This window comes from Syngnathus typhle, linkage group LG12 (genome assembly GCF_033458585.1).
Source record: "Syngnathus typhle isolate RoL2023-S1 ecotype Sweden linkage group LG12, RoL_Styp_1.0, whole genome shotgun sequence".
Taxonomy (NCBI): domain Eukaryota; kingdom Metazoa; phylum Chordata; class Actinopteri; order Syngnathiformes; family Syngnathidae; genus Syngnathus; species Syngnathus typhle.
The window spans coordinates 6,859,550-6,985,534 of NC_083749.1; the positions used below are offsets into that span (position 1 = coordinate 6,859,550).

Here is a 125,985-nt window from a genome sequence, read left to right on the forward strand (position 1 = left end):
TCATTGTTTTTGATTATGGAGGTTCCCTCATACTGTATGTTTTTGAGTTTCTTTTCTAATAGGATTCTGGATTGTTCTTCAAAAATGCTCCCCTCCCATCCCCCCAATACAATTTATAGTCGGTCATTCGAGGACTGACCCGATCATCATGGAAGATGAGCATCAGATCCAAATGTTGTTGTGACGCATTGTTCACATCCACCCTCATTTTGACAATAAATAAAGTTTTTTGCTTCGGTTCTGTTACCGTCCTAACAACGACGCGAGGACTTCCCGTAACAAGCCTCCAAGAAAGAACGCATGGTGTTCTTCAAGAATTTACACCCGTTCAACTTTTCCAAAGTCTCATTTCATCATTACGACATTTTTTGGGGGGGGAGGGTTAAATTTAGCTATTTTAAACCATTTTAAAAAAAAAAATTCAAAAAAATTAAATTGTCAAGCTGTACAAGACTAAATATTTCTCCAAAAAAAAAAAAAGCCCCTTTTTTTTCCTGATATTTACTATACTTTGATATTTGGTATACACAGACGACTAGTTTCCCAGCCAAAGGAAACAACATTGACGTTATAAAAGCAGAAGTAGACTCACTGGTGTCTATGTCTTGACATATTTTCCTCAGTATTAGCCCCGAGGAGGAAGCAAAATGCAAATTTGTCTCTAGAGCTACGAAATTTTGGAAAAGCCACATATTGGACAATCACTTGGTTCTTGATTTTTATGTTGCGTAAAATCGAGCAAAATGTTTATCGCCGTGATGATGCCATTAAAAGTATACAAAGCAACAGTGAGTGTAGCCTGGACAATGATTTACATACAACCAGAATGGGACTGCTTCCCAGGGCGCTCGAGTGGCAGTAAAAAACTGTGATGACACCAATGCATTTTTAGTATTATCGTTATAAAATAAACACACAAGCGTCCCTATGGCGCTTGGAAGATGAAACCTATGTATTTCCCAGAAAATAAATGTTTCCCTAAATAGTAATTGCAGAAGGCTTGTATAGCGTTTTATCGACACCATACATCACCCAAAATGTTTTAAATAGCTAGATATTTAAATATTTGAAAACGTATTGACGCACTGCGGCCGTCTTGTTTTAACTACTGCATTGTGGCCAACAGTAGAATCTGGGATGGAAAATTTTATTTTATGTTACTAACAACCAAATAAATTACATAGCGCAGACATGTCATTACATTTGGGGTTACTTCTAAAAAATGTGCAGACAACAAAGCATTATAGCGTTTAATGAGTCTCACTATTTGGCAAGTCAAACTTGATTATGTAGCGTTTCAGAATAATTCTTGCCATTACTGAAAAACTCACGTGAACTCGTCAATCATTCCCCATGAACACACATCATTATTATTAATGAATTTAGTGGTTCATGAGCGCTAAGTGTAGCTGAGGGACATTTAAACAGTGAGGAATCAGCATAATGAAGCCTTGATCTTGGCCATTTGTTTGCTTTCTGTTAGCATAGCATCAATTGCCACGAAATCATTCGCAACACCTGCACTGCCTTGTGACCCATGAAAAGTAAATATAAAAATAACCACACTAATGGTTTTATTCAGTTTTCAACAAGGGTGTGATTAATTCATTTATGTTGTACTGTATAGTATATATAATAATATACACACACATACATTTTTTAAAATTATTATTATATAGAATTATTAGGAAGCAACTCATACAAATGACTGTTTCAATAAGAATTTGAAAAAACTCAAAATATTATTTTTGGATTAAAACTGAAAACTGTTTTTCGGATTTCACAAAATGTTGCTTGATTTTTTTTTTTTTTTAAAGTTCTTTGGATGAAAACAAATGACGATGTGCAACACAGCCACACGAAAACTTGCACTTTTATCATTGCGCTTTTGTCCACTTGCATATTACAATACAATGCAAGCAACCCCAAAATGTCCAGCGAGATACATTCTGGCGGTTGCAAAATCAGCCGAGTAATTCCGTGTACGTAAGCGCATGTGTGCGCGTGCGCCGCCATCACGAGGGAACGGGATACTGCGGAATTCCCAATGAGGCGTGCTTAATGAAACGCCGTCCAATACAAACACACCATGGTCCTATTAAAGTGATAACGCCTGGCAGGCTTTCCGCTGTGATGAAACGCAGGCCCGCTAAGCGGAGAGGATCCCCACCTGCCACGCCCTGCCGCCTCACGCACCAATGTGTGGACGCACGCTCCGCATTCCGAGGAAATCTCTCGCAATTCCAGCTTTTTACTTCATCATGATTTGTTTGTCCCATGGTCACTCAACTTGTTTGGCTATGTCACCAGTGGTGGAGTCCGTAAGGCAAACATACGCAATTGCAAAAGATCATCACCCCCCCCCCCCCAAAAATTTTTTATTTATTGTTTCAGTCTTAATTCACACGCTTAACACAGTACTCTTTAGCTAAAAGTTTTGCAGATTTGGTTAGCTACTTTTAATGTCTTTCAAGATTCTGTTTGTAAATGCTTTTAGATGTTATGTGAAGCACATTGAGTTGCCTTGTGGAAGAAAGGTGCTTATATACATAAATAAAGCTGACTTCCATTGCTCGTTAAAGATAGTGATAAAAATTACAGTTCAAAATCTTTGCGCTCCTGCAGGCGCAGACAAATGAGGAGGTTTCCCATGAATGGGTTTGTCATGAATGGGTCCCAAGATGATATACGGTGGTGAGGTCGGGACAATGGTGTTGAAGGCTGAATCGTACTGTCGTCCAATAACTGTTGTTGTTACATCTGTTGTTTTTCTTATTGTTTTCCCAACCCTTCCAAGTCGCTCGATCTATCCTCTGCCCTCTACCGGCTCTTCCTTTACCGTTTCTTATACATTTGATGTATGACGAATGTGGTTCTTAAACTTCTGATTGTATAAAAAGCCTTGAAATAATCTCAGTTGTGAATTGGTGCTGTGTAAATAAATGTGACTGTACTTGACTCACCATTCGGTATGAAACGAGGATAGATTGTAGCGGAGCACATGCCTCCTCCCGAGTGAGCATCTGCTTTTCTTTTCCCTCCTCTTCCTCAAACATGGCTTTTGGAACACGTTTTGGGCCCAAAGCAGCATGACACAACTCTAAAAATATGCAAAATGACAAAAGTCAGGTTAGCCAAAGAATTGTTTTCTTTGAATGTTTTTTAAGTGTTATAAATGTGACCTTAGCTAAAATTAAGGGTCATATACATTACATCCACTTTAGTTAGTGAAGTGGAGCATTAGTGCTGCTAATTTGAATGCGGATGACACTTATGGACACAAGGCAACCTTTGTTCATATCTATGAATGTTTGTAAATCTGTACATAAAGAATTTTAACACGATACAACTGTATGACATGCGCGGTAGCATTTCCGCCATAGGGTCAGAAATTAACGTGAAAACGCCACCAAAAAATAAATAAAAATCTATGCATCCAAGTAAGGCTGGCAATGTAATGGATAGACTTATACACGCATACAGAGCAGTATACTCGTAGGGCCATTAGGCGCCGTCTTTTTTTGGCAAGGTCGCGGACAATGAAGAAGGTGATGCGGACATAGCGGGCACGCCGCCATGTTGACGACAGCAGGTCACACACGCGCTCATGTAAACATGTACGAGCGGCGTGCTTTACATCAACATGATTGTGCCAAACGGGACAACGAGATGACTCCCCTGTCAGTTTTCCATACAACATGTCCGCCCTGCACCTCAAGTCTTGTCCAGCTCCATAAGAAACACACACAAACACACACACACACACACACTCACACACAAAAGTGCGTCATCAAGTAACAGATGTTTTTGCATTGCTTCACTCTTGTCTTCTTAGACACACTGTATACACACACACGCACACACACCAGCTTGATTTCAGTGCTCATCCAGAGACATTTACAAGGCTTTCCCGAGAGCATCGCACAATGTTTGCATTTCCTTGTGCAAGATGAGACGAAATGTAAACAAAAGCAATGGGGGGGAAAAATGGTCATGGTCAACCGTCCATTTTTTCTTGTAGTAAATAGAAATAATCTCTTCCTGGGTCAAACTGTGGCCATCGTAAAAACTTTACCTGTACGGGCAATCCTCTAGGTGTAAAAATCAGTGAACCATTGTTCATATTGTGTTTAAAATGCTTCGTTTTGGCTTTGAGTACAACAGCAAAAATGCACAAGTGGGATGCATCATTGTCTGGCTAGTGTAATAAGAAGTTAACATTGGTTATGCTATTTTTTTCACATGACCATCTAGCACTACAATGTTTTTAAAATGATAAAAATTAAAGTTATTATTTTTTCACACCCACAAACTTGTTCATCTCCATTAGACCAAAAAATCATACATGAGAATAAACAAAAAAAAAAAGATTGTAAAACAACATTGCTGTTAATTTTAGTAACCATTTGGGAAGTGTTTCCCGTTTTTCTGAAACGTAACCAGAGCAGCCGATGGAGCCGCTGTTACAAGACACCTCCTCGTCCCACCCGACGAGGACCGAATCTAGGCCTTCCAACATCGCCCGCACGCTATCCAGGTCTGGAAAGCTTCGGTTACCACCTTCGTTTCTTTGTCTGAGTGCTCATCTCCAGAGAAAAAGCCATAACTTGAGCTGCTTCGGGCCCCTGAGGCGGGATTAGCAGCGTTTAGGCACCAAAGTGGCTCATTGTGACGACGAAGAGTTTTCTGTGAGTTAAACAGATACTCTTGTGAATGCTTCTCAAACTTTTTTTTTTTTTCATTTCTCATGGCTAAAAGTGGAGTTAAAGCGGGCATTTTGATGAATGTAAAGAAAACGTGTTCTTTCAAGACGAGCGTGTCAAATTGGTAGCTCTTTCCATAAATCAGCTCCCTTGAAGTAGCTCTCAGTTTCAAAAAGGTTGAGGACCCCTGTCAAATAATGTACACTACTAAAGAGACTTCCATATAACACCAAAGTTTGCAGTTACTGAAATCCAAATGAGCCTTGGGGGAGGTATGTGCCAAGTGCCACTCAAGTAAATCATGTTTGTTTTAGGCACTGAGTTGGTTAGATAGGGCCAAGTTACCGCATGACCCCCCCCTCAACTAAATACCTGGGGAATTGAGGAAAAAAATGCAGATATACTTTAGATAGTTTCCAGTAAAAATATTTGCCCAGTTGATCGTTTCCTGAGGGGCTTACAAAGACAAACGATCATCATCAGAAAGAATTGCCATGATGAAATGTCACTCAAACCATTCACAAAGAACACATTCTTTCCCGTTCCTACCAAGTGTTTATACCCCAACGTTTTTGAGTAGCATTGTCATTTTGCGGCATATCTTGCAGTCAAAGGACACAATGTGCATCTCGTTTGGGATGGGTGTGCTATTACATTTCTGCTTCTTGATTCAAAAACATTGGACTCTTTTGGCACTGTCATATCCTAGAAGGAGGTTAAACAAGTGTCTCCAATTTGACAAATGTGAAATGCTGTTTTTACTAAATTCGTCAGTTCTCAACGGATTATCTTGCGATCAAGGACATGTTTGTGACATGTGCGAGTGTTCAATGTCAAACTTTTTTTTTAAATTATTATTGTCAATACAAGGACATAATGTGTGTCTCATAAGATGCGTGCTTTTACTCTAGCTCTGTCCAAAAACTTCATGATTCCAAAACATTAGACTTTTTCTGTTGCATATTGTATCCTAGCGGGAGTTAAACAAGACTCTGTAATCAACATACATTTTAATAGAGCTGTCCTGTCTCAAAAGACTATTCAAACCTTTCATGCAGCATGTCATGTTGTAGTAGGATGTTACCTAAGAATATACGAGCTATCTCGAGCTCGAGTGCTCAAACTAGGCCTTCACACAATGCTATTTGTTGGGTCATTCTATCTTACCGTACGCTATTTAGCTGAGCCTGCCTCAGGGCATTCTGTATACAACACCTGTTGTTTACCTCTCGGCCATGGAAAATGACACTTGTTCCTAGGGAAATGGCGATGAAGAATTTGAATGTCCTCATTTTTGGATCCTTCCAATGACAGCTGTGAAGTGGAAAGCAGCCTGTGGACATCTGAGGGGGTTTAAAAAAAAAAAAAAGTATTGTTGAGAGGAATATAGTAGCAATATACAAAGCAAAGGTGGCGTAAAGTGTAACCTGATCAGGCCAGCCTAGCATCTGTCCTTTCATTACTTTCAGTTTCAGTTGGAGGTCCATTTGTTTGTTTCTTGTTTCTACTCTGCATATGCATCACACCATGATCAAATGCTTAGCTAACTATGGCTAACAACGGAAAACACTTTGAGGTTACATCGGCCAGTAAAATCTACCGAATAAAGGTCTTGGCTAAAGTTTACGTCAGATATGTGCCAATAGTCCACCGGTAGAAAATTATTCTTTGAGGTTTTCCGGCTGCTCCACTGCAACACCAGGATTGACAGAAACTTTGCAATAACAGCGGTTTTCGCTATACAAATCTTAATTACCCACGAGCAATCACGATCGTGAAAAAAAATCTCAACCACCACCCAAAAATAGATTATTTTATGAGATTATTCGAAAATATTGAAATCCCATCATGTCATAAAATGGATAATGTGGCAAAACTTGGCTGGCTTTATTGACACTAAGGCTTAAAGTCGTCATTGTGGTCAAGCTTTGCAGCTTTGACGCAACAACGAGGCAGCTATTCATGTTCAAAGCTAAACAACATAAAAGCAATTAGCTTCTTGAAAGACTTAAGCGTGCCTTTCATTGTTCCAGATCACTGTGAAGAGTTTTAGGATGGCTCGAAATGCAAAACAAGCATGCTTTTTTTCAACCCCATCTTTCGTGAGGAGTCTTTTCCTGCCGCCTGCTGCCTCTGATCTTTTTCTGGAATCACATGTAATGATTGTGGCTGACTTTGAAATGTGCAAACACGCTCTCCGGGAATTCTACTGCACGACTTTTAGTCTTCGGAAACGCGGTGGCTCTTCAACATTGTAAGCGAGCACAATAGATTTAGAGCTAGAGAGTACATAGCCACCAAAACACTGCACTTTTATATTCCGCAGTATGTTTATTGAATCAACGAAATATCCCACCCCACCCTACAAAGAAATCTGATAATAGTTATGTCTGTCAAACCAATTAAAAGCAGTGGCATGTAGTCAAGGTCTTGGTTGCGCAGCTTTCAGACATTTGTGTTGGTTTCTTTTTGTTGTTTTTTTCTTGGTCCAATCAGATTTCTATGGATTGGATTAAAGGATGAAGACTCAGAAGACAGAAATTGGAGTTCCATGCTTGTCCTTGAACGAAAAACGATGCTTTGATTGAAGTACTTGTGTCCGAATTTAACATTCAAGCGCTCCTCAAAGCGCCCAGCTGTCCCACTGGCAAGAACCACAATGGATTTCACAGGAGCATCCCTCTTGGGGCGGCCATAGTGGTGCGCACACTTGGATGCTGTCCCCCTCTCTGTCATTTACTCCGACGTCACACGAAGCGGCGGGCGAGATGGTTTGCAGCTGGCCCGCGTGGTGTCGTGCAGATATGTATCCACGCTAGCCACCTTGGTTTACGTCCAACGTGTAATTGGAATAATTGCAAGGGCCCGAGCGCTTACTTACGGTACTTACATCCATGCGGGAATATGTCTGTCATAATTGGCTGCAATGAAACTTGCATATTTTCAGTGTTAGCGCGAGCGGTGTTGGGTTCCCGGACACCCACTTTGATTTGGAGTTGCGTAAGGAATGTGTATTGATTTGAAACGCCCCGACCCTGACAGAATAGTCCAACTTCACCTGAACAGGCTCTTCTACCCTCTGCAGAGGCGTTTGTTTTACTAATTGGAACAGAATAATAACCTAGAACAGAGGTTCTCAAACTTTTTGGCTCCAGGGACCAAGGTTGTTATAATGAATGAAAATTAATGAAATAACTCAAACTAAAATAGAAAAAAAAAACAATCTGTTCACAAAAACAAAAGTGCTTGAAAAAAAGATGAAATTACATTGTATGTTTATGAAACTAAATCTATAACTGTAGTAAAACGCTATTTGTTAACAATTTTTTTACACGAGCTTTTGAGGTTTAAATGTTTTTATTTTGGTATTATTGTACAATGAGGTCGAGCAGTCGTAATTTACTCTGTCGTCTTTTTTAAATCTTGCACTCTACAAATCTTCCAATATATCTTCTTCTGCGTTTTTGGTCATGACAGTAGTACTTGGCGAGCCAAGTCATTTTTTTGTAGGTGGTTCTTTGTGTAAAACTTGAGAACCACTGTATTAGACAGAGGAGCAACGCAAAATTACGAGAAAGGAATTTCCGTCCTTGCATTTATACTACGTTATATTTATAAACCCTTAGACAGTGATTTCCATCACATTCGGTTTACTCGCATCTTTATCCTCCATTCTGTCTACTTCTCAACTTTAATATTAGCTTTAAAGTGGCAAGGAAAGCGTGGCGCAAGTCCCACCGGTCCGCAAATGTACCCCGAAGATGCTGACTGCTGATATTTGTGTTTGCTTAAACTTTAAACGCACAGTCAAACAACGGTAATTTGGGGTTTTTGCGGCGCGATGTTTGGCGGGGGCAGCTGCCGAGAGTGGAAAAACCTGTTTGCAAAACACACACAAGCAAGCGCCGCGCCGCGTCTTATTTGCTTGTCTGATTGACGGCTGCTATTCGTTCTGTGTCCTGCGCATTTGTTACGGAAAGAAAAAAAGTGGCCTTGCGCGTTTGGGGTGAATGCAGCAAAGAGTCCGTTCCCACTAGCGTCTCAAAATAGTCACTGAGGGCTTTTCAATTATCCGGCCGCGCTGTAAGAAGGGGCCCAATCATAAAACCAGACTGTTTACCTCCTCTCTAAATCTTGCGCCGCCTTGATTGAGGGGGCCGAGAAGAAGGCGGCCTGGGATACAAAGCACAAGGTCGGGATGGGTGGGAGTTGGGAGATAATGCACAAGTGCACCGTGTGTGACCCCCCTCTGAACGCAGGAGACAGGAAGTGAAAACCAGCAGGGTCAGGGAAGAGGCAACTGTTAGGCAGCTTAGCACACGCACGTTCTGGAACATACAGTTGACTCAATTGATGGAAAATATCTGGAAAAATCTGCCTCTAAAGTCACGCAAAACGTCTACCCGCCTTGCATGGCTTTAGCGGCATAAGGAGTTAGTTCAGAAGAAGAACTGGATGGTCGTCACCTGCTATCAAAGCTTGACCCTTTCACTTCAACTGTCATTTTTTTTCTATTTATTAAATTTGGTGCAATTTCTTGTGACTTGTAAATTAAAATTCGCATTTGCATTTGTTTGTGCTGGTAAAAACAAAGATTCCCATTTTGTGATTTGAGTGTATGTTTTGTGCTCGTAGCCGTAGCATAGATATTTTCCTGCCGTGACTATTAAATGTGTTGTGCTAGAAAATGAAAGAAGGTTAAGTAAGGTAATTGTTTATTTGCCGCATGAATCAAACGAATACTTTCATAGTAGAATGACACTCCCTCAACAACTCATTACTTTAATACTTGTTGGGACGTCACTCTTTTAACCACAGCTTCTTTCACCGATTGAGACATCACATTGGAACGCAAACTCCAGAAAGGTGCTTTATCTTTCAAAATGGGATTATTTCAGCATAAATAGTTAATAATCATTCAAAGGTAAATTTAGCTGATGTTTAATTGAGCAGGTCAACCCCGGCGTAGGAACCCCGTCTGATGTGTTTCCCCCGCCCGGAGTCTCAGAGGATTATGTAGATTTTTTTTAATCAATATTTCAGCGTTTCTATTAACATTAGCCACCTTCAATGCCGTTTTGCTCAACCGCAAAGGTCACGTGATGTTTCCTGAGGACACCATAGGAATACACGATGTAATATTGATTTTGATTGGTGGATAATCATCATCGGAAAGTCTTTGTTTACTGATGTTCAAATTAAATGTGTTTATTTCCATTGGAAGGTGCCACTTGGCCTCCTAAGTATTTGTGTCCCGACTCCAGCCTAAACCTTAAATTGAACCCGAACACCTAATCCAACTTAAAACCATGTTTTCTCACAGGTTCTACAGAAGAAGAACTCCTCCTCGGCATGACTCAGTGGCTTGAAATTCAAGCGTTGTTGTTGCTCTCACAACATTCGACTAGCTTTTCCCTACTTTGCGCTCGCGATGAGCGTGTCCTTGGTGCACTCTGGGCCTGGAACACTTCCACCGCTTGCAAGGATGCAAAGTGAGCAGATTTCTCACATGCGTGAAGAACGGAGCCAAACGAATAACATTTGTCAGATGAAGCACCTGCCGGTTCGGATTTTGGCTTTTGGGAATGCGGGGGATGAGCGCAGCGTTTAACCCTTGGAGACCAACTCGCGTTCATTTTTTTTTTTTCTTTAACGTTACGTTGATTGACAGCCAGATCACATCCACCTGTGTCAACTGCCTGGTGTTGTTAAACACGCGCAATATGGATATCAAAAAACAATTGTTAGTTAGCGTGCTACGTTACGCAATACCACCTGGCCCCCGTGCCAAAATTCAGGAAGCTTTTTCCACATGTCTCCCTGACATCTCACATTAAATGAAAAAAAAAAAAAAGTTTTTTTTTTCCTTTGGGTTTAGTACAGTGCTTGTTTCAAGATCTTTATTTGTCAATTGGAAATTCGAGTTTAACCTTACTGTGAAATTGACAGTTTTTTTTAAGGTGCACTTCAAACTTCAAGAACCACACTAGTGCACAGTGAATGACATGCAGCTCATTGATGAACGTGCAGCACGTTGACTAAGTGCTGACTCACAGCTTAAAGCATTATGACCATTCATGGAACCACCACGCACGCACGCACGCCAACACTCGGGTCACCATAGCGACGCATACACACCGAATGGAAGTGTAACACTTTAAGGTGCGTTCAGAGTTTTTCATTCCTGCAGAACAAACCTTTGAACCGTGACGTGACGCCGGTTCGACAATGTCAGCAAGATAAGGGAATTCCCTCCCGAGGGCGCCCCCACCCCCTGCAGTTGCCAGGGCAACCGGCAGACAAACAGCAGGCTCGAGTGTGAATCGGCATGCCAGAGGACTCCCAGGAAGTCCTTAGGGTTCCCTGGAGCGCTTCTTCTACCTGTTGTTGGTGTTGCTATAGTAGTGGCGGGCGGCCGTACAGGTGAGAGCAGGTTCCTTCTTACAACATGACAGGAATATAAATAGAGATGGCAGCTTTGATTCGCACGCCTTAGTGAGATCGCAGCTGTGTAACTACTTCTTTCCATAACACAAATCATTACTGTCTGCCGTGTTTGCATTGTCAACTCCTGCAGAGCAACATAGCAACTGCTAATTGGCAAAGTGAACAGGGCTGTTTTCACGTTTGTTTGTTTTTTTGCTTACAATTTTAGAATCTATTTTATTCAAATAAAAAAAAAACTCAGAATGCTGGGAACTCATATCACAAGGCACCAATGTCATACATTTACAATATTTCTACCCCCTTATTTAATGTACCGCATATTTTCCTTTGTTATTATTTAATCAAATTTACTATTAAACATGTGGTATTTATTTAGTCAATTTAGCAATACAAAAAGCACACATTAAATTACCAAATTTACTCAAGAATATTTCTTTAAATTGTATCATTTCAATATAATAAATATAATATCACATTTCCTTTTTTGTTTGATAAAAATTATTTGTATAAATGTTGTATAAAACTTTCTGATTTCAATGTAGTATATTTATTTTTGTCCTCATTTATTTTAAATATAAAATTTACTTTTTATCATTAGCTTATTTATATTTTTTTATTAAGTATGTTTTCCATTCAGTAGTTTCTTAGCCAACCACCTTTTTACCTAACTCTTTAGCTGGTCAGTCATTACCTTGCTTGGCCTCCTAAACTTTCAGCTACATATGCAATTGAATGTTCAAATAAATTGTTTTCCATTTTCTGTTTGTTTCTTCTTTTTTGTTTCCATTTTATGGTCATTTCTCTCTTTAAATCTAACCAACAAAAGAGCAAAAACGCAGACGTGAAGACTGAAAGCAGGAAAAACAAACACATGTTGACGTCATGGTGGTTACGTTCTCTTCTTTGATGGAATGAAGTGAATTTGAAGCCTTTTGGCTAACATCAAAAGAACGTGCGGCGTGCTGGCATCCCGCAGACATTTTTCTGCGTCCTTCCTGACCCTTGAAGACTGCACAATCATGTGTGTGTGTCTGCGTGTGTGTGTGTGTGTATGTGTCGAGAGTGCACGTGGTTTAGTCATGGCCGCCAGGGAGCCGTGAAGCCTGCAGTCACTAGCTGCAAACACAAAGCAGCGCCATCTGCACGCCTGGAGCACCTCCAACATCACCACGCACGCGCACGCACACAACACACACTCCCCTAAGGTTGTATGTAGCGCCTCATCTGGTCACCTCAATGATGACGTTTGGGGGCCAGAGCACATGTGTACATTGTTCTCAGACTTTTTCATGACATTACATTTAGACGTGACTAAAACTGTGTAATAAAGAGAAATAAAATAAAATTTAAATTAAGTATGCATGAGAGAGGGTGGGGGGGGGAGAGCGAGAGAGTTGCAAAAATAGACAAAAATGAGAAAATTAGAAAGCATAGGTGGAAAAAAATAGAAATAAAGGGAAGTGAAAATGGCAAATAAAAATAAAAACTGAAATGAAACAAATAAGTTGTCAGGAAAATACAGCACAAATATAAAAAGAGGAAAAATAACAAAGAAACTAAAAATAAGGAACCAGAGCAATTATGATTGCAAAGGTGTTCAGAATAAAATGAGGACGGGGGCAGAAGGACAAGGTGTGTGTTTGAAAGAAGTGTAAAGTGAGTTTAAAAAATATTTCGTGGAGTATTACCGTTATTTCCAGACCGTGCAATGTATCTATCATTAACACTTGACAGTATGTGTCGTATATGCTGTCCAATATATAAAATACTGATGAGAATAAGTATTAGCTCTATTAGCATGTTAGTTGTTATTGAAGGCGTCTGTCTGTTTGATGTGCTCTGGCTCCACCAAGTGGCCATTAGAAGTATTGCACGTCACACTATTATAACAGAAAGCCGGTACAGTATTTCATTTGAAACGGAAGGACATTGAGGCATTATTTTTCTTTCATTTTCTATTTTTCATTTTAGTGACGTTTTCATGATTGGCCGTTCAAACTATGATCTTTAAAACCGGAATAGCGATACTATTCTACATACAATCTCAGCTAATAATATGTTTTGATAGCAGTATTTTAATTCCAAATCAATAAGGCTGGTCCTCTCGATGTCTGCTGCCTCTTTGCGCCTGTGCGACGCACGAATGTGCGTGTGCGCGCGTGAAGCATCTAACCAACGAGGCGTGTCTTTATGCGTGTAAAATCTGCACACACGGGCGCGCACGCACAGAGACACGGACGCGCACACACTCAGCCGAGTGAGTATCGGAGTGAGCAAACAGGTTTTTCGGGGGATATACAACCCGGAACCGAGAGAGGACCTTAACGCACAAGTGCGTGATTCGTGACACCGAAATCGCTAAACATTTATTATTGTTGTTTTAAAATATCGTCGGCTATTTTTAGTAAATCACATTTCTTTTCTTTTTTTTGCGTCTACTACGTATATTAAGTATAAACGTAATTTTAAAGAGAGAGAAAAAAAAGGGGGTTCCCTGTTCACGATTCTACAGGTGGCAAGGGTCTACATCCGCGGTAGAAAAGTAGGGCGTCGTCTTAGTGTTTGACAGGCTGCGCTCGGCACGCATCTTGTGCAAGTGACATCCTAGCAGCATTAAGCATTATTTTTTCCTTTCACTCTTTTTTCAGTTATAAAGAAGGAAAGTGCTTGGAGAGGACAAAAATGGATGCGTTGATGAAAGGACTGAACAAAGCCAAGGAAGGAGTGCAGGTGGCGGCGACGAAGACCAAGCAGGGAGTAAGTGGCGCGGCGGAGATGACCAAAGACGGGGTCCTGTACGTCGGTGGGTTCCAACTTCATCATTGATTAGCTCATTAATGTTATCATTAATATTCATCACCGTTCAGTTGCACTGATCGGGTCACGTGTCACTTTGAAATACTCATACAATTCCCCCATTCAACCTTGAAAAGCTCAAATTTTTTGATCATATTATTTAATTTTAATAAATGCTATTTTTCATTGGTTGTAGTGTCCATGATAATTAGTAGTCTTCTAATACGTTTCAATTTTGATACTATATATGGAAATTATTTTCAAATATTGTTAAATAAATTCTTGGACACTTTGCCTCCTTTTAACCTTGACAACCTGATCCAAAAATGCCAGTAAATTTGACGTTAACGAATTCTTATTATTAGTATTACCTGCCTAGAATTACACTTCCATGCAAAAATAATGAATTTAAAAAAAAAAACTAAATTTAAAGTTCTCTTTAAATAATTTTCATTATTTACAAATTAGTTTTGTGAAAATATTGCTCAGTAGTTGCATCAACGAAAATAATAAAACCACTATAACTATCCTTTTTTTTTTAGTGTTTGTGCTTTCATAGTATAATGGCACTTATTTTATGTTGTGTACTTTAAAAAAAACTAGACATTTGGTGTATATTTTCAACTCCCTAATCATATGAATGTGTTTCGCTGCTATATTCATACTTCATAAATATAATAGTTTACATTTATGTTTACAACTCATAGTAGTATTGTAATAAAATAACCAATTTATTTGCAACATCACTACGTACCCAGCAATCAACGTGTCTCAAGATGTCTCAGAATGTCTTTAGATGTCTTGGACATAATGTCTTATATCCTAACCACTCAGTTAAATCTAACATTTTATTATTTTTGTCAGATCTACACAAAATTGTATGTAACATAACCACAATGTGTTATCAGCATACACACGTCACATTATGTAATGTAACAATTGAAATGCATCATTTAAATGAAGTGTACATTTTTTAGATAGATTTTATACAACCTCCTAAAATAAATTAACATCAATAATAGCACTTAATAATAGCTTACTGAGTACTTGCCGTAGTATGGGCTAGCGTAGCGGTTAGCCACTAGCAATTATCGTTAGCGTGATGCTAATCGCCAATTAGCGTCCGCTTCTACTCATTTAGTCACAGTAAAACATGATACAACAAAACAAGAATGTTCAAAACTTCTAGAACTCCAAATGGTTTAAACCAAAGACTTTACCAAGACATAGTTAAGATAAAACAGGTTATTATAGCGGATTAGCATTGAGACCTAGCCTCTTAACAAGAAGACGACTTGCTTACCTGAGTTCAACTTGAGGGCTCATTCGATGGAGAACAGCTCCACACGTCAATATACGCGTACATTTCGTTGTCCTAACAAGTAGGCAACTTATTAGATATTGATATGAGTGAGTTAATCGTTGTTTTATGTGATTTTCACCTGAGGTTGCTTGCTTGCTCACACGACGTGTCACTTCGACCAAGTATTGGAATATGTGCTACCAGGTGGCGTAACGAGGTATTACCTATCGGTGGCATACACTGATTTTCCAACCATACGTTTTTTGTCTGATTTGATTTATAAATAATTTAAATTTTAACACTCTTATAATATAATTCAATGTCCAAGACAAAAATCTGTTTTGAGCAGCGCCCCATCATCTATTAAGAAAGGGGTGGCGTCTTCAAACATGTACCAAAATGTCTTGAGATGTTTAGGTTATGAAGACATCTTAAGACATGGTGATGACTGGGTATGGACCTACATATCATTAATTTACTATTAAATATTATTTATTATTAAATATAATGAATAATTATTGTTTCATTAGGTTTCACCTGTCATTATTTTCTCTTCTACTTTCAGGCACCAAAACAGTGGATGGAGTCACAACAGGTATCGAGCAATCTATCTGACACAAAACGATATACAAATTCGCTTAAGGGTGAGCCGCGAGGTGCTATATTTCCATACACGGACCCCTTGAGAGGGGAAAATGTGGTTGTCACAAACACGCATTGGCACCCATGGTGACCTCCTTCCTGTGAGGCGTCCCGGGAGCTCAACGGTTCATGTTAATCGGCTAAATGCAAAGAAGGAACGCCTTTGCCACGTAAATGAAAGGTGAAGCAGAACAAGACCGGCTGGATATGCAAGGCACAAATTGCACAATGACTACAGACAGTAGAGGGTGTGGTCGTGTAATCTTCGAGTGAAAGCCATACAACAATCAAAAGTGTCTGATGGCCCCTTTTCGTCTTTTTCAACAGTCGCAGGTAAAACTGTGGAGGGGGTGAGTCAGGTGGGCGGCGCAATGATGACCGGGATGAGCAACGTGGCCCAGAAAACGGTGGGGGGGGCAGGCAACATCGTCACCGCCACTGGATTGGTCAAGAAGGATCCCGCCAAACCGGTGAGAGCAATTACTTGAATATAGTACGACCCGTAACGTGATAGCGCTGGCCAAAGTTCTGGTGAAATGCTGAAGATTCTATAGAATTAGAAGTGTGGGGAGATTGAAAAAAAAAAAAGTTGAAATCCTCTGAGCATGCCTTCATGTAACAATGGACGTCTGCTTTGTGGACCGTGGCACAGAAAAGGACCTTCCCCAATTCTATCTTTATAAAAGGAGGATTAACAAATCCCGTTGACTCATCCTCGTCCTCCATTTCATTCACGTCCACTCAAAATGGCCGTGCGACCTTGAGCCATTTGTCATCACCATGTCTTTTTCATCGTTGTTTGCTTTGTCGTGTTGCTCCTCAGTCAGGAGGAAGATTTCTCCCCTTCTAATAAATCATTAGCATCATTGACAATTTACACTTGATGTTACATGTCGAACATGTCTGGAGATGACAGCGTCTCCTCAATGAGTCACAATGCATCACCATCAAGTGAGAAGATTCCCAGGAAATGACAAGAAACAAGTCCTTTTCTCCTTGCAAATGTCCTTTAACGCTATTACACACGCACAGACGTGGCGTGTAATCAGGCTAACCACCCCGAGGGATTCGACACACCACCTGGAATGTGAGCCCGCTTCTTGTGACGAGACCAACTGAAGCGCCAGATGGACCGACTGACAGTCGGAGCGTCATACTTCAGATGGCGTAGTCGTTTATCAGTGACGCTCCCATTAAAAAGTGACATCGTGTTGACAGGCGACTAACAATGCAAAGGATCAATATGAAATGCTTGGCAGCGGTAATCAATCAAAGGATGAATGTCTTCCAAGTTTGGTTGGAACAGATCATTATCCAAGAAAATATCAAAGATAACCCAAAGTCAGTGGCCAGCTGAGATTTTTTGCCAAAGTCAGGCTTTAGTCAAGTTCAGAAGTTTTCATTAAACTCTGTTTAATGTCCGTGTTCCAGGACAATGACAACATCGCCGCGCAAGATGCAGCCGAGTCACCGGTGGATACCGACACCACAGAGGTGAGAAGCTAATAAAATGCAAACAAACCCTTCCAGTGGTTGCAAACAATGACGCTCGGTCTCGTCTCACAGGATGACACGGACTGAACATGTTTTGAGATGGCCGATTTGAACATTCCATGTCTCTCTGCCAAGTCCCGTCGTGCCTCGTCTTCGTCCTCTATGATGTCTGTATGTATCAAATTGTTGTACTGAATGATGTTAGGTTGTGTGTGTTTGTATTGTGTCTTATGCACATCAGCAAATTGACCTCAGGTGTCTTGTTTGTGACAATGATATTTTTAATTTATCACTGTGTGTGAATTTGCGCATATTTTTCAGTGGAACATGGAACTCGGCCACAATTAACCACCTAAGTGTCTCTATATGAACAATGACCATGATTATATTCTCTATTTTTTTGGTATGGCGTCTGTTTGAGTATCCATGTTGTATTTTCATCACCAAACTGAAAAGTATGTACCTGTATGTGTGTATGATGTCATATTGGGATTTAATGTGGAATAAAGCATATCTAAGAAATTTCTGTGAAACTGATTTTTTTCCCCTCACACTGACCATCCCAAAAATAACTAACGTAACATGAAATAATTATTCAATTAATCATAAAATATTATAAAATAAAAGTACATAATTGTTTTTGTACCGATTGGGGGCAAAAAAAGAGAACATTAATTTTTGTATTGAATCTATAACTGTCCTTTATTCCTTTTCCATAAATAGACTATAAAAATGTTTAAGAAAACTTTTTTTTTTTCACCCAGTATATTTGTGCTATTGAAAAAGGTTGTTTTTAGGAAATATTTTCGAATTAGCGTATTTTATACTTTTTAAAATTGTTGCATTTTTCATATGCATTATGAAAAAAAATGTTAAATGGATTAAAATATACATTTTCATGTGTGGCATTTCTTTTTTTTTTTCAAGAGATGAGACGAAGGGTTTGCTGAGATGCGTTAATTACGGCATACAGTTTTTAATTTACATGTTGGTAGTTATTATGCATCGTACATTAGGCATATCTATGTCTATTACAAATTTGAACCGACATAATACTCAACCAATTTCTACCTGCAAATTGCACATCTGAATATATTTGCAATGTAAAAAGTATATACATTTGTATGTTGTTCTTAAAAAGGCATTTGCTAATCAAATTGAGCGGCGTGTATTACATGCCTAATGTGTCGTACACATGTCAAATTGACATCAAAAGTGAGGTCATTAAAAAAGGGAAAAAAAGTACAGAACCGTCCATGTGAGGCTCATTTCCTCTTCTTCCTCTTGAGGGCCTTCCACTCTCCCTCCTGCGTGGCCAAGCTGCCGAAAAGCTCCTTTACCTTCCTCTTTCGTTCCGCGTCCCTGTGGGTAACATCGAGTAGGTTGAGTGTTAGCAGCGTCCTCGAGCTCCGGATACTCGCCTGACAATGACGCATACCTTGTCATGACTTCATTGAGTTTCTCGTGGGCCAGGAAGCGAGTGTCCTTCCTGATCTCCCTCAGCGCTCCCTTGAACTCTTTCTTATACTTGTGCTGCAGTCTGTGATGCTCTTTCTCCTCCCTGGTCGTGCCACGCTTCTTCCCGTAATCCAACCTGCAGGAAAAAACACATAGCCACTGACTAAAGTTGTACACATGCTCCTTATGACGACTGCTTTTTATGTCCACGTACACCTGCACGATCTTCGGTGTAAACAGTTTCAGAGGGACAGGCTTCTTCTTATCGAATACCAGACGACTGCGAGCTAGCGGAGCACCGCCGAGGACCTCCAGAACCGACGCTTGAAGATCCTGCAGCACAATTTAAGGACACAAAGCGACACATCAAAACCCATTTGGTTAAATCGATATATATGAATAGTTGAGTGGTTAAACATTTCGCCCATAATATTTCTGGCATCATTTTAAAATTACGCGACTTATTTCGGAATATTTCCAAGCATGATAATATTTCGGTTATTATTCAAATGAAAAGCCAATGACTCAAATTCTGTCCAAACATACAAGACAATATGAGTTCGTGACAACCCACCGTTAAAGACTCTGGTAAAAAGTTGGAGGAGAGGTGCCGCGAGAGCAGCGCTGTGATTGGCTGAAAAATATGTGTGAAGGACGGCAGGTCCTTGTAGAGCACACAGCATCTCTTTGCCAACTCCAAGCACGTGTACAAGCATGTCAACCTTTCAATAACAACAGCAAAGTGATGTTTTAGTCACATTCCACACTGTCATACATGCGTCGAGTTATATTTAAAAAAAAGAAAGCGCTACCTGTAGTGATCTGCGTCCACATCATTCTTTAACGTGACGTGCCGAGTGGCAGACAACGGCAGGGTTTTCCTACTCCAGCTCTTCCAGGATTCTGGGTCCGACAACACCAGCAGATTGCTGTATTTCCCCGTGCTTCGAAAAGGTGGAACTACTACTAGAAAGCAAGATTAACATCAAGTTTGTTGGCAGTCACCACGAGACGGCTTGAAGATGAGACGGTGTCAACCTGCGGAGGAGGTCTTGTCCCGCACAGCGAGGTTCAACGTTCCGGATAGGAAGTTAATGAGCTCAGGCAGGAAGCGCTTGGAAAAAGAGACGTACTCCACTGCTAGACAGCACAACACTAAACCTGACGTCACGTCCTCTAAGGACTTCACCGAGCACTGCGCACACAGAATTTGGAGCCTTTTAAAACACAGCTATAGACATTAAAGTTGAGACATTTTTCAAATCAGCATTACAAATCAATCGCAGGGATGTAGTGTGACTCCGTACCTTGGTGAGAGCTTGGCCAATGTAAAGCAGCGCTGGTGTGGTGACGGGATGTCGGAAGTCAGACGTAGGAAACAGCAACGCTGTCACCTTCAGGTGAATTAGCTAAAAGCACAGAAAAATAGACATAAAGTGACACCAACAGCAAAAACAAAGCTATTTCACTCCATTCCATAATTTTGAAGTGACAAGAACATATTTAGTACTCCCACAGCCCAACGCAATTTTGATTTAAGAATGTTTAATTCTATTTTAGATTAAATGTAAGGCCAATTTCACAATGACCCATGTTGGGCAAGGTTTGGACTGCACATAAATAATTAATAATACCATGTCTAGTGTTGGGAAGGGAGATTTCCCTTTGAGTTCGAGCGCTTCCTCCATGCTGTGAGCGGCATCTCCAATGATAGTCTGCATGGATCTACAGGCTGCTTCTGGAAACATCTGGCACAAGCTGTACACCTCTCTACACAGATGATAAAACAAGCAATACTTAAATGATTGAATACAAGATTTTAATTTGCAAGCTAGCAATCAACTCACGGGATTAGCTTGTCAACAGTGGTGAGTTCGGGCGGACTCCGACAGGCCAGTTTTCCAAGGTACTCCAACAGAAAACCCAGCAGGTTCTGTCACACAGATATTATTAATCCACGATATAACGCAAAATGAATGCACAATTGTACCTGCAGTTTGAGCTTATTCCCCTCAGCCACACTGGGGTGGTTGCACTTCTGAGTTCGGGCTACGATGAGGCGCTGGTTGTCAGGGGTGTGACCGCGAAGCAGCTTTTGGAGATCTTGGAAGCTTTCTGGAACTGTAATGATACAAAAATTCAAGCTTCTATACATTTAAATCATAAAATATGCTGACATTATTCAGGCTATTACAGTGCGAGTGCTTATGGTTGTTAATGAGGCCTTTAAAAAAAAAAAGCACCCAACAGAATGTAACTCAACGCTAACAAAGCAACGGAAGAGTTTTGTTACCAGCGAACGTGTACGGAAGTTCCACTTTGGCTGCTTCCTGCTGGGCCTTTCTGTCCTCTTCGCTCATCTTCGGTTTGATCTCCACACCTTCCTCCTCTTCCTCACTTTCTAACGCCGACTCCAAGTCGGAATGACCGTTCTCTTCCTCCTCCCCCTCCTCATCCTCTTCCTCATCTTCTTCTTCCTCATTGTTGCCACCATGCCCCTCTTCTTCATCTTCCTCATTGCTGCCACCATCACCTTCCTCTTCTGCCTCAGATTTTTCCTCTTCACCTTTTTCTCCATCTTCAGCTGGCTCCTCGTCAAGGTTCCATTTGCCATCCTTTACAATAAAGCAAACGCGTATAACATACATATTTCCAGTATACTGTCGTGTTCATGTACAGTATCTCGTTTCACCTGATAGGCTAAAGTTTTCTTGTCATCTTTGTCCAGGATGAATCCGTCATCGATGTCGTCGGCCGATACGTGATTACGGCTCGGTGCTACTGCCGCCTCGTCGTCACCCATCATCCTCCTCAGTCGATCAGCCTTAGGAAAAAAAATCGGAGGGGGTGGGGTCACCACCAATGATATTTTGTTTTTTCCAAATCACATGACTATTTTTCCATTTTGGTCCATTTCCTACACACGTGTATGCTCGTTCCCAGTGGCATTTTGCAAACGCACCTCCAGTTTCTGCAACTTCTCACGCTCCTCCCGAGCGAGTTCCTCTGGGGTCTTCATTTTCTCCGAGGGCTGCGCCTTCATCTCAAAGCCCAGCTCCCTCACCATCTTGTCATACTCCTCCATCTGCGTAAATGTAAACGGCCAAGTTGGCTCAGTGAGCATCTGCAGTGATCAGCTCCACAATTATGCTCAATAGACAGATTGAAATTGAAAAAGGCTAAGGAGCACTGTGCTCCAAAGGTTACTCTGGTTGATCTTTGGATAATGTCAACTCCGGCAGCGATTTATATAAGTAAATTGTTGCTTTATGATATTGGTCGGTTTCCTAATTATGATGAGAATTCATTCATAAGATCAGTGTCTTCTCATAAATGAATATAACAATGATGTTTTGATTAAAGAATTTAAATTGCTCTTGGCTTTTCTGGTGCTCCCACCTTTGGTTTCTCCTTTGGCATTTCCTCCTGCTGAGCTTTGGGCCTCTTGTGCACCATGAGCGTCTGGATGCTCTTCCACTCATGGTCCAGCTTCTCCGTCAGCTCGTGCGCTTCCTCCTTTAGCACCTGGCGCTCCCTCTGAGCAGAAAAAGGAGGTTGACGATTTTATTTGTCATACTTCATGGCTTGCAACGGTGAGAGGGTGGTTCACCTTCTCCTGTTTGGACTTGCGGATGAGCTCCTCAATCAGTTCCTGCCTGGACTTGGCCTTTGGGCCTCCCTCGTTGTCTGGGTGCTCTCCGGGGGTCTTCTTCCTTAGAAGGCCCCCACCGCCGCCGAAGTGAGAGGCCGTCAGCTCGGCTGAAAATATGCCACAATTTCTAGCCTTTATTCAACCTTCTTTTTTAACAAGTTTTTGTCATTCTTTTTTTTACATTTCTGTTTCTTTAGTAAATTGAATTGATTTTAAAATTTGTTATGGGGAAAAACAAGCCCCTGAATAAAAAGAAAAAATTCTTCACTGGATTTTTCTTTTCTTATTTTTAAGTTCAGTTGGGTGGACTTTAGGAAAACAGATCAGAAAATGATCCCTCACATCTAAAGTAACACGTGCATTAGTTCTTACCCGACAAAAGTCCTTTCTCATCCGACTCATCGTCGCTGTTCACCAGGTCGGTGAACTTCTCCATTTCGGACAGAGATTGTCCGTAATGAGTCAGCTCCTCCTCCTCGTTCAGGTTGAACATGTTCTTCTTCTCATGGGCGCGCTGAAATACGTCATTTAAAAACCATTCAAGAGACTTCAACACACTTAAATGTTGGTAAAATGGCAACATGGCTCACCTGCCTCTCTATGGCAAACCTCTGCAGGATCTTTTCTTCGGGCGCCATTTTGGTGTCATACTCTCCAATGCGCCTGTCAATGAGTTTGTTGCTCTTGTTTTTCTGCTTGTACTCCTTCAAGAGTGTCTCCTTCCTCTATTGAATGTTAAGAAACATCATCCCATGAGACAGCTGCTCTGTGAGCCTCGAGAAAAATTCAATGTATGTTTTGATTTTGGTATGACATCACACCCGAGACAGCAAAGGGGAAATGTGTGACAATACACATAGAACAGGAAATGGGAAGGGTAGGCAGATGCGAACATCTTTTACAGACTTATCCTGGAACAGACTGTTTCTATTGGAATGATTCTCTTTGGTGTACAGGTGTTGTCTTTTAGTCTCACCTTGTTGATAGCCTTGGAGCGAGACACTCCAGGGAGGCCGACATCATGCTTGCTTTTCCTCCCCAGCACATCAAATTTCTTGCGATTAATTTTCACCTCAAATGGGTTGTTCTTGATCTCGGTGGAGGTTTTAACTTTGCGAACTTTGTCAGCCACGCTTCGCTTTTTGGCCGTCTTCCCCATCTGGAATAGTCATAGATCATTAGCATTTAATACAAACCACCATCATTGACTAAATGCTGCGGAGTACGTTTGGCATTGCTCCAAATTCTAATTGTCCAGTTCAAACTCAAATCAATGTCTCAACCAAGAACTCTGAATTTAGACATTGAAAAAACATCCAATGAGTGAGATGTTTTATCATTTCACATTCGAATTCACAATTTATTTCAAAACCATGTCAGCCCAGCATTGACACGAAATGCTTACAGAAATATATTTTAAACTCATTATAGTACATGTCGCTGTTTCTGAACCGGATTAGCTTTGGTAGCTAAACTATCCTCAGAAACCTAAACAAACCATCACTTGAGAGATGACCGTGGAGAGTCAATTTATATAATCCACCACGTCGAAGATATTTAATCACAAAATGGAGTGGACACTTACATTAACGACTAATAAGAACTTTTCTTCCACTATCCACGTTGTTTTACTTCATGTTAACCTAAAAAGCACACGAGATGATGTGAAAGTTCAAAAGACAAACGAAAACAAGCAGAAAAAAAGAGCTAACTTCCAGCTTCCCTTTTTGCCTGCAGCGCCACTATAGCGTTCGGAAATGGAATTACATGTCTAATACGTCAGAAAGATGAACAGAAATGTTTTAAATGTTTTACTGATGGAAGGTACACAATAACAAAAAAAAATCTTCTCTAAAACCTTTTCCTTTGCCGATGTGAATATTAAGACTTTATGAACATGTTTTGTATGGCTAGCAAAGTAATAAGCATTGAAGCAAAATGTCACGCATTAATCAGGCAATGTTAAAGGATGAGTCATTTTACTTTACTGTAGATTTATTAAAAGAAATGTGACTTGTAACATGATGATTATTTCTACGGCAGATACATGATCTAAAAAGCAAATACATTAAAATAGTTTGCAGTGTGGTTAAAGACAAAAAGTTAAAAAGAAACAGTGGTTCACGGTGCTCTCTCACAGCAAGCTAACTATGGCTCGTCAATAGCGTGTGACAAAATAAAACATGGAATATTCAGAAAATAACGTATGCAAAAAAACAATGCTTATCTTTGTACACATTCCTTCAAAATAAAGCATCCGCTGGAATTAAGCCCAGGTTGTTAATTAGCTCATATATGTTTGCTGCAGTCACTTAATTAGAACCTTTGCAATTTTAACATTGAAATGAGAGAATTTTTCCTTCTGCATTCACTTGTTTTTGTTTTCAAAAGACACTTTTTCTATCGTTATACAATCCAAATACATTCTTGTGGTTACAATAACTGGCTTTGCTTTGCACTGGGTGCTTCTTATTAGACATGCATTTAAAAAAAAAAAAAAAAGGCCTGCAGAGTGGACAAGGACAGGAGGCAGTACACCCTAAATAATGACTTCTTTTTTTTTTTTTTTTTTTACAATGTATACAAAATTGGCACGCGCTAAAGAAAATTTAAAGATTTAAAAGCCGGCAAGTGTTAACATTAAAACAAAAAAGCTGTAAAAGCATGAGGAAGCTCGTATTTAGGACTCTGACTTCTTTTTGTTCTTCTTCAAGAAGGAAGGAGTGCGGAACTTCTTTTTCTTTTTGGAGGGGGACTTGCTGGGAGACTCATCGCCGTCTGCGTCGGCAGCAGCGGGTTCCTCCACGTCGTCGGTGGGTTCGGCGGCAGCAGGGGCGGGGACGGCGTCTGAGTCCTCGATGGGAAGCGCTGGGGCGTCGAATGGGTCATCGGGGGTTAAGTCAGGCAGGGTCTGTCTCAGGGTCGCGGCGTCGCTGTCGTCCTTAAATGTCAGCACTGGCAAGGTCTCTGATGAGGGACAACGGCAACGGTAAATGACGGAAAAGGGGTCACTGCAGAGCCCGCACTCACACCAATAAAACCGCAGGAAGAAACGAGCACCTTGGAGACTTCCTGGTAAAAAAAAAAAAAAAAAAAAACATCTCCCCCAAACGCACTGACACGGAGGGACCACGATGACTGTGCCACTTTCTGCCTGTGTGTAAATCCCCATTTCACACTTCCAGTAAAAGTAGTCATTTTCTGCCATTCACATCCCCAATCACTGTTCCGTTTAAAGTGCTACTTTCTGCCTTTGGAAGTAGAATCACAGTGCCAAGAGCCTGTGTATAATCCCTTTTAAACGTTGCCTGTAAAAACCAGCTTTCCTCCCAGTCGATGTTGTAGTTAAATGCAATATGGGGCAAAGTCAACCAAGCAATTTTACCGCTTCTGAGGTAGTATCAGAGAAAGACCCCTATAAACCGACACGGAATAGTGGTGGATTAAGTTAAACGGGAAATCTTTTAAGATGGCAATTTTCTGCCTTTTTCCTGTCACTGGTTCTGTTCATACGGTACTGAATGGAAATGAGCGACAAAGTCAACCTAAGATAACAAGCGACACACGTCAGAGCCAAAACAACACTGCTTATTATCCTGCCAGCATTAAACAAACACTTTTCCTCAAACAGTGGCCTCTTGCTCTAACACATAGCGCACCTTAATTAATCGCTACACAAGTAGTGTTTCTTCCTCCATGACATGTGGGCGGTAATTAACATTACTAGTGGCGCCAACAAAGTCTGCAGAACAGACATGTGATCTGCTAAGTTGATTTTTCTTTTTTGTGTTGTGGAAAAAAAAGAAAAAAGTGCCCACAAAATTAAAACTGGGGAATAAAAACGTAATAAAATCAGAGAAGAGGACAGCATAAGCAGAATTTGCAATTGAGTAAACGAAAAGGGCCACTATATGAGGAAATGAGTACTTTCCATCAATTTGTTTTACCTTTATTTAAACAGCAAAATCTTAATAAGTGCCATTCCTTTGATCATTTCCACCCTGTGTATACAAACAAAAATATGTATATTATATTGTGCTACAAACTTCTTTGGTGCTTTCAAAGGTTTAAAAAAAAAAAAAGCAAAGCCACACATGTGAGGTCACAACACCACACATCAGCATTCTTAACCTCCTGAGACCAAAAACTCCTGCTCAAACAGAAATGATCCGAATCTAAACGTATCATCAAATTTCCCTTGAACTTAGGAACTACTCACCGGCGCAAAGTTGGAAACGAAATACTGTCTTAATAAAAGGGTCGCAGGAGGAGAATTGAATCTGAAATGATGCTGCAAGTTTAAATGAAACAACCGGGGGAGCCAAACAAGTAGTAACCAGTTACAAGAAGCTCATCCAGCTACCCAACAATGTTAGTCTCATTTTATTCAGCCTACGCCGCCACCGTTCCTCTCCTACACGCCCACACACATATACACTTAACAATACGGTGACAGCGTTGGCCTTGGAGCAGCGTTTCCAAGCGCAACAGCATGAAAAGCCAACAACGGGAAGCCACACACGCACACTTAAATCAGGCACTTGTGTACCTGGTGAAGGAGGCATCTGTAATATGAACAAATAGAAAAAAAAAAATCAGGATTTCACCTGACCACTCGGAGAAGGAAAATGTGATTACTTTGCGACAGTGGCAAGGGAGTAAGGTTAGTCGATAACAAACAGGTGGGTGGTGAGGGTTACTTCAACTCCGTTATATCCCTGCAAGGTTATTTGTTGCCACAACGTTTGAAAAGCGGTTTTCGTGGGAACTAATTTGAATTAGGAGATGTCTGAAATAAACCTCACCCACATCCAGAAGGAGCCAGAAGAGGAGTTAAGAGTCATGGAGCCATTAGTCCATATAGCACTAGCGCTAGAGGCATGAGCAAGAGAAGCGGCATGTCTACAGACAAGGATGGAGATGGGTCATAAAATGGGGTGGGATTATGGGGGTTGGAACTGTACGTACTTACTATGGTAACAGGTACTCTTTTGCATTTCCATCTCCTGATTGTAATCGCAGCCACAAAGAAGAAAAGAAGCACAAGTAGAAACAAATGTCGATGCAGATCAAACCACAGGCACAGTGTTAAAATTAAGAGGGGGGAGAAAAAAACATTTGGGTTGGGTGATTGTAAGAATGGCGACCCCGCCATTCTTGGTGGAACCCAATGAGATGGGCGATGGAAGGCGGAGAATCAAAAAGGGGAGATGTAATAGAGCTCACGTGTTGGATTAGAACAGACGTCAAAGCTGCATCTTGATTTTAAATCGAGAATTACCAATTAATTATCACTTTGGATGCTGCAACGACGTCGGTGTAATCCAACTGTAATAAAGACCAAGAGGAAGGACACACTCGATTTGATGATCTTGAGAAATTATTTCAGTTCATGTTTTTAGCAGTTTCTCCTCAAAATCATGAAAAAGGTTTTAGAGTTTAACTCTATAAATGGAATGACGTTTTGCTTCGTACAGTAATCATTCAACAAGCCAAGACTGTGATTTTCTTTGTAAATGAGCAAACTAACAAGCAAGGATTGCTGACATCACACGGTGACGCCATGCAGTTTGAATTCCGAATTATTTTGGGGTATTCTTCTTTGCAGATGTTTGATATGAGCAACTTCTCTATATGAACTTAACTCTGTAAAATTAAATACTATGCCAGCCTTTTTGTGTACTTGTTTAGTAACTATAAGAAAAACAATGGGGTCTTGCTACAAGGGATTTCCTGCAAGTTAAAAAGTAAAGGGACATTCAAACGTCTTTTTGAACGATCATACTAATTTTTTCCTCTTGGACTGTTATTACTCCAAAACAGCACAACAGCAATGCAATTAAAACATTTGAACAGCCAAACAAATGCTTAGGAGACTCCACGTTGCCCTCTGGAAGACCACCGGACATGGCGTCCTTCCAGCCATGTTTAAACTAAGTGAGGCTAGTCGGAGTCCTGGGACCTTTAAGTGGGCCAACCTTACCTTCCTCTGCCCTGACTGGAGTGCTGGGTGGTGTACAGGTGGCCTTTGGGTCTTTGGCCTCTTCCTCTGGTTCCTCCAACTCTTGATCTGCGTTGGATTTAGAAAAAAAAATGACTACTTGACAAAACAAAGAACAGAAGGATTGGTTTTAGACGAGAAGGCTTCATCCAATAGGTCGTAGTTGAAATCTCCCTTAAAAATGTCCCAAAAGGGCAACAAATTTGACACATGGACAAAATCATTGGTAGAAAGAAAAACCTCCATTCATCACCGACAAAAAATGACAAAAGAAATAAAGAATGAAAATGTACACAAATTTAGCCGATGAAAACCAGGCATTGTAGAGAACTTAATAAAAAGGTGCCTTTATAGTCTGGTGTATTTATTGTATCTGGCACAAATTCAATGTGACGATTACACAAAGCGGTCCCAGAGTCTCAAGACAATCCAGTGCTGGATAGCGCAAAGCAGTCCCAGAAGAAACCAGAACCCTCTTCCATACCTTTTGTAGTTATTTATGAGTCATTGTTTCTTTTTAGAAATGTTTCTATGAATATATTTGACTATATACACCGGTATATTATTATTATTTTTAACCATTTTATAATGGACCAATGGGGGTTTTGCTTCTTTACCCCAACAGGATTTCTAACACTGGGCACCACATTTCGGTCCACATTGCCTTGGTAGTCTTGAGATTTTATTGAACCATGCACAGATGGAAAAGTTCCTGTGCTGGATGCAGCAAAGCAGCACAACAACATAACCATGTCTCAAGACACGATGCCAGATACAAATATCTACAGATCCAAGTTTACATTTCAATAGACTTTTGCCACTGTGCTGAAGACATGGCTAGGTTGTCTTCTTTGAGGGTACCAACAAATTTGTCCACGTGTGTAGCTTTCAAGTTATTTCAAAGGTGCAGGAGAGAGTGGACACCACCAGAATCAATCCAGGAAAGGGTTAGCAGGAAGAAGCATCACCTTTCCAGTCCAGATCTGAGCTGCTCTGATTGGAGAGGTTAAGCACAGCACACCACAGCAAAAGGAACGTTTGGATGCGAGGAGCGAGCACCCGGGCGTCCTCGGCTCCTCGTTCCAATCTGCGGAATTCTCGGATGCCTTTGACATCAGAGCGAGGGGTTTGGGGGGGCAAAAGGGGGGGGGGGGGAGCAGCAGATTCGGGACCCGCCCGGAGAGGGCAAAGAGGACGGGACAAGGATGATCGCCTCCGCTTGGCCTCATGTACCTTCAGCCTGATTCGCCTCCATCGGCTCCTTGCTGAGGGCTCGCAGCACGGCGCAGTGGAACTCCTTATGAGGAGAGTCCGGGTGGACTGCATCCACAAGGCCAAGGGGCGGGGGCCCCTGCCCGGAGGCTGTTGCCGTGCCGGGTTCAGATAACACGGGAGGGGGAACTGGGGCTTCGACCGTCAGCACGCTTTCCAGCTCGGAGGAGAGTGCGGCCTTGCAATCACCTTCATCCTGCACTGTGAATCCATGTTGGCAGTGCACGTGGAGGTGGAGAGATATCATTACCTAGTTTTCCAGTACAGCATATACCAGTCTACCTCCATTCGAACAAATAAGCTCTCCCACAATTAGATGCTTTCTTATTTCTCTATATCTGTTCACCAGAGTCAGTTTTAACTCTGTTGCTAACCAGAACAGCAGCAACCACAGACGCGCGTCGTAAATAGTCTCTCGTCATCATGATTTACTGGAGGGCTTGCTGGAGCTATTTACCTTCAGGTCCTTTCTGCTTCAGCTCTACCTCTCGACGATACTCGTCCAGCTCTTGGTCGGTGAGCTTGTTGAAGGGGTTGGGCCCCTGCTTGCTGACAATCACCTTGGGCTGGTACTCCTTCTCAATGATGGCCTTGGACGCGGTCACCAGTTCTCCCTTTGGGACCAAGACAAGGAGGAAAGGAGGGGGAGGTGGAAACAAGAACGTACCTCAAAATGACGCTGAGAGATCAAAACAAAAGCTGAAATATTGTCATTTAAATGTATTTTGCATCTTAAATATTCTTCTTGAGCAATCACAGGACAGATTTGACAATCTTACAATTTTCACGAAAGACAGTGAGACAATGGCGGGAAAATAATGTCCTGGCACCTCCGCAGTATGTTCACACTTTCTAAGCATCCAAAAAAATTGTTCAGATGTCTATGTTGCTCACAGTCACAAGGGGCATAAATATATTTTTGTGGCCTCATAGGAACTACTCCATGTGTATGCGTGTGTGTAATATTAAGACCATGATGTAAAGTTAAACACTGGACATTCACTTCACCCGTCCTGACATGTTAAAAGCAATAAAAAGCAAAAGTCTCTTCTGCGCAGCCACTTTTAGATAAGTCAAACAAACGCTAGGCTCTTTCGAGGGACGATGTGAGTAACAGATTAGTGACTGGAGCTGCAAGTACCTTTCTAATAGATCTAGCAGGACTATAGGACCCCTCCGAGGCATCGAGGCCGTCAATAGTGTCTGTACAGTCAGACAGAGGGGCGTCCTGCAATAGTAAACCCAGTGAGGGTGGAAGGAGGTGGGAGGGGCAGCAACGGGGAATTGCGATCCACGCATGCGGAGACGGAGCGGTTTTGCACAAGCAGCATCATTGCGCCATTTACTTTCGTATACTCCGTCCTCACCCAAATTTGGTGCAATTACACCAACTGCAGCAAACATGCAGAAGCATGCAAAGTGAAGCAGAACAGTGCGTCAAAGCGGCAATCAATTTTAATATCAACAAACTCGAAAAATAGCAGTTCTGCTGATTTCCCTCACGCCCTGCTCTTGCTTTGATTTTGGAAGCGAAAAAAAAAAAAAACAATGAACGCATGCACCCAAAACCTAAAAGATGTCATGATTTTATTTTGTGCTCAGCATTCCATGAAGCCCGCCAAAGCTCATCCAAAAATTAATACAATTCTAATGGAATGATATAATGTCTATGGTATCAGGGGATCCTGACCCGGAAATAATATATTTTAGCCCCATTTCCAGTGTATATAAAATAATATTTGGTCACTTTGGTATGTATAAATCAAATTGGGGTACTTATACAACCAAATAGGAGCCACTATTCCTCTCCAGGTCAGGACAGAAGTGACATTGCAGCACCGACCTGCTGAAAGTTGCGCTCCACCACTGAGCCAACGCACAGAACCTGAGACTGAGGTCCGGCAGTCTTAATGTCCTGCAGATTCTGCTCGCGGATCTAGAAAGACATAAGATGAATGGATATTTTATAGTAGCAAACAGGAATGAACAGGAACAGAATCCAAAACTACCTTATTCCTCATTTCCAGCACTTCTTTGGGATTGGTGTTCAACGGGATGAACTGATTGGCCACGGCGGCCTGTCGCATTCCATCCTCTTTAGTCCACTGCGAACGCCACACAAAAACAAAGTCAAACCAAAAGAGAAGCAAGAAGCTGAGAACCAAACAGAAATTATAAACAAACACTTTTTTTTGCAGGCTTCACTAAAACTAAAATAACCATGCTCAACAGAAAAAAAGACCAGAATAGGTTGGTATGGGAAAAAAAAAAAAAAATGATTTGAATGAAGTGAGTCAGTGATGACCACATTTTTTTTGTTCTGCTCAATCACTATCCAGCAAAAAAATTCTCAGCAAATACCAAATATTTCTATATTATTTAAATGTATAAAAATAATCTCTAAAAATAAGGATGTGCCTTTACACCCTAGAGAACATCTGTCATATTTTGCAGTTATTACATAAAGTCTAGCGTACGATACAAAATTAGTGTTGGTCTGTTATCGCTAATTTGAAAGACCACAAAAAAAAAAAAAAACGCTGACTATTGATAATTTGCATGATGAGTTGTAAGGAGATAAATTGAATTGATGCGCAGCGGCTAGTTTGTTTCCCAATTGTCAGTGTTAAGCTGAGTAAAACAAAGTCATGAACAAAAACAAGCTGATGAAGGTGTTAACATCCCAGAACGAGGATGAGTAGTAGAAGAAGAGGAGAGGGATGGGGTGAGGAGCGGGCGGGCGGGCGGGAGGACGATGACGCTTATGAAGCGAGTCGGGTGGGCAGTGAAGGGTGAGCTGGCATCACCAAAGTCATTTTCAAAGCTGATTAGACAACATCAACATAGACAACAGAGATAAGGAGAGAGAGAGCAGCCCTGTTTTGGAAGTGGAATGCAACTTTTGGGCATTGAAAAAAAGTTCGACATTAATTTAATGTAGTTTTTGTATTACAATAATTCACTGGATTTATTTTTCTCTGGCAAGCACAGTGTTGCATTGCCTTCAAAATATTGTGTCCAACAAGTCCAAGTACTGTGAAGTATTTTGCTTATTATTTTGAATATTTGTGCAAATGAGGGAATGCCCCCTAAAAAAAATAAAAATAATCATCCCCTCACATCTGTTGTTGAGTACCGCTAAATGAAAATGCCCCATCAACCGCACTAATTGCAGAAATACAGCTTTTGTAAACCTGGTAATGCTCAGCAGGGATTGTAATCAAATTGAATTATTTTCAACTCAACAAGAAGAATGAGCAGCAGCAGGTGAAGATTCTAGCGGTCATGCAAGAATTACTTTCTTATTAAAAATTTGTGCCTGTGGGAAGCTCGTATTTTTTTTTTAAACACAGTCTTGGCGTTAAATGAGGGAGAAAGGAAGGAAGGAAAGTGGGTGGAGCATGAAGATGGACATGTAAACACGATTGATATACTCACTGAGGAAGAGCCTCACAACACAACATCACCTACTTTTCCAACAGGAGATAATTCATTTTTATAAGGCCAGGTCAAATTAGTGTCCCCCTCCCCCTGCCCTGCTGCCAATCATGCAGATTTACAGAAAATTATAATAAACTCAATAAGAAGCAATTGCAATTTAATTTCCTTTCTTTTTTGGGGGGGAAACGCAAATCATAAATTCAAGCTGCATAATCCTAAAAAAGGGGCATTCAGCCTGTCTGAAGTATGCAAGCGATTTACTTGTTGGGCTTGATAAAGAAATATATAAAAGAAGGAGTATAGCAGAGTGGTGAGCACCCCCTGCTGCTCGCTCCTCTGGAAAATACATTCTCAACAAACAACGACGACGATGCATTTCAGGACCCACACATGCTGTGGGGCATGCGGTGGGGCAGCTGGTCGGCCGTCATGACGCATTCAAGGACTGCGGGGGAAAACAATAAGCTACACGGCGATTAAGGCGGGCTAGGAAGAGCCTTTTGAAAATTAAAGAACAAAAATACCAGTAAACAAGTATCATTAGTAGGGATGACTATTTGGCTATATTATTGAGAGATGTTCTAAAATCCTGTTTTTATACTTTATCTTGAATTCTTGATTGGCAACACAGATTCATTTACATTTCATTTTTTGCCTTTTTGCAAATAAACACGATGAAGAAAAGTATTTTCCGGAAAGAGCACGTAATCAAAAAAGATCAGGGGGAAGAAAAAGTGTGTGTAGTGGAATTACTTGTGAACCGTTCATTCGAGGGGAAGTGGGCCCAAATTGGCTGCAGTGTTCTCATTCTTTTTAGTTTGCAATAAGGCAATACGGCTTTTCCCCTCACAGCCAAGCACACCAAGATGTCGACCAACTGCCGCCAACAAATCAGCTACGGTACACACACACATACTATGAACAATAAGGTAGGCACAGACCAAGCAGTTGGTTATACAGCTTGGCACGCAGACACCGGACGAGAGAGACTGCAGCAAGGGTTTGACGTGATCGTGTGTTATGTTCGTCCACACCTTAGGCTTCGACTTGGGGCTTCCGCCGTCGGGCCCGTCCTCGCCGGGCTCGTCGGGCCGACCGCCGGCATTGAGCCAACGGGTCTTGTCGCGCTGGCCGCGCTGGAAGCTGTGTTTCATTGGGGAGCGAGCGCCCGAGTCGCTGTCCTCGCCGTAAGTGTAACCGGCCAAGTGAGCGCTCTCCGCGTCACTGTACTTTTTACCTTTGTCTCGTAATGCCGGACAACGGTAAGGGTAGCCGGTCCGATAGCCCTGATGGGGACCAGATGGTAAGGATTAAGAGCGTAATCCTGTAAAAAAAACCCGTGATGGAGGTTGACGTACCAGGTTGTCGAGCATTCGCATGAGAGCCTCAAACTCTTGCTCCCCTACTAGCCACTTGGGCTGGGCGGTGGACCCGTCGCCGGCAGGCTCGGGAACGCGAGGACGGGACTTGTACTTGCTTGGGTCAAGCATCACCAGGTTATCTGGGCCTCCAGCGCTGGCCAGTGTTCGCACCTACGGAACAATAAAAGAATCAGGCTATTATTAAAAAAAAAACACTCGTGAAAATGAAGGTCATTTTCAGCATTTCAGCCGATGGATTAGAAATGGCACGAACAAGATGTGCTTTGGCCATGAACACATTTTATAACCCATTTTCATCTCCTAATATAAAGTCCAAAGAGCTGTCACTATCACTGAAGCAACTTGCCATTAGGCTGCCACTTGGCACAACCGAAAACATAACAACAATACTTCATCGAAGAAAAAAAGAAATCTCTCCCACCTGAATCTCACATGCGTTGACCAGGTTGTGGATGTAATAGAAAGCTTCCTCCACAGTTTCGCCAACTGATAACAAACCGTGGTTCCTTAAGATGAGCACCTGAGGTGGTACAAGAACATGGGAGGGTCTTAGGATGAAAACTAAAGAAGATTAACAACAGCAGCTATTGAGAAGGTACCTTAGCATTTTTGCCCAAGTTCTTCTGAATGTCAACTCGTTCCTCCTCATCCACCACTATGCCTTGGTAGTCATGGTAGGCCACCTCACCGAGGGCAAGAGCCTCAGGTGAGATGGGTAGCAGGCCGCATTTCATGGCCGACACCTGGAATTACATGGAATAAACTTTTGTGATAAGAAGCTTATGTTTTGTTGTCTGGAAGGTCAGAGTCAGAACCCCAATCCCAACATCCTATTTTCAGACTCACCGCTGCGCCAGCAGCCGTGTGTATATGGACGACGCACTTGACGTCCGGCCGCGCAGCATAGACGGCAGCGTGCAGATTGAAGCCGGCGCCATTGACGCCGAGGTTAGTGCTTCCCCGATCTACGATGTCACCTGACAAATCTATCTTCACCTAAAAAACAGGGGATTAAAACAAAAAAGATAAAAATAGAGCAAAAAAAAAAAAAAAAGCAGTTGAACGTCAGAACAAGACTCACCAGGCTGGATGCGGTGACTTCACTATACAGGAGCCCAAAAGGGCAAATGAGGAATCGATCTTCCTCGGAGCTCACCCTTACCTGGATGACGAGGAGTAAGTGGCATTACAACAGAGATTCCACAAATTGCTGTTTTGCTATAAATGGTCTTACTGTGAGATGGTTGTAAATGAGTTGCGACCAGCCAAACAGGTCAGTGAGCCGGTAGAACGCTGCCAGCTTGCACCTGAGGAGCTTCTCGCCTTTGTCATACGAGATAGAATCCGATCCACGTAAATCGTTCACCGGTGTGACCATGCCCAAACCTAAAGAAAAGGGGTTCATATTGGAGGTGGGAAAACAGGTGGTGCTAGAGCCATTTTCAAAAATAGTGTGGCAAAAGACAGAGAGAAATTCTTACTCATGTTGAGCGCTGCCATACCCCCCTGCGGCGCAGCAGGACACATGGCGGGCATGCTGGTGGTCATGAAGTCGGCAATCTGCTGCAGGGCCAGCAGGCTGGTGGGTGTCTTGCCTTTCTTCAGTTGATCTTGGATCATGGACTCCAGCTCGTCGCAGAACACCTACAAAGAGGAGCCATTGGGAAAAAGCACATTATTCCTCCACAGAAGGTGTGTGGCAACAGAGATATCAACCAAGATTAATGTTGAAATGTGGAAACTAATGTGTTAACGTGCAAGAAGAAAGTCAAGATTAGCATACTTTGCTAATCAATTCTAAAAAGATTTGATGATGACAAATCCAAATCAGTGGCATCAGCTGGAAATAGCAATGAGGTGTTGGAAAGAGCTGGTGTAGTACATAAAGAAAATTGGTCAAATGAGTTGTGGTGTTGGTCAGCTAACTCTCCCACTAACCGGGCTCTGGAGGATCATGGAGACTCGCTTCTTCTGTTCCATCATGTTGAAGTCCTGGCGCAGGGCGGGCGCCATGTTTCTTTCCCGCTGGTACTCGGGGCTGCTCTCGTCCACCGCCCGGTCAAAGTAGCGCTCCTTGTGGGGGGCGGTGGCGGGAGGGTGGGCCGTCACCACACCGGCACCTGAGTCGCCGTTCATCCTGGCCTCCTGCAAAAGGAAGTGAAAATTCCTGGGTTTATTTCCTCACTTACTACTCACCAATAACTAGTACGCATTCCACTTGCAGTTTTAATACACAAGTTTTGAATTAATACTACACAGACTATTGGATGATGATTGGCTGACTTGCACGAGTGCAAACATACGAGCATAATGGGGTCGGTCCGACAGCGGGGTATCAATAACAAAAAATGTTCCATGACAATGCTGCAGTGACCCAGAACAATCCAATTCTGTCTGTCCTGACTCACTTATTAGATTTCTACCCAAGCCCGGGCACTTTAGAATCCTCACCCCCTGGCCTCCGCCGAGCCCAGTTAACCTAATTTTATTTTATTTCACAATTGGTAGTTTAACTCCAAACCTAACTTCTGCATACAACCTTTAGAAAGTCTTTTATCTGCAGGCTGGTCGTTAACTGAGCCCTGCGTGTATCACTCTTTTTTTTATTTGACTCCCTCTTTAAATAAGGACGTATCGGTACTTCAATTCTTTTTGCTTAGTGTCAGGAAAGAAAGGAAGCATTCTTCCAAGCACGAGGCAGATGGACTGTGTCATCTCACAGCTCCTCATCCCGCCTTGCAAACGTGGGCGCCGGGATGGCGGGTGGGTGGAGGTGATGGTGTGTGTGTGTGTGTGACGGGGGGGGGTGTTGTTTGCACATCTCCAGTCCTGTTTGAGGGTGTCATCTCTATGGAGACCTAACACATTACCATGGTAACAAGACAATCTTGTAAAAATTACTGTTACGTAAGAGCAGCTGTGGGCTAAGATGCTAGCAGTACAGTCGGTATTAAACGCCACACACGGCGAACTTGTGTAACGGAACATGCCAAAGGAAATAAAGGCACACGCAATTGTTATGGCTTCAGATTAAAAGGAAGGGTGCGGTGAAAAGCTCCGGCTGATGCACCAGCCTGCAAATCAGGGCGATTTATGCAGGTTTGTGTTGCCATCACTGTGATGGCAACACACAGACTTACTCAATCCTGTGGGAGTATGGAGCCATTCTGTAAACTCAATACGGAGAGACCAATGAAGGGCTCTAACATGAAGAGGGGCTAGAAAGGACTTAACAAAGATAAGTGTAATGATAATGATAGAGCCAGTAAACCAACATAGGTGCGCTAAAGTGTCTGGGAGCTCAGTAGGAGCAATATGCAATGGTGGAAAAAAACATTGATTTTTTTCTTCCCCTCAAGTAAATGCAAACGCAAATAGCAGGAAGCACAACGCCTAATTATTGGATTCGAACGGTGTACTATTTCCAAGTAGATGTTAAGGTGAGCAAATAGCTGGAAGCACAACGGCTCAAGACCAGCAAGAAACAAACAGCTTCATGTTCCCATGATCCTAAGGTAAATAGCATAGAGCTGGAAGTGCATTGGTTTATAACCAGCTTTTCTTGTTTCCAAGGAGATACTGAGTTAAACAGCATGTGACTGGAAGCAAAATAACAAATGACTAGGAGAAAACAAACCCTTTCCATTTTCTTACATGTCGTCTTATCATTTACTGCAATCACCTACACAGAATATTTTGACCAAGTAGACAAATAGATAACAGAGAGGAGTAATTGGTGGATTATTTAGATTGAGCAGTTTCTTGTCCACAATTTAATATGATGAGGGCCGTTTTACTTTGTTGAGTTGTATTTATCTTGTCAAACACTATGTGTTTAACTATTTCAAATAATGTCTTCATGATTCATTTTAAAATGTACGTACGATAGGATGTTTAAGTAGGATATGGTTGATGATTTGGTACAAGATGTACATCATTCCATCCAATTTTACAAGTGGACAGACATGATTAGTAACTAAATATGCTTATTGAAATGAAGACTTAAAGCATGTGGTAACACTACAAAAGCATGTCAAACCTTCCCTGCATCCAAAATCAATCTAAATATAGCATCAATCGTTGCAGAAAATGCAAAAACAATACAGGCGCCGACCCATGCAGCTGTTGAAATGCACGATAAGGCACCACAGGCCCAGCGTTAGCTAAAGATAGAATGGGCTAACTTAAAAAATATAAACCACTGTTCCCCTTCTTCTAAAAGGTGATCGGATGACTTATAGAGTAAAAACAGCTCAGCATTGCAAAAAGAAAAAAAGTGCACACCCACTTCCCTGCAGCCTCCATTGATCAAGCAGCGACACATTAGCAAAACAACGTTAGCTTGTTCGCATTCACTTTTAAAACATACGGCGCTGGCAAAAACAAGTCAGGAGCCATGTTGATTCAGGCAAACGACAAAAAGCCCTCGAAGCTTACCCTCTCTTAAACGAGGTGATGAAACGTAACCCTTGACAGTTGAAGGCAGGCAGGCAGGAGAATTCCGCTATTTTTGTCCACAGAATCTGTCGATAGCGGAGTGAAAATTCGCCCTCCCCTAGCGTTGGTCGTCCCCCTAATTTGGCTCCTCCCTCTCCACCATCATCCAGACTTGGGTGCGGCCAGCTACCTTATCTATCTTATAATTGGTCAAATAGCAACACGTGACAATACTGGAACGCCCGATTGGGTGACGATGCCGTAGCCCCACCTTTCGCGTGGAAAGAAGATTTGGGAGGAGTTTTATTGGTAACACGTGATGTTACTTGGACGTCTGATTGGACAAAGCTTCAGCCCATTGTAAACAAAACCGAAAATATTATGAAATCTTAACAGACAATAACTCAAGTGGAGTTAAACATCAAGTATTTGACATTGACTGTAATTATGTATGTAACATAATGTTTTGATGCTGTATGGACCTAATTGGACCTTTGACTGGGCTGAACATTGGTGCTTATGTCTGTCTAGCACTTACTAGGTCTGCATGTAAAATTGATTTCAGCACTAAAATTCATCCCATTGTTATTTATTCATTAATTGTCATTTATAGAGAATTGTATTGTCATTTTACAACAGTTTAGTGTACTAAATGTTATGCTCATTTGCACACAATAAAGATCACAAATTCAAATTGGCGATTCACGTTATTTTTTACTTCGTATTTTCTTACTACAACTAATTCATGCAATGAAATCTCAGAGGTAACAAATATTTAGGTTTACACAAACAGAAATGTAAAGTCATGCATCAAATATAACATATAACAATGGCAATATGCAAATAACTTGAACGAGAGATGAAGTGGGAAGATAGTTCTAAACGAAGCGGTCAGATATCCTTCCCTGTGGGAGGTCACCAATTACAAGACATCTCGGAGGCGGCGTCACTGTTCCTGCGTGTGCGTACGGGCAACCAACATATCTCGGACTGCGCGTCATCAGCTGGGTGAGCACGCCCCCTGCGGAAGCCATGTTTGGAGGCGTGCCTCCCTGACCACACGCGAGGCTTCGGGTTCATCTGATGAAGAAGCCGTCATTGGTGGATGAGATGTGTCATTGTTATGACAGAATTAGTAGGTATGTCAGTTGGTTAGTTAGACAGTACCAAGGTGTGTACTTGCTGTCACCATTTATCGTAATCTTACCTGAACAAAAACCGACGTATTCATATGAAGACTTTCCACACGCTCTGTCAAGTGATTCAACCACTCCACATGGTCACTCAGTGACTGAGAAAGTTCACTGTTGCCCTGCACACACGAGTAATATTGTATCATAGATGACATGCATAGAGTACTGCTGTATGGACTATCTCAATCACCGCAGACAAGTTGTCCTTGAGCTCAACTGCAGCCAGGCGGATGTGCTCCAGTTTGTCAATCTGCTCTTTGAGGCGGTCGTCGAGCTCCTGCATCATCATCAGGCCTTCGTTGGCTCTCCAAGCCACCTTAGCCATGCTGCCTTACACCACAACACCCTGATAACCTGTTAATATTGCATATGAACATGATTCATAAAGTGCGGCACGTGGCCCCGTAGTGGTACACAAATTACTTATTTATTTAAACTGGCCCCAATCCAATGAGCTACAATTTTTAGGTACAGTCCAATTGTATTTAACCTTTAGGTACAATAAAACTGCATTTACTCTTCAGGAACTGTTTTCAAAGGTTTATTTAAGTGCAACTATCTACAATGCAATTGACTAAATTAAGGATAAAGCGGTTGAGATAATGGATGGATGGATGACTTCATTGAATCATAACAAAGTTGCCTGCCGCAATGTAGTTTGGATGTTTTAACACTTATTCGGGCCTACCACACTATTTTATTTTAATGTTAGTCATTGTGATGGCACTTGTGTAAAAGTGTGAGAACCACTGCATTAGATAAGATGTAAAAAAAAAAAAAAAAAAAATGCATTGGGTGATACTATGAGCTGTTCCTAATATTTTGTCCTTCTCATAAAGCTGAATAAGCACTCGTCCAAAACTTGATCTGGGCAAGTTTATGTTCTTTGTCACTGCCATGCTTTCAAATGCAGCTAGAAAACTTTTTTCCTTTTCAAATGCAATGTTTGATGACAAATATTACGTGTTGTGGTTTACGTCGATATAGTTTGCATTAGTCTACCGGGCCACTTTCGACGTTTCTTATCCCGGTTTTAACTTATTTTGTCAAGTTTTGTAGGAAAACAAACCCTCTCCGAAGAGGGTTTATTAACGGTTTAAACTCAAATTTATCAATTAGAGAATACAGTACAACGCGTATAAAACGTAAACAATTCGCTTCGTACCGATGCTACTCCCGACAAGCCATTGTCATTGGCTGGTAGCTAGTTTAAAAACGGTGTACTTAGTTTAAAAACAAACTAAACAGCACCTACCGTGTTTTATTTCAACTACATAAAACGTTTTAGTCCACGACGCCCCCTGACAGTTAGTGTTAAAGTGGGTCTTCGTCCAGACAAGTTCGGCAAAAATGTGAAGAATGTCGCTTGTGACGTCACACACAAATATTGTAGTGCGTTTTCGAGTATGACAGTAACGAACGAAAATAAAATGATTTTGAAGTTATCATTGACACTTTAAAATATAAACATACTTTGTACACGTATATAAATGTGCACAAGCTCTTACTTGGCTACATTAAAAATGTTGCATATGGTTGAGGATGACATTGAATGAACGAAAATATATAATAGAATAGAATCAACAGCACATTATAAGAAACCACAACTGCTTTATTTCTTTCGATAAGCTCTTTGCTTTTCCTAAGTAATGAACACATTTTTGATAAGGTCAAAAGGTATCGGTCAGCTGGGATAAATACAATACTGTGCTGGGATCAGCTGTGTAGAAAGCACTGGTCCTTTAGACAAAATTAAATCTGCATATTTAAAAGTACTCAATAAAAGATCGGGTAATGTTTTTGGTGGTGATGAGCAAGCACGTAGCACTTTTTTTTTTTTGCAAGAGAAAAACAACCCAGCCACACTAATTTTTACGTTAACACAAATTCCCATCTGTGACTTTGAAGCAGGGATGGTAAACCTTTTTTTGTCTATGAAATTCCTTGAAAAAATGTTTTGTGGTTTAAATGTTGTCTTCAGAATTGCTAGCCACAGGTTTCCCAGCCAGCAATTACTTTGTGGCTATTTAAAAACAAAACCTTCCAAACTAATTTGTCTTCAAAACAGTTAAAAAAAAATGTTGATGGAAATATTAAATAATTGGACCCTGATTGCTGCCTTTATTGCTTGTGCCACACAGATAAGAAGCTGGTTGACCTTAATGGCACCCCTTAAGTCTTGAAAAACATGAGGGAGACTTTTGCCTGCCTATCTTCCATCAGTTTAAGTCCCCCGAGGGCCATTGGGGAGACATTTGAATTCTAATTTGTCGTGATGGATTTAAAAACAAAAAAAAGACTCAAGGGCCTCAGCGGATTTAAAACGAGATTCTGAGGAAGTACACATGACGCTCTCTGGGGTGAGAGTCCTTATTTTTATTATTAAATATTTTGAACGTTTTGTATCGAATGCCATCTCAGCCATGCCGTAGTTTGCTCACCCCTGCTTAAAATGAAGTGTCACATGTAACACTCGGAGACAATTGGATTTGTGACAAGTTTAACGTGGAAGCAACATGAATTTGGGAAAGGGAGGGGAAACAAAACAAAAACATCTCACCATTTTGTACAGCAGAGACAATAGTGTAAAAGCAAACCCCTTTTTTTTTTTTTTTACTTTTTTTTTTTAAGAAATAACATCTAGAAATCTACATAAGTGTAGCCACAAGTTCATTGCAATTTGACATCGACATGCAATGTTTTGCTTATTTTGTTCCTGTAATTATAAAACCCCCATTTCAGATGACAAGAGCTTGAGTTTTAATTTTCAACAAACAGGGGGAAAAGTGCCCCAACTGGATTTGAATTGCTTTTAAAAATGTCCAAATGACTGTCCATAACCAGGCAGTTCATAGAGTTTGGCAAAAACAGTGTGCACAAATGAACCATCAAGCAGCCATTCACAGAGGGAGGGGGGGAAATAAATTAAAGAGAACTGTGTGGAGATCTGTTTTTTAAAAGGCTGTGTCTATGTATATATTTATATATACAGTATATATATATATCTCTCTTTAGAAGTCTTACATTGGGGTGTGACGTCAAAAGTGTCCGGGTCAATTGTCGATGGTGCTTGTTGGAAGGCTCAGACGTTGTGCAAGGAGTTTGTGTTTTGTAGGCTGGGTGATGACCACTCTCTTCATATTTTTTGTCTTTTCAATCTATTTTCTTTTAGGTCCACAACTGACGACTACGCCTTGCCCTCGTCCACTTTAACCGCCTGGGGTTTGATGGCGCCCGTGCGTGGCAGCTTGGGGTGCTCGGCGGCTGCTAGGGGCTTCTGGAGTTTGCTGGTCATTACTCCCGTTGGTGGCCGGCCCTCGCTCAGGGCTATGCGCACCTCTCGCACTGTTTTGCACTGCGTCAAGAAGAAGGCAGAGTGAGTAACAAAGCGACACTGTTTATTTGCATTTATTTCAATTAAATTAGGTAACAAATACAGCAGATATTCTGTGGTTAAACAGAATTAAATCTGAACATTGAAGGAAGATATGGTCAAACATTCAAAACCACTGTCATGATACAGCATTGTTAAAACTTTATTTACACAACTGCCTTTCACAAGGGATGACAAGCCAGAGGAAAATGCTCGTAATTGAAACAAAGAAAATTTGACGACTTAAGTGCTACTCAAAATGAAACTAATTTCTTAAATAGTGGAACTGCAAAATATTTGTAAAATATACCTCTGAGGTCAAACTGAATGTCTGACACCCCCCCCCCGCTCCAAAACAATTGCAGCAAAGTAGGGGTAACCATTTTTTTTTTACTATATCATGGAGAAAACCACAATGACAAAAAGTGTGCAATTTTAAATATAAATTGTGTTCCAAGCTAATATGCTGGTTGGCAGATTTGTTTAATGATTCTTCATCGTGCATAGGCAAATACAAATTGTTGTGCACCGACAGAGCAGTAGCATTACTTGTGGATTTTCATCATTTGTGACGAAGCTTGGCCCGCAATCCCCTGGAAAAAGCGGGGGGAAACCAACTTCAAACCCGACATAAAACGTATTTGGAAGTTTCATGAAGTTCTGCGGCTCTCAAATACATACTAGAAACACGTTTGAATTGGACTATTAATGGCAGCTTTGAGACAATAAACAATCAATGCAGTGAATATAGAGATAAAAAAAGAAGATGAAATGAAATTACCTATATTTACAGTGGGTGGCTCACCTTCATGCCATCCTCGGGCCCCTTGATAGGGGGCTCGGGGACCAAGGGAGGGGTGGAGTGGCAAAGGTCTCTGCCGGGATTGGGGTAAGGGGGGGAGCGGATCATGACGGTTTTGTTGACCTGCATGACTGGTCTCTGAATGGGGCTGGGGAAGGGGCCACTGGTGGGGGGACGCATGTGCATCACCAAGCCACCCTGAGCAGGTGAGACCTGATGGTCATGGGAGCATGGTTGGTGATGTGATGAGATTGGGGGGGGGGGGGGGGGGGGGGTCAAAACAGGGAGGCATAAAAAAAGTTAATCACCAAAATGTTACAACCGTGTATTAAGGAATTCTAAATCAAAAGTTGTACCTGCTGTGTATAATGATGGGTGGGCAATGGTCCAACCGGGCCTCCGGGACCAGAAGGCTTTCCGCTTGGGCTAGAAGATCCAGGCCTGATGAAGAGCGGGAAGGAACAGAGTTGGAGCAGACATTCTTTTTTGATTGTCATCATTATGGACATAGTTCACCTGCACTCACCTGTAGGAGCCACCGGGCATTCCCGGAGAATGATTGGGCTTTTCCGAAAACTGGAAACCTTTCATTTCCATCTGGGAGCTCTAAGAAATGACCAAATGATAGACAAAACAGATCACAAAATGAAATGGAGATTTAATGTCGTGAATGTCAGCTTTGTTTTTAGGCAACGGACTGGTTTAATTTTTTTTAGTGTGCGATGACGAAGAGGGGCGGACCTCTCTGCTCGCAGGCATGACGGGTTGTGAACCAGGTGGCATCATCCTGCGTGGACCTCCCACTGAGAGATTCTGGCCTTGCTGTAGCTGGATGGACTGAGGGAGGATGAGGTGTTGCTGGGCGGAGCCGTAGCGCACCTGAGATCCAGGCAAGGGCATGGTCACCTGGTGAGAAGACGACAAAAACTTTTCATGAATCAATTGAATGAGTTGTTACTCGAAAATAGGGGATAAAAAACAAATAAAAATAAAAGCTCCACACCTGGATGAGTTGAGAGTCCATTAGCTGTGACGATCCCATGCTGGGCCCCTGGTTCAGCTGGCTATCGTAGACTAGCTGCTGACTGCCGGTCATGGGCTGATAGTGCGAGCCCGACGAGGACTTGACAATGTCTGACGGCTGCATGCCGGGGAACGGTGAGTAGGGCCCCTTCAATGGCGCTCCGCCTGACAGCACCATGGGACTGGGCTGCGACAGGTTGGGGTGCATGTAAACCGGCGACCTAAACAAGACAAGACGGCAAATTAAGCGAGCTGATGCAGAAACAAGAAACTAGTTAGTAAGGCACCACTTAATACCGAAAGGGGGCGATAGAGTTGAACATCTCCTGGGACTGAGACACAGGCAAACCTCCTCTAAGCCCCAACTGAGCCTGAAGAGATGTGTGCAACGAGATGGGGATCTGCTGGGCTGCCGCCTGAATGGGTGCACATGTCAAACATTAGAAGCATTTCAGAGACAGCACACACGAACGAGTCAGTGATTCTGTGCGTGCACAAACTTGTTGGTAGGTCTGCTGCTGAGTCATCGTTGGTGGAACCAAGCGAGGCTGGCTCGGAAAGACATGACCATCCAAATACAAAGGGGGAATGTGACTACCTAAAGAAATTGAAATGAGGTCAGCAATTTTTTTCAAAAGACTATGCACCTTTTAACTGTACTAATAAGCACTGTAGCTAGCTACTCAATACTAATTTATAAAACGTGGACTTTGAGATATTTTCATTAAGTTCGACCCATAAAAGCTTGTACAATATGGATTTCACCATGCAATGAAATGTATAGCTTTGACATAAAATACAATGCTTCCCCCCCCCTACAACTCTCTCTTTCATTTCTTTCTTATGTTGTACCTTGCAAGGACATAGAGGGTGCTACGGAGGCCACAGGCATAGGCGGCATGGAGACCCCTCCAAAAGAGCTGTAGCTGACCCCGCTGGACGAACCCACGCTGCACGGAGGTGGCACGCCAGAAGCCCCCGCACTGGGAGAGCCCTGCTCAGGAAGGGACTGGGAATTCTCCCACGCTTTACGGGCAGACTCCATCTGAAAACAGAAAAGCATCGCACATTCTTACAAGAACGAAAATGCGTCTCCCGCTGAAATCGTGTCGGCCAGGTCAACACCTTGAAATCATTGTGACATTATTAATCATTAATTCATCCAGTGTATATAATCATGGGGATATTGTTGATGCATTGACCTGAAATGAGAAAGTATCAAATATGCTTTATCGTACCTTAAGGGTCAGGTCAGTACTTGGAAAGGAAAGCGGGTTGAGGTTTATGCCAGGCTGCAGGTGATTGGAGCGGAGCATGGGGATAGTCTGAAAGAAGACAAGTTGCCAATTAGTTGGACAGGCACCAGTGAGCCATTTCATTCGGAACAATTAGTTCAAATTCACCACTCACATTGACGGTGAGGGGATCTTGAAGCTTGTTGACGGGGTTTGACACAGGCACTGGGGTGGAACCTGGTGGCAGGCTAAAGTCAGAGTCCTTGGCGCTGACGCCAAACTCAATGGGGGGCACAGGGAGCACGGTGTCCACGTGGAGGTCCACGCCGTTAACCGGGGTGATGGGGCTACCTTCCAGGCGATCCACTGCCTCGGAACCCTTGCGGTGCTTCAGGGAGCGCTCGTTTCCGATGGGCCCCGGTTTGTGCTGCTCTTTGCTCTGCTCTGGGCCTGCATCCGAGTCCTTGGACAAAAAAAGAGCCTGAGCGATTCACTGAGTAATTATTGTGGATTCAATCTTGTGGTACCTCAGAGTTGGGCTCGCTGCCAGTATAAGACACTTGTTTAGTCCACGAGTCTCCTGCCCCTGAAGACTGCACTGAAAGAGCTGCGGAATGAACAGAGGTAATAATTCAGAGCATTCATCCAGAGTGGCGCTGCCTGCATCAAACTAACTCACCGGAACTGTTGGTCTCCCAGATTTCCGTTCCCAAATTACTAGAGGAAAGAGTCTCTTCTGGTTGTTCGATGCTCATGCCTCCCTGCTTCTTAGCAAAGCGCGGCGCTATCTTGGACGCGACTGACCTGTTCTTCACTTGAACCTGATGCATGAATTTAACAAGAAATACTTGGAAAACCCCTTTTTGCATCCTTTTTCACTCAACGACAGTTTGAACTTACGGCGACTCCTTGATCCTTCCTGCGCCTATCGTCATCTTGCGGACGTCTTTGTTTTTTGGACAACGCATCGTGGTAAGTGTCCGAATTCGAAATGGGTCCCCCGGCATCTTCCTCAACTAAAATATAGGAAGATTTCAATTCGAAATCTACCGCAATAAGGGAAGCATGTATATAATTTAATCCTTTTTTGGTTCAACACTCACTTGGGTAGGCACTGAGCTCATACTGGGAAAGTGGTTCAACGATGTCAGGTTTGATAGGGCCTGTCTTTCCGCCCTTTCCGGAGGACTCGTTCAGCTCCCGCTCATCTGACTGATCAATAGTGTAGCCAGGGCCCGACTCATCTGGACTCCTGCTAAGAAAGAAAAAAAAGTGTCCAAACATGGATAAGGTTTGTGAAGAAAATGTTTGACTGTGTCAAAAACTGGAAGATACTAGCAACTGGTTTCTCACCTCATAGAAGAGGCCACTCCATTCTGCCAGGTGTCATTCCTGTTTGAGGGAGCAGATTGAGGGTTATCGGGTGCACGTGCCATCTTACTGGTCTCCAGCACCGAGGGCTCTCCTTTCCTGTTCTGGCGGTCAATCAGCGGCCTTTGGCTCGAGAAGCTTCGTTTGGAAAGCTCCCTCTTCTCGATGGAGCCCGCTTCACCGTGGCATGGGTCCGCGAGAACGTCGGCGTGCCCCTGCGTAGATGCGCCACCGCTCGCTCTGCGCTTCTCCCTCCAGTCGGCAAAGTCGCTGTTGTCCGATCCGGTGTCCCATTCTTCAGTCTGAGCTTGCTGGCCGCTGCGTCCTCCAGTGTAGGTGCCGCTGGGCCACTTGTCTTCCCCGTTGCCTTTGGGACGACCAGGCCAGGGGTTTGCAAAGTCTCCATTTATGTATTCGTCACTGGTCCACTGGTTGGAAGCGGGGTCACGCTCTTGCTGCAGGCGACGGAAGCGCGGGGGCTTGTCTTGACGTGGGGGGCGCCGCCGCCTCAGCACCACTCTGTCAGGGTTGTCAGGGTCAAAATAATATTCCCCCTCACGGTCTTCGGAGCCATTTTCCATGAAAGGGCCGGTAAATTTTGTGGGGTATTTCAGAGACTCACGCTCAGCAAGCGGTTTACGGGAGAAAGATGAGTCAGCTCCGGGAACGTAACCGTTTTCTTGCATGGAAGCACCAGTGCTACCAAACTGATGACCACGACCCCTCCATGAGGACATCTCTCGAGAACCTCCGTAGCCTCTAGTATAGTTTCCGTTGTTCAGTCTGGGAGGCAGCATGCGGCCTCCAAAGCCTCTGCTCGCCTTGACTTTTTCTCTGTGATCGGCAGCAGCCTGGTCTTCCGCGTAGGTCTTGTTGGATCGCCAAGACTCCCGATTGGCTTTGCGAGTTTCTCCAGACTCGGAGTAGCCTTCTCCGTTTTCAGAGCCCTTCTGTCGCCGTCTCTTTGGCAGCTCCTCATACTCGGAAGTTTCACTTAGTGTCTCGCTGACGTTTCGTCTTCGTGGCTTGCCTCTCTGGAACTCCTCCACCTTCAGCTCTCTCGGTTGGGCTCGGCCTCTCCCTGGACGCAGACCCTGACCGGCGCCATTGTTGTAGGCACCTCTGACGTTGTCTCCACCCCGGATGCCGCGGCCTCCACCTCGCGAATTGAAATCCCTAAAACCTCGACTTCGGCCTCTTCCGGATCCCCTGACTGCACCAAAGGCCTGTTCTTCGTCGATGAAGATCCAGTTATTACGGCGCGGTGCCTGAGGTTCCGTGTTTTCGAGAACATCTCTTGGCGGCTGGAATTTGTTGGTGTCCCAGACGCTCTCCCTAGGGGAATCATCACTATGGTTGATTACTGGAGGCCGCTCCACTTTAGCAGGACCCGGGGACTGACGCTGCCTTTCTTCAGCATGTTTCTCAACCATGGGCGATCCAGAGCGCCTATTGCCGACAGCCTGGTTATCTTTCTTTAAGTCATAGACGTTGGTCAGGACTTCCTTCTCCAGCCGGTAGGGGACAGCCTTCTCTTCAGGCTCAGGTTTGGGCTTCTCATTCTCCTTGTCTTCCACTTTCAAAGCCTTGAGAACTGGTTTCTTAATTGGCCCAGTTCTACGCGTCAAAGTCCGGCCAGTGGTCTCTGATGGCTGGCTGACACTAGCAGCGGAATCAGACCACTGAGTTTGAGCACTGATTCCTTCATCTCGTTTCCAGTTGTCTTTTGAGCCATCAAAGCTCTCATCGTGAGAATCACCATCCTTCAGATGGCGGTCTCTTGTGTCTTGTTTTGGGGATTCGTTATCACCATGATGCTGGGTGTGAAACAGAGTGCCAGTCAGCAGCCCCTGGTCGTGGTGGTCTCGGTCCGAGGCTCGAGTCTGGAAGGCTTGATGTTGGAGGTCATCATGAGGGTGGGGGATGCTCTCGCTGGTCCTCTGCTCATAAGTGTCTTGCTGGGAGGCCATACCACTTCTGCTGAAAAAATGTCAAAACGGAACATTGTTGCAGGATTTCGCCAACAACAGATTGTATTGTGATATTGATTATATTATCTGTAGAACTATGAATGAATAGAAATACCTATGAGGAAGTGAACTGTCATCAAGCTGACTGTTATCCTGGTTTTCGTGCTGCCTCTGGTAAGGAGGAGTAAAACTGCGCAGGGTGTAGCTGTCTTGGCTCCAGACAGGATATGGCTCAGTGGGAGGGGCTCTTCGCTCTTGCTGCAGGTTGGGATGACCTTCATCAGAACTGGGACTGTTCAGGCGGTCTTGGTGCATCAGAGGTTTCATCAATCCTGCAGAAATAGAAATTTAAAAAAAAAAAATAAATAAATAAAAACTTCGTGAACCACAGCGCTAAAGGAATGAGGATCATATTGGGGAGTCTGCACTCACCAGGTGAATGGACCGGACCGGGATAGTAGTCGACAGGAGATCGTCCTTGGCTGACGCGGGGGTCCATGAAAGGTGGCATCATCATCCAGCGAGGATCAAAGCCGAGGACATGCGGGGGATAGTAGCTTCGTTGTGCGTGGCTCGAGGTGGGTGAGGCTTGATGGCTCGACTGCTGCCAGTGCTGCATCTTGTAGACCTGCTCCTGCTGAATGGACATGACAAATGGAGTTACCTATGAACTTCTAGACCAAAACAGGAGCACTTAAACGTGAATATTCTCACATATCCACAACAGTAACATTACACAAGAATTAGAACTTCTGGAGGATCAGTTATTGCTAGGACCAACAAGTTCTTTGTTCCTTGATAAGCTAGTATGTTTCCAGAACATAGAATGACCACTTCACTGATTCAAGTGTGGGGTCTCACTTTGCGGGAGTTAAGCTCAAATTTACCTGTTGCTGGTGCTGTTGGGGTTGTTTCTGAAAGCGGGGTGGCACAGGTTTTGGGGCAGGGCGTCCACTGTAATCCCCAGAGGGGGAGGAAGGCTCTTGGGCATCATCCTCGCTGCTGCGATAGGCGGGGAAACTGAGCTCTTCGCGAAAACTAGGGCTGGGGGAGTTGTCAGAGGAGCACTCATCTGGAGAACAACAATCCCATGATTGAAATATTTTATATTTAATATAAAGTGACCCATCTTAAATGTGCTACCTTTTGCATTGTACGGGTGGTTGTCATGGGCTTTATTATGATTCCTGTTGGGAGACAAGGGGTCTTCTTTGCTGTCTCTCTCTTTGTGGCCCTCCTCCGTCCTTGAGGCTTGCCTTTCCGTCTTGCCAAATTTCTCATCCAACCTTTTGAGCTTCTCCGCACAGGCCGCCAGCCGTTCCTCGCGGGCGCGCCGCTCTTCCTCCCCGCGACGCCTACGGGCCCTCTCCACGGCCTCGGACAGCTCAGGCGATGCAAACTTAGCCCTTGCCGGGGGCTGAGATTGCCGCTGGTGGTCTTCTGAGTCGATCGCCGGCTCGCTTTGGTTCTTCTGGTGGGACCGAAGGTGGAAGAGATCTATTTATCAGTAAAGCCATTGACTAACCTTTTTCACATTATGATCCTGGAGAATATCAGGGGAGCCTTTAAAAAGTACATTATCCACCTTTCACGCAAAGTGACGCAGAAGCGGGATATTTAACTTTGTCGGAATGTAAATGACAGGGCGGGAAAATTACACGTCAGGAATGTAACCTCTTCCCAGCACTGCAAGGTAACCGGACACACTTCCGCTAATGCTAAAACAATCTTGGTATCCTTTGCACTAAAAAAAAACAAAAAACTATGATATGAACTTTTACAGTCAGCATTGACACTACCTGCAAGGGTGGAAATTTGGTGGCTTAACTTTGTCCCAAATTCTGTACAACAATGTACCTTAAAACAATCCCAGCTTTTGCAGGCAGTAAAATAGCTTTATACATAGGCATTGTGTCAAGTCAGAAAATACCCACAAACGTGGAAAATTCCAGGGTCGACTATGCCACTCTCCCAAAGAGGTGAAAAATATGGCTCACTTTTACAGCAGTGTAAAAAGGGACTAGTGATTGGAACAAGTGAATCATTTGCATAATCTTTTCAAAAATGAATAAACTGGAGACATATTGAGTTATGGTACGCGATGATGGGCTAAAACAGCTGAGACCATAATGAGTTCATCTCAGCCAAGTAAATTCAAGAGGGGCCGAGTGTAAAAAGGGCGCGTGGTGTGTCGTTCACCTGGGTGTCCGCAGAGAGATATCTGCTTGTCGTCTTCCTCAGAGGCTCCTGGTGGTGATAAGAAGAACTCTCTTCAGGGCCCTCACTCGAGCTGAGTGATGACGGGCAGTCGCGGCGATTCTCCCTTTCCCACTCAGCCCTGGAAAATTCAACACACAATCTTTTCAGGAAGCATAACAGTGTGGAACTGTCCTGAGTTGCATGCTTGTTATATTACAGTAGAGGGGTGAAAGTGTGAAAGGGAATGCAGAGCGTCTCACCACATCTTGTTTTTATCATTGGCTGAGTGCTCGTCTTCATCGTCACTGAATTTGAGCTTCTCACTGTAATCGACTTCTTCATGGAGACCTAAAGTAATGACAAACACCATGCGTAAGAAAAAAAGATGAATCTGAGGCTACTGGGAATAAGAATGACACTAACTACTTTTTGATGGATTGGCATACAGTGATGAGGGCAGTTAGAAATATTGGGGGGGGGGGGGGATGGCGGACGACCCCTACAACATATTCTACCAGGCAGCAACCCTTTTCAAAATGCATATCTACATACATATAAGATTAAAGCAAGTAAACAGACAGCTCTTCAACTGGCATCAACATGAATGCCTTCATTGCGATTTAAGTGAGATAAATGTAGTACATACCAGCCCATCCATCTTCACAGTCATTGTCGAGGTCATCCAGATCCTTCAGGTCCTCGGGATTGATGATGGCGGGTCGTTGTGGTCTGTCGCCAGGCCGACGGATGGGCTGGGATGAGAGCCTGGGCGGCACACGGACAAATCGGTTCTCTCGCCGAATGTCACCACTGGAGAGTTAAAAAAAAAAAAAGAGAAGGGGGAAAAAAGGATGCCTTACCCTCAGGAAAGTAGACATGCGAACTGTCACACAGTTGATGTACTTACTTGACTAGTTCAGGTTTAGCATAAGTCGGTCTAAAAGTCGGTTTGTTGTCGAATCGGGCTGGTGGTGCTACTACGACGTGGTTTGTGCCTGAAGTTTCTTGCGTCTCTTTGGAGCACATCTGTCCACAGCAGTATGATGTAAGTTGAAAGTACAACTAATCATCTCGAGAAGGGATGTTATTGGTACTTACGAAAGCTGGCAACATGTCATGGTAGACAGCATTGGAGGTGTGGAGGAGCTGATGCTGCAGTGCAGACAGCACCGTCCTACGCAGAGGCTGAGCGGGACGCAGGGAGACCTCCTTGGGGTCCACGCTCGGCGGCTGTGCAACTGCCGTCGCTGCCACGACGACGCTAGATGAGGCAGTGCTGGTGGCGGAAGAGGGGTGGGACGTGGCGGGAGGGGTGCCCGTCTCGCCCAGGGTGGTGGGCTTGCCCTCGGGGTCCGCTGGCAGGCCGAGGGTAAGGGATGAGGGCTGGAGGTTCTTGCCACCTCCCTCCCTCCAGCTGGTCACATCTTGAGACAGACAGTGTCCAGTTCAATAACACACACACGAGAAACAAATTCACTCCCGAACTGACGCAGCGAGGGCGAGACATACTCTGCGGGCGGAGGCTTGGTCCGGGCCCATACGACGGATCGTAGCCGCTTCTTTCCTTGCCAGCCTTGTCCTGTTCTCCAGCGGCCTTCAGCGTGGGAAATTCCTCGTGAGAGAAGGGCTGAAGTTGGCTTAAGGCCCTTGAACCTGCAGAGTCGCCACATGCAGGAAGTTCAGTATGCCAGCGTATATTTCCAGCCCAAGAGTGAGCTGACTCACCATCTGGCTCTGCTGCCTTTCCATTTAGCTGGGCCCATTGCTTTGGTCCACCTGTTGTTGTGTTCTGTGGAATGGGCGTGGGGGGAGATGAGCACATAATGATTTGATCAAAATATATTGTTCAAAGTTTAAATGCAAATGTATTGAACTTCAAAGTCAAATACTGGTGAATTGCACACCACAGTCAATCTCTGTGCCAGATTAGCAACTATATGTACCTCCTGGTTGGCTACTGGGGGAGGCTTCTGAAGATTGGAGACAGACTTCTGTGAAGCCGGCTGCAGCTGCGACTCCGGCAGCTGAGGTATTGATGCAACAGAACTACCAAGACAAGAAAAGGAACAAACCTCGTCGGACAACTGGGAGACAAGACGCCCCGGGAACGTTAGCAACGATTCCCTCTTACCTCTTTTGATCGGGTTGTTCCGGCTTGTTTGCCCATCCTGTACCGTCTTTCGGGACAATAATCACGTTGGGATCGTTTCCTTTGTTTTCAGACTTCAAGCTCGGTAGGTGAGCGGGTGGGGGCATGCGCCGGGCTGCGGCCACTTTGCCAAGACTCTGCAAGCCATGTCGTGGAACTGATGGCGAGAGCAAGGCAGTTAAAAAGACGTTGGCGTGAATGAAAATGTTGCTAACAAGTGTAAACACAGCCTAAAATGCAAGGTAACAATATCAAAAATAAAAAGGTACCTGAGTTTTTCTGGCTTTCTATTGATTTTCCCTTGTACTTGTCAAACAGGCTGAGTGAGGAGTACTTGCTTTTCCCATCCTTGGACTTGGTTATTTGCCCCAAACGATCGGACATTGCGATGTAATGTCATCGAGTATGGAAATTTGTCTTTGCGCCTCTTCCCAGTGCTTTTCGTATTCTACATAGAAGAGACATACAAGAGCGGAAGTATTAAAACAATAATAAACACCAACAGGAACACTAAAGACAGAATGTCCCATTGGAATTAGATTGGTCATGTCACTAGATTTGAGCAGCATATACTAAATCAAACACAGGAAACATGATTACAGTGCTTGAAGTCAGAAGTTTAAATACAGCTAGATTCCAAATGATCAACTTCACAGCATTCATATAAAATCCCAATGTCCCATTACTGGTGAGCTAATTTTAGAAAAGGCTTGTGGGTGACCAATGTGTGTGTGGGGGGGCTACCAAGTGCCCACAAGCAATACATTTGTGAGCTCTGCTTTAGACAAATATTCACAGATAGGATCATTCAAGGTCTTCAATTAACCTAGTGTTTTGGAATGTGGGGGAAAGCCACAGTAGCTGGAGCAAAACACATAAGCAAGGAGACCATGCAAACTCCACATAGGAATGCCTTCACAAAGTTTAATTCACTTTGTTTATATGTCATTTTTACAGATGACTTCAACGGGGCGTGACACAAACGCACACTTCTCTGCACTTACTATAGGAAAAACATATTCGAGTGTGTAATCAATCCATAACCGATGATAATGCTTTTCAAGTATAACAGAATAGGACAATGTGCAATATTCAAGAAAACGTCGTCCATTTTGAGTCAATTAAACGCTTTCCGCTCACATTTAAAAATCTTTGCAGCGCCAGATAGCATTGTGACGTCACATGCAGACGCTAACGTGATGACATCTAGCCCCCGTCAAATGCTTGACGTTTGGATCTTCATATTTAGCCTCGAATAGGCCAGTCTGTGAAAATAACAGCTTAGCTATTTGAAATGTTTCAAAACAGCTAAATGAGCAGGCCGCTGAACAAGGATCTGGGTAGCCAGCGCAAAGGAAACGAACCGTGACGCCAAGCCAGCACACAATAAATGCAATGCAAATATTTTTAACTGCGCGATGATATCTCAGTCAAAATAGAGAGAAATATTTACTTACGATGGATTTTCTTTTGTGACAAAACGAGCACAAAGTCACCGTCGATTTATGACGCTAACAGCCGATGCTAACTTGGCAGCTAATAGAAAATGGCTATGTAAACATCCAAGCATCCAAGGTTATAACTCATATTTGGACAGTCAAAAATAAAAACACATGCCAAGATAAAACGGTGAAAAGAATCCAACCAACTGTGGTTATTTATGGGGATTATTGGAAGGAAATTCTACGTGGGGAAAACGACAATCCGGTTGGATTTATAGTGTTTCAAATACAAGCCCTAAGAACAGGCCAGGGACATTCGGTACAGCATTCAGTTGACCGCAAAAGACGACGATATTCCCGGTAAACTATGCGTTACGGACCCCGGAACGTGTCATTCCCAAGCGGGGAACATTTCCCGAGCTGGGGCGAAAGGCACCGAGGCCAACCTTCAGGACAAGACGATTAAAAATGGCTGCTGCCCAAAAAGAACAAAGCGACAATAAAACTGAAGCGGGTCGGCGAAACGTCCCTCGGACGAGGCTGACGACGGCCCATAACTTACGGTTTCGACGTCAATGTGTGCCTTATGTCCAGCGGCAAGGGTTTGTTGTCCGCAAAATATCGTCTTTTGGAAGGATGGATGGGGATTGTGAAGCCCAATGTTTCCTAGGATTCACAAGTAAGGGACGCTGTTGCTGGGATTGTACCCGGCCTGCAAATGAAGGCTGAATCCAGTTTACAAGAAGGGTGGGAGGGAGGATACACAGACGACGCTCGATGCGTCATACGTCACCGGGCGACGTCAAGCGCCAGTCATTACGAACTCACGAAAACCATTTCATAAAGTAAATTTCATACAGTAAATTCCATACAGGAGCAACATTTATAATAATACTAATAACAATAATAATAAATAAAAAAAATCACAAGAAACCCATGAATAAACTTAGGTCAGAAAGGACGCGTGTCCATGTCTTCTCCACTAGAGGGAGACATCGTCCTAGCATTTGTTCCCCCGCCAGTGGAGTAGCTCTGCAACGTACTTGCTGAGAAACCTTTTTGCTATCTTCATCTTTAAGGAAGTCTTAGATAAATGAAAACATCCATTTAACTAAATGTTTGTATTGAATTTCTTGCAAAAATGTTGATTTGTATTTCCCTTATTTTTTCATCTTAACATTTTTAATTTATCCTCAAAATGTTTTTCCCCATTAGGTGAAAGGAGCAACAAACTGTTCTGATCAATATGCTTCAACGTTTATCAGTAGTGTACTGCTGTCAGTGTCAACTCAGAAGAATGCAGGAGACTTGACTTGAATAATCTTAGAAAACTAAATTCCCTCAAGAGTGACAATGTTTTTCAAGTTTTTCCATATACTTGAGACACAACAGTACAAGTGTTGTAGCGTCTGCAGGGACCAAAAAACACACACACACAGATATTCAGGACATGAGCTCTACACGAGACCTTGATTTGGGGTGAAAACAGCACCAGATTGTGTTATGAGAACTAATGAGTGATAAGTTTTCTGTTCTGTTGTTACATCATCATTTCCTGGCAGGGTGTCTAAACGTTGCCACACAGGAAACATTCTCACTTGTTGCAGCATCAGAAACAACAACGTCGACACGTTTTACCGACTTCCATCTTTGTTTATTAACAAGATGGGCGTGAGAAAAACTGTAAAAACACATGTCGAAAAAAGCACTATATAAATCTGATGCATTATCATTCTCTTAGGTTGTTTTGCTACATAGTCCCAAAAACAGCAGGGCGGGTGCTATCAAAGACAAAGACATTGTTTTCAAAGAATGCGGTATTATATGCTAACATGCATTCTGGCACAATAATTGTGGAACTTTGAACAGCTCAGCCCTTTAGTCTATTAACACAATAGCCAAATATTAATGACTGAAATGAAGAAACATGAATAAAATTAAAGATAAAGTTCAATGACGATGTAAATTGTCAGAGAATTCAGATAGCAAATAGTGTGTTTTCTAAATAATACAGTGCAAAGTAACCAGACTGAAAAATACATCACAACCTTATCACAAGGGAAGAAAGATGTAATTTTAAAGTCGTAATTTTATGACAAAAATGACTGCCATCAAACCCTTTGAAATTATTTGAGGATCAGCAGGTTATTCTGATAAAAGTATTTTTTAGCAGCCATCTTGTGGTATTTTTGCCATCAAATTGTTTCAAAGTAGGTTGAGGAGTGTCAGTATTTAGACACAAGTAGTGCTTTGCTTCCATCATGTAGCATTCGAGAATCTTCATTTGGGAAAAAGAGCTTCATTATTTTTATTTATTACCTTGGGGCCAAGGATCTACGTTGAACTAAGTTGAGGACTTTCATTTAGACAAAAGAGTTGCTTAGCCACCATGTTGTGGCATCTACATTACGGGCTATTAGGAACTTTATTGGAAGGGCGTAAATTATAATTGACCATTGCTGCAGACATTAGACCCAAATTTAAGTTATATTACTATTTTAGCCCCCAAAATACAATGTTTTTTTTACAATATGGAAGTTAGTTTAAGAGGATTAAAAAAAAAAAAAAAAGGGTCCTGGATGAAATGAAAGCAACAGTACACGTCTTTTTAAGGCCTTTCATGCAAACCTGCATTGAGAATGTGACAACTGCGACCGGTGAAGTCCTAGCGCAGTAGTACAGTCAAAAAAAGGGACTCCAGCTGAGGGTTCCGATGGAGATGAGAGCCTGACACGTGTTGGACGACAACCACACCGTCTCCATCAGGCCAAAGTGGAAGAGACCCAGGGCGAAGCCACAAAGCACATCTGTCAGATGATGCCTGCCCAGCAGCACGCGTGACACCCCCACCAGGACGGCCCACAGCACCAGCAGGATGCGCAGAGGCACGGCCAGAACCAGGTGAGACAGCAGGAACTTGGACACCATGGCGGCACGGCTGGCGTGCGCCGCTGGGAAGGCATACGCGTCCATGGCAACGCGGTCCAGGAACCCCGGCGACATCTCCCACGGTCCTTTGCGCTTCACCAGACGCTGCACCCCCGCCACCGTCAACACGTCCACAATCAGTGCTGCCGAAAAACAAAACAAATATGTAACTACTGCATTGATTTATTTGACATGATCACATTCTTCAAATTGGGGTATAAAGAAAATGGAGTGGTGCTTTAAAGCACAAGAAAACACTCTGTGGTACTTTATAAAAAATAAACACAATAATAATAACATGAATTGAGTATGTGTTCATACCTTTATTCAATGGGCCACCTCCTTGGCCACCAGAGGGCAGTATGACAAATATATAATAAATCCACAAAGACGACAGTCACATCTACAGAAAGTTGCAGCAATATTTAGGGCCCGACTGGTTTTTTTTTTAGGTCCATGCCATTGTCAATATTTGACAGAATACATTTTTCAGGCAGAAGGGAAAGTAAGCAAATGTTTTGTGTCTTGAAATGAAAGCATCCAAAGGACTTCAAGTATTGACAAAACGTGACCAAAATGAATGCGTGAAGTTGTGATGCCAAGTGAGCAAAATGAAGGCAATCTAGCACATGTAGCTTAGCAACATTAGCTTTGAGTGCACATAGCAGATGTTTCCTTTTTTAGCTGCACCGAAATATCACAGTCCGTAAAGCGTCATGGTCATGTTAAAAGTAGCCCGTCAGCTGTCTGACAGGTTAGCGTCTATCCCACGATACACTTTGAGCATGGACACAATATTAGGTACGCCTGACTCTCCTATATGAACCATTTAAAAAAAAAAAAGAAAAAAAATTAGCTTTGTGAATGAATGGGGGTCAACTTCAGCTCTTGATGCTGTTTACTGACAGTTGAAAATAAGCACTCAAGCAAAAAAATAGGGAACGCAGGTTCTTTGATAGTGGGGAAGATGTGATGTGAGATACAAATGAAGAACATTTTAATGCCAAATCTTCCCATGTTTGGAGCAATTATTTTTAAAAATTTACTTTAAAGGTGAGAGTGACTTGTATTTTTACTATACATGACATATTTTAACAACTTGTAGGACTGTAAGGAATGTTTAAAGTGCCTATCCAGTTAATAAAAGATTTTGCAACAGTTTGACCCTAGAAGAGATTAATTCTTTTCCAATTAAACCGCTACATGTGAGAAAAAAAAAATTGTTTTCATGTGTTAATCTGCTCCGCCAGTAGTTTTGGTGCCAGGCTGCTTGTGTTTAGTGGATTTGAGCCCCTCAAACAAGCTTCCTACTGTGCAGTCACACACAAGAAAAACAGCAGCGAGAAGGATCAACACATTATGATGTTCTCTTCATGTAAAAAGAATGCCACCTGACCCAATAGTTATTTCTGTTTGGTTCGGAACAAAAGCAGCGGAGGTGATAAAGATGGGAACAAGTACGTCAAGGACTTCTCTCACAGTCACATTGTCATTGTGTTGTTGTTGACGATAATAAGGAGTGTGTTGTCTTATGAGGTACACAGTCATCTTAATGTCTGTTTTTCTTTGATAATGAAAAAAATAACAATATAAGTAGCGATGAAGAGGCTCAGCGTGGCCTCCAATCAGAGCGCCGTGTTGCTCCAATAAGCAGGTTTGTCAACCTTGTGGCTCATTAATCTGTTTTTGGCTCCCCACTAAGAAGTAGTGTTAGGTCCACATTGAGAAATAAAGCTTAAACTTGCTGACATTTTCCATGAGGAAAGAAAAGTCGGACTTTTCCCCGAGAATAATGTAGAATAAAAGTGTTCTTGGGGCTGTCACTATCAAATGTTTTTAGAATGGATTATTGTATTCTATTTTAAGTGTATTGTAAAAAAAATTCCCCCAATGACTTTTTTTAACCAATTGTTCAATTTGTGGTGTTTGTTAGCACAAATTATGTTAAGTGCTCGTATAATTAGCTTTGTTTTGCAGTAATGCTTAAGCAACAGCTAAAATGCTAATGGTGCAGGAACAAACAAAGGCAAACAATCTTAAAATCACAGGCACATATTCTTTATCCTCTGTGAATAACAACTATTACGGCTTAGTTGTGATCGACATCTGTGCTTCTGTGGGACTTTTTAACTTCATGAGGCTCAAACTGTTTACTAATTGAATATCTGCTTGTGTTATCGTTGACTACGATACTGAATTAATCATCACATTATGAAAAATGTTGAGAGATTGGAACGAATTACTGGCACTTTCATTCATTTCATTGGGGATAGATGATTTAAGAGCATGGTCACAGAACTCATCAAGGTACCACTTCCAAGCTCCCATAGTCAAGAGCCAACTTTAAATTTGGTATATTCCAATGGAGCGTTTCCATTTTATTCTGAATTTTGCGAGAAGACTCTAATTGTGCCCAATTAGTGGTGTGCGGTCGCTGGTGACCTCACTCACCCAGCAGCAGGTTGACCAGCACCTCCTGGCCGGCCAGGGTGTTGCTGCGCGTGAGGCACACCACGGTGCCGATGATCCAGGTGAGGCCGTGTCCGGTGAGCGCCAGCAGGTTGAACATGGAACGACAGCCGCCCCACGACGACCAGGTGTACGCGCACACGCTCATGCGCTTGGACAGGCTGATGTCGATGGCGAGCAGCGAGCTCTTTGCGATGCCCTTAAACGACGGATTGAGCTGCATGCAGTCTTCCTCCGGCAGCCGCTGCTGGCTCGGCTCGCCGCGCTTGCCAGCGTCCGTCTTGGATGCGCTATCTCCGGCTTCCTCGCTCGGCTGGCTGCGGAGGGAACTGGAGCGCCTCGGTCCCGCTCCGCCACCACCACCGGCTCCTCCGCCAGCGCCGCCACCGCGGTTCTCCGGGGGGGCCCCGCCTCTCAGCGGCTGGTTGAGCGACATGAACTCGGGTCTGTTCAGGATGTTGTTCCGCTCCCGAGCCCTGGGTCTCATGCTGGTTGCGGGCATGTTTTTGTTTGGACCTCTTCTCCAACCGACATGCAACGGTGAAAATGGCTAAAAATAACCCCCTGCCCCGCTTTCCTCTCTTCCTCCTGTGCCCTTAATAGATATTTTTAGAGCGGGCGGAATGTGCAGTGGCCATGCTCGTCCGTCGTGAAGGTAATCCGACCTGGGAGCGACCACTTGACACTTGCTCACGAACAGCACCGTGCATCGCCAAACTGTTTACTTCCGGGTATGCGCCAGAAAAACTCAAGAAAAATCGATCGCGAACCAAACAATAGCCGAAAAAAAAAAAGACATAAAGCCCCTCCTTGCCATTTACGCAAGTGACGTAATGGTTCGACGCACAAAGCAGATTCCAGGTTAGATGCGCACCGGAAAGGAGTTGTCCAAGGTGCTTAACGAGAAACGTTGAAGGCTTATTATTTGAATAAAAGAAATGTATTTGCATGGATTTTAAAATGGATCTTTCTAATCATTAAAGAAATGCTGATTGAATGTAAACCCAGTGGGGATCCGTGCAGAATTGGATCAATTAGTGCAGCCCAGAGTTAAAAGCAAACGTGGTGAAGCGGCACTTCGGTGTCACGCTGCACGCAAACGGCATAAACTGCCAACAGAAATGAAAGTGTAAACAACATAAAATCCAGGTTAATTTTTTTTTTTTTTGCTGTGTGAAAGCATGCACACGTGACAATACAGAGGAGGGAGTCAAGAATAAAAGTACTCCTGGAAAGTATAATTCTACGAGTTAAAAATCATAAATCCACTTGAAATAATTAGTCGTTTTGATAATGTTTGACTGTGCCTACGTTTCCCATCATGCCCCACGCTCACACTAGGAAATGACGTTGTAAGATCATTATAAAACCGCTTGCCAGCGACTGTCTTGGTTAAGCAGTCGGAGACCAACGAACGGGTGAACCTGCACCAGCGGTCTCGCCGCAACGACAACTCGGACTCAGCCTCTACCTCCTTTTTTTGCTCGGCGAGAGTTGACACCGCTATTTATGTATTAATTTTTAAGCCCCCACTATCGACATTTTATTTGCATTTGTTGCAAGTAGTAGTTGGAACCGGTGGTGCCTTGCGCATGATGCGAGTTGCGGACGCGCAGTGGCTGCTGTTTCTTCTTTCTGCGTGGGAAATGAATTGCATTTAAGAAACTGTATTTCGATGTTATTATCATCATACATGAGAAAAGGTACGCTTTTTTTTTTTTTTAATTCATGCCTTGACTGAGCCAAGTGAGGATTAAAAGGACACCATCGGCGGCTGCAGAGTATTTTTTTTTTCTTCAAAATTGACGCCAAATTATTATGATGGTGCTAACCTTCATTTAACTCTCACGCAACTTTAACAAAAGCGTTCCAAGTTTCTCTTGGTGGCGTTTACGCATAAACTCGCACGCCACATCATATGATCTGGTTACCTCCTTCTCCAAAGCCGCACGTTTCCCCCATTTGAGCTCCAACAAGGCTTTTTTCGGACCCAGCGGCCGGTGACTTGTGCCGCCGCCCCGATGCGTCTCCCCCCTCCGCAGGCGCTCCCGTGGATCGTATTGTTGTGGACCGTCGTTGAGTGGCTCCCCGATGCGAGCGCCATGGGCTGCCTCCAGAGCATCGCGTGCAAGCCAAAAACCTTCCGGGACGGCGTCGCGGTGCTGCAGGTGAACACGTCCATCGACCCCAACCCCACCAATATCGATGAGTCGTCCGCAGTCATTCTGCGCTACCGCACGCCCTACTTCCGCGCCCAGGCCTTGGTACTGGTGCCGCCGGTGGCCGCCAACGAGACGTGGACTGTCGGATGGATCCAAGCCTGCAACCACATGGAGTTCTACAACACTTACGGCAGCAAGGGGATGTGAGTATCATAAATGTGTCAATCCGCTTAATGTACTCAACTAAAGAAGGCACTCATTCTCAAAGTCACACTGGTACCAATCAATTGTATTCAACATTTTTGTACAATGACACTATATTTACACAGTGTAAATAATATAGCGACATGCAAGATTATTTTTGGATGAACACTTTTAATACTGGTCATTACTTGGAGCGCTTTTTAAAAAATATATATTTTTAGGTACAAGGTTTGAGAACTGATGTAAGGCTTTGTTTTGTCAGAATATAAAACAGCATTTTTGTATTTGTAAACCAAGCTTGGATAAAACTACCGACATTTCTCAATTTCATAGGAGTGGCAACATTTTTGCCCAATGTTGAGACACTAAGTACTTGCATTTGAGCTGACTCATGTAATTTCACATCCTCATATGTGTAAGTGTTTAAGTTAAAAAACAATATTCTGTCTTGAGGAACACGAACCAGTTGGTTTTAGGAAGAGTTGCTCTGGGATTCCCATAACAGACTAGAAGAGTAAATTATGCATGTGTATATTAAAACACAACACATAATAGTATTTATGAATAACAGGTTCAGCAACTAAGGATTTCAAAAATATATATATATATATATAAAGAGCAAGGCATGATAAATTCCACGTTAGACAAACTTTTATTGGTCAAACTTCAAATGTTCCTAATGTTAGCATGCAAGTGTTCTCGGTGGTGTTGCATAGGTGCTATTTTGTGCTCTCTTGAAAGTGAGGAACAAATGTGAGCTGTGACATCCTGTTGGGGCGACCACAAGTGGGCTGAAAATATGCTTTTATCATCTCACTTTGCGTCAGGACCAGCTAAGGGCTGAACGTTTAAGATTAGACATACACATATGCACACACCCTTGAGACGTATGTAGCAAACCGCATGTATTTGCCCCCATAGGAAATAACATCAAGGGAATTAATTAGTTTTGTTGTTACTAAGTCTATACAGCAATAACCCAAATTATTATTATTTTATATATAAAAGTTTAATATATATTGAAAACATTTGTTTTAAGGGTGGATGTGTGTGGGGGAGGGGGGTGGTGAAGGCAAATTTGCTGAAACAAGACGGATCTTTTTTTGGGGGGGGGAAGGGGGGGGATTCTTCTTGCACACAAAGTATTTGTCAGCAGTGTCAGCCACCAAAGGCTCAAAACGCCAATAGGAATTCATTAGATGTAAATCGGAAATGTATCGATCTGCGGAAGCAGAGCCATGTGGTGAGCAATAATGCCCAAGGATCTTAAGTCAGGTGGCCTTGAATGAATTTAATGTTTACTCATATTTGAATGCCGGTATTAATATAGAGGATGAGAAAAGTGTTCCATTTGTTTGGGTGGCATGTGTTAGGAAGGATGAAATGAGTTTGCATATACACACGGACAGTGAACTGCACACACGCGAGCAATTGTCATGCCTGATGTGATAATCTGGCCCCGTGGCACAAAACATGGACGTGAGGCCGAGCAGGCAGATAGTCATGTGGCTGCTGCTCACACATCTCTTCAGCACAGCGGGGGGAGGGGGGGTACAGTATGTGTATTCGCCTTTTCCATTAACACTTTTAATTCCATCTCTACAAAACTTCATTAGGTGCTTGCAATGTCTCTTTCTACCTCAAAAAACATAAACATACAATTTAGGATGGAAATGGAGTTCACCTGGTTCTGTCTTCCAGGTCGAGTTGGGAGCTCCCCGATCTTCGCAACGGCAACATCCAGGCCATCAGCGACTCGGATGGCGTCAACTACCCCTGGTACGGAAGCACCACAGAGACGTACACCATCGTGGGCCCCACACGGAAGGACAGCAAGTTCACCGTCAGCATGAACGACAACTTCAAACCCAGCATCACCTGGGCTGTGCCAGTCAGCGACAGCAACGTGGCCGAGCTCACCGCCATCCGCCGTAACCAGAGCTTCACCACCTGGCTGGTGGCCATCAACAGGGCTACGAACGAGACCATGATCCTGCAGACTATCCGCTGGAGGATGCGCATCCTCATCCGCGTGGACCCGGAAAAACCACTGGGTCAGCGGGCCGTCCTCCTGGAACCCATAGCGCAAGAGCAGCCGGAGATTCTGGGCGAGAACGAGAGCATCCCGCCCAATGCCTTGGTCAAGCCCAATGCAAATGACGCCCAGATGCTCATGTGGCGTCCTCAGGAAGGAGACCCTGAGGTTGTAATCCCACCTAGATACTGACCCCACACACCTTTCATACCAAAACAGTATCAACGTTAGCTCTTTTCAAACTGCCTAAAGCCAGTGTTTTTATGCCTTTCTTCCGTGGCTTTGTTGCACTGAAATCATATCAGTAGGTCAAAAATAACCCAACAATGGGCTAAGCTTACTTGGGTCAATTTGATCCGACTTTTTAAGTTGAATGAATTTACATAAGAAGTTGGGGTGGCAATTGGTTGGTTCTGACCCATAATTGGGTTATTTTTGATCCAACTAACTTTGGTGTATCAGAGCCATACCAGAATTGAGAGGACGCCTGTGTGTAAAGCTTGCGTTGCACTGCTTCTAATAGATGGCATTTTTTTTTTTTTTTTTTTTAAATTTCCAAGCAACTATTTTGTACCGATACAGAGAGTGAAAAAAATGTGTGCTATTTGTGAGAGGTTGAACTCATGAGTATTTTATATGTCAATCACCTAATTGTCTGATTGCGGGATGCTGTATCGGTGGTAAAGTTGTTACGACTCGGATGTGGCCGCCATTTTGTGCCGCCAATCTCGTGTGAAATAGCGTTGTCTATCCTGTCTTCAATAGAACTGCAGAAGCTGTGAAGAAAAAAAAAAAACCACCACCATTTTTATTGGTGTGGCGGAGGTTGAGCCATTTAAAAACCGGACTGAACAAATCACAACATTTCTACCTTCAAGCTGGCTCGTGCTAAAGGAAGTCACACAATTTAATTGAGTTATCCTGTGTGGAGTTTTAAGTATTTACTATGATTATGCATCGATTTTGTGCACGTGTGATTTTATTTATAGGCTGGGAGAGTGCATTTGTGTTTTTGTTGTGTTATACAATCCATGCTGCCTTACATGTATGTCGCGTTCCGCTCCGTCCAAACCCTTTTAGCCTTAAAAATGAGTGCAAGGCAGCATTTTGCCCCAATGTCCTTGGTCTTCCTTTCAAGAGTCAAAATCTAGGACTGGACTCTTTAATGTTTGAGAAAAAATAATAATTGCAATGTATTCAATGACAAAGAGCAGCTATTAATGTAGCAATAAAACATGCTTTCCTGGTTTCTTTTTTTTTTTTTTTTTTTACATGTTGGCATAATGTTGACAGTGATGCAAAAAGATAATGGATGGATGTTTTATTACTATACCCTTTTTAAATAAATGTATCTTTGCAGACTGAGCAAATTGTGTTCTAACTAAATAACTTTATTCTAATATTGACTTTTAATTTATCAAACTTTCCTTCCTTTCTTCAAAATATCCTTTATTCTACAAGTACTCATATTTTTTTCAATTTCCAGATTGTATATTTGTTCTCCGGGATATATTTTTACTTTATGCTATTTTCAGGTCCATTGAAAAAAAAGAAAAGTTCATTGATGCTGTGAGGCTAGTGGGCTGCATTAGCATGATTGCATAACAAGCTCATGCATGGCTGAGTGAGATTCATGCTGACTCAAAGGCCATCCTGGTGAAGCAGGGTTAAGAAAAGAAGGGCTAGCGGGAGATTCCCGACATAATGAGATCACTTGGACACCACACGTGGAGGCGACCGTGTGACTTTTGGGTGAGCGAGTTGGCCACGAGGGGCAACCGCAGTTAGTTGAGGTTGTGAGGTCTCGCAGACTTGCGAGGGTTAAGACGGGACTCCAAATGCTCATCAGAACTGCAAATAGCCATTGTCACAATAGACCCAGTAGTGTAGCCAAAAGCAAGCTATGGCGGTAAAAAATTATAATTAATGTAGCTTGATGTTAACAGAAGGTAGCGGCGACCCATGTGACCCATTCACCCGACGAGGCTGCTGCAGGCCTTGGATGATTACTCAGTGTAGTAGTCAACTGGAGTACATGTAACCTAAACCTGAACGTGTGTGTGTGTGTGTTTTAATATCCCCGGTTGGAGGGATTTAGGCCAACGCAAGTTTGACTGCTCTTATTGAATCATCATGCTCTCTCAAATGCACACCACCACCACCAAAGGTTGGTCCTATCTGTCGTGGACCTTGTTCATCATGCAGGACCACACATGGTGCAGAAAAACATTCACTCCCTCTAACTCTCAGACACACACATCTCACGTGCGCTCATTTACACACGCTAGATTGTCTTTCATTGTAAATTGACACCCACGTTTCCAACACAGTGACATCATGAGCGAGTAAAACCTGCAAGAACCTGCGCTACGTTGTCTTTACCTCGCTCGAGGCTAATTGCGCTATAGGTGGATGTGCTATCCCGACCACCAATGTCCTATTTCAGCAAGCTTTGCACAAAGGCACCACATTTTAGCCTTTAAGCGCTGAATTGAAAAAGGTTCCACGCATTATATGCACATGCCCTAGGCCACCTTCGCTACTACGAGCTTGACGATGTAGGGCACTACTTGCATTGCTGGACAAGATGTCGACCGTTCTATTTGCAACTCCTTTTGTGCTGGAAAGATAGCACAAGAAAAGAAGGCATTCATGTAAGACAAATAGAGCAGAAAAAAGATAGATATAAAAATATATATATACTTTGAACAATCTAATGAGATCTGACACAAAAGCTGTTTTCACTGTCAGAGCAACATGACAATAAAACAGAATTATTAATTACCGTAATTTTCGGACTATAAGTCGCGTTTTTTTTTCATAGTTTTGGGGGGGGGGGGGGCGACTTATACTCAGGAGCGACTTATATACATATGTTTTTTTTTCACTTTTTTGGGCATTTTATGGCTGGTGCGACTTATACTCCGGTGCGACTTATAGTCCGAAAATTACGGTAAACGCTTTTATGCAAAACATTTGCTTCTAAGAAATTTGCATAATACATGGTTTGTAGTAGCGTTATCACACAAAATAGATCCACATACGTCCGAGACGCGTGTCCGAGATGACCCAACATTCACATGGGAGTGTTTATGGCTTCCTGCTTAGCTGCTGGAAGCGTGCAGCCAGGGCTCAATGCTATCCTGGTGGCATTCCAGAGCATCACATTCTCACTTTTATTAGCACAGCTCACACTTGGCCACCTGTCACTGATATTAATGCAAAATAATCACCACTTCACTCACTATCTTTGGCACCAGACACTGCTATTAATACCACAACGGTGCCAATGTCACCGTGACTCTCTAATGGGACCCATTTGTCATTCAAGGACCGATCTCAACGAGCTTTGACATTTGTGTTTGTTGGAAAACATTTTGCTGTGTGAAATTCAATTAAAATGTGTACATTTGTGGATTCTGTGTTGATTTCAAAGTAAATCCTTTCCTGTTTTTCTGCATGCTGCCTACAGCTGAGTGGTCATGCTCACTAAAACAGGGTCAACAGACATAATCCGGTCAAATTTAAAATTTGCTTCCAACCAGGGGGAGCAAAGGTTATCGGAGTTATTTGACCCGTTTTGGTATAAAAAGTCTAGTTTCATGAACTATTACAGGAATCAGAGGATGATTATTGTTGAAAGGATGAAATCAGTGGATTTAGACAAATTTACTTTAAGCCATAGCTTTAAACGATTACTCGATTATTAATATTAGTTGTTAATTTTTGATCAGACAAAACAACCAACGGTGAAAAGCAATTATTGTGTGTTACAAGAATAACACCTCAGTGAGAAATTCAATGGTGGTGAGGGAAGGAAATGAAGATGGAAGCAACTCGTTTAGATCTTGAAATGATATTAGGAGGCTAATAATGGCTTGTTGGCAGCCGATGAGGAAACGCAGTAATGGAGTTTAAAGTGGTGGTTGATCACGTTCACGTGGAGCTAGTGGATGCTTTTGGCTGGCGCGTGGTGGGGGGGCTATTTTTATCGGAATTCCATAATGACAGCTGTCATCCTCTCAAGTGTCTGTGAGACTTTCCTGCATTTTCCATCACAAAGTTGACACGGAGAGGGCGAGGATTAAAGGAGTATTGGCGGCTATAGATTAGTTTGCTTACATTTGAGGTATTATGCAAATAGAAAAACAAACAGTTTGAATACGGTTAAAGACTTTAGCTGAAAGTCTAACACAGACAACGCATCTGATGAATTTCAATTATAGCAGTGAGATGTATCCAATTCTTTATCAAATTTACTGACTCAGCAAAAATAATTATAGGATTGAAATTAAACTACAAACTACATATGACAATCATTAAACAAAACAGGGGATGGTGCTCATTCAGTCATCAGTTATTCTGACCCAAAATTGATGACATTTTACACACTGCCAGGATATGAAAACTGATTAATTCATTCAGATATTGACTTTGCGCCAGTCTCTTCACATCCATTTGAAACCGTCTGGGAATGTGGGCGCCAACATTTTGGCAGGTGGCGAGCCCAGGTCGTATAATGACCTCGACATTCCCCAAATGCCAAACATGGCTTGGGCAATGCCTTTTGGGTAGGGTAGCAAGGTGCGGTCGGACGCTCGGACAGTGATATGCCACTTTTATTTACAATGCACCTTTGGAGATTGTTGCCAAGGTCTAACAGAGGTATTCTAATTTGTGTGTGTCATTGATATGTTTAAACAGCACTGACACAAAGGGAGGCTGAAATCAAACGACTAATATTCTCCCGTAGGAATGACACGGAATGGGGCGGGGTCAAAGTCGACCCAGGAATATTCTAGGCATGTAAAGCCTCTTTGAACTCTGCCTGGAAAAAGTCATTATTCAGTGTCACTGCTCAGTATAAACACCACCAAGGTATAAATGGAGAAATAAGTGGATCTTCTTCCATGAAAATTTTGCCCTTCTGTAGGTAGCTCTCTAGGCAAAAACATTACTAAAAAAAAGTCATTATTTTAATTACATGAAAACAATTTATTGAACATTCATTTCCATGTAAAAAAAATACGACAGCTGTTGATATAGTGAAAATAGTCCATTTCAGTTCCTTTAAATTTCTTTGTAGACATTTCTCCGTTCAAAATACTGACCATTGAATAACCAGAATATTTTCTACCCCAGTATTACAAATAATAATGAAATTATTAAAAGGTTGCTTACCTTCAATGAACACTTCAAAGAGAATCAGAGCACACAGCATTATACTGCACGTGCAAGTAAACAACAGAATAAAAAAAAATCTAATCAAACAAAAATGTTTTTGTGCCGTGACATTTTTTTAATCAAGGAAATTAATATAAAACTTTTCATTTTCTTTGACTTTCCTTTCCAAGCAACAAGAAAAAAGCTTGTGTAGTGGCAGTAAAACTAGCTTCGCCAACCGGCAAACGTTTGGGAACTTGATCTGAAAGAAACAAGACGTTATTGAAATGTCAATATAAGAACAATTGTGTGTATATTTTTTATCTACACAAGACATTTTTTAAAATGTGAGGAGGGTTGTATTTAAAAGCAACGGAAAGCATTTAAAAAATTGTTCGTGTTAGAACTTACTGGTTTGTGGAGCCAAAGGTATTTCCCGAGAACCCTACAAACACAAATACAATGTTATACAGCGCGCACACAAAGACGACGCAGAGACAAGAAGGAAAAGTTGTCACCTCCAGGTTGTGGCTGCTGTCCAAAACCTGCAAAGCCGCTAGGCTGCGCCCCAAAACCAGGTCCCTGCTGGGCCAGAGCCCCGAATGACGGCGGGGCACTCTGATTGGCTAGCGCCCCAAAAGATGACGCGCTGGACGGCGAAGCAAAACTGTGGAGTTAAAGTAAGGTAAAAAGGATTCAGACCTTCAACTAATGTTTAACAAAAGATGCACTGAGTGAAGACGGCGGGGTTAGCCTCTGCCATTAGCCACCAACTGGCTAGCCAGTTGACTCACAGATGAACAAACAGTCTTCTGTGATTTAAATTTTAGTCTACTTGTGTGTACTGTACGACAAGAAATAGTGCAGCTTGCTAATGTTTGCCCTCGCAAGCTATGGAGACGGCAAATGTCTGTTTGCTTATTTTGTTACAAAGTGTACAGCTTGGAGGGTTTAAGAGGGGCTGATGAGAAAAATCTTCCAAGCCTGGATTAAACCCACCATTTATTGGACTATAATATACAACATACATTTAGATGATTTTCAAACACAATGCTAGCAAAGTGTCAGATGGCACATACAATGATGGGGGAGGGGTTGGGGGGGGAAAATATCAAAAGATAATCCCGCCCCCGCAGGACTTGTGCCCACCGACTCATCAGCAAGTGGATTCGCGAGTATGCAAAACCCAGAGAGTGGGACAGGAAGTGAGACGACTTAATCCGCCACCAGCGTGATCCGCGAGTGAGATTATCAGAGGGGAATAATCTACTCCAGCACAAATTTGGGTTGTGGTCATGAAAACCGATCTAATGAAAATGGGAGTGTCGGTTTACTGTTCAACAGTGAGTGCAATTTGGTGTCCAAAAAGCACTTTTCATAGTAATATTTTCTCTATTATAATTTTAGTGATGGACGTTAATGCGCACTCCAAATTTGTATAAATTCTTATGTTGCCGCTGTAACAATGGAACGCCATCGTACAGCGAGGACTCCCTGTAAGAAAGAGCATAATTATTTATTCTTACCCAAATCCGCCCATGTTGGAGGCTGCCGTTCCCTCTCCAAACACTTTGCCGGCGGAGGAGCCCATGGTGTTACTGAAGGACGGACTGGTGCCGAATGCTGCAGTGGCGCCGAATGATGGTGACGTGCCAAAGGCTGGGGGACTCCCGAACACCGGTGCACTGCCGAAGCCGCCTGAATTGCGAAGCACAAACGCTAGTTTGTTACACTTCATAGGCTGATACCTTTCACCTAAAATGCACATTTTTGGAATGGTAAAAACAACACGCATGCACAGGAAGGGCATGCAAACTCCACAATTTTATTCTTGTACAAACATGACATTTTTTTGAGGATTTTTAAAAAAAATTATTAGTCCAACTTAATTTTGATGAAACGATATTTGGTGGTAAAGTTCAGAGAGGGAAATAAAATACTAATAGATATTTGTTTACTGGTAGCGAGCCTGGGTGCAAACTTGTCAAGCGTCTCATGGCGTGAAATGTGCAAGTTGCAGCGGGCCTGACGGCGGGTGTGCTGAAATTACAGCGCGCCTACCAGCACGCCCCAGTAAATAATTGATTGCACTAATGTAACAAGATTACATTGGCTCCATGTAGCAGTGTGATCAGGCATTACGGCGTGGAGGCTTGGGGCGAGTGCTAATATCCAGCTCAAATCGGAGGGGGGGTTCAAGGGATGAGACCAACAATGCTGCTTTGGAAGATAACATTAAAAGATAGGCGCTCGTGTTGCAATTGTTAAATGAGGTTATTAGGCGCATTCTAATTGTAAGCATGTTTTGTTTGCTCGAAGCTATCAGAATCAAACGCACCCTAGTGCTACTTAAGCAAGACATTTTGTGTGAATGATTGGAGAGAAGAAAAAACGCGTTCTGATTGGCAGAGGACATGGATGTTGACGTTACTGCCGTTTACGAAACCATTTTATTATTTGCGGCAGTTTGGGACAGAGATCGAGACTGGATGAGTCACAGAAAGGTATCAAACTGGAAATGTCTGTGCAAGTAATTCCCATGGAGAATGATGGAACACTGCCTGACAGATGATCAGACTAAGCCTGCTTACGCCTGGCCGGGTTGAGCAGATAACACTTGCTGCAGCTCAGATGATAAACAAGGGGCAAGTGTTAAAAAAAATGGTGCCGCGTGAGATGGCCAATGGACGGGTTTATCACTGTAACAGGGCTACCACTGAATTCTTACAGTACCTGGTTTTGCTGGGCTACCAAAGGATCCAAAGCCCTGGGAAGCAACACTAACTGCACCGGAAGTGAAGGTCCCACTGGGTTTCTGCTCCCCAAAGGAGGCCTGTCCAAATCCTATGGGTTTAGCAGCAGTACTACCAAAAAGACTGGGAGCACCTGTTGGGAAAAATAGGTTGGTCGGGGAAAAAATCAAGGGGACATGAGACAGGTGACAGCAGGAGCCTCATACCGGTCTGAGCAGGTTGTCCAAACCCTCCGGTGGAAGCACTAGGACCAAATGGATTCTTGTTGGCTGCGTCTTCGCTCGGCTTGCCTCCGAGGCCGCTGAAGAGGCTGCCGGCTGGTGAACCTGCTGCATTGGCGGCGCTGGAACCGAACAGGCCTCCACCCGACGGCTGAGAGAAAAGTCGTACTCACTATGCGGTTTGAAAATTATTTCTTTTTTTAAGAGAGAAAATAGTGATACCTGTCCAAATACGCTCCCTGTGTTGGCTTGCTGGCCGAACCCAGACGGAGCAGCTGATCCAAAGCCTATAGGACAGAAAAGTTAATAACAAAATCCCATCTGTCTATCTGTCTGTCTGTGTAAGATACCTGCTAATATATGCATACAGCGAGACTAAACCTACCTGACGGCTGACCAAAGCTGAATCCTGAAGATGAGGATGTGGTGGTGTTACTCCCAAAGAGAGACCCTTGTCCGAAGGTGGAGCTCTGTCCAAACGCGGAGGTGGAGCTCTGTCCAAACAGTCCGGCACCAGTGCCGCTGGACGTGTTGGAGTTTGTACTGGCGACAAAAGAAAAGGAACTGGCATCGCTCGGCGTGGGTGCTCCGAAGAGACCGCCTCCTCCTCCGGTGGTGGCGGGGCTAGCACTTGCTCCGAACGCGGACTGTCCGAAAGAGAAGCTGCTTGGCGTTGCGGTGTTGCTCGCGGGTTGACCAAAGCCGCTGGGTTGGCCGAAAACAGACTTGCCGAAGCCGCCTCCGGTCGATGTGCCGAAGGTGGACGAGCCAAACACCGAAGGGGCCGTTGAGACTGGAGGGGTTGCGGTCGGCTGTCCAAACACAGTGGTAGTAGCGACTGAAAATGTGGGGGTGGCCTCCCCCAGGGTGCTGGTCACAGGGGCTGCAGCCGGGCTGGCAGCAGTTTCAGAAGCAGCTGTCGTGTTGATGGCGGGCATCACAGCAGTAGAGCTGCTTTCCGTTGTTGTGGGTTGGGTGAAAATGGACCCGGGCTTCTCAGAAGTGGACACCTGGAACGTCGATGGGGCTACTTGGGATGCAGGAACCACAGGGGTGGCCGACGTTACGTCTGGAGTAGTGTCTGCCGTGGCGATTGGAGCCGGCGGGGGTGTTGCCTCCGTTGCCGGGACTGAAACAGGGGCATCTGGAACAGGATCAGCGTCCTTGACAGTGGCCGGCTCCGGTGAAGACTTTTCTAAGGGTGCGACACCCTCGATAGAATGCTCTGGAGAAGGCTCTTTTTCACGAGACGATGGGAGCTCTGAAGGTTGCGGGGCTGGTTTGGGGTCTTCCGTTAGTTCTGTGGGGGCCGCGAGGAGGCTGCTGAAAGACGTGGGCAGCCCCGAGGCAGGGACGTTGGCCGTGGTCACGCAGAAGGTCGGCTTTGGGGTGGTCTCAGGAGGTTTGAACAAACTACCGGACTTGGACAAGTCAGCTCCCAGAGAGTCTCCGGCAGACTTCTGATCACTGCTGAAGTCGAACTGTACCGGTCCTTTGCCGATTCCAACACCTCCGAAGACGAAAGCAGTGTTTGCAGGGGTAGGTTTGGTAGAGGAATCTTTTGCTTCTTCTCCTTGACCGACACGTAGCCCAGAGAAACTGCCTAAAGTTTCACCTCCAGTTGTTTTAGGGAGTTGTGTTAGAGTTGCAGAAACCGCAGTCGGAACAGGTACGGGTGATTCAGAAGATGGCGGCTGTTCGGCTGACACGGCAGCAGTTAGGGAAGGAGAAACGGACTTTGACGGCTCCTCGACAGTCTGAGCGAATATCATCTTGCCATTTCCTCTAAAGGGGAACTCACTCACATCCTTCACTGAATAGAAAAACAAACAAAGCAAAATGACACTCGCGGCTGCTGACATTAAATATAAATACAAAATACGAGTAGGCACCTCCTATACTCATCCCTTGTCGGCATGGCAACAAAATCTAGAATTGACCCCACAGTAAATGCTTTACCTGGTGGTATTCCAACTGCTGGAGTGACTGATGCAAAACTGAAGCTTGATGGGCTGCAAAAGAACAATGCCTCATTAGAATAATCAAATCCTCCAAGCAATTTTTTTTTCTTCCTAAGTGGACTTACGTTGAAGTGACGGAGAAACCTTTGTTGATACTCGGCTCAACTGAGCTAGCATGTGCGGCAGATGAGTCAGGCTGACCTGAATGACACCGCCACAAAAAAAAAAAAAAAACAAGAAAAATGTCAACACAGCAAAGTCAGTACTAAGTGGGAAGTTTTAATTCTCGGTTTATAACAAAATTTTACAGTATGAGCTCACCAAACAAGAAGGTTGCCTGTGGAGCGTTTGTGCTTCCATTGGATGGCTTTTGCACTCCTAGGCCAGGATTCTGCTGAACAAGGTTTCAACAGTGATATTAAAGACCAATTTGGTGGATTGCTATGGTTTCATAGATATTAAAAAAAGAGGATTTGCCATTCAACTGCTTTTCCAAGATTGACATGTGAGAGACACAAAACTGTTGGTACTTAAAGGACATTAAAAACAAATGGGGGGGCTCTCCAATCAATAGTTTAATATTGTTCTATAAATGTTGCAAATGAAGACCTTCCCCTTCGACAGTTGAGTAATCTTTTTCTCTTACTCGTTTGGGCAGAATGGATGCGGTCGAAGCCAGAACCTGCAGTGGCACATCGGCTGGCTCTGGTGTTGATGAGCTGCAAAAGAGAACACAGAACAGGAAAGTACGTGCAAGAGTCTTGCCGTTGTTTTCTATGTGAACACGCACACTCTCGATCTGAGCGACCATAAGAAGTCATAACTGTCGATGAGTGTTTTGGACCCAGAAAACAGCACATCATTTTCATTCGATTTCACATTTGCTTTATGTGCAGACCACTGTGTTATGTGTAAGGAAGAATACCTGATGATTGCGGAGGATGACACGGGAGCCCTTTTGTCCTTCAGTTCCAGTTTTAACGTGGACTCTGTCAAGGAAGTGCTGATGACAGCTGCAACACAATTTATTTTGTTTTTTTAAAAACTCAAACGCTCAAATATTAGTAAAGCTGATCCAATGTTTGTTTCGCCTGGAGGCCTCTGTCGCCACCGAGTGACAGCAACTTACATTACAACATCTTTGTGGATTTTAATTATAGAAAACGGTCTTTTTACTTTTAATATAAAACAAGTGCGTGTCTGAAAGGCATGCTTACTCATCAAGTGCTAAAAAAAAAAAAAAAAAAGCTTACATTTAAAAAAACAAAAAAAGCACGACAACTGGGAATAAATAGATTTGCAGCTACAAAAAACAAAGAGTTTTGCATGTTAGCTTTACCCGATTTCTGATTGGCCATCAGCCTGCGAAGGGCAGCGCTGGCGGCGGCCTGTTGAGCCGGAATGGTGACAGGCACGGTCCTCTCAGGGGACGGTGCCCCATGCTTGACCGTTTTGGTGGCAAGAGCGGTGCTGTCAGCGCCACTAAGGTTGATCTTATTGGTGGGAACTGAAATGACAAGAAAAAACAATACATATATAGAAGAACATTGAAATATATAGGAAAAGGAATTTGATTAAAAGGAACTAAATATATAATAAATACATACATAAAAAATATGTGCGTGCACGCGTGAAATGGTAATATTACAATATTTTACTTACTCGGGCTGGGGGTTGGACTCAAGCTGAAGCCCACGATTGGCACGGACTGCATTTTGGCCAATGGTGTGGATGGGATGGCTCCAAAGCCAGGCTGGATGGAGGGTGTCCTCACCACGGTGGGGTGTCGAGGGTATGGAGGAGCGGCAGCGGCCTCCATAGGGAGGCGCTCAGGTTGCAGCAGCTCCTCTTCCTCCTCCTCCTCCTCCTCCTCCACCTCCAAATGACACAGATAAGGCTCCATGGACTGAGAAAGGGACGAGGTTGAGCTCATGTCGTCCATGTCTTCGTAGTATTTCGGCGACAGGAAGGCTGAGCGTGATAGGTTGGCTTGGAGAGAAAAAGGACGAATTCATGACAAAGTGTGATTTATCAGAGAAGTTTCTTAGTCCAATTTTTAGCCTGAATGGGTACCTGGTGCAGTGGAGCGAACAGGGGGCATGTGGCCCTTGGAGAGGAAGTTACGCAGCTGGGACTGTTTAACAGGCGACATCTTGACTGAGAAACACACATACACATTTTGAGCTCTTCCAGTGTCAGTAATATACATTGAAATATGCAATAATTTCTACCTGGTGATGGGCTTTTGGCTTTAGGAGAGGTGGTGTCTAGCCGGGCCTTCAGCAGGGCATTCCTTAGACTGTCAAGCTCGTTTTCTATACTGTAGTAAAAAGACAACAAAACATAACCTCAACTTCTAAAGGGAATATTTTTTTTTTTAATACAGGTGAAGTAAAACAATTCAATTCACTTGCATTTTTTAAATTCAAAGCAATACGTTGTTATATTCACAGAAAATACTATTGTAGTTTTCAGACTATAAATCGCGTTTTTTTCCCCATAGTTTGGGTGGGGGGGGGGGGCGACTTATACTCAGGAGCGACTTGGATATGTTTTTTTTCACTTTTTTGGGCATTTTATGGCTGGTGCGACTTATACTCCGGTGCGACTTATTCCCCTAGATCATTTATGAGACTAAATTTCTAAATCTGGATTTGAGAAATGCAAATACAACCTTCCAGAGGTGGCTGTGTTGTGGTTGGCCGCGGAAGCGTCCCTCTTGTTATAGAGGTGCAGCGAGGTGAGCTCGTTGACCATCTGATCCAGCTTGTTCTTCTGCTGGTTGATGATGTACAGGTTGTTGGCCAGCGTGGTGAACAGACCCTCGCGCCCAGGCACCACCATGTGCCTGCCGACGTGCCATGTGATGAAGTGGGAAAGCTAACGCTAAGTCACTAAATGATAAGGGGTCATTTTTTTTACATACTTCTTCTTTTTCTTCTTCTCCAGGTGTTTCTCCCATTCCACATCCAGCACGCCGTTGACGTCCTCCACAGCAAACATGACGTACTGGTAGAGCTGGCGGATCTCCTACACAGAAAGCAAATGGGAAAAAAAAAACACACTGATTTGGATCTTCAGTGACTAATGTCGTCATTTGCATCGAACATTTTTGTGAACAAAGGCTTTTCTTTTAGATCTGGTCTTTTGCCCATCAGTTTATGCTGATTGACAAGAACGGGTACTGAGGGCAGATCTCGACTTCGAAAATTAGCTTCTTCCAATAGTTAGCCGGCTGGCTTTATATAACCTTCAGCCAGAGGTGGAATCCGCCAGCTTTTATGCGTAAAGGACTTTGATTAAGATTTTCTGTGGCTGGTTTCAGCATTTGACTTCATCTGTTTGTGCTGCTTGACAGGAAAAAGCACTGACTGCTCAGGTTAGCTTCTTGTGCTAGCCAGCTGGTACTGACATATGTTTGCGTCCTTTGATTTTAATCTTTGCTGTTTGAAAAGAATTAGCACTGAGTGATGATCGAGACGACTACTGTTAGTGTGTAAGTAAGTACAAGTGGAACTTTTCAGCCAAAGCGTGGATATGGATGCTCTGTGACTGATGTTCGATAAGACGCCCTTAAATATATTAGCTGCATTATTCTTGATAGTTGAGGACTTATTTTGAATACGGTCATGTGTTTTCACCTTGAGCTGTTCCTCACTGCGTGGGTCCAGGGGTCTTTTGTACAGCAGTTGTCTGTAATTCCGATCTCTGCTGAGCTCGCTCTGGGACTTCACTTCCTCTGCTCCGGCAAAGCCCTCCAGTAAGGTGGTCTTCAATGTACCAATGTCACCGTGCAGAGACTGGAAAGAACAATTTAGTTATGGCTCCAACTATTCCCGAAAATGAAAATTTCTATTTAAAAGAAATTACCTCTGTTGTTTCCTTAATCTCCAGGCTGAAAATATTCAGATCCTCTGACTCTTTCCTTAGTTCTTTCATTTCCTCGTTGGTTCCAACTTGGAAGTCGGCCATTGAGCTCCTCGCCTTTAAATCCTCCAGTTCCTTTTGGAATTGTGAAATCTGACAAGAGCATCAACAGGCATACAATTAAAAATCATAGACAAGTTCCCTAGTAAGCGTCAAAAGGTATACAATAAAAATCATAGATAAGTTCCCTAGAAAGATTCAACCATACCTCCTCTAGTATTCCAATCATGATGGGATCAGTTTCTTTCTTTAGCTGAGGTTGCGGCTTCTCCATTGGCTTTACTCCGACTCCAACTGCCTGCAAAAAGAAGTCAGAAAATCAGCTGTTATTCCAAATTACTGACCAAGGCAGTATGGTAAAGTACTGTCGTGTACAGGACTTTGAAGAAAATAAGTAAGGACTCAGAATTGATGGAGATTGTAACTGTTTCCTCTCTCGATCGTTCTCCTCGCGCGTAAACCTGTTCTGGTTGTCTTCTCCTCTTCCTTCCAGCGTGTGGTTTAATGTCTGATGGTACTTAGACCTAACAGTGCTATATATTTCTTTTCATAGCTTGTACATAAATAGTTGATTTATTAAAAAATAAAAAACCTGTGGGGTTTGGATGCGGCCCTGGGGCGCTGGCGAAGGTTTTTGGAGTGCCACAGGTGGTGTGCTAGTTTGAACTGGACGTACCGGGGCTATGAGGAAAGAAAACAACCCGTTATGAGATGAGAAACGGGTAAGAACAGGAAATAACGAAAGTTACGTTTTGTGCTTACTTGACACTGTGGCTGTCTTGGCGGTGGTAACAGCAGGGAGGGCAGCCACACTTCCGTTTGAGACTACACCTTTGGGCGCAGATGTCGCAAAGGGGAAAGACGGCGGCGGGGTTGCTGGAGGTTCAACGGCTGAAAACCTGGGGAAGACGGATGTCATTCGACAACTGCTCCCGTCTCCAATCCAATCGTATATTTCGTTTTTAAGTTTTGCCAGTTAGGATAGAAGGACACCTCACCTGTCACTCAAATTGAGTTTGACTGCAGGTACAGACGGAGTGGCGAGGTTCTGAGGCGTCGGGGCTGTGACTTTATTCGAGGGGGTGCTGAAAGAGAATGCAGAGGGCGCCGCTGGGGCTTCGGATGGAGGCTTGGCGGTGGTGGCGAACGTGAAGCCTGAGGCCCCAGAGCCGAAAGGTGTGGACGTTCCCAAGGAGAAGGCGGGAGGGGCCGAGTTGTCACTGACAGGCGGTAAGGAGAAAGCGAAGCCTGATGTTGATGAGGTGGCTGTGGGACCAAGGCTAAATGACGAGACAGCCGTGAAAGTCACGGCGAGGTTTGGGAAGGCAGACGGGAGAGGAGCGGCAGATTTTGGGGGCTGCGTTGCCAAGGAAACTGAAGAACAAAGTCGTATCAATAACATGCAGTACAACTCACTTTTTTTCTTAATTTTCCATGGTGCGTATTTGTGACTTTCCCACCTGGCTTGGGGGGTCTCTCGCCCACCGTTGGGAGTGCGACACAAGGTGCAATTAGTTGCTTGACACCGGCGTTGAGGTTTAACAGCGCAAAAGGGCAAAGCAATCCCTCAGTCGACAGCATGAGCAAAGTGGGAGCAGGGGGCAACGTCTTTTCATCGCCTTCATAAAAGAGAAGCAATTTAAATGCATTAAGAAACCAATCACACTTCTAGAGGGAAATAAAGACTTACTGAAAATTAAACAATGAAAGTAAAGCGTTGCAAGAGAGAAAGAAAGAGTGAGAGTGAGATTAAGAGAGCGAGAGAGACTGATCAGCATTCCACAGCAAGGGCGTCTGCAGCCGCTTTGTTGTGAGACATCTTTAATGAGCGCCTCGTTTACTTCCCCCATCTCTCAATGTGACGTCTCTCTCTTTTGTTTGTTGCACATTGGATTTTTATCGTGTCAACAGTGCCGCAAGAAAGTCCAAGCACTGTCGAGCACTGCAGTGACAAAGACATGAGGGATTTTGGCTCGGGCTCATTACAGAGGGTGTGTTGGGCGTTAAATAGAATTGACACACACGCTCGGCACAAGATTAAGCCTACTAAGTGGCACCTCTACAGAGGTCAGGTCAAAGTGCATGTTGCTTTTTGATTCTTTTTTTCCCAGGAAGGCACAGCTTTGACAAGTGATGTCGACAATATGTGATGAAAGAGTGAAAACAAAGGAGGGGAAAAAAGAAGAGCAAAATGAGGGGGGGGGGGGGGGAACACTTCACATTGAAGTGATTCTAATGAACGAGTTAAGTCATTCTTTGCATTTAATGAGTCAGCTAGCAGTAGACGCTTACTGATGCGGATCTCCTGCTGGCTGGTGTAGTCGATGGCTAAGCCGAGGGGCAGCGTGTCTTCACTGGTCTCGGAGACGGGCAACTCAGCCCTGCTAGCGTCCTCCAGCATCCATAGTTCCCAGATCTTAAAAAAAAAAAAAAAACATCCCACAATTTCAACGCCATCATGACTGAACAAGAAGAGCATAATGATAAAATGGACACTTTATGAGGCACCTTCTCATCTTGTCTGGAGATGACACTGACTTCGATGGAGGCTGCAGACGCGGCCAAAACAAGGTTCCTGAGAAAAGCAAACCGTGTTGCAAAATGGTTGAAGTACATATTCTCTATATTGATATTCTGAGTCACTCTCACCAGTCTTCTATATGACTGAGAAAGTAGTGGTGCTGTCGCTCCGTGCAGCAGCCATACACAGTGTCACTGAAGTTCAGGTACTTTGTTTCCACCTTTTCATCCTTTTTCTGTTGTAAAAACAAAAGAATAATTTGCTCTATCTAGCATCAGCCATAAGTTAGTGATTGACACTTTTTGTGCTAAATATATTTGACTTGATGCCAACATTTCATGAGTGGATGAGCCTCAGCCACCGTTTTTTCGGCGACTCAAATTTTGAATTGCAGTTTTACATAGTTTATATACATGTATAACATACATTTGAAATAATGTGCTAAATGACGCTTAAATACATGTAGTAACAGCACGTGTGAAACTGTTTCATAGCGACGAATGTTGAGAACAAAGCTGAATAAAGAAAGAACCCTCCTCCCAAAAATAGTACTTCACTAACTCAGCATACAGTAGATAATAATCCAGATACTCACAGGGATGGTGATCAACACGAGCTCGGGTGGGGTCTCCGGGGAGCCGTCGGCGGCAGCGTAGGCTACAGCAAACGAAAACGTCCTCAACCACAACACGTCAAGAACTGTGAGAAAAACAAAAAGGTTATGATGACTATTTTGAAATGACATACATGGAAGACACATGTATATAGAAACTAAGTTACCTTTGACTGGGTCATCAGAGGTGTAAAAGTGGGGGCACGGAAGTACTTTCTTTTCCTCAAGGGCCTTTTCGTCAATTAATCAGAAAGTCAGTTAGCAACATCTTTTCTTTTTTTAATTCAATATTTTGACTTACTGGAGTATACTGGCTGACAGTGCCATTCATTTTCCCCACGGCGACCTGTTTCCCTTTGGGGCTCCAGCAAACTGGGGAATGACATCACAAAGAAGCCAAAACTAAGCAGCAGCCGTCTCATGGTCAAACGCAGCGCAAGGTGCCTTACTTACGGCATGTGACACCACTCGAGGCGGGGAGTGCGGCCTGAATTCGGACGTCGTCTGCAACTTCCAAGATGGACATACTGCCATCGGATAGACACACGGCCAACATGGACGCCTGAACAGGATTCCACTTGAGGTCCAGTACCAGAGTCTCTGGGGGCACTGTTGGCTGCCACGAGGCAAAAGGAAACTTTTGTGGTCGCGCCTGGAAAGAGAACAAAATAGCATTCGAACCATGACTTTACATACTGTGCAGTCAATATCCGCTATTTACAAGGGAAATGCAATTGAATGCCTTATTATTCAGTCTCCTGTCACAGTGTGTTGGTCTTGTGATGCTTACCTGGTTAACGAAGGTGCGTACGTCGTAAAAGCTGACGAATAATGCTGCCTCTTCCGAAGCGGCGCATACAGACAAGGTAAGTTCGTCGCTGCTGAGAGCCAAGTTATGCAGCGTCGAATCCACCCTCACCTCCACCAATGCTGGTATTCCATCAACTAAAGAAAAATAAAAACATGTTGATTTCAATTAAGAAACATGCAGTGGTACCTTGACTTTTGGATTGCTCATCTTTAACCCCTGAGGCAAGTTATTTTCATTGCAGCACAATGTGGATTTATTTTAAGGAAAAAATGTTGTCAAATTTTTTTTACATTCAATAGGTTTTGGTACGTTACACTTCATAATTCTTTCTGAAACTTGCCGTTGCTGGGAAGCTACATTGGATTAATGGCCCTTCCATTCATTTCAAAAGGAAACGTTGATTTTACATACTTGTAAAATTATCTAGGAAAACGTTATGAGCATGTCAAGCAATAAACTAAACTCGTAGGTTTAATTTACCGTAATTTTCGGACTATAAATCGCTCCGGAGTATAAGTCGCACCAGCCATAAAATGCCCAAAAATGTGAAAAAAAAAAACCCTAATATGAGTCGCTCCGGAGTATAAATCGCATTTTGGGGGGCAATTTATTTGACAAAATCCAACACCAAGAACAGACATGAACGAGCAACAACAGGCTAAACGATACGGTATGCTAACGCGACAAACACAAACGAGGAGCTGAGAACGGGCCTGACGTAACATTCAGTTATTTAAAAAAAAAAAAACTATTACATAAATAACACGTTTATAAAACCATCTGTGTCACTCCAATTCATTAAATCCATCGATCGTCCTTTGTCAACAAAGCCGTGTGCTGCGCCGCAGTTCAAATTATTCCACAGGCCCATACAACGATATACAAACTATATTTTAAATAACTATCACATAAACAACAATATTATCAAACCATTCGCGTCACTCCAAATCATTAAATCCATCGATCAAATTTCTCGTCCTTTATGTCATCCTGGTGACAGAGGACATGTCCAGAGGATATGGCGCTTTAAAGTGTTAATTACTTTGATTTTTCTCTCTCTATTTTTCATGTTTTGATATGTTCAAGATAAAGATATCAAAGCATGTGAAGTGATCAACTATACTAAAAATATAACACGTGAAGTGGTCAACTATACTTGTAAGTGATGTGTTAATGATCAAGTAAAAATTTGTGGAAAAAAAACATGTATAAGTCGCCCCCCCACCTAAACTGTGAAAAGAAAACGCGACTTATAGTCCGAAAATTACAGTACCACAGAAGTTAGGACCATTCATACCTATCGTGTTGGAGTTGCCTTCCTGTTTGTCTACAGTGAGGATGTCTTCCGTGCGATAGACCTTGAACATCCCACCCGAGCCGACGAACGTCAGGCCGAACTTGTTGGAGACGGCCAGTAAACTGGAACGCTCTCTCGGCATTTCGCCTGAAGGCTCAAAAACTTTGGCTTTCTTCATCTGGCGGAACTGAAAGTCCTGGAAGCAAGAAGTATACTTTCATAAAAAACATCTATTTTCTAAAGCGCTTGTCCTCATTTGGTTTTCATCATATTAAAAGCATGTCCAAGAAATGTTTTTTAGTAGATTTTCAGCACTTAGGTCACTTTAGGAAAAGTCAAATTTCATGGGGAGACTTTGATCATCTTTTTAAAAGGGAATGCGAAGGATGTAGCTTGAAAAAGTGGGCAAACACTAGCTAGCGAGTGACGAGTTGAATGTTCCCTTAAATACTACATGCTGCTTAATCTACAATAACAATAACTCAATAAAATCTGTCGAGGAACGGTTCATTCATTACAACACAAAGTTAAGTCTGACTAACTGAGCGTTTCAATGCTAGCGAACACCAGCTAGCTCTTGCTAAGCAATCCAAGAAATGCCGAAAGATGGTTACCTTCATCTCCCTCTCGGGAGGAGAGTCGGTGTCGTCGCTCATTTTCAAGCATGCAGATGAAAAAACTTTCTGAAATAAGCCTCTAGATTTAAATATTCTTTTTCTTGGGTCAAAATATCGAGGGGTGCAACATTTGTTCGCCTGACAGATGCGAACACACCGCAACGTCCGCGCGATTTCAGAGGAGCGACGTAAACGTCACAGCGAACGCAGGATGAACAATCGATGCCAGAGATGATTTTTTTTTTTTTTTTTTTGCGGTCGAGACATGTACTACGGTACACATAAAAATCAGAAACGTAAATAATGTAAAACGATTATTGATGATTATTTTTTGATTTGGAAATGTTTGAACAGACTTACTACGTGATCTGTTAAGGAGGCTGGACACGCTTGTAAGAAAGAAAAATTATAATAAAAAATGTGTGATTAATTACTGCATTTTAATGTATATGTAATAATTGCAACATTAATCATTGAAAACAAAATTGAAGGAATGTTTTTTTTTCAAGCTACATAAGTAGGATGAACAATTGATGCCAGAGGCGCGCATCCGTGTACGTATATGGCCATATTAACACAATGTTGGAGTAAATAAAATATAATAAATATTGTATATTTCAATCCAACATCATTAAATTTAATTTATAATTTTCCCACTGAATTCCGACTACATTAGTTTTACATGTAGCTTGTCAACAGGTGTGTAACAAAATACTTGAATAAAATATGTATAAATGAAAAGAATATATATATATGTATATGTACTGCTTATCAGAAAATTACTGAGAAATAGGAAGTGGAAAAAAACACATTTACAAAAATGAAATTCAGTCTGTGGTGAAGGACTTTTTTATTAGAAAGCAGAGTTTTCTGTATTGCATTGAAAGAAATTAGGAATCTTGGACTACACAACTGGTGATGAGACACACCATAATGGGAATGAACTCTCCATTTTTTTTAAATGCAACATCAAAAATGGCAACTTGCATTTATATATATATATATATATATATATATATATATATATATATATAATTGTTATTATTACTGATGCTGAGTCAGAAGGCGCATAAACATTTTTAAAATGTATTGTAAAAGCAACACTGAAATTGTCCCATTCAAGATAGGTCCAAGCTGGCTAATGAAGAACATCCATGATTAAAATATGGAGTTGCATGACAAAAGTCTTCTTTTTTTTTTTCTCCATTGTTGAGGTCCGCCAAGTGGAGCTTTTTAGAGACTTGGTCCAAAGCACCAATCAGTCCCAATTCAGTCTGTGGTTTTCGTGTCCCTCCCAAGTATTAGATCGGCAAAAGAGGACGATGACTTGGCAAATAAGCGAGAGCACAGCAGTTCACGTCGTCGCATCCTCCGAGAGTGCATCCACACATCCTGATTGTCAGCGCTCGGAACACATGGCTTTAAAAAAGAGGTGCGATTTTCTCATTTTCCATAACACTCGTGTGTGTCTGTGTCTTTTTTGTTGTTAGTTTTTTTAATTCTAAATCAAAGCAGGATTTCCCAAACAGACACTCATGGTCCAAAAGGGGTCAAGGTGATTTTTTTTTTTTTTAAAGAGGTTGATCAATTTCCAGAATAAAATACCATCGCATATTTAATAACATTGAATCTTTTTGATTATTATTTCTGAGGTGACCCTAAATCACTACTGCCCAAAGTGAAGCACGGGTTCCAAAAACCTGTCAAAGTATTTTTCTGTTTTGGATGGGGTCAGTGAAGCAAAAAATACTTTTGATGTTAAATTAGGATTATTCAAATTGAGAATTAGAGATAATCATAAAAAAATCAATGGGTCACAATACATTTTTGTCATTGTTTATCAAAGCAAAATTCTGTTGCATAGTTAATCGGTCCCTTTTTAAAATAAAGGAACCACAGGGCTGGTTGGTGGATTATTCATTCATTTGACCTAACGTTTGGGGTGAAAAAAAGTTGGGTGCGTCCTTTTCTGACCTACATTGGGTTATTTTTGACCAATCTATTTATTGACTCATGTAATATGCCTCAATAAAAGGTGTAAAAATATAAAAAACAATTGATAAACATTTCCTTCACAAGAGGACACTACAGTAAATTGGGGTCACCAAAACTGCAGGTTGGGGGCCACAAATGTAAAAATCGAATGTGGTGCCATATCACGTGGTGTAAAGTCAACGATATGGGATTTTGTGTTCCCGGGAAGAAGCCCATCTCGAGCTGTTTGGGAAATCCTGCCTGAAATCACTCTAAAGTGCTGGTTCAAGGACAAATACATACACATTCAAACATTTTAGTGCATTCTTATTTTTTTTCCCCCCTCAAAAGTCTGCTGAAGGTTCAAATGCACCACCAGGGAGTTTCTCCACGTCTATTCCCTGCGCACTCTTCTCGCTGTCCACAAAAAACATTCACAAAAAAGGCTCAACAAAGTGTTTGCTGTGACGAGAAAAGAAGAATAGAGCCAGCCTGCTGCGACACTTCACAGTCTTGTGTTGAAAGTAGCGTTAATACACGGTGCATAAAAGGTCAGAGAGGTTTCATCGGGTTTGCTTTGAATGGCATGCATTTAGATGGTACAAGCGTTTCCTTGTTTTGCATAACAACTTTTTTTTTTTGAAGCCTTATACCGACCACCATTTTGTTTGATGAGCAAGTGAAGTCTTTAGAGGGGAGGAAAGAAGGAAGGAAAATGAGCGTTTGAGTGAATGGGGAAAAATATTTCTGGGCTTTCCGTCAGTACAATGTTTGGCGTGACATTCTTGGATTATCATGACAATAAAAGTGAAGAAGTGTGATTTTAAAAAGGGACTCGACTGGATACCGCTTCACAATAAATGCATACATGTGGGTTTTTTTTTTTTGCGAAGGTTTCAACGCAAAGTCAAAATAATTTCCAATATTCTAACAAAATATTGCAGTTAATTATGATAAAAGATTTTTTTGTATTACTTTGCTGCTGTGTTGATAACATTCAGGAATTATTTTACACACTAGATGGGAGGAATTGTTTTATTCCTTTTTTAAAAAAAATATCGTATAAAATTTGTCATGTCAAATTTGAATGGTGATGCATACTGTTTATCGTTTCCAGCTGTCATCAATTTTTATTTCCAAAGTCTCCCATTTAAAATGTTCTCCCAGCATGTTAATAACCCATTCATAATTCTTTAAAGTCAAGTGGTACCACAGCCATTTTTGTATTGATGACCACCCTCCGCATGACTTTTTTTCTTTTCTCATTGAAAGAACAAAACAAATAAACCACATATGATCAAATGTTGGGTAAAAAGGCCATTTCAGTGGCCTGGTTTAGCACAACTTTAGTTTAAAAAAAAATTAAAATAAAGAAAACCAAATTGCATTTAATTCAGTCGTACAGTCTTGGTGCGCATAAATTGACGCCCGCACAGTCACAGTCTAAGGCACAGCTTCACACCCCTTTACCACAGTGTAGCATTTCCATAAATTATTTTTTTTCATATCCCATTCAATCATTTTACTTGGTATGACCGTCCACTAAAATGATGGTTGTACAAAAATGCACTCAACTAATATATGGCTCCCATTTTTAAACTAAAAGAACCTAAACCGAGAAAAAAAGATGACTCGTTTCAAATATTAACAGGCAATTGCCAGTGAATTACGGTATTTCCTCAAATAGTGGCCAAGGTCTAACAGAAAGATCCCAATGATATTAGGACATTTTTTTTGAGATGCCAAAGCAAATTGTCAGCTTTGGAAATATTCTCAAAATCCGTTAACAGGCGCCTTTTCCGCTGCCTGAATCAGCAAATATTTTACCCCCTATTTTCGGTGTTGGTGCAGTTTATACCGAAGAGCGACAAGAAATAAAGTCATAGAATAGGGGGATGAATAAGACCCGACAATTTTCCGTAAGTAGAGGTAGTAGCAGAGCCGTAACAGGCGAAACAAGCGCGTAAGTGTAAAACCCTCTTTGCATCGCCTGAAGCAGACAACTTAAAAGTTTTTTTTATTTTTTATAAATCCAGTATGAACTGAACTCAAGCAGACAATTTCCGGGCTATGGAGGTAGTAGCTGATGGATAATCGATAAGGTGGGATGTAAAACTCTATAAAGGCAGTAATAGCCTTTGATCAATTATTTGGTTCAGTGTGACCATGGAATAAGATGACTTGGCAAATTTCCGCCTTTGGAGGTAGTAGCAGAGGCGGGTTGCCACCTGTCTGTAAAGCCCTATTCATACTGCCTTTAAAAGAATAATTTTCCTGCCCTTTTTCATTTTTTTGTTCAGTATGAAGTGAACCGAGATGGAGCAAGGGGGCGAAAGTCAACCTGACATTTTTTCCGCCTTTGGAGGTAGAGTCATAGCGAGGCGGGACTGCACCAGTGTTAAAAGCCCCCTTTTTAAACACTGCTTATAGAAGCCATCATTTATTAATATTTCACCTTCAGAGGTAGTGTTTTTTTTTATTTTTGGCTTTATTGTGTTTCTTTCAAAAGTTTGAGTGGACCCAACAAAGAGTAAGGGGGGGGGGCAACGTTAACCTAGCAAGTTTCTATCTTCGGAGGTAGTATCAGCCTTTGTTCGTGTTGCTCTTCTGTAAAAATACGGCACCAATACCGAGCGGGAACAATATTAGCTTGAAATTATTATTTTTTTTTCCAGAGATGGCACCTGTGTACAAATTCCAAGTGATTTTTCCCATTTCTTTGGTATGTAAAAGAATTGGGGTGAGGGGCTTGGGAGCAAAGTTGGTAGTTCCAAAGACATAAAAGAGGCGGAAAATGACTCTTGTATAAGTGAACTCTGCAATGTCAGCACAGACGTGTGAAATTTAAAATGACAAGTGTTGAAAGCAATTGTCACTGTCGCCTGAGAAACCATCGCTGGTGTCAATTTATTTTTACAGGTTGCTGTGTGAAAACACAATTGGGAGCCATATCACACCTTTGCTGAGTTTTGCATAAAGAAAGAAGAGAAAACACATTTGTTGGGTCTCTGCGTGAACACTAATTATTGTTGAAGCTTGTGCTTATGTTAAGTCTTTTTGTTTGAGATAGGTTTTTCAGGAGCCTATGCAATCAATGACTGAGTTACGAAAGTTAGAGGGGAGGCCATTATTTGAGGAAATATGCAAATTAGACTATGGTAGAAAGATTCATTTATTTCAGTAGGGCAAAATAGGTAATACTTTTCAGAACCCCAATTCTTAATTTTAATCATTTGACTTGTTAAGTTCATTTTATAATTACATCAAATCTTCCATATGAAGTTTTTGTTCGCTTCAAGATATTATCAATATTTTAAAGCCAAATCATATTATAATCCAAAATCTCACTTTTTAAATTCAATTACCGTACTGAAATAAATGACATTTTTCGTGATATTTTAATCATTTGAATGCACCTATACGTGTCATTTCTGGAGTGCTAAAAGCAGAAGCACCTCACTCAAACGTTATCGGATTGGGTGGGGGGGAAGCTGACGTTTCTCACTATTGGAAGACCCTTCAGGAACATTTGCTAAAAAAAACAGAGCTAACGTTTACATTCATTGGAGCCTCTCAGCCATTCTAGTCTAGGCAAGCCCTGTTGTGACATGTAAACAAAAACAACTAAAAGAAGAAACTGTAAACGTCATTTACATTATTACCTATAGTGCAATTCCAACCCTGTACTCCCTGTGCAGGACTATCTTAAAGCTCGCCTCCTAAAAACCTTTCAAATGGCACATCTTTTTGCAATAAACACATCTTCGGGGTATTAAAATTGTTTTTGCATGAAAAGGGGGGAAATGTCAATGTGGTTTTTCAAACACTTGTTTCGTCTGGTAAGGTTTAGCGGTTGTGTAAATGAAAATTTCTCACGAATTGGGCACATGAATAAGCAAAAGAGGGTGGAATTAGTTAGCACGGAAATAGATGAGCACAGGCAAACGATAAACAATAGCTCTTAATTTGATATTGCCCTCCTTTGAAAAAACAAATTCTCTTCCCAGCAATATTTTCAGTCTCAGATTCAAGTCAATCTTTTCCAAAACCATTTCAATGTCTTTTAGAGTGCAAATGCAGTAAGCTAGTCGCGTGTCGATAATAATGTACCCATCCTTAACCATTCGATAGGATGGAAGGTGGACCATGTGGATGTGAACGTAGAACGGGGCTTTGTTCGGGAAATCATCTCGCAGCGCGCGCCGTTGATTGTGTCAAACACAAGTCACTTTTGGGTCACACCCAAGCGACAACACAGCGCGCCTAGCGAGGTAAGAGCTCGTAAGAAAATACAATTAAAAATCCTCCCTAAACAGTCATTCTGACGTATGATACTTGCAGTTCTCTATAGATCGGGTAGTTAATCATCAATCCTTGGTAGTCGTGCATGCAATGTAACATTTAGCGCATGTTCTTTTACCCAAAGACAAGATTATTGTACTACAAAAGCATCGCTGCGGTGCGTAGGTCTTTTTTTTTTTTTTAAATTGCGTTATCTAGCATTTATACTGAATGTTTTTACTGTGTGTGTGTGTGTGTGTGTGTGGTCAGGAAGCGCGGTCCAAAAGCTGACGTAGGCATCGTCACATTAATGAACCCCAATTGCATGGTTGTCTTCGAATTGTGATCATTTTTACCACTTCAATAACGTCTTTCAAAAACGTTTCATAACATAATTCAAACTTTTTGGTCGAGATCGCAAGTGCTAATCAGTGTGCAATTTTCGACTTGGACAAAAGATCTCAAAGATTGTTAACTGCGTGTTCTGTACACAGAACCTTCTGACCTGTGTTGAAAATTTGTATGTAATAAAAAACGACTTAAAAAATCTCTACTATGAATCTAATACAATAAGCAGTAAACTATGTTCTCTCCGAGATTCAAGGTAATCTGCGAAAAAGTTATTTACTTCAATCTATCAAATTTTTCCTTGCTTGTTTGGAAAAAGTCTCTAAAGGCGCTTTTGTATGCCGGTCACATTATTATTTGTCAAGGTGAAATTCGAAGCAGTACTTGAAAGGCGCCAAAGTGTGACTTATCTTGATGCCTGCGTCTGCTCGGAGCGCTTTTTGTACGTCAACATCGGGGTTGTTGCACAAAAGCGCTTCTGTGCGTGTACACGTGTGGCAAATTCCCCTGGCGTACGATCACAAGCTTTTTGCACCGCGGCGGAAGCACAGAAGAAGAAGAAAGATGGCAGAGGGGGAGAACAAGCAAAAGGTTAAGCATAACTTGACGACATGTGTTGCGAGACGACGTTCACTGTCCGTTTACTCTCAGACCTTGCCCGAAAGCTTCTTGCTCGGCCGGCGCGTCGCCGCAAGCGGACGCCTCGGCGCCGTTGGAGATCAGATTTGCGGAGGTGTCGGTGGCCTCCAAGCCCGTTTCTTCCTCATCCTCCTCCTCCTGGACCCCTCCTCCGCCCTCGGGCTCGGTAGCCGCCGCCACTGAGCCCGGGCTGCCGTCGGCCAGCGCCGGATGAGTCCTCAGGGGGTCTTTGCGCTCCGGATACAGCCTCTGCTCAAAGCTCTTGAAGTCGGCCTCGAAGGGGAGCGCAACTTGTGTCGGGTTGGCGCCCAGGCCCAGGTTCAGACCCACGGCCACGGGGGCGGCGGCGCCCATGGCCATGCCGGCGCGGTACACCTCCATGCCGTCGGGCAGCATGGACTTGATTTTAGGCAGCCAGCGCTTGCGGACGCGCCGTGCGTTGGTGCACATGTCAGCAGCAATCACATTCATTTCGCTCTCCTTGAAGTTAGGGTTGAAGTTTTGACAGTACACTGCAACACACAAAAGCATTCATCAACCCTAACATTTCAAAACTGTTGCTAACCAAAACAGCAGCACCGACCAGCATTCATTACTCACTGAAAAACAAAATTAGCTGTTTATGTCAAGTATTACTCTGGCTCCATCTTGGTGTTGTTGTCTAGTCTAATTCATTGATTTTTTTTTTTGGGTCGGTCCTTAGCTGCACCTCCTGCATAGATAGTCAAACTGATGTTTTTGCTTCTCCGTCGATGCAGCAACTAATAGCCTGCGCCGTGTGTTTTGGCAACAACATTTATTATTATTGAGTGTACATGACAAAAGCTTTTCTTAATGACTCATGTGGCTTGTTGTCACGTCAGTTTCCACTCCTGTGTTATTTAGGCCAGTATGGCAGCTATTCTGATTATAATAATGTAGCGTACGCCCCAACAGTTAATTATTGCTAAGATATGCCACAAGATGGCGACAAACCACTTCTCTTCCTGAGATCAAAACAGCAAAGGCGTAAAAGAGAAGTCTTCTGCTAATAACGGAGGATAAGAGATCACCCATTAATACATTTTCTATTTGATTAAAAACAACTAAATTCTGAGTATATTACATATTTAAATTCATAACACCAAGCCTATTTATTGAGATTCCTTTTTTTTATTGCTACTGATAACAATTCTTGATTATGCAGTAAATTACATTTTTAGTTACTTCAAAAATCCTATGGTTATACTTATGACAGCACCTATGTGATTTTATCAACATCACTTTCTAAAACACAATTGTTTGGGGTATATTTTTGTAGCAAAGACTCACGTTTGACAGCGTTGAGGACCCTGCTGTCCAGGGGTTTCCTGCTGGGGTCACTGGTGGAGGAGCGGATACCAGTCCCACAGCTGTTTGCTAGTGTGTTTCTGTAATGCACCACAGTGGCCACAACGGGGCAGTTGTCAAACGCACAGTAACAGAAAGTCTTAACAAACAGCATTGCAGAAAGTGGACACAGATGGAGTGTGAAAGTAGTTTGTGTGCGTGTGTGTGTGTGACTTTTACAAGACACAAAAGAAATGCCCACAAAGGAGTCTTACCGATCAAAGAATGTCGCCAACAGACGCCGCAGCAAGACCTTGTGTTTGATTCCGGCGCAAAGATGACAGTTCATCAGCTGACCTCGAGTCATGAACACCTGTGTACCTGGATTGTGAGAGAGAGAGAGGAAAAAAAAAAGTCAAATTAGAAAATAAATATTCTTTAACCAAGCGTTATGTTTTCCTTTAATGGTTTTGTGTCAAGTGCTAGTTATTTGCTAGCTGATTTTGGCACTTGCCACAAGCTATTGATGTTTGTCCCACTTCATTGACAATAAAAGACAAATTAATTCACTACTTTTTGTTACAAAGGAAAAAATGTCAGTCAAAACGAAACGCTCCATTTCTGGACAAGCCACGTGGAAAATTCTTCACGGGCATGCTTACATGAGGCTTTTAATTGGGACGGAACAAATAGCTTAGAGCATTTCTAGTTCTAATAAGTATTATTCCCCGTACCGGCTTCACAATTCAAAGTGGGTCAGACTCTTCTCCCGCTGACCTTTTACTCGATTTTGAAAAGGTGGACTTTTGTTCCGAGATGTCTTCATAGGATTCACCCCTCAGCCAGTATTGACTACCTGACTAGATTGACTAGTGATCAAATGACTTCAGTTCCAATATTCTGTGACAGGTCAACCCTTTGAAGAAGCCCTGAGTGATGATGTCGACTTAATTTTATCTTCTTCCTCTAGCCACTAACTATAGTCAGGAGACTAAATCCAACTCTCAATCTAAGACGGCATTGACACTTTATCATGAATCACACTCGAATTCTAGGCAGGACACGCCCCCACTGTAAAATACTGATTGGGTACTGCATCCAGGCAGATTACGCCTTGCTGCAATATGAGTGGCTACTGAATCCAGTCACGTATGACTGCTATATGGCAAGTGGGATTCGTTATAACACGCATTTGAGTTCTCTTTCGCAAGGAGGAGCAGTGAGTAAACATTCAGACCACTTACAATTGCTTCTCACACGAGCGACTAAAAAAAAAAACTAGCTGCCATGAGGTCATCATGCATGCGTGTGCCACAGTGCCTACCGGCAACCAGTTCCAGCTTCTCCCCGGGGTCTCCCTCTGTGTAGAGTTTAGGGTGACATCGGTAGCCAATCTGGCTGATGAGGCTAGCGGGTAGTGCCACCAGGTCCCGTCGAATTAGCACGCAGTTGCGGTTCTCCAAAGCCAGCGGCACGCCCGTCATCTCGGTCTTGTCCGGCACTGAGGAAGAGTGTCAGGTGAGTTGAAGTTGCGGCACACGATATAAAAAAAGGTTAAATAACGCAAATGAAAACACGTCCAAACGAGCAGCAAATACAGCGCTCCCCCAAAAACATTTGCGGTGACATCGACCTCCAATCTTTCTGCAAGTCATGCCGAGTTGTACTTTGAAATTTGGCTAGACGTCAAATGAATTTCCTCCATCAGGCACGGGCCAAAGTCAATGGGAGAAAAAAATACTGCACTTAGCCAAGCCCACACAGACTGTATACTAATGAATATGTCTTATTATTCACTGAAGGATGACGCACGAGCTGCGTCTCCAGGACATACTGTGAGGCTGACTGGGGTTGAAACGCAACAAACAGTGTATACAAAACAGCTGGACAGCAAAGTGTGGCAACCAGGCAAATTGATCAGAGATAATGTAACACTAACAGGTCAGTTTCAAGATTCCATGCCGTTAACAGTAGTTAAGGGAAGCTTAAACCTTGCTAATGTTGGTTATCACAAAGCTAACGGGATTTTAAAGGCAGCCAGGTGGTTTTAAGGTAGCTAACTGTGGATTAAAGTCTGCTAATAGTGGCTACCAAGGAACTTTAAGGAAGCGCCAGGTTGAGGGTAATACAATTCTAACAAGTGTCAAAATTCAACACAATTAACAAACTCTACAGGAGCTAACATTACATTACTCACTGCCATAGGGGTTGCCTGGACGTGCATACAGGTGACTGAAGCTGTCCTCCACCATTCCGTCAAAGGGCTCTTCCTCAAACTCCTCATCCTCGTTCTGGTACGACGTGGGACTATCGGTGGTGGGCAAACTGGATTCACCGGGACTTGAACGCTCGCCTGTGGCTCCGCCCCCGGCCACGCCTCCCCCAACCCCCAGAAGGTGGTAAGGGGGCACGCCCGGAATGGTGGTCCCTCCCGCGGTGGTGTAAAAGAGCGAACTGGCCCTTGCTAGACGGCTGCCCAACTCAGAGGAGGAGATTTTGCCTTGGGTGGTTGCGATGGTGAGGGGTGTGGGCTCGCCACTCTCTAGCTTAATCTTGCGCGGCGGCATAAGGAGGGACGGGGACCAGCCAGTGTTCGCAAGGAGAGCGGCCACAGCCAGGCCGCTGCCGTTGCACGGACTCTGTGGCTCCGAGCCCGTCTCCTCCAAGTTGCCGGCCGTCTGTGAATCGCAGTGCGGCGAGTTGGCCTTGAACATCAGGTCCATGCCGCGCTCCACGATGTGCTGGATCTGCAGGTAGCCCGCTGTGTACATGACCACCAGCTGCTCACTTGCCGCCATGGTCAGCTTACCCGTATAACAGAATGAGAGGATCTGCTCAAAGCATGCCGGCGTAACTGAGGAGGGCAACTCGAACTGGGTCTTGGTCGACGTGCTGAAGAGGTCACGAAAGTATAGGCTGCTGGCGGCCAGCACTGCCCGGTGGGCTTTGAATGCCTGACCTGGAATCACGAAAAGAAACGCCCATCAGGACGGCTGATTTAATGAAAATTTGAAACTGTCATTTTTAGTCAACAACAAGTGGCAAAATGGCCGACCCCTGGATGGATACTTTTGCCTAACTCATACTTCACAAATGCAAAACAACAAACTATTTTAAATTGTAAAGATTGTTCCCATTGACTTTTCCCACTTCTGCACCTTTGACCAGGATGGAGACATCGCAGTAGTGTCCCAACAAACGCTGCTCATTCAGGGAGCCTAGCACCGTGGCTCCGAAGTTTGGGATCTCCACGTGGAGGAGCTGCGACATATTTGGACCAGGAGACTTCAGCTATGGACCGCAGAACGTGCCAGTGAGAGGAGGAATCTGTAAACAAGCAAAATAAACATAAGGAGCGCTGCAATCGACCTGGCAGGAAGAGCGCTGTGAAAAAGAGATGGCTATGCAAACGGGTCTGGTCGAGAGGCGGGGCCGCCGACGACAAAAGGACGGCTGAAGTCAGTCAACTAAATATAAACAGAGCCGAGCTGTGTGTATACGAGGCCAATGTCAAACGCGTTAGTGTATACGACACTGCAACTCCGAGGCAACATGGCCTCATTTCATGCACGGCCCTTCTTGGCCGGCCGGACTGCACAGCAACATGAACATACATGTATGGGAAATTTACCACTTTCAGAATTGAAAAACCATCTGTTCCAGGTTCACTTTTGCCATATTAAAATAGCAAAACAACAATTGTTACAGTCCGGCTAATTTGTATTTTGCCACAAATATTTTTTTACCTGAAAACTCACCTATTGGCTTTTTTTTTTTCACCCTTTACAAAACACCCAACACTGCTGCCAAAGCACTGCTTTAATGGAAAAAGCTCTTCTCCCCAAATCATCCATATTCCACTGCTATTATGTCTTAAAAGATATGCAAAGGTCTTTGTTACTGTGTATGATAATTGACCACGGTTTTGATATTTCTACTTTAATATGTATTATGAGATAAGGGCTTTGTTGTCAAGCATGACCAATGCTTTGAAGACTTATATAACTTTATATAAATTTACATTTTCACTGTTCCTTTATTACATCTAGTGAGATTTGCATTGCCACAGTTTGAACTCCAAAGTTTTAAATGAACTGACTGCCTCCCGACACCACCGTTTTTTTAAATTACATTTTATAATAGTTAGGATCTTTGCTGTTATACGACTCGAGGCAATTTCTTCCAAAAATGGACCTTATTTCCACAATATTTATTGTCAGACACAATGAGGTCTTGCGCAACATTGTTGTTAACCATGACCACGGTTTGAACTTGACAGTTTTTTCCCCTCTACATTGCTGTGCTCGACTTCTGCAGCATCAATCTCATATTAATTTACTTATTTTTAATTATTATTATAAATTGTGTGGCCCTTTCCCCATGCACGTTCCGTCTTCCCCGACATGAACTTTGAATCCCAACCATGCCCCACCACACACTACGGATAAATATATATATACCACATACCAGTTTCATCATTGAGCAATGGTGCAGAGCAGTTTCCAGGAATACAAAGTGAAAAAAATGTCACCGCCTCTCACGTACTCCCTCTTTTTCTCACTTCATGCGCACGCACGCGCGCCCAACCACGCGCGCGCACTTTGCCTTACTTACATAAAAGTATGCACGCCTAAACACACACGGTGTGTCACACAGCGCAAGCTGAATAGGAAAATGTGTGGATTCTTGCACGTAAGCACTCACTCACCTGGGGAAAGCGGCACATAACCGTGCACTAATGCAGAGAAACGTGCTCAGACAGTCTTTGCAGTCGAGGTGCAGACAAAGCGTCGATGGACTGACTGGTTGCCGGTGTGAGGTCCCAAAAGCGGAGTTTACCGTGCACTCTTAAAGTGTCACTCCTATTGAATCCCCCTCAAAATGACAGGATTCTTTTTTTTTGCTCTGCGACATGACTGGACTGGACTGACTTTCCCGTCTCCTATTCGTCTTTTGTCGGTATTCCATTGTGTGCTGTAAAGACTCCCCCTGCCTGCCTGTCATGAGCTCTCCGCCGCTCTCCCATCTCTCCGTCCTTCTCCGCAGGCTCAGATTCAACAAGTGCCGGTGAAGAAAGAGACAGAGAGAGAAATGTGTGATAGATAGAGCGAGAGAAAGCAGTGTAAATCAATGATGAAAGGAGTGGGAGGCTCACTTGTGTGCGTGTGTGTGTGTGTCGGATCAATGCAGTATCTATACGTCGCAGGGAGTGGGAGGGAGAGGGGAAAAAAAAAAACACAGGCTACAGTTACAGACGGAGTCAGAAAGTGGGCAGAGCTGGAGAGAGCGTGGAGATGGAAGGGGTGGGGAGGAAGGGGGAGAGGGTGGAGTAGAAGGGGGGGGGGTCGCCGAGACAGACTGAGAAAGTCATATGAGGACAGTACGAGCAGAGAAAGACAATTAGGTTGAGGCAAGTTGCGCCGCTCGCCCCCCTGGACGAGGCGGCGTCGATCCGCATGGGATCGTTCACATGACTGCTCACATAAGAGGGCTATAAGTTACCGTGACGTAGATATAGACACAGTTCTTTCCTGTCCAGTGAAAAAAACGGAGCACTCTTGTCGTGTCATAACGTGGAAGCGTGGTCCCATGACTTATTCATTCCACGACCGTACTCATAACTCAAAAGATTCATAGCCTAAAAATAATCAATCAAATGCAGATTAAGACCTCAACCATTTGTGCATGATGATAATTCAGTGGGCATTGTGCTGCTCTTCATGGCGTGCACACATTGGCCACTAGGCGGCAGTAAGATTCACAGACTTTTCATGTAGATTTCATGTTGTTATTGCTTTTTTGATATTAGGAAAAGTTGGAGCAAGTTATCATGGTATAAGCTATTTTCGACACTATGACCTTTTTTTTTTTTTAGCAATGAGATCAACTTTCACGGTTTTAACTACTGTCAACACGATAACACTTGTTTTTGTGCCAACAATGACAAAGCGTTGAGCAAGACAAATAAATAAATAAAAAAATAAAAAAATAAAAAAATAAATAAATAAATAGTTATCACATGTTTTGTCAACAACATGGAAGTTTTTGGGTGGTATTGTAGTATAAGCTACTGTTGACGCAAATATTTTCTGTTTACAAAAAAAACCTTAGCACTGCATCACTGCAAAGCTATTGTTGATGCAATTCTGATTGTTCCCTGTCAACAATATGAAATGTTTACTGTCCGATCATGCTATAGCAACTGTCGACACAATAGTTTTTTTTTTAATGTTAGCAACAAGAATCATTCTAGTGCTGTATCTTGAGGCTGTACCTGTGTTAATGTTGACCACAGTAGGCTTACAAACCGGGAGACAAAGGGAAAGATGACTCAAATAAAAGGAAATATATCTTTGTGAGGCAAGACTAATCGTCTGGACATCCAATGATGTAAACTGCTGAAATCTCTGCTCTACATGCACGTCAGAGGAAAAGGGGGAAAAAAAAGGGGCCACTTCTTGCTTGGTATACAACAATTGTTTTTCTTTTTCATGTCGAATGTAGCCGAAATGCATGGCGGCAAAGTTGTTTGGAGTATGGTGGAGGACAATGTTTTTTTTTTTTTTTTTTTAAGTTAACTTGAATAAGTGTTGTGTGCTTTACGGTGAATCATGCAGACCTTTCCAGCGAACCACCTACACGGAAAGAAAACACTGTCAGGGAGCCACACGTAGCTTGGATTTATGCCCAAATTGTGACATGATTATGTTTATGCATCATTGGATGATGCTTGAGTCGCCGCATTTCTCTGAAGGTTTGTCGCAAAGGGCAAAGCAAGAATATTACAAACATCTGTCTTTCAGACTGCATTTTTAACACCTTATTTTCCACACCCGATGCCTGCTAAAGGTATTGAAAGGTCAGCAGTCGATCGCAAAGCACATATACTGTCACACGACCATTTCGAGTCTTCCATTAACCTTCTAACATGCAGTTTTTGGAATGCTGGAGTAAACACAGAAAGGGGAGGGGGGTGGAGCCACGATTGAAACCCAGGACCTCTGGACTGTGAGTCAAATGTTAAAACCACTACCTCACCTGGCCAAACTTCTGCTTCTGACGTCGTAGTCTAACAAAAAAGAACAATTATAAAAAAGTTACAAGAATTACGTTCCAAGTCTTTCAAGTGGCAAATCATCCGCACTGTGGTGCAGCATAATACAATTAAAAACTATTACTAGAGAGTCAAAGGGTTGGGCATTTTAATTCTTTTTTGTAACAGGTGCCAGTAAATAATGTTAAAATGTTACTTCAAACTAATCCTGCAAGCTTACTGATAGCCATAGCTTGACCTTGCAACAGATTAATTTACCAATTCCTAAGACTGAGTGTTCTATTGGTTTTACATTTCGATTTTAACTGGCTTGCACCAGATATGAATGTTCGAATGTTACTTAAAAAAGCCAATAAAGGGTTGCTGGTGGCCAGTTTGACCCTCTAACAGACTGTCAAGGAAACAAACTACTACGTTTCCATTCGGATAGACTGCATTGTGTTTACTGAGAAACTTGTGCTCAGCTTTATCTCAGCTGTGGTAGGAATAATAATAATAATAATAATGGAAAAAAAATAGTTCTCACACACACAAAAGCAGCAGTACTGACTGCAGCTTTTAGGAGCTTGTGCCTGGCACCGTGATATCTGCACTGCACATATAGGCTCACATGAGCGAGCAGGCACAAAAGGCAGGAGACGCAAATCCGCTAATACAATCGGACATATACGACACACACACACAGACACACGCAGAGATATACACACACTCCCCTCCTCCCTCGCTGTGTTCTTTTATAGACACAGTCACGTCATCTCCCTGTACACACTGAGGAATGCACACTCTTGTTTGTTGCCGTGTGTGTCGTCGTGAACCTGCTCATCCATCCATCAGTTACCGTGACGATTGTCCTCATGTTACCCACCCCGCCACCTCCCTCTCTTCACTCTCCCCCTCCTCGCCTGCATAGCACGTAGCCGCTGTCTCGCTGCCAATTAATGCACAGAGGGCTGCATTGCAGTGAAGTTGGCGCGCTATTGAGTCTACAGACATGCATGTTCGTGCCAGCCAAGTGAGAGAGAGGAGAAAAGAAGGCGGATGTGTGTGTTGGGGGGGTAGTTAATGGAGGGGAGGGATGTAGAATATGTTGAGTCAGGCAGACAGAACGGGCCGAGAGTGTTCACACAAAAGCACACACAGCCGCAGATTCACTGTAATATATGCAGGGAGTGAATAGCGGGGCACGTATGCATGCGCCAACATTAAACTCCCCTCCCATTGGCATTAAATATAAATTCTGCACATGCCTGATGAAAAATAAAAAAGCCCCCCCGCCTTCTTTCGTGTCCTCATTTTCCCGCCCTGCGATTGCACCTCAAACTTTTCCCAGAGTTTTTTTTTTCCCCCCAATTCGGTTGTCTCGCCATCTTGAGTCACGGCGTCGATGTCCCCCCCCCCCTTCTTTTGGCAGATTTTTTATTAAGGATTTCATACCTACGCACGGTGGCATTCTCTCTGGCAGCAGGTCCAGACATATTTAAATAAAATCAAGACGGAGACAATTGACCAGACGGCATACACACACGACGCATACGCACACACACACATACAGTCCATTCTGATCTTTAATAACTACCAAAAAGACTGCACTGGAATATAAAACATGTAGATGGAAGTGGTTCTCACAAGTTCTATTCCTATGGCGGCTACATAACCTGGATTTGCACATAAATCTGAACGTGTACTAGTCTACTCTAATCTAGGTTAGTAGTGGAGTACTACCAGAATGACAGAAAATGCGGTATTTTGTAGAATCATACGGTGGTGGGTCAGTCATAAATAAGGCACCTGTCGCGAAAGCCAAACTATGGCACGGTTTTTACTTTCAGGACGTGACCTCGCAGCCATTAGATTGACCGTAGATATTTTTGATTACATTTTACACAACATCCCAACTTAACTAAAAATGGAGGTTTTATTTTGCTTCAGGTGCATTACGACACAAATAATAAATCGCGCATGAGTTTTTGACGATGAATTAATCTACTTTCGAGAACGCATCTGAATCCAGTACTGGAAAAAAGAAAAATCCTCAATTTTGACTGACAAACCTATATTACCGTAACACAGAGTTTATTATTGTGGTTGCACCTTACAGCTAAACTGTCTGCCCAAAATATTAAATTATTTTGGTCTGATGCAGTGCAGTTGTAGAAAAGTGCTGACACAGATGAAGTTGAGATGTTTGTAGTTAAACGCTGTTTAAAAGTCAGAATGCCTGCTGTTTATTTCTCCATCCATACAATGCCAATGTGAACAATGGCCATGTTATAAATATTCAGATCCTGCAGTTGTTCTCATGTCTAAAGTGTACCAGACAACAGATTCTATCCACGTTGAGACGGCAACGCTCCCTGGCAACAGTTCTACCAATGGGGACCAAGCGGCTGTCTGCATGTCTGAGTATCATTATGGGATGTTGAGAGCGAGAGAGAGAGAGAGAGGTTGCTTATCACTGCTTATAATGCAACATCACTTACAGTGAGGATAGATAGACCTTACTGGGTGAAGTTGTCTGCGTACGCCAAGGGTCAAGAATCATCATTTTTGTCTTTATACAAAAATACAAAAACAAAATCCTCCATGATTCACGCAGTTATGTAACAGACAGACAGAAAATAAATGATCCGTAGTGGGTCCATTTGTGTCTGGTATCTTTCCACTCAAAACGCAACACTAATGTGAGAAGGAACGTGGGTGGGGAGGAGAAGATGGGGGTGAATTCCAGGTTGAAAAATGGAGTGTAATGTTTACAAAGCAGCTGAGTTATATGATGCTTAACGTTAAACTTTTATCATCCGTTAAATGCAATCGTAAATATTAAAGTGGCTGTAAACAAAAGCGTTCTGGTTTTGGTCCCTTCTCGGCGCTCACGCGGTAATCGGCTTTGGCTGTTGAAGCCACACAGAACCAAAGAAACTGAAAAAAAAGGGGGGAAAAAAAGTTTGCGCCATCTGGGAACAAGATGCCTTCATCAGGTCACTTTCAAGACAGTTGGTAGAAACTTAAGTCTGGTTCACCCATACAATCCGATACGAACAACTGTGCATTTTCGTTTTATTTTCCACTTCCACCCATTTTTTTTCAGGAATTTTCAAGAACGCACCTATAAAACTACACCCAAAACACGTCAACAAACGAGAATTATCCGCGTTGGTACAAGCTAACTTTGAGGCCATTTTGTAGCAGTACAAACTGTAGTAAAGCGTCAAGGCAGTTATTGCTGCCAAATGGCAACTGTTTTTGGTGACCTAGTATTTTTTGTCTGCATCAGGCAAACTACTGCTACTAATGTCTTACTCTCACAATATAGTAATAGTGATCCATTCATTTTCTATAGCGTTTGTCCTCATCAGGGTCACGACCGGGCGAGTTGAAACCAATCCCAGCTGACTTTGGTTGAGAGGCATGGTACACACTGAACTAGTCACCAGCCAATTGCTGGGCAGACAATAAATTAGAAAACCCACACGAGCACGGGGAGTACGTTCAAACTTCACACAAGAAGGCCAAAGCTGAGACTTGAACCCGGGACCTCAACTGTGAGGCAGATGTGCTAACCACTAGGTCTACTCTGTTGCCTCGTTAAATCTTACTTTTTTACAAATTTTATATGGCCCAGTTAGGACTTGTAAAAATTACAATGGGCCCAATTCTACCACCCCTGATTCCCGGTCCAAACAGCATGACTGCCATAATGAAACCTGAGACGGGCCAATGCATGTTGTCTTTGCGCGAGCATCTTTGTGTGTGTGCGTGATCCCTTGAGGCAAAGGCAAATGGACTCCAAGTGGCTGTGGGAGGTAAACAAACAAATAAACAAACAAACAGCAGCAGCAGGAGCAGCCGCATCGAATGCCTCAAGAAGCACGCAAACAGATAAAGCATCTCCATTCTAAATCTATGGATGGCATTTGTAGTCCCAAGCTCAAGAGATAGAAAAATTAACTGAACAGCCGCGAGAGAAAATACACGAACGAAAGGAGTGAGGAGCGATAATGTGCGTGTGTGCGTGCGTGTGTGTGTGTGTGTGTGTGTGTGTGTGTGTGTGTGTGTGTGTCAAACGCAAACAGAACAAGTATGAAGTTGCAAAATCACAGTTGCGGGGAGAAGACAATTAGACACAAGGGGAGGAGGGTGAGGGTGACAAAGAAAGGTGAAGCTGCCAAAGAGAAGCCTGCAGGGAAGATACATGGATATGCTTTGGAAACAATCTTCATTCACTCCAATGAAAAGCTTTTATTTCATACACTGGAAAGCCTATCAGGCAGGGAAGCCACGTGGCTTATATATCATAATTCATTTCGATAGAAATGCAACACATTTAGTTACGCAGTGTTGACGTCCAGCTTCTTGGAATTTCAATAAGTTTTAAAAAAGCCATTTCCAAAAACAGTATGAAATCTATTTATTTACGAAGGAGTAAAGCTGCTTGCCCTTCATATTTTGTTACGCAGTGTTGACCTCTTGGAATTTGAATACATTAAAAACAAAAACAAAACAAAAAAAACTGTATGAAATCTGTGTTTACGAAAAACTAAAGCTACTCGCCCTTCAAAACAATTGAGTCCTTATTATGTCCTTCTTAGCTTTCCAGTACATGCTATTTACATAGGAATATGCTTAAAAATAAAAAAAACTAATCTAATCAGGAAACAAATAATGGACGTAAACTTGCTTAATTTTTTTTCAAACTAAAATCAGATGTTCACAAATATTTTGATTCAACAAGTATCCCTTTCCTTTTATGGAAGATGGCAGAAATGGCAGAGTATTTACTGTCAAAGAAGTTTCGAGGCTTGGGACAATTTCAAATTAAACTAGGTCTCTAAACAATATATTGATTATCAAAAATAGTTTTGGATTTATTTAGTCATTTGGTGTCTACTAATCATTGTACCTCTCAAATAAATGAAGCAAAACACTTTAAGGTCACTTTGATGCTACTCATTAGCATTCGGGCTACATGGTCGTTATGTTTTAACTAATATTTAGTGATGTATTGCACATAATTGTACAGCCCGGTCACACATTTTCCAATACAATACAGAAAGTTGGTGACCCCTGTACTAGACTTTTTCTTTTATCGCATTTCTCTTCCATGGAAAATCATATGGAATCAATATGCTAGCAAAAATTTGTGCAGAATTAACGCTTTGAACACTGGCTGACTTGAAGTCTGGAAAAAATTTTAGACATCATGCAAAAAAGAAAATGGCGGTGTTCTTTGGGTAACGGACGACATCACATGAAATGTGCTGACACGCCACTGAATCAGCAGAAAACAACAACATTCGTTATCTAGTGGCAACAAACTTGCAGGGAGCCCAACATAATAAGTTTCTGCGTGACAATATCAATTATCATCACCAAAAAAAAAAAAAACACCAGGCAGTTTTTTTCTTGGGTCATATCCAGCTCTTACACACTAACACACACACACACACACACACAAAGTGACACAAATCAGCCAGCTAACAGATGAACAAACAAATGCACACTGGCTAAAAACTGAGGCACAACCAAGAAACGTGTATTCAGCACATACTGAAGTTTTTTTGCAATTGAAACTACTCTACTAGAGATCATAATGACTTGCTTAAAACTATACATAATGAATCAAACAACAACAAATTAGGAAATTCATTAAAACTGAGTGAAAAGCAACTAGGATCGTAACGACAGATGGCAATAATTGATTAGTGATCGTTGAATAATTATTCCGACTGTGTTGAATTAATTGTCAATTACTTTGAAGCTACGGAGGAAAAACAAGACCGCAATGAAACAAAAAGTGCTTTTGTTGACACAAGCGCAGGGAGAATATGCAAACTCGACAGAGAAATATTGAAGCTTATGTGCTAACCACTTTTTCACCGTGTTGCCTGTGGTAAATATTTGTATGAAACACACTTATGAAGCAAAACAGTAAGTAAGGCTGCAAACTGAGTGTGCCTTCTCTGGGTCGTGTGACAGCGTTTTATTGCATTAGAGTTCAACGCACACCGTTCACGACCTCAACTTCTCGTGCGTCACTTCCATCGGAAACTCAATATTTCTTGTACTGAACAAAATATGATCTTAAGTCCAACCCGTGCTTTGTCTCTTCTAAAAATCACAAATCAGAACTGGTCAGCTTCCCATTTCACGCCGATTGGCAGCATTTTCTCTCAGCATCTCATGCTCTGCGAAAATCGAATTATGTTCGGAAGAAATACATGGCCCGCGTCAAAAGATGGAGACGTCTTGTGAAATCTAATTGAATTGTCGCAAAGCGTGCGACAGACAGTGACACTCTGCAGGCCGCCGCTGTCTTAAAAATCAAGGTCATGCCTCACACAGTCGACCAGCAATGATAGCTTGCCAACGTGCATAACTTTTGGACTTTTTTCATTGGTAATGACCAACTAAACTGAATAATCGAGCAAAACAAGTGTAGCCAATCATCAAGAGTAAAATTAAAAATTAAAAACAAACAATCTCCGCCCTAGCACATTTGAGATACCGTGACTATCAAGAACATCTTCCCGAGAAAAGTGGAGTCACACAACAGCAAAACAACCCTCGATACCCACCCAAGAAAATAAGATCAGCTTTGGGGGGGGGGCACTCACTTCTCCCTCATGCTTGACGTTAACATCAGTACTTTCAACACTACTGTTGTTATTTTTTTTAGTAAACTTTTGACATCTGTTGGTTCCTGTCAAATAGCAAGCCTTTACTCCATCCTAATAAATAGTTTGATTTAGGATTTTTTTTTTTTTTTTAAATAACGTGGGTCACTTTGTTCTTAAAAAGCTATGTCAAATTATGACTTTGTCAAAATGTTTTAGGGTGATTAAAAAAGTGGGATTTTGAGCTTCTTTCTCGGAAAAAAAAGGATGTTTTTGTAAAAATGCCTGTTTTTGTTTTTACTCAAAATTTTGTACAACGCACCAAAATATTGCTATCAAGATTTCCTACCAGCAAAAAATGTGAAATTAATCTCACATTTTTTTCTCCAAAACGCACCATGCTAATTTTAGTCAACAAAACAGCTTCAAACTCTAAAGAAGCTAGCTAGCCAAAGAATGGCCCCAAAGTATGTGACGTAAAAGTATTTTGCTCAAGTGAAGCAGGTTGGCAATTCTACAGTCGCGTTGTCCTCAAACGACCAATTTCTTCATCGTCCTTTCACAGGCAGAAAAATGTTCGAAGTCTGGCATTTTTATTAGTTCAGCCCATCAAATCCATCATCTGCTGGCTCATGCCTGCATGAAATTAAGACCCTAAGGCCAGTGGAAAAAAACGTACAGCCCTGTGTTATGTTTTGGACACAGGCGATGTCACAAGGCGGCTATGAGCGGATGGTGGTGTAACAGATTTATTGCGTGACTGTTGCTGTGCTATCACATGCGCATTGCATATGAACGTATTTGCTTGTATTTTTTTTTTTTAACCCGCCAAACTCTTGCTTTTGAGTTTTGCTCTGTGGGTGTCTGAAGGTGAAGTCCCGCAAGCCTCGCATGTCAAACCACAATTATTTGCACAATTCAAGCAAGAATGGAAAATCATGCGCTTGGCCATCGTTTCAAAATAGCCTTATTTGCACTTTATTAAAACGGTTTAAATCTTTTTTTGCTCAGCAGAGCTAATCCTGACATCATGGTGCCGTTTCAGATCTGACACATATGCGTGACATGTCAGCGGCCACCAGAGTACACCAACTGAGGACACCACTTTCAGCATCAGTGCCCTACTGTCTAGTGCAGGCATGTCAAACATACGGCCCGCGGGCCGGACCCGGCCCGTTGGATGATTTGATCCGGCCCGTCATAAATTTCTGAGTATGTCAAAAAAAGAAGCGAGTCACTAGCTCATTTCTATCAAAAGTTATGATTCTTTAAAATAAATACAACTCAAATGCTCCCTCCGGCCGCTAGAGGGCAGTAGATGTGTAAAAGAGCTCACGTCCACCATGCGGCACTGACACGAGTTAGTACCAGGAAATAAACATTCGCTGGTTAAGCAGAGGTGTAGTACTCAAGCGCTTCTTTGAGCTACGAGGCAAAATTGGACAGTTTATGGAGAAGAAAGGACGCCCAGTAAAGGAACTTTAATGCAAGGAATGGGTGCAGGATCTTGCCTTCATGGTTGATATTACGCAATACTTGAATACACTTAACACTACATTGCAGGGCCGTAACAGAGTAGTCACTCAATATTACGACAGCATAAGTGCGTTCAAGATGAAACTGTCACTGTGGGAGACGCAGCTATCCAGCGGTGGCACCACGCACTTCTCATGTCTCACAGCTGTGCGTCCGAAGGCACCGGATCGTCCCGATTTGGATAAATATAAAGACAACATAACAGATTTGCTGCGAGAGTTTGAGCGGAGGTTTCAGGTTTTCAGTGAACTTGAGAACAAGTTCGGCTTTTTTCGCTCGCCATTTACAGTGAAGCCTTCTGGTGTGCCAGCTGACATTCAGCTCGAGCTTATTGACTTGCAGTGCGATTCCGCTATGAAGGATACATTTGGGTCCGTGGGATTGGATACGTTTTATCAGTATCTTGTGCCAGGTTACCCCAAATTAACAGCCATGGCTGCAAAGGTTCTCTCCATGTTTGAGACTACTTATCTTTGTGAACAGGTGTTCTCCGTGATGAACAAAAATAAAACAAAGCAGCGCTCAAAGTTAACAAATGAACACTTGAATGGCATTGTTAAATCTGCTGCTACTCAGGATTTGACACCTGATATCGACCCACTTGTAAAAGCAAAAAATGCCAAGTTTCAGGAGCCAGCAGCAGCAAGTAGACTGCAGGAGTGCAGTGAGAGAGAGAAAAAAGTGTGATGACACGACATTTGTTTGCACGCATGAATACAGATCATTAAAAATAAGATTAATCTGGTTTCATATTAAAGACAATTAATATTGTGCAGTATATTCTCAGCTTCAGTAGGCCCAGCCTAGTAGTTTGAGCTGATGTAGTCTAATCTTATTGCCCATGCACTGCTAAAACCTTTATTTTGTAATTTTATTTATTATTATTTCAAAGCAGTATGACAATTAAGGCAAAACATTTTTTTTCATAGCTCCCACTTGAGTTTGTTTAGTGTGGTGAGTTGGTTCAGGTGTAAAACTGCATTCACTCAACTGTTAAAATAAACCAGTTGTTAACACATTCAATGCCAAACATGAAAATCATTTTTTTTCTCCATTGTTTGTGAATAAATGTGTTATGCCTAGAAAAGATCCCTTGTCATCCGTGATTATAATATGTAGGGTAGGCTACAAATGTAGGCTGAATGATAAAGCATAGTACTGAAAAACAAAGCTAAATAGTTGGAGTTGACATTATTTTACTGATCCGGCCCACCTGAGAAAAGAAACTCTGGATCCGGCCCCAGAGCCAAACTAAGTTTGACATGCCTGGTCTAGTGTGTCACCCGCACGTCACACGGACATGTACAGTCCTCACTTCTGATTGGTTTAAAGAAGAAAAAATAATAATCACAGCCCGTTGCAGTCTCATGACGCTTAAAAACACACAATGATTTTGAGTGTTAAGATATGCATACTTATTTTCAGAGCACCCTTAGCGTCCGCCCACTTGCACACACGCACACACATTACTGTGAACTAAGCCTGGTGTACATGTGCTCAAATGACACGTCACCTTGGATAACCTGCGTGCATGGCAAAGAGCCCCAAATGACCTGGGTAAACACTGCTTGTTTGTGCCGGTCAGACTTAATCAAGCAGTCAAAATAGGCCACTTTCTTAACATGGTGAACACCGCTACCTCCCCCTCGCAAGCATACCTTCTGCTGAGTTATGTGAATGTTTTACAGTCTAAAAGTCACACAAACCTACCGTCCGGCCGTAGAGTTGACAGACACCTCAGTACTGCAGAAAATTCTGACAAGCTTGGTTTAGAACCATCTTTTATAAAAAGATGTCATGGTAAATCATGGGTATATTTTGGCAGTTTGCAAGCTTGTCTCTTGGTCCAAGTGGTTTGCATGCACCTTGAAGAGATTATGCAAAAACGGCAGTTGTGAACGGTTGGGCAAGGTGATTGACGCATGGACCAAGGAAGAAACCGAGATCGGAATCGACGTACACTTACCTTGCTACACTTACAAAAAGGACTTTCAGGAGTTTCTAGGAAAAGTAGGAAAATAAAAATGAAAAAAACAGTCTGTCTTTGCAGATCAAAAGGACGCATGGAAATAAGATTAGCATGGACAGGACAGGAAGACCTTGAGAAAGTGATATCTTCAGACATGGCCTGTTGAGTATTCACAATCATACAATAAAAAATCTTTCATCTCAAACAAGGAAGAAAAGAAGGGGGAAAAAAAATTCAACCCACATTCTATGCTCAAGTGTCCTGAGGCTTCCATTAACTCAAATAACTGCTACGAATTATGACTGGGCCCTTAAGAACTTGAGCATAAATACAAAATCACGGGGTTTGAGTGCTCCAAAAGAGTCTTGAGTTAGCGACATACAATACAAAACAGGAAGCCAGGCTCCGACAACGCAAATATGGCTAAAACGTAACTATCGACTCCGATCTAGCACACTCGGATGTTTTCGAGTGCCTAACTGCACTGGTTGAGTTTTGTTACAATTGGTCTATTTATTTATTTAACGTGAAAGGAAGAAGTCGCCCATCTCGAGACTTTCTCGACTCAATCATAGTAGGCTGTAGGAATGATGACAATCTGCCTTTAGATTTCCAGACACTCTGCGGGGCTACCAAGTAGAAGCACATACCGTATATAGGCAGCGTCTTTGTCAATTAGCCTCCCGCGCTTATTACTTTCCTCGCTAATTTGCAGGCTCTGTTTACCAGCGCAAGCCTTGAGTGAGGCTTGAAGTTATCAGCAATTTAATTATGCACAGTGCGCAGCACAAGAGGCCACAAAATGGAGGTGGGCTGCGAGAAAATATGTCATTCACGCAAAGCCAATACTTGCTTATTTGATGTCTTGGAGACTTGGGAATTTTCTTTTTTTTTTTTATTTCCTTGCCTTTGTACGCATCTGAGGGCATCTCGCACCAAATGATAGGTCTTACTTGGCGTGTCGTCTCACTGCAGCTGAAAAGATGTGCCGAGTCAGACTGTGCGCCGCTGGGGCTGGCGAGACAATACATAGACAAGATAGATGACGAGAGGTCGCTAGATCTTAAGTTACTGATAGAACATGAATCTTTGATGTATAGAGATAGCATTGATAGTATGGATAACGTGTGCAATCACATCGAGAGGTGGGTGGGTGGGGGGGGCAATGTGATTTCAAACTAGTACTCAAAACTTAATTCAAAATCAATATGTATCAACAAATTTGAGTTATTTATCCAAAATATGTTATTGCTCGCAGCAGCGTTGCATAAACATTTAGATAAGACAATTTTTGTATAACATGCATGGCATGACAAATTCCTGAAGATTCAGTCGGGGGTCACAAGACAACAAAATTAGACGATAGAAAATTGATGATTTCTTTTTTTAATGCGCTTCAAATTAAAAGGCACATTTGTTGGACTTTCAAGTGTCATTAAGTGGCAAAATCCAATTTTCCATCCCGTTTTGAGGACAATCTCATGACTTGTTTTGGACTAAACGCATGCTACATGCTGCCTATTCAGGCTGAAAATACTCGTAACAATCAGCCCCATGCGCGCGTGCACTCACCACACCACACTGCACTCTTCCTCCACTCCTCCTGTTGTTTTATTTTCCTCCCCATCCTTTCATTCCCCCAGCCAGCCGCAAACGCACGGACATGCGGCATCACACGAACGCACAACACAAACGCAGGCACGACATTTCATGCCATGTGATCGCACTAGCTCGGCATCACGCCAATGGCCAAACATATCACTTAGCAGAGAGCTGACCCACACATACACGCAAAAGCACACGCATTGAGCAAATGCATTTGTCCGGAGTTTCTCGCCACACGACATTTAACTGTAAGGAGAATTATCCAACATTTTCTTTATATAAAAAAAAAAAAAAAAAAAAAAAAAAAAGGGGGTTGCATATAACATTGTGTTTACTGTTCATTGTCTGCCATCTTGGAATCCTTTTAAGAGGAGCCCACCATGAAAAGTCAAACGAGATAACTTTTCAAGAGGCCTAATAGTGTTTTGCTGAGCCTGTTTTTCCAAAATGCACAAAACAAAGACACAGAGCCAATTGGAGACTAGTGTGTCTGATGAGTGAAAATCAAAAGCAACTTTATTATCCTGGCGAATGTGTGAAATTACTTGATGATCTTATAAAACACCTAGAAAGGCTCTGAGCACAGTTAGTGAGGTCAAAACAATGCTATCATGAGAAATGTATCTTATAGTCACAACTTTTTAAAATAAAGGTGTCAAAGCCTGGTTTGCGGTGTTGGCCTTGTCTAAAGCACTTAAGCCAGGCCTCTACTGAGTCTGGATAACACATCTCGGAGTTCTGAGGGTCAGGGTCCGAGGCTCGGCTTCAGCCTTTCTGTTGGGAGTTTGCGTCTTATCCCATTGCGATGGGCTTCTGAGCATAATTCCTTCCAACATTCTAAAAACATGCAACCTAGATCAGCAAATAGCAAAGCAATATATTTAAAGTACTTTAACATAATTTCCTTCTTAAATCATTAGCATTGTTCCCCGCCGCACAGACAGCAACAACAACCTAATGAAAAAGACTCTCGGGTGGCTTCATTGGGTACACTTGCGCAATCTAATGAGATGCCATTGTTCCAGAAACCTCCTGGGTTGCAGGAAAGAATAGATGTATGCAGTGGAAACATTTTCACGCAGAAGATTCATAGCTACGATGTGCTCTGTATCGCTGACTGAAAACAAAGACAAGTGGGAAGACTGCAGTTTGACTCACAGCCAGCGACAAGTCGGAACACACGCATGCACACACACAAAAACACACATGGCAAGGAAATAGAAAAGCATTGTATGAGAATGTGACGTATGCCCTCTGCCGCGCATCGCATGCCATCCACGGTGAGTCAGCGTTGTGGCTCAACAAGGGGGGAATGGTTGGCGCGTCAACATACACGTAAATCAAGAAGGGCCACATTAAGTTAATGAAAAAATGTGCTGCCAAAATGGATACACAGTAAAATACCTCTCCGTCGCAAGTTCTGGTTTCGTACATTTAATAACACTAAATCTTGTCTATTGCTGGTGTCGGTCTATTCTAATCTTGACCACTAGATGGTGGCAAACAACGTTTTCTAAGACGATGTAAATTTGAAAGAAAAGAAAATTCATAATTGGAATCATCTTCCGAAATGCTCATCCTCGCGAAGGTCGCGGGGGTGATGGAGCCTGTCCCAGCTGTCTTAAGGCGGGGTACACCCTGAAATGGTTGCCAGACAATTACAGGGGACACAGACAAATTACAACAATGAAAACCAGCCTATTTTATTTTTGTTGATTTCTTTTTTTTTTTAAATGTCATCCTCCATATTCCCTGCTTTAAACGCCAGGATAAAAGACAATGTGGTACTTCTGACAGAACACCCACTAACACTTCTGTCCAGTCTGGTCTCTGTAATGAAAACTCATACACGTCTTGTCATGATGTTGTCATCAAAAAGCTATATTGAGCTCATCACCGTCATGTAGTCGTGGAAAAAAGGAGTGTCAATAAAGTATTTTGTCATTGCCATTATTTACAAAAACAACAATTGTAACAATAATTGCACAGCAGGTTGCGCGAGATATGATCTGACATGAAACTAAAAATAAAACCCAAAAAAATGGAGGTGCATTTAATGCACTGTGAATTTGGTTTAAAAAGTGTCATGCAAATAAGGAAAAAGCTGTAAAAAAAAAATATATATCTTAAAAATTAAGGGACTGTTTTTGTGTGTTGCCGAGCAGACCAATGCATTTTTTTTTTTCCCTGTGCTTCTCACCAGTGCTTTCAAGCCTCAAATGGGATTGAAAAGTGCTGCCGTTCTCTCTGCTTGACACACTCACACGCATGCACGCACACACGCGCACACACGCACACACACGCACGCACACACACGCACACACACACACACACTTTTCCACCCTCCTCCTCTCCCTGGGCCCCCTCATGGAATGCTGTATAGTACAAGGCCTATGGAGGAAGGGCATCCCGGGACATAGCTAGCACGCTAGCACACGCACACGCATGCACACAAATACAGCTGCCGAGTGCTGTCACGACCCTCTGGAGTAGCGCCAAGGCAAGGAAAGGTTTAGTGAGAAAGGAGACAAGAAAGCACATGAACTTATTCACGTGTATGTGCTTGTGTGTGCTAATCATAAACATAAAAGTCGACTCTGTGTCTGACTTACATAACGTTTCATGTCATCTCCCAAGTGAAAATACAAAAAACAGGTATCGCAACTCAAAATTCCTGCGGCAACTTAAATTGTTAAAAAGCTTTGTGAATCTTACCCATGCAATCTTTCCACTTTAGCATACCGCAGTGTTTTTCTTGCGTTCTCAATAACATTCAATTTCAGCAAATTTATCGAACCGGCCGAGTCACTCCAAATCATTAAATCCATTGAAATCTTCGTCCTCTGTCACGTATAAACAACTCCACTGACTCAGGAAGTAGATGCGACGCTTCCTCTTGTACGTTGCTGACGTTAGACTCATCGTGAGTTGCAGTTCCAATTATTCCACAGGACCAGAGCGCCCTCATGTGGTTTAGTGTGAAAATAACATGTGAAGTGATATACTAGTAAGTAAGTAATGTGTTAATGATCAAGTAATAATTTCACATATAAGTCGCTCCTGAGTATAAGTCGCACCCGGCCAAACTATGAAAAAAAAAAAAATGCGACTTATAGTCCGGAAAATACGGTAATCAAATAAACTATGAGTCGCAAATTTGCAGGGACTACAGATACTGCATCAGTGTTAACCGTAGAACAAAATTAAATCGTGATGTCACACATTCAGTAAACACAGACCTCAAGGTTATACATTCTTGTTTTTTCTTTGGCTTTTTTGTACCTTTTCCTGTGTTACATTGTGGCGCTAAGACAGACACTTAAGACGTTGGCATCACCAGATCTGGCAAGACCCTTAACAAGATAAGCAGCGTAGAAAATGGATGGCTTGATAGATTGTAAATGATCTCATACAACAGCGGGTGTTTTGTTATGAATTCGCACAAGCCTTCAGATTTTCCAATTGCCCAAGAACATCAGATGATTTATTCTTTGTATTACCCCAAAATATTGCGCAGACCTGCATTAAGTTGCTAATATCATAGAATTATACTATTTTCCTTCAATATTTTCCATTAATTCCACGGTGGACTTAAGGGAACATTCCAAAAGGGGCTGCTGATGCACTTTAAGATTCTGTTTGGCCTTGGCAGACGTCTGATCTATTATTTTTGGCTGCGCTTTACTTTCTGGCAGTCTTAAAGGCTAAAATGAAATGTAAAGAGTAATGTGTACAAAACCACATAGACCTGGAAAAATCGCACCACTTCACATTAGTCTGACTGACAAGGATGAGCAGGTTGGGGAAAAAAACTCTAAATGAGTATTGCTGAGGAAAGGACTGAGAATCCACACACGCAGTTTGATATTCTGATAAAAAATGTATAATGTGTATAATATGTATAAAAAAAAATCTCCATAAAGAAGTGAAGGTGGAACGATTGTGACCTCAGGGTTCAAGGAAGGGGAACAGCCACACGCACAAAAATGACATTTAAATCCTTCTCACCCCAAATGCACTTCTACAGTTACAGTGGCACACAAAAAGCAGCCATTCAAAGAGATGATGTGTTCACTGCAGTGGGAGAAAAGGGGAAAAAAGACAGTCTGTGCATTGCAGGACTCCCACGCTTCAGTGTGGGTGGAGATTTGGGTTTTGTTTTGACTTCACTGTGACGCAACTTTGGATTTTTAATTTTTGTTTTAAAAAGGCACTTTCCCCACTGGTAGTCACCGACGGCTAAAAGTATGCCAACATTTGAACAAATTAATAAAACTAGGGGCAACCATTTTGAGATGACTTTTGAAACTCGAACGCAGCACCGCAGTGTCATGTCAGCACATTCAAATGAGACACACAGAGCCAATGCGTCACAGACGCAAAGCAATCTATATGTATACACAATATATATATTCAAATATATATTTACCCGAATAAATGTGGCTAGTCCATGGACTGTCAGTCGGCAGCGACGACCAATGAAGTTAGGTGGGAAAAACGCAGCTCCCGCCAGTTCTTGCTTCCGTCCTTTCTATCGGCTCTTGTGGCTCCTTCGTGGCCGTCCGTCGCGCACCTCCCTCGGCCACGCTCGCCTTCCGAGTGCCCGATGCCTGCGCAGGAAGTGGAACTCAGCTCACGCAAGCAGTTGACGGGGCAGCCTGACATCATGGCCCGTTTGACAAACGGCGCTTCGCATTAAAGACGCAGACATCTTGTTTGTGGAGAGTTGGTTAAGGAGGGTATGGTGTATGCGGAAGCTTGCTAACGCGACGGGAGAGGTGTCTTCGTCGATCCGCCTTTTACGGACACATGAACTCGGTGCACTCCGGAGCTTTACAAGAAGCCGGTGAACCACCCCCTCCCCCCTTCACATCATTTGACTTCACTTCTCAACCTAGAATATAGCAAAAGCGGCCTTTGTTGGGCCAAGTGTGTCGTGGTGCTTTCGTGAAAAGGCGAAGTAATGACACTGCACAGGGGTTCCTTGTGCGCGAGAACAACGTGAACATGTGTAGTCACCTCACGTGTCCTCAGATGACAGCTACGGACGAGTTAATGCGCATGCGTCTTTATTTTGTTTTTCCTCTTGGCAAAACCGGCAGCGCCTGCTGGTGGTGATATGGCTCACTGCAGCCAGGAGCAAAAGTTTCTCTTTCTCTCTCTCCAAATTGTATGATGGAATGAGCAATCGTTTATTATAATTTGTTGATTTTTTATTATTGGCTTATGATTTATTGATATACATTTCATTTTCAAACTTTCATAAACCAGCGGGCTATATTAAGCAACTTTTTATGTAGCTTTCCTGTGCAAGTGGGGAAATGACAAAAAAAAAAAAAGTGAAATGTATGACACGGCCTTCTGAGAGGCCAGCTTCTGTTTTTGGGAAAAAGAAGAAATGAAAACACATGCCATGACTTCATGATCATCAGCTTCTGAGTTCATGTACAGTCTACAGCTAGTACAGACGGCATAAAGCTTAATAATGAAAACAATATGAACATTGAGCTGCTCTTCTCCACAGTAGCCAAAACACTTAGGAATCAAACTTGTCAATTCTAGTTGAGGTAAAATGCAATGACAGTCAATAATAGGTAGCCACAAAATAAAATGTGCAATGGTAAAAGGAACTGAGCCCTGCCACAGAACGCAAAAATCTGACACGCCCTCTGTCAAGATGATGTAAAATGGCACCAAAGCACAACTTTTGTCTGAATAAAAATCTTCAACTTCAACACAGACACCAAAATAAGTCAAATAAATGTGAACTTGCAAATGTCACACTGTAAGTATGCTGAGCTTTGCTGATCTTATTTTTAGTTTAAATGGAGATTGGTTTGAATAAACATCATTCTGTCCTTGTTTTGATACCAAATATAGACATTAAACATTTCAAAGAATTTTTATTAGCTGACTTTACCTTTAAAAGGCACCTACCTTGAAGGCTATATAAGGTGATTGGGATGCAGCCATTGCCATTGTTATGCTTGGCAAGAACCTTGGTTGTCAAGTGTGTGTGTGAATGTGTGTGAGTGTGTGTGCATGAGAAGCTTCTTTCACACCGTCTTCATGGCAAATTTTTGCATCATAACGGTGACATGCGAAGGGCAGTGGACGGAACGGTCCAGCCGCAAGCGCATCTCCATTTGAAGTCTCTCTTATGACACAGATGCACAGTGGACCCATTCACCAGACCGCTTTTTTTCCCCCATCCGTCATTGGAACATTTATTAAACACAGAATAAAGAAGGAGACTGTCATATGTACATAACTGTGCAAATGCCACTGACCCACAGTAGCTTTGTTGTTTAACATTGAATAAGAGGACACGTTAGAAGCTGAATTTAGTGCATGATATATGTAGGTGCTGATAGAATTGAGAGTAAAGTTCAACCTAGGTCAGAACCTTTGCACTGAGGTGATCAGTGTGACCTTTAAAATGGATTTGGCAACATTCTGGGTGTCATAATTTTCCATGCTTCAACATAATTTCTTATTTCAAATTTCTGCACTGTACTGCCTGTAAATGATCATTTTAAAGACATATAAGGTGGCTGCTTTCTGTGCCTTTGGCTAATTGCTCTCATGGCGTCACATGATGGATGACACATCAACCACATGCTTTACGATCGTCTGAGCATGTGACCAGATACATGCAAAATATAGACACATACACATATATACATACACGCATATTGCAGTAGGCATCTAATTATCTTTAACTACATAAGCATGGGAGTAAACAATGTTATAAAATGTATTCACAACAAAGGATATAATTACTTAAATTTGGTTGCCATCCATTTTACGCAATGTTTAGTCACATTTAAACAGTCGTACGGAGTAAACAAGAGTTCCATTTGAAAGTGAACTTGCAAAATAAAACTTACTCTGTTGAAAGACCGACACTGACACCTAGTGATGTTTTACCAGCACTGCGGCAAATGACAGCGCACCAGCTTCATTTGCATGGATTTGAATTTGAAATAGGCAGATTCTATACCGCTGTAAGAGCTCTGGTCATCACCAAAACATTTTTGACGCTCTGGATTCTCACATCCGCGGTAATACACAAATGTCTGACACTTGGAAGTAATTATTCCAGTAGTAGAATAATTTTAATGCACATAAAATCGCTTGACATTCAATGGGCGCATGAGTGGACAACTTAAAATCTATTGCCTACATACGGGCCGTAGCATTGGAGCAGCCTACCGTACAATTAAAAAAACCCCAAAGGAACTCTTATATAAAAATCCCCGAAACATGAAACCACAAACACGATAACGTCACAAAATCGGTACATTTTAACACTCAACACATGAAAATCACAGAGCTTTGTGATGCTGAAAATTCACAGCTATTTCCAAAAGAACCTCATCGTTAAATTTCTGGTCTCTTGCAACTTTTTGCTACCTCACCTTGATCCCAGCTACATGTCCACAAACACCATGAAGCACCATCCCAGCCCGCCCACCATGAACATGGTGATCTGCATGCTGTAAATAAATCAGGTCGTTGACGGCGGCAAAGTCCAAGCGCCGATGGCCAAGCAGGAAGAGGATGACGGACAGCTTGTATTGCAGGCGCAGGAGGACGCGCACGCCTATATACTGCGCGAGGAATAGCGCCGACAGCGCCACCCACAGGAGAGAGGTGAGCAGGCTGCAGCCAAAGTAGAGCAGGAAGCGCAGGAAGCTGTAGATGCAGCGCGAGCGCACGTAAAGCTCAAAGTTGTTGTACTTGCTGCGCACCAGCTTGGTGGTGTGCGCCGGGCCGCACGCTGAGTGCATGCAGGTGGTGTGGGGGCCATGAAAGCTGCGCACCCGCCGAGGGATGGGGATCACAGGCATGGGTGGGCTACAGGAGCCCCCGGTTGGACGACGTGTAGTCCGTCGTGCTAGCTGCTGCTAATTGCATCATGTGGTGGCTGATGGTCTTCTTTTAAGCGGATTCCACAGACTAAAAACACAAGAACCACATTAGTGTTTTTGCAACATCTGCATTGTATTCAAGGGTGATTTCCTGCAAAAAAATCTGACAGTCAAAAAAATGTGTTAGGCAGTCATGATAATACTACTATATTACATATTATATTACTATTAGGGCTTTCATGAATTAAATTTGATGTTTATTTTAATTGTTTGTACAGAAACAGTTTGGTGTGCCTTTATTTATGAAAATGCGTTAGTGAGTGAGACCTTCTATGTCACTAATATGTCACAATTGAAAAAATTGACAAATACCAGTGTGCTGCGATTTGTGCCCCAAAAAATTAACAGCGTTGTGAACAATAATTATAATTTTGGGGTCACCCAAAATAAACTTGAGGATCTATCATCTGTGGTTTGGTATCATGAATACTGTGAGTCAAGTGTCACTTAGCAAACACAATCCCGCTTCTAACAAAACTCACCGTAGCTCAGCTTGCAAGAAGCTACCACTAACAAATTACTAAATTACTCATTTCGTATTTGTGCACAAGTCGTGTATTCCTCACAAGCATTTACCGTAATTACGACTTTACTACTTAGTGGCGGTAAGTCAGACAATAGCTCATCTCCACTTGGAGAGCAATTGCGTATGACACTTGTGTTAGCAAAATGCTAGCCTGTTCTAATGTTTGTGGAAAGCAGTGCCTTAATTGCCATTTAACCATTTTGCAGAATAATAATGTCATTTTCAGTCCTTTCATTCTATCCATTGAGCATAGTTATAGCATACTTACTTACATATCGAGCATACTTACATGCTACAAGCCAGATGATGCTGTTGCTGGCGGAGATAAAACTGCCAGAAATCACCCGATGTCGCAAAATGTGGCTCGACAAACGCGTTGACGGCACTGCGCATTTAAAGGGCCAGTATTACAAACGGACGGAGAGACAGACAGACAAACAAATGCGCATAACTTCCATAAATAAACCAGATTGATCATTTTGCTGTTGGGGATTTAAGGGCAAGTGCAAAATTAGAAGAACAAACTGTGTTGTGATCATCATCTATTACATCTACCTTGACATGGAGTAAGCAAGAGAAACACACTAGAGGGCGCCATTACTCCAATTGTGAGTTTCTCATAATAAAGACTCTTAGGCCCTGCAAATACACGCAACTGCGTCTTCAAATGAACATGTGCATTTTACATTAGAAATAGAAATTGAATTAATAGGCTCTGATTGGCTGAATGTTGCGAAATTGGTGACTTCTCATCGGCTCTTTGAGTATTGTAATTCCGTTTAGACTTTTTGGGTTTTCTTTAATTTAATTTTTATTGAACTGTCCAACACAAACAAACGGAAATACCAAAAACAAAACAAAACTCCCAAAACTGTCAAATGTCTTCATTTAAAAAACAGACATTCAAGACATTAAAATGGGATACAACTTCAAAGTTTTGAGTGCTTTCTCGTTTCTAGCAGCACGCACGCACGGACGCGCACACGCACGCACGCACGCATGCATACACACGCGCGCGCGCACACACACGCACACACAGGTGCTCAATCAATTAATTCATTAACTATAGAGGTGAGAGCGGGAGTTGTTGCGAGACAAATTAAATCAATTATTCAGGCTAATAAGATGAGGGAGTCTTTAATGATTGAAAGTTTTAATCAAAAAGTCTGTTTGGTGTGTTCTGAAGCAGAGTGATAGGCTGGTGTGCCTTGATGTTAATTCACTTTATCTAACAGTTTATTTAGTTTTCCTGTAGGTGTTGTGTATAGGATGTACTTTTTAGAATACAAATGGAAAAAAAAGTTTCTGAGGTGATGAAAGTGGCACAATGGAGTAAACTAATTAAAACTAAATTTAAAACCAGTGTTTTGAATCTTTGCTGCAATCCTTTCATTTATAAACATGGTGACCTCTGACCAAGACAATTGAATCTATATTAAGAGATCCATTTCATTCTGTAAAAACATTTGCTTTTCAAACTTTTTATACCAAGTTACTTCTTAAAAAAAAAGATAAACCCCAACTTGCCAAGTATCACCATGACCAACATTAAAATACAGTAGCATATTTGGCCCAAGTGTTCATCAAAGATGACACAGGTTTCATTCCTAAAACGTACATAGGCTAGCACGTCCAAGTGATTGTCACAAGGGCATGATGTGTGTGAGGGCAATGCTAATGACTTGCAAAGGAAGGTGCCATCACAAGCCGTTAAAACCGAGGTTAGAAACCTTGTGATGGAAAAGTCTGCATGTTGTTTACGCTTGCGCGGCTCGCCACCATTAGCCAGATTTTCCCGAGCCGTCAGCGGCGGTCAACTGAAGGGTCAATCACCTTGTCAATGGCGTGACCCACCAGTTGGGCCGGACTTGCCTTCCTCCGCACCTGAATTATTGCATGTGCTCGGACGCTACCATAGATTAACAAAAAGAGGGTTAAAAAAATCTATCTTGATCACTTATGCTGATTTACACTGCGACTCTCTCGAGGAGCTTTCAATTGAATGTTTTTAACGTGCTGTGATTTATGCAGAAAATCTCACAGTTGTAGAGCCCATGTTTGTGTCACATGGCTTTTTCAATTCAAACGTGCCTTCTGGCTCTCATGTCAATTAATAAGAAATAAAATATTTGCATGTTCTCCCCGTGCCTGCGTGGGTTTTTTCCGGGCACTCTGGTTTTCTCCCACATCTCAAAAACATGCCTCGACCATTAATTATGAACTCCTACAGTATGTGACAAAGGAAATACCAGCACACTCCGTTGTAGTGTGCATGATGTCAGGGGTCAAGGGGCTAATGAGGGGTCATCGAGGCAGGTTAACCTCATGACATCATTGCTAAGAATACGATGATGAAAGAATTAAAGGCGCTTACGTGTGACAAAATCCATAACTCTCCACGTTCAAGGGCCTGAAACTCCACACAGTAAGACGAAACGAAAGTTTGGAACCCAGAATCTCAGATGTGTGCAGTTTTTTTTAGGCTGTTTATACAATAAAACGTATTGCAGACGGAAAGAGTTCTTTGTTTTGAGCATACAAACATTCCTCTCTTTTCATGAATAATCCAATGAGTCTCCATCAGATGGGGCACTTGTGGGGGTCCGAAACCCAAGAGCGACACCTGACACGTTGGATCCAGATAGGACCCGGCTGACTTTTGGCTAGCAGCCCCTGGGATCTGTTCTTACTTAAAGCCTGTGTTAAATTAACCACTAATAAACATACAAAACACACTTAAACCTTAATAACAAATCAAACTTATGTTCAAGTCTTTACAGTATTCTTAGCTGCCATTCAAGAGTCTGACTCTGATTTAGAAGATAAGGAAGAAGCTTTATTTACACAGGCCACAGCAAAGTCTGTAATAAAAGTAGTGCTTTGTCACCATCTTGTGGCAACTATTGGCAGATTTGGAACCTTTTAAGAGTGGTGTGAATTCCTCACCAATTTTCAGGGTTTGCGGCAAGGGTCAGTGTCTATCCGCTTGCAAATGGAGGGAGAACGCAGAGAAAAAGCAAAACATGCAGTTTAATCCTCGGCGGCTCGCTGAACTATGTTCTAATGACGTTTGACTGCATTTGCAGTATTGCTGTGTGATAAATGAGTACACACAGATGCAATCTTTTACTTTTTATGTATTTATTTTTTGCACATTTGCCACCCAAACATCCCACAGTACGGCAAACGCTCCTGTCGAGCAATCACAATTACTGTGTACGCTGAACGCATCGCCAGCTAACTTATCGCTAGAGGTCTGGCTTAATCTTTCTGGGCAGAGAAGGCATCCATCATCTTAAAACACCATCTATTCCGCTCTGGCTCCATTTCGAAGTGTGTGTATTCCGAACCACCTTGTGTGTTGGTGTGTGTGTGTGCGTCAAACACAACTTATGGGCTGTCAACACAAAGTGCGCAGCCTTGCCGGAAACTGACAAGCACAGAATGACTGACAGTGACATTGTGCCATTACACTTTCTACTTATGTGTGTGTGTGTGTGTGTGTGCCATGTGTCTGATTAAAGCAGCACTCAGTAATATTTCTCCCTTCCTCTCAAAGGATGCACATGGCACAGCCACTTGTCAGCATGATGGCGCCATTGCTGTCAACACCACATGCGACCGCTCCGAATTACAACCTAATGTCCCTCATCCCTTATTTTTACATATTAAATTCTGCAAAATTTTGCCCAGCAACAATTTGCTTAATTAATTAATGAGAAAAAAAAAGTCTTCGTTGCCAGCTAACAGCTAACCAGAGTGGCCTTCGATGTTTGATGCCGATTCAACCAAGCGGCCTGACTTAAAAATCACCAATTGCTTTCCCAAATTTGTGCTTGGGCGTGGTCCTTAACTGCTGCAAAGAGTGAAGGTCTACATTTTCACCCTCTCTACCTAAATATGGCTGCCCGTTTGGCATCCTCCTCCTTTTACAAGCTTTTCCTTGTTTTTTTCATCCGCCATGCAATCCCTCCTCCTGCTCTCCCCCTGCCTGATGAATGCATGGCCTCCTATTGATCGCGATGGGTGATGGATGATGGCCGGGAGATGAGTGATGGGGTGCAGGCAAAGGTGCCAATAAGAGGGCAGGCAGAGGGCGGGGTCTCCGCTGCTGGCGCTAATGGGAAAAGACTTGGGGATTGAGGGCCAGCGAGTGGTTGCGGGGCTTTGACGGCGGGGAGGTGGGCGGCCACCCTGGCAACCCACGCCGCCCAGTAGCGCTGCGGCGTTTCCTTCCCACGCACGATACCTATGGGTCACCCACTCATCTGGGTGCCCGAAAAGATGATGGATGGTGGGCCAGGAAGGGGGGACTGCTGCTGCAGTTCCAAATTGATATCACAGCAAATGTTTTTGTCTGTTGTGAAAAATGGTACCGCAGCTTTCATCTCCTCACCCCACCTCCCCTCATCATCTCTCTTCTGGCTTTTTCAGCCTACCACCTCCCCTTCATGGTACCCCCTGACCACTTGCTGGCCTCATGTCATAACCCTGCCTCCCGTGACCTTGTTGTCGTAGAAATCCGGCCCTCCCCGTTGTCAGGACTGAGTGAAAACTGAACTCTGAAATTAAACCAAATCATTTAAGAGACATTTACAGCAAATATTTCTTAAACAAATCCTCAAGTAAATGCACATTTGATATTTTTGCATAAAATACAAAATAAATTCCTTCATATTATCGAATAATTTTAAAAAGGGATTTTAAAGTAACTGCCAAAACAGCTTTTT

At 42.7% G+C, this 125,985-nt stretch overlaps 9 protein-coding genes across 59 annotated transcripts; 2 read left to right on the forward strand and 7 right to left on the reverse strand.

The window, feature by feature from the left end:
* Nucleotides 1-13,258: 13,258 nt before the first annotated feature.
* Nucleotides 13,259-17,907, forward strand: LOC133163530 (alpha-synuclein-like). Of its 3 annotated transcripts, none has more exons than XM_061293551.1 (6): nucleotides 13,259-13,407; nucleotides 13,799-13,953; nucleotides 15,815-15,844; nucleotides 16,219-16,361; nucleotides 17,323-17,385; nucleotides 17,458-17,907. In XM_061293551.1, exons 2-6 carry the CDS (start codon nucleotides 13,833-13,835, stop codon nucleotides 17,470-17,472), a joined length of 372 nt encoding a protein of 123 aa, XP_061149535.1. In that variant the 5' UTR covers nucleotides 13,259-13,407; nucleotides 13,799-13,832; the 3' UTR covers nucleotides 17,473-17,907. The 3 variants fall into 3 exon arrangements, with proteins under 3 accessions (XP_061149535.1, XP_061149533.1, XP_061149534.1); XM_061293549.1 differs by having other exon boundaries at nucleotides 13,327-13,482; XM_061293550.1 differs by lacking the exon at nucleotides 13,259-13,407 and adding an exon at nucleotides 13,489-13,692.
* Nucleotides 17,908-18,327: 420 nt separating this feature from the next.
* On the reverse strand, nucleotides 18,328-24,219 carry nop14 (NOP14 nucleolar protein homolog (yeast)). Of its 2 annotated transcripts, none has more exons than XM_061293519.1 (19): nucleotides 24,081-24,219; nucleotides 23,472-23,654; nucleotides 23,086-23,220; nucleotides 22,868-23,009; nucleotides 22,454-22,602; nucleotides 22,243-22,380; nucleotides 21,806-21,928; nucleotides 21,536-21,667; nucleotides 21,137-21,458; nucleotides 20,834-20,964; nucleotides 20,691-20,776; nucleotides 20,478-20,613; nucleotides 20,151-20,252; nucleotides 19,882-20,038; nucleotides 19,656-19,806; nucleotides 19,418-19,565; nucleotides 19,058-19,176; nucleotides 18,824-18,979; nucleotides 18,328-18,747 (listed from the first exon to the last, which is right to left on the reverse strand). In XM_061293519.1, exons 2-19 carry the CDS (start codon nucleotides 23,652-23,654, stop codon nucleotides 18,651-18,653), a joined length of 2,607 nt encoding a protein of 868 aa, XP_061149503.1. In that variant the 5' UTR covers nucleotides 24,081-24,219; the 3' UTR covers nucleotides 18,328-18,650. The 2 variants fall into 2 exon arrangements, with proteins under 2 accessions (XP_061149503.1, XP_061149502.1); XM_061293518.1 differs by having other exon boundaries at nucleotides 19,656-19,809.
* A 253-nt stretch (nucleotides 24,220-24,472) lies between these two features.
* Nucleotides 24,473-39,174, reverse strand: add1 (adducin 1 (alpha)). Of its 28 annotated transcripts, XR_009716410.1 has the most exons (20): nucleotides 39,029-39,174; nucleotides 36,530-36,736; nucleotides 36,073-36,235; nucleotides 35,826-35,977; nucleotides 35,673-35,753; nucleotides 35,438-35,587; nucleotides 35,191-35,334; nucleotides 35,013-35,111; nucleotides 34,568-34,741; nucleotides 34,151-34,495; nucleotides 31,778-31,873; nucleotides 31,612-31,704; nucleotides 30,910-30,996; nucleotides 30,226-30,382; nucleotides 29,730-29,969; nucleotides 28,479-28,565; nucleotides 27,468-27,501; nucleotides 27,045-27,060; nucleotides 26,443-26,496; nucleotides 25,445-25,462 (listed from the first exon to the last, which is right to left on the reverse strand). XR_009716410.1 is itself a non-coding variant. In XM_061293521.1 (19 exons), exons 2-18 carry the CDS (start codon nucleotides 36,725-36,727, stop codon nucleotides 26,445-26,447), a joined length of 2,334 nt encoding a protein of 777 aa, XP_061149505.1. In that variant the 5' UTR covers nucleotides 36,728-36,736; nucleotides 39,029-39,174; the 3' UTR covers nucleotides 25,324-25,462; nucleotides 26,443-26,444. The 28 variants fall into 28 exon arrangements, 26 of the variants coding, with proteins under 26 accessions (XP_061149528.1, XP_061149504.1, XP_061149529.1 ...); XM_061293521.1 differs by lacking the exon at nucleotides 27,468-27,501 and having other exon boundaries at nucleotides 25,324-25,462; XR_009716411.1 differs by lacking the exon at nucleotides 29,730-29,969 and having other exon boundaries at nucleotides 25,446-25,462.
* Nucleotides 39,175-42,704: 3,530 nt separating this feature from the next.
* prrc2b (proline-rich coiled-coil 2B) lies at nucleotides 42,705-56,530 on the reverse strand. Of its 17 annotated transcripts, none has more exons than XM_061293509.1 (32): nucleotides 56,348-56,530; nucleotides 54,613-54,791; nucleotides 54,326-54,500; nucleotides 54,138-54,240; nucleotides 53,920-53,983; nucleotides 53,704-53,847; nucleotides 53,293-53,618; nucleotides 53,102-53,220; nucleotides 52,841-53,004; nucleotides 52,455-52,542; nucleotides 52,195-52,333; nucleotides 51,139-51,466; nucleotides 50,883-51,067; nucleotides 50,428-50,632; nucleotides 50,111-50,327; nucleotides 48,122-50,005; nucleotides 48,008-48,043; nucleotides 47,758-47,906; nucleotides 47,555-47,670; nucleotides 47,334-47,475; nucleotides 47,182-47,261; nucleotides 46,830-47,135; nucleotides 46,658-46,744; nucleotides 46,272-46,464; nucleotides 45,920-46,017; nucleotides 45,717-45,835; nucleotides 45,400-45,640; nucleotides 45,138-45,323; nucleotides 44,923-45,002; nucleotides 44,753-44,837; nucleotides 44,400-44,609; nucleotides 42,705-43,576 (listed from the first exon to the last, which is right to left on the reverse strand). In XM_061293509.1, exons 2-32 carry the CDS (start codon nucleotides 54,725-54,727, stop codon nucleotides 43,409-43,411), a joined length of 6,552 nt encoding a protein of 2,183 aa, XP_061149493.1. In that variant the 5' UTR covers nucleotides 54,728-54,791; nucleotides 56,348-56,530; the 3' UTR covers nucleotides 42,705-43,408. The 17 variants fall into 17 exon arrangements, with proteins under 17 accessions (XP_061149493.1, XP_061149492.1, XP_061149496.1 ...); XM_061293508.1 differs by having other exon boundaries at nucleotides 47,758-47,909; XM_061293512.1 differs by having other exon boundaries at nucleotides 46,830-46,891; nucleotides 47,006-47,117; nucleotides 47,758-47,909; nucleotides 48,008-50,005.
* Nucleotides 56,531-57,417: 887 nt separating this feature from the next.
* Nucleotides 57,418-61,976, reverse strand: LOC133163746 (inactive phospholipid phosphatase 7). Its single transcript, XM_061293961.1, has 2 exons — nucleotides 61,165-61,976; nucleotides 57,418-58,856 (listed from the first exon to the last, which is right to left on the reverse strand). The coding sequence occupies exons 1-2, from the start codon at nucleotides 61,682-61,684 to the stop codon at nucleotides 58,468-58,470; spliced, it is 909 nt and encodes a 302-aa protein (XP_061149945.1). The 5' UTR covers nucleotides 61,685-61,976; the 3' UTR covers nucleotides 57,418-58,467.
* A 587-nt stretch (nucleotides 61,977-62,563) lies between these two features.
* On the forward strand, nucleotides 62,564-66,953 carry fam78ab (family with sequence similarity 78 member Ab). The gene is made up of 2 exons (XM_061293753.1): nucleotides 62,564-63,547; nucleotides 65,250-66,953. Exons 1-2 carry the CDS (start codon nucleotides 63,204-63,206, stop codon nucleotides 65,773-65,775), a joined length of 870 nt encoding a protein of 289 aa, XP_061149737.1. The 5' UTR covers nucleotides 62,564-63,203; the 3' UTR covers nucleotides 65,776-66,953.
* A 3,601-nt stretch (nucleotides 66,954-70,554) lies between these two features.
* nup214 (nucleoporin 214) lies at nucleotides 70,555-85,649 on the reverse strand. 2 transcript variants are annotated; one of them, XM_061293666.1, is made up of 36 exons: nucleotides 85,465-85,649; nucleotides 84,851-85,046; nucleotides 83,533-83,687; nucleotides 83,196-83,394; nucleotides 83,044-83,114; nucleotides 82,910-82,973; nucleotides 82,725-82,828; nucleotides 82,258-82,364; nucleotides 82,117-82,183; nucleotides 81,901-82,024; nucleotides 81,069-81,227; nucleotides 80,607-80,982; nucleotides 80,371-80,507; nucleotides 80,201-80,289; nucleotides 79,817-79,906; nucleotides 79,552-79,701; nucleotides 79,323-79,481; nucleotides 78,608-78,711; nucleotides 78,356-78,529; nucleotides 77,913-78,001; nucleotides 77,755-77,838; nucleotides 77,344-77,670; nucleotides 77,021-77,188; nucleotides 76,607-76,694; nucleotides 76,328-76,400; nucleotides 76,003-76,072; nucleotides 75,807-75,882; nucleotides 75,680-75,732; nucleotides 74,106-75,533; nucleotides 73,943-74,007; nucleotides 73,706-73,871; nucleotides 73,480-73,632; nucleotides 72,273-72,444; nucleotides 71,265-71,413; nucleotides 71,158-71,191; nucleotides 70,555-71,008 (listed from the first exon to the last, which is right to left on the reverse strand). In XM_061293666.1, the coding sequence occupies exons 1-36, from the start codon at nucleotides 85,504-85,506 to the stop codon at nucleotides 70,972-70,974; spliced, it is 5,799 nt and encodes a 1,932-aa protein (XP_061149650.1). In that variant the 5' UTR covers nucleotides 85,507-85,649; the 3' UTR covers nucleotides 70,555-70,971. The 2 variants fall into 2 exon arrangements, with proteins under 2 accessions (XP_061149650.1, XP_061149649.1); XM_061293665.1 differs by having other exon boundaries at nucleotides 76,003-76,075.
* A 959-nt stretch (nucleotides 85,650-86,608) lies between these two features.
* Nucleotides 86,609-117,773, reverse strand: LOC133163024 (nucleus accumbens-associated protein 2). Of its 4 annotated transcripts, none has more exons than XM_061292536.1 (7): nucleotides 117,225-117,773; nucleotides 97,176-97,344; nucleotides 96,215-96,976; nucleotides 95,342-95,518; nucleotides 94,293-94,398; nucleotides 94,021-94,118; nucleotides 86,609-93,221 (listed from the first exon to the last, which is right to left on the reverse strand). In XM_061292536.1, exons 2-7 carry the CDS (start codon nucleotides 97,285-97,287, stop codon nucleotides 92,701-92,703), a joined length of 1,776 nt encoding a protein of 591 aa, XP_061148520.1. In that variant the 5' UTR covers nucleotides 97,288-97,344; nucleotides 117,225-117,773; the 3' UTR covers nucleotides 86,609-92,700. The 4 variants fall into 4 exon arrangements, with proteins under 4 accessions (XP_061148520.1, XP_061148519.1, XP_061148521.1 ...); XM_061292535.1 differs by lacking the exon at nucleotides 117,225-117,773 and adding an exon at nucleotides 115,511-115,825; XM_061292537.1 differs by lacking the exon at nucleotides 117,225-117,773 and adding an exon at nucleotides 98,726-99,263.
* Nucleotides 117,774-118,189: 416 nt separating this feature from the next.
* Nucleotides 118,190-121,606, reverse strand: LOC133163026 (transmembrane protein 250). The gene is given in 3 exon segments (XM_061292539.1): nucleotides 118,190-120,302; nucleotides 120,304-120,757; nucleotides 121,545-121,606. Coding segments are annotated over 2 exon segments (420 nt in total). The 5' UTR covers nucleotides 120,649-120,757; nucleotides 121,545-121,606; the 3' UTR covers nucleotides 118,190-120,227.
* Between the last annotated feature and the right edge of the window lie 4,379 nt (nucleotides 121,607-125,985).

Coding starts and splice junctions, on each gene's coding strand:
- LOC133163530 (XM_061293551.1), top strand. CDS start 13,833: ATGGATGCGTTGATGAAAGGACTGAACAAAGCCAAGGAAGGAGTGCAG. Junction 13,954..15,814: donor AGACGGGGTCCTGTACGTCG/GTGGGTTCCAAC, acceptor TTCTACTTTCAG/GCACCAAAACAGTGGATGGA. Junction 15,845..16,218: donor AGTGGATGGAGTCACAACAG/GTATCGAGCAAT, acceptor CTTTTTCAACAG/TCGCAGGTAAAACTGTGGAG.
- nop14 (XM_061293518.1), bottom strand. CDS start 23,654: ATGGGGAAGACGGCCAAAAAGCGAAGCGTGGCTGACAAAGTTCGCAAA. Junction 21,668..21,805: donor AGAAGTTGCAGAAACTGGAG/GTGCGTTTGCAA, acceptor TTTTTTCCTAAG/GCTGATCGACTGAGGAGGAT. Junction 18,748..18,823: donor CTCAATGAAGTCATGACAAG/GTATGCGTCATT, acceptor TGTTACCCACAG/GGACGCGGAACGAAAGAGGA.
- add1 (XM_061293520.1), bottom strand. CDS start 36,727: ATGAACGGCGACTCAGGTGCCGGTGTGGTGACGGCCCACCCTCCCGCC. Junction 35,978..36,072: donor TATGGCAGCGCTCAACATGA/GTAAGAATTTCT, acceptor CCTTTTCTTTAG/GTTTGGGCATGGTCACACCG. Junction 34,496..34,567: donor TGCGAATGCTCGACAACCTG/GTACGTCAACCT, acceptor GGTCCCCATCAG/GGCTATCGGACCGGCTACCC.
- prrc2b (XM_061293499.1), bottom strand. CDS start 54,727: ATGTCCGATCGTTTGGGGCAAATAACCAAGTCCAAGGATGGGAAAAGC. Junction 47,262..47,333: donor CTGGGAGACCAACAGTTCCG/GTGAGTTAGTTT, acceptor TTCATTCCGCAG/CTCTTTCAGTGCAGTCTTCA. Junction 45,003..45,137: donor TCATGCCTGCGAGCAGAGAG/GTCCGCCCCTCT, acceptor GTCATTTCTTAG/AGCTCCCAGATGGAAATGAA.
- LOC133163746 (XM_061293961.1), bottom strand. CDS start 61,684: ATGCCCGCAACCAGCATGAGACCCAGGGCTCGGGAGCGGAACAACATC. Junction 58,857..61,164: donor GCTGGTCAACCTGCTGCTGG/GTGAGTGAGGTC, acceptor GTTTTTCGGCAG/CACTGATTGTGGACGTGTTG.
- fam78ab (XM_061293753.1), top strand. CDS start 63,204: ATGCGTCTCCCCCCTCCGCAGGCGCTCCCGTGGATCGTATTGTTGTGG. Junction 63,548..65,249: donor ACTTACGGCAGCAAGGGGAT/GTGAGTATCATA, acceptor TCTGTCTTCCAG/GTCGAGTTGGGAGCTCCCCG.
- nup214 (XM_061293665.1), bottom strand. CDS start 85,506: ATGAGCGACGACACCGACTCTCCTCCCGAGAGGGAGATGAAG. Junction 77,189..77,343: donor GAGTCCAACCCCCAGCCCGA/GTAAGTAAAATA, acceptor TTGTCATTTCAG/TTCCCACCAATAAGATCAAC. Junction 75,733..75,806: donor GGTTTCTCCGTCACTTCAAC/GTAAGTCCACTT, acceptor GTTCTTTTGCAG/CCCATCAAGCTTCAGTTTTG.
- LOC133163024 (XM_061292536.1), bottom strand. CDS start 97,287: ATGTCGCAGCTCCTCCACGTGGAGATCCCAAACTTCGGAGCCACGGTG. Junction 96,977..97,175: donor TGTCTCCATCCTGGTCAAAG/GTGCAGAAGTGG, acceptor TCGTGATTCCAG/GTCAGGCATTCAAAGCCCAC. Junction 93,222..94,020: donor GGTCCTCAACGCTGTCAAAC/GTGAGTCTTTGC, acceptor TGTGTGTTGCAG/TGTACTGTCAAAACTTCAAC.